The sequence below is a fragment of the Gouania willdenowi genome, chromosome 9 (assembly GCF_900634775.1).
Source record: "Gouania willdenowi chromosome 9, fGouWil2.1, whole genome shotgun sequence".
NCBI lineage: Eukaryota > Metazoa > Chordata > Actinopteri > Blenniiformes > Gobiesocidae > Gouania > Gouania willdenowi.
In genome coordinates this window covers 31,820,383-31,951,677 of record NC_041052.1, presented here as the reverse complement: position 1 = coordinate 31,951,677, position 131,295 = coordinate 31,820,383, and the positions used below count along the sequence as shown (strand labels likewise).

The following is a 131,295-nucleotide window of genomic DNA, read 5'->3' as shown; positions in this document are numbered from 1 at the left end:
GGCTATATCACCCAGCCCTAGAAGCGAATAAAGCTCTATATTATCGCATCTATAGATGATTATTTTGCGGTACAGGTTTTGTTGCTGTAAACACTGTTTAATGTAGTTGACTGAACATTAGAAAGTACGAGGTGCGTACTAATAAAAATACTTTGATACCACAGACTTTATTCGTAGCCTCTCGACCAATTAGATTTTATTGAATGAGCAGATTTGTCAATAAATACACTTGTTTGTGTTGTTCCAAAATTAAGTTTTGGTTTATTTCATGTTCACAGAAAATGATCATTCTATATTTAAAAAAGGGAGTAGAGAGAGAGAAGGAATATCTTGGTTCACTGCCTCCATATTTCCTCAGAACACATCAAAGCGCTGAGCGTGGAAAGAAGGAATAGTTCAGGATGAGCCATCGCCCAATGTCCAATCCCAGCGCCACACATGCATCATGTGATCGTAGAACGAGCAGCTCGCCAGCAGACAGGACACAGAGGTAGAGGCCTCATCTGTGCAGGGGGCGGGGCCTGAAGCAGCAGTGGGTGGAGGTGATGGTGAGGCCACGCCCTCTGGAACATACCGCCCAGCGTCGTCCTCCAGTGAGGTGTCAAAGCTACCGGTGGGCGACTCGTACTGGATCCTCAGGTGTCCACTGCTCTCTGACAGAGCCGCCGTCTGTTGGACGGGCGGCGAGGGCAGCGCCACCTCCTCCAGGGACAGCCGCGACCAATCAGCGCCGTACGCTAGAGAATTGTGGAGGATGTAGGAGGCGACAACGGGACATGTGGCTCCGATGACATCTGAACAACGAGAGAATACAAAGATTTTTATATCCTCAGGAGAAGAGAGAGGTTTATGTTTGTCCTGTTACTGCCCCGCCCACAGGCCCAATCAGCAGTCTGTGTGTGTGCACTGAGTAAAAGGCGTGATCTGATGCACACGGTCTCCAAAACCACTTAAACTTTGTACAACTGTTTGTCCTTCTCCTGCTTTAGGAGGAAGATGCTGAATTTTGAGCACTCAGAGCAGCTGCTGTTAGTCACACTGGTCATCATGTTATCCAGTGACAAGGGGTGAGTATTGGCAAGAATGTTGCAATACGATATTTATCGCGATACATGGGTCACAATGCGCAAGTTACTGTATGTGTTCATCAGAAGATATTGATCATTCAGAGGACAAATTGAGTCAAAACTATTTGCTTCAAAACATCCTATTTATTATTAGTGTTTTTGCACTGAAAAACTTACTGATAATGCACAAAAATAAGAAAAAAAATATCCTTTTGTGTCAGTTTAAACACTGAACGGATTATGTGAAGATAAAATGTCTGTGCATACATAAATATTGCAGGAATTACACACTGCCATCATAAAATCAAGTGCATCAAATAACCATTGCAACCACCACTGAAAAATTGCACAAATACACTAAAATATTGATTAAATAAAATAAAAATAAATCACTTTTTTAAATTAAAAAATCGATTTAAAATCGGCACCCAAAAAAATCGTGATATATGGTGAAATCGAATTTTTTCCCACACCCCTACCTGTGACACACTGAGCACTCAGAGCAGCTGCTGTTAGAGTCAGACTGGCCTTTGTGTTATATTGTGACTGGTCTCAGACACATTGAACACTCTTACCAATTAGTGTTGAGGTTCAACTACTGACCATGTTATTTTGTGTCTTCTTTCGGACAACACTCGGACCTGTGGTGTTCTGGTTGGACAGGTGATCATGTTATCTTGTGACTGATTCTAAGGACAGATGTTGTAGAAACTGTAAATTAATAATTTGTTGTGATGTAAACACCATGTGACAACATTGAAGCCTTGTTTCTTGCCTGAGGTGCCACCAGTTATAACGATAAGTTAAAAAGAGGCGGAGTGCAGTAAACTGGGGTTAAATGGTGGTCGTGGGCTCACCCTGTGAGTGCGTGCAGTGCAGGATGTGGAAGTCGTTGTGCATGCACGCTGCCAGCAGGAGGCCAGGATGGCTCGGATGCCACTTCAGCCTCCACACGCCTCCGCCTACGTGGCTGTCGCTCAGCGGCCGCTTCATGTTCCTGCCGTCCCACAGCAGCACGTGCTCGTCGTAACTGCAGAGTCGCAAAACAGGCACGTTTCAAACTAAACACGCCTCCCATGACTGAACTAGGACAGAAAGCAAGTTTAAGACTCGTCACAAGAAGAAAACTGAGACTAAATTAAAATGTAAAAATGAAAAGACAGGAATGAACGGGGGCGGGGCCACAAACATGACTGTATCTGATCTGAGAGTCACATGATCAACATTCATGTCAACATTAGAATAAGGACCAGAGACTTAAGACAAGAAACAACAAAGAGTCTGCATGTTTGTTGGTGTCGTTGAGTTTTTCTCTAATTTTGAGGTTTTTTTCAATACATTTTGTATCATTCTTTATGTTTTTGTTGTCTCTGTGCATTTCTCTGTAATTTTTTGTGTATTTGAGTCGTGGTTTTATTTACTTTTCAGTTAATTTTGTCGTCATCTTGTGTGTTTTTATTGTTATCTTGTAAAATCCGTCATTTTTTGTGTATTTTTAAATCATCTTGTGCAACTTTGGGTTAGTTTTGTGCATTTCTATTGTCATTTCTACTTATTTCATGTTATTTTGTTGTCTTTTTGTCTATTTCTAAGTTAATTATGCATATTTTAAGTCCTCTCATCTATTTTTTGGTTAATTTTGTGTTTTTCTGTTGTCATTTTGTGTTTGTCTTTTTTATACATGTTTGTTACTTTTGTTGTCCTTTGATGTATATTTCTGTCATTTCATATGTTTAAAAAAAAAATTATTTTCATGTCTGCTCCTCAGGATTAAAAATGTGCGCGTGCGTGTGTGTGTACCTGCCCGTAGCCAGAAGGTGTTCTCTGTGAGGACTGCTGTGGATGCTGCACACGCCCATCGAGTGTCTGAAGGAGGACACACAGTGTTTATACACACACACACGCGCGCGCATGCACGCACACACACACACACACCTTTTACTGGTGAATGTTGGAGAGGACGGAGCGACTCTGAGATCCCAACCCTTCAGTTTACAGTCGTCTCCACCTGAGGACACACAGCAGTCACTGAACAAAAACCAGTTCCTTTCTGACAGTCTGTGAAGCGGCTGCTTCGTATAAAGTGCTTCTCAAAGTGTGTGGCGCAACAAACTATGAAAAAAATACCTACACACAAAGAAAGCAATAATGAGAAGCCTAAAAATGTAGCAGAAATTAAAAGAGCATTAAATTATTTGACTGCATTAGATATGGACCGGGAACAAACTGTAACGTGGAACTAAAGTACAAAAATAATGATTGAAAATGAGTTGGTTTTCTTATGCTTTTTGCCAAAGACTGGAAACAATGTTCCTTTATTTCCTGTGTTTTAGACTAATTCACTTAGTCATTAAAGATGCAGTCTGCAACTCTTATAAAAGTGACTTTTTGTCATGTTTGCTAAAGCCGTCACTATGTAAGCACAGCTTTACATCAAACTAGTAGTTTATGTGAAAAAACAGACTCATTGAGCCCTCCCTGCTGCTCCTACAGCCTTTGGCAGATTGCCAGAATGCACCGCGACCGAGCAAAAAGAACCAATCAGTTCCAGGATTGTGTTTGATGGGCTGTCTGAGAGCTGTTGCTCACAGGCCCCACCCCTTTCCCGGAGCTAGAGCGCCGTCTTTTTTTACAGTGTATGGTGTGGAGGAGTAGAAGATGGAATTGGTGACTTTTCTGCTGGAAAGGTAATTACTGCTGCTTGATTTACATTATGTTTGATTTGTAATTGTTACACGAGAACTCTGTAGTGCATGTGTTCATGTGCGCGCAGCAGCCTCTGTGTGGCTGCTGTAAGTGACACGGAGTTGTTGCTGCTGCTGCTGCTGCTGCTCCTGAGGTGTGTGCACATTGAGAGAGCGAAGCGCTGCAGTAATATGCTTTTAACAGAGCATGTTATACTACTGTGATGTCGCTGTCGGACTAACGTTAGCATGTTAGCTCCACTGAGGAAAGGACTTTGGAAAGTTTGGAGGTAGGGCAAGAGAGCAGCGGGGAGGGAGGGGGAGAGAGGGATCTGAAAGTCACGGACTGCACCTTTAAAGCTGGGGTACTCAATTTATTTTCTTTACTTAAAAAAAAATCTTATTAGCATCATATAGTATATCATAAAAGTAATAATTTCTGAAAAAAACGGTGCAAACTTGTTTTCAGTCTTGGACTGACTTTGGACATGCAGGTGGCTGTTTTCCTTCTAGACAGGGAATCTAATGTTCCATCTTCCTATATTTTGTGTGCATCTTTTTGAGTGGCAACGTGTTTTACCGGTAATGCACGTTTAGCTCTTGTGCGTGATTTTGTGCACTTCCGTGAGAGGAGGAGACTCGGAGGGATTATCAGAGTGGGGGACGGGATTTATGTTTCTTTATTTCCTGTATTTTTGACTACTGCACTTTAACATTGGTTTTGGTTCATGCAGGTAGTTAGTTTAATTTAGTTGATTAATATGATTCTTGATTCAAAATGGAATATGATATTACGTGTTCCATTATACATTATATATTTAGAAATGTGTTATTTGTCAGGATAATTTGGGGTACGATGGGCGCAGGTGGGGCTTGAAAGTTCACCTTCGTTAAAGTGGGGAACACCCAAAAAAGTTTGAGAACTACTAAATTAAGGAAAGCCATCCAACCTGGCAACGGCACAGTCAGGAGGTGAACGAGGAGATGCTGGAGCTGGGCGCTTACCAGAGTAAACCAGCTGAGTGTCCCAGTAGGAGAAGGCACTGATCCAGGCCTCGAAGTCGTGAGCGTTCCATTGGGACAGCGTGGTCAGAGCTCCCTCTGCTGGAGAGACGACGCTAACGCAGCCTAGAGAGTCGCTGCACACCAGCCGCACGTCGCTGCTGCTCAGCGGTAGAGTCACACACACAGACTGGTTCATGTGACGCATTAACCACAGACAGAACACCTGTGATGATGACACACCTGTCCATTCTGCCTGTCGACCAATCCAATGACAGCAGCAGACGATCAGGCCCCACCTCCAAACTGCTCAGGGGCTGCAGACTGCGCTGATCGTTCTACACACGTTAGAGAGCTCAGCGACGTATACACAATAGATCTGTTCCTGTCCTCTGTCACAGACATATAAACAGTTGACCTGTTCTTGTCCTTTGTCACAGACTTAAATAGAATAGATCCTTTCCTGTCCTGCCACAGATGTATACACAATAGATTTGTTCCTGCCTTTTGACACAGACTTAAATAGAATAGATCTGTTCCTGTCCTATGTCACAGACATATACACAATAAATCTGTTCCTGTCCTTTGTCACAGACATATAGACAATAGATCTGTTATTATCCTTTGTCATGATGTATATACAATAGTTAAGTTTCAGTCCTTTGTTATAACAAATACACAACAAATCCATTCCTGTCCTTTGTCACAGACGTATATACAATAGATTTGTTCTTGTTCCATGTCAAAAATGTATACGCAATAGATTTGTTCCTTTGCGTTCCACGTGTGGCAGATGGTAAATGACAACTGAGCTAACTAACTTGTCACCTGAGCGTCTGTGAGCGTGTAAAGCTGCAGCTCTCCTGTAGCCGCCGCCATTCCCAGCACAGGCCCCTCCCACAGCGGGACGTGACACCTGAGGACAGAGCAGAGTCTGCTGAGCAACACGCAGCAGGACAAACACTCACATGGTCTTATATTTGTCTTTGTTTAGGTAGAATCTGTCCTTTCTCACAGAAAGTCTGTCTTTGCAGATTGAATAGTGGCATAAATGACGCCATACAGGGACGGCAGCCGACACTCACCATTTCAGATCCAACACGGCGGCCGTGTCCAGTCGCTGCAGCTCAGTGAGTGGAGGAACTCCAGCGACGCCACGATTAAACTCAAAGAGGTACAAACGTCCGGTACGACCGGGAGCAGTGTCCTCGCCGTCTGCCTGCACGACAACAACAAATGTTCAAATATGCCACTTTAGTCTTTTTCCTCTATAAGGGACAGCACATGCGAGTTCTGTACTGTGGCTTTCTATGACAAAATACAGAAGTGCCTCTGCAGCCTTGACCAGGTTTTAGACCACGGGGTGAAACTAAAGCTCTGACTTGGAGGGAACATGGCGGCTCGGGAAGTATCCATGTCAGAGTCGGAGGACAAGGAGGGAAATTAAGATACCGACTAGTCTTAAGTAGGGAAGTTATGAGGATAGAGATAAGGTGGTAAAGAAAAAAAAACTGAACAAGAGCAATACTAAGTAATATTAAAGTTGGAGGCGAGGCAAGGGCAGGTGGTTGGACTGAACCATACTGCGCTGTGGAAAAGAGTTTAGGAAAAAAATCTGAGAGATTGAGATGCAAAGTCTGTGAGGGATGGTAACTTCCTATTGTTTGCAAAACAAAGGAACAAAAATATAACAAAATGAAAAGTGTGTGTGGAAGGTTGGTTTGCTATAGAAAACAAAGTAACAGGACAGTAATAACTGGGATTGCAGTTGAGAAGAAATTGGAGAGGCTGGAAAAGGGATGAAATGAGTGTTAAAAGGCAGCCAGTAATGATAGAGGTTGCAGGAGTGGTGGTATGGTACATCAGTGAGGGCAGGTGTTACAGATGCCAGACACGTGGCAGCAGTGTGCAGAGGGAAACAGAACAGTTTTAACTGTAGTGGTGAGCACAGTTACCGTATAAGGATTGTAGGGAAAACGTGAAGCTCAAATGCTGCAACTGTAATGAATTATTTTATTTTAATTTCAAGTTAGATTAGTAAACAAGGGGATGATGGTAATGCAACTTTCAAGGATGTCAACCACCATAAAACCCAAAAGGATAAAAAGGTTTTAGACCGTCACACTCACAATAATAACCAACACTGCTTTAAATAATAACTTTTACACTTTTTTTTTTTTTTTTTTTTTTTTAAGGTTTTGATCAGTTTGTTCTCGATTATTCCATGAAAAGCGGTTTGACATTATAGAAAGACATACATACATATGTATGTACATATTTTGAAAGTTGTTTTATTTATTTCACGTTTAATCGCATCTGATTCTAGGGAAACTATCGACTGATTAATCGGATGGGCCCTCACCGCCTTCAGCAGCTGGTACGTCCCGCAGACCAGCACGTGGTGGTCGGGTTGGACCGGACACCATTCCACGGTGTCCGCGCTCAGCTCCGTGTCGAACAGCTGGAGGCTGCGGGTCCGAGACTTCCACGCCATCACCTCCCGCTCCGCATTCCCGCACAAAACCGACAGCACCGGGACACCGAGTCCCGGTTCACGAGCCGAACCCGCGGTCTGGGATCTAAACACTGCGGGTTTAAAGAGCACCGAAGCACACAAGTCAAACAAAGTCACACAACAACACAAACAAAGTAAAACAACACTTACATGTGTGTCAGACAGGAGCCACGCACCGTGCGTGATTAGGTCACAAGCGTGCGTAACACGGTGCGTTCAGGTACCACTCGTCAGTCGTACAGTTAACACTATAGATTTCATATTTGGTTAATTCCTCTATGATAACGTATAATATTCTAGTCTTTTGGACTAAAAATAAACAAAAAGTGGATTAATAAAACCTGGACTAACTCAGGAAAAAGGAAAATGAATACTGGTTAATTAATTCAAAGTTGGTCAGATCTTCAGTCGACCACAAAAATTAAGACTTTAAATAAAAAAATAAAAAATTTAAAGGGCGATTTAGTGTATTTTAGTCATAAGAAGTGCATGAAAAATAATCAGAAGACTCACTGAAGACTGAAAATAAATACGGTTGATATACAGTATATATATAAATACGGTTGATATACAGTATATCTGTATATATATATATATATATATATATATATATATAAGATTAAAAGTCATAATTATGAGGTACTTTAACACTTCATTGAGGGTACTCTGCCCAAAAGGAAAATCACATCCATGGGATTAGAAAGAGAACATTTTCAAAAATATTCAATATTCAATCATGATTGGTTGCACATTGATTGACTGAGAAGCAAAGGGAGAAAACTCCTTTAAAGTGTGTTTTAAATCACATACTGGTATTGGGTGGTATCCTCAAATTATTAATTTCGATCTCAGAAAAGCTGCAGGTTGTGTTCATTTTCAAATATAGTGGGAAATGATGGTGTGATTTTGGTTGGTTGGTTGGTTGATTGGTTGGCTTGACTTTCATCAGTTTAAAATTATCCTTGTTTCAAAAGTTAACTGATTATCTTGATAGTCAAATATTATTATTTAAAATAAAATAATGATGTTTATAACATAGTTAAAAGAACACTTGATTATCTAATAATAGCCTAAGTTAGCAATGTAATTTTAACCTGCTTATCCTGCTTGATTTTGTCTGATACTTTGACTGCATGTAAAAAAAAAACCAAACAAACAAACAAAAAAGGAAATAAATTACTCCTTCACAGGGGAAGACAAGCAACCTGAAACAGTTTTGTGAAGTTGAGAGAAGAACTTCCTAACAGACACACTCTCTCTCTTAAAAGTTCAGCACGCCCTGTCCAAAGTTGAGAGAAGAACTTCTGAACTCGTTTCAGGAATCTGCCCGAGAACCTCATAGAGTTGGAGGCGGAGAAGGAGGCGTCTTCTACATTATGTCCATTAGAAGGGGGAAACAAATTCACAGGAGGAAGTGGGACATCCTCAATCCAAGCTTCTTCTATAAGTGTCTCACAATGTCCTCATTGGTCGTTTGCAGGAGACAGCGGGTACTCATCATCCCCATTTTCTCTTTCATGTGTCTTAATGTGTCCATATTGGCCAGATGCAGGAGTAATGTCATCCATTTCTTTAGTAAGAGGAAAAATTTAAAAAGGATTAGTACAAAATTAAATAGAACAACTAGTTGATCACCATGTGTGTGATTGTCTCCACAGTGCAGGCACTCACTATTCTCTGCTGTCTGGCTCCTGGGCTGGCTCAGGTATGACCCTGTGATAAAGGGATGCTGAAGAGCCTCAACGGGAGAGATTCTCAGATCCCCATCTAGATGTAGCATCTCTTTTAGGAAGTTGATGAACACCTTCCTGTCTTCCATTTCTTCAGCATCCCCTACTTCAGAGATCTGGATTAAAAAAAAAAAAAAAAGAGTTAATACACAAGATCATACCTATCATGCTCATGACATAAAAAAAAAAACAAACCGTGAGTAAATTCAGCTTATAAACGCATCTCTAAGGTAGGTTGCATTTTAAAGAAGATATCTCTGCTAAGTATTTGAACTCAAATACCGTAGAGAACACTTACATAAAGCAGGTCATCCAATGATGAGAAATGAGCACGATATTTGGGCCACTCTTCAGCTTTTCTTTTGTTTCTAGATGAGTATTCTTCTGGTGTCTGTGGAAACCCAATGACAATGAAAAGGGTTGAAGAGAAGTTTAGGGCAACAATCAAGGTTCAACAACAATGAAAACTATGCTTTACCAGCAGCCTCCATCGTGTGCCAAATTCATCCTCTTTACAAAAGAATCTCTGGCTGTACATGCCAAAGCGGAGGTGGTATTTCGACGGCATGCCCAGCATCTCCACCATGCACTTCATCTGCAGAAAGAAAACACAATTACACACATTAGGGGCAGTTACTCAAGACTTATTGTACATGTGGAAAAGAGCATATGCATTTTTAAATGGATGGAGGGATAATGTACAAAACAAAAAGACCTACCATGAGGTATTGACAGTGGACAGGAAAGAGATGATCATTGAGGTAGAGAAAGGCCAGCATACAGCACAGCACCCACATGACGCAAAATTAATGAAATACACTTTAGAAAACTGTTGTTTAGCATTAACTACCAACACTATAATGACAAAGGTTTGTTACAAAAACACAGAAGTAATTCAGGGTGACACCCTCATACTTGTAGCAGATGGGCTGAAGAATCATCCCGGGACAGATGGCAGAGAATGAAGAAGCCATTCCAAAGTCAACCAGCTTCACTCTGATTAGATCCTTATCTATGTTGGTCAGCATAACATTGTCGGGCTTGATGACGCTATGCATGACCCTTACAGACTTAAGTCCCTGCAATGCAACCAACAGCTACAGGGACACAATGAGAAAAGACAGGATTAGAATAGAGTTTCTCTTATTAAGCTGTTTAAGATCAGGTTTGAACATGAAGTTTTCTTAATCAATCAGCAAGCATTACCATAGGATTAAAAAGATTCATACCTGCTCTGCAATGGGGCAGATATGGTTTACAGTAATTGAACAGACTAGATGGGATAAATCCACGTCAATCAACTCAAAGATAAGGCAGTTATAGCCCAAGTATTGAAATTGCTCGTAGATTGTAACCACATTGATTTCGTCTGCATTCAATGAGCCGATGGTCTTCAGCATGGACACCTGAAAGGAAAGAAGCACTATTAGATCCCCTTTATATCGCTATACCCCAACAGTTCATAGTTAAAGTCCTGTTGGAGGCCCAAAAACTAGGAGAGATCCAAACACTTACCTCATCCTCTACGTCCTGGGTGTCAAACTCTGGCCCGCGTGCGAAATTTGGCCCGCAGTGTAATTATAGTTGGCCCATGAAGCAATACCAAATGATTACTAGGGCTGGCCCGCCAGTGTGTGGACGATTGCATACATCCGTGTGCGTTCCATAACGTAACATAACGATTCCGAAAATATTCCCACATCTAGTGATGGCGTTCTCCTCCTTTCCTGCAGTTGTTTATATTTCACTCCAAGAGTTCTGAGCCATCTGGCTCATCATTTTCTTTTAAATTGTGAGTTTATAGATGAGGAGACGGAGGATCTCCTCACACAAAAACATGGACATGACTCAAAGATGCCAGAAAGTACAAAAAATGAAAATAAGTTTGGTTTCACAACAGACTATGTTAAAAAAAAAAAAAGCCACATCACAAAGTGAAGCTGCTGTAAAGGCTAGTTTTATTGTGGCAGCAGAGATCACAAAATCAGCCCGACCCCTCAATGAGGGAGAGTTTGTGAAAAAGTGCATGATGAAAGTTTGTGAACTCATTTGCCCAGAGAAAAAGCAAGCAATTTCAAATGTGAGAAGGCTGCAAAATAAAAAGAAAAAGAAAAAAAAAGGCATACTGTATGATCTTTATTTTAATTTTATTTAAGAAATCAATGCTATTGATGTGTTTTTTTTTTTTATTTGAAATTGTATTTTTTAAGTCTGCAATATTTTATTATATCCTGTATAGTATTGAACTTTGCTTGTTCTAAATTCAATGTGAAGCAAAGCAAAACTTGTGTGGACCCTTATGAAAATGTTTTGTGTGAAGAAGATTATTACATAAATATCAATGTTGGCCCACGACTTTGTCCAAGTTTTACATGTTGGCCCACTGTGTATTTGAGTTTGACACCCCTGCTCTATGTCTTGCAAATACTCCTTCTTCAGGATTGTTACCGCCACTAATTTGCTGCTGTTATCATCCCGGCACTTTGCCACTTCTCCGAAGCCACCTTCTCCATTAAATTGAAGAATTGTGTATCGAGTGGAGTTGCTCTGGAGGACCTGCCCTACCATTAGAGGATGTGCTGTCAAAGTGGACAGACAGAGCACAAGGTTAGGATTCAGAATTCAAGCATTAAGACTCACACAAACAAGCAAATCTCGCCCTGTCCTGTTATTTTGAAGTTTGGGTTAAAAAAAAAAACAGGCCTGGAAATCCACTTCAGATATGAAGTCCTTTTTCTGCATTGACTAATTTTCTGTTGATACACTCAGAGTATGAGGCATGTCACTTTTTACAGTTAAACGGTATAGTAGTAGTAAGTAGTAATACATGGTCTCAGTTTTCAAGAGCTCCTCCTGTTAGATCACATCCATTCTGTGAACATTGAAGTCAAACACCCTTATTTTATGTATTACATGTACACACACATTTGGGTCTGAAAGCTCTCTCAAACATTATTAGCTACAAAAAATATTGAACTGTTTTTTGTTTTTTTTTCAAGGAAAAATATTTTTAATAGATTGAAACCAGAGTAAAAGTATTTTCTAATAATAATCTGCATTTTCTTTTCTCTTTTAATAAATCTAGTGATTTCTTTCATGACTACTGTACAGTTTTCTTTCATTTTGGCAGATTAAATTTAATCCTCATATTTTGTCTGTAAAGTCTGTTTTACTTAGAGCAGCCGTTCCTCACTCAGGTATTCACAATTTAAGCTTTCAAACTTTACAAAAATGCCAGTTTTACTACTTGATAGTCAGATACTAAGAGAGACAGTTTCAAACTGAACCACTAGCACTGAGAGTAGCTACTGAAGTTCTGGTTCTCTTTTGTCTTACAACCATGGCAATCGTTGACTTTCAAGTAATATCATCATCAAAGTGTTACCTATACTACGCCAAGCAAACCAGGCGGCCACCTAGGGTGCCATCTGTTAAAGGGGTGCCACATTGCAATAACCCCTCCCAGAAAAAAAATGTCTAATAATAATTTAAAAAGGTATAATAAATATGAAACACACCTTAAAATCGCAGGTTTTCTCCTAATTACATAATCAATATTAAAAATCTGGTGGTACATATAATGTATGTATAACGCTTATATATCTAAATCGATGGCAGACTAACTTTTGGCAACAGTTAGTATTAAATACTCTCCAGAAATCCTGGCCTTTTCATTTGAAATTGTTTTCTCACTTTGTTTGCATAAGAATGTACTCTTGAAAGTATTTAATCACTAATAATAATTATTGCAAAACTTAATGTTGCAAGAGAAAATGAGGGAGCTTAGTATATATATACTCAAACTAAAATAGCATTAAATGCCGTTATATTGGCCTTTTTATCAGTAGGTTTAGTTACTGACAACTGGAAAAAGTAGTAACAGGTGATGTTATTATTGCATCCTACTGAGTTTACATTTACAGGTCATAGTGAATATTCACAGCACAGTTCAAAATAGGAAACGTTGGGGTTTATTCGAGGACCTTGTGAGGTCAAATCAGACTTCACATTCCCTGAAGGGGAAGATGGAATAATTTGTTATCTTCACAACTTCCACAGACATTTAGTGATTGGGGAAAAAAAACAAGAGAACGTTGTCTTGATATTTTCAATAAATAATAAATGTGTACTCGCCGTAAAACTTGCAATTCTGTCATTTTTAATGTAATTTGCACCGTCGTTATCACACCTTTTGGATTTTTGAATTATTTATTATTGTTTTTTGCCGATGACCGTCAGTGACGCATTTGACGTGGGCGGGGTCTTGCTGACGCGGTCACGTGACTCCAACCGTGCCTCACGGACGTAGCTCGAGCCCCGCAGAGAGTCACCGCGGCCTCACGCACGGATAATACGCACGGACAATACGCACATCCTCACGCACTACTAAAAAAGAGCATGGAGCAGCGCGTGAGACAGCTGGCCTCCGGTGCGGGGCTGCTGTTTACGCGGGCCGTTCAGGTAACCTGGGAAATCCTACCACCCCTTCCGACTGGGACTCAAACCCTGACTTTCGCTGCGGTGTTAGCTCCTCTGTCCGAGTTAGCTTAGCTGTGGTTGAGATAAGTTTAACCGGTTCATCCTAACTCAGCAGATTAACCGAGTCCGACTTATTTACAGTGAGTTTAAAGGAAATGATGGGACCCGGAGGAGAGGATGTCACGTGACTCGTTTCTTCTTCCTCGTTTTTTTAATTTTTTTTAAATTTTTTATTTTTTAATCAAAGCGTTGACTTGCAAACACAACGAATGTATTTATTAATTCAATAAATGAAACAAATTTTCAAAGTGTATCTAAATATAACGTGTTTATCAGTGACTGCCAAAGATAAATAAACATATAGTTGTATAAACAAACCAAATGCAAACAAATAAATTAACAAAATCGAAATAATTTGTAGAATTTTAACACAATGTTCTGAATTCTATTATTTTTAAATTTGTTTAAATATATTTAGATAATGTAGAGAAGATGGTTTGGTTGTTTGAATTTTTTTTTTTATTATTGTTTTTATTAACCAAATGTTTTACCATAATTTGGGTTGAATTGTACAAAAACGTTTTCTTTATTCTTAGCTTTTAAGTCAAAGTTTATCTGAGGAAATCGAATCCTGGTAACTGTCGAATCCCTCTATCACTCTCATCTTGTGCTTTTTTTCCCCCTTCTTCTGTTGTTTGTTTAATTTGTTTCATGATGTTGTGCATGGTTGGCGTCTTGTCGTATGCACGTTTGTATTACAGCTAAAACTCTGTTGTGGTGCGTGATGGTGTCCGTCACGCACACGTGATGAGATGCTGAACTTCTCTGAGTCTCTGCGTCTCAGTTCACAGAGGAGAAGCTCGGTCAGGCCGAGAAGACAGAGTTGGACGTGACCTTCGAGAACCTGCTTCTGCGAGCTGACGCCACCAAACTGTGGACGGAGAAGATCTTCAGACAGACCGAAGTCCTGCTGCAGCCCAACCCGAGTACGAGCCGCGAGCGGTGACAATATGATTAGAAATTGATTTCTGTTGGAGCCAATGTATCACGATTATAATCTGAAAATCAAAAAATACAATTTCATTTCTCAAAACACTCAGATTTCAGTTTTTTAAAAATGCATTATTTCAGAGGTTAGCTAAATTCACATATCTCATATATTCTGTTTCCTATACACAGACGATGCTATCATTGCAATGAGTGCAAATTTAAAGAAATGTAATCACTTAATATGCAGATGATGCAGCGATCTCATCCACATTACTGTGCCTTCTACTGGTTACTTTGCAGCATTATAAAAAGCCGACGTCGGTAAACAAAATTTAATCAAACACAGTGACTCAAAAAAAACCATGTAAAGTTACAGAAATATACACAAAGGGACAACAAAAAACATCCAAAACCTTCCAAACAACAACAGAAATATACAATATTGACCAAAAAATAGACGAGATCAGTAAATATAATAGACAAAATTAACCAACAAATGTATTAAATCATGATAAAAACACATACAATTACAAAAAAAAAACACACACACACACACAACCCCTTTGTTACCTGTGGTTATGCTTAGATTATTCACAGGTTTTTATTTAAAAAAAATGCATGATCTCGTTATTCTCTGTTTGCTGGAAACTTGTGATTGTTTGTTTGTGTGTGCGTGTCTGTGTGTTTCTCTCTGTGTGTGTGTGTGTGTGTGTGTGTGAGTGATGGGGAATCTAACTTGTGACTCTTTGACTCTCCATGCCACAGTCGATCACAGTGGTGAGTATTGTGAGCTCCTGCTTTCACTGGACTCGTAGTTTTAGTCTTCTGATAAAAATATAAAATGGTTTGTTTTGTTTTACCCATTTTTGAACTGAAATACATTGAATGAAATGTCAGTTTTGCATTTTCATCTGGAAAAAAAGGCTTAAAACTGAGCAAATTCTTCTGTTATTCAATTAGTATTGATTTGTCTGAATTTAACCCATGGCGGGATTAGCTCATTAAACATCATGACCCTTAATGTCAAGGTTTATCTCAGTAATATATAGATAGATAGATACATTTTTTATTTTTTTTTTGTCTCAGAATTTTTGATTTTAGTTTAGTTTAGTTTGTATATACAGTGGTATGCAAAAGTTTGGGCACCCTTGTAAATGTTCATGATTTTCCTTAATAAATAATTGGTTGTTTGGATAACAAATTCCAGTTAAATTTATCATATAGGAGACAAACACAGTGATATTTGAGAAGTGAAATAAAGTTTATATGATTTACAGAAAGTGTGCTAGAATTATTTAAACAGAATTAGGCATGTGCATAAGTTTAGGCACCACAAAAGAAAAACAATACTTAATATTTTGTAGATCCTCCTTTTTCTGAAATAACAGCCTCCAACGCTTCCTATAGCTTCCAATTAGGGTCTGGATTCTGGTGGGAGGTATTTTGGACCATTCTTCTCTGCAGATCATCTCTAGTTCAGTCAGGTTTGATGGTTTCCGAGCATGGACCGCCCGTTTTAAAGCACACCATACATTTTCAATAATATTCAGGTCTGGGGACTGAGACGGCCATTCCAGGATGTTGTACTTGTTCCTCTGCATGAATGCCTTAGTAGATTTTGAGCAGTGTTAGGATCATTGTCTTGTTGAAAGATCCAGCCCCGGCGCAACTTCAACTTTGTCACTGATTCCTGGACATTGTTCTCCAGAATCTGCTGATATTGAGAGGAATCCATGCGCCCCTCAACTTTAACAAGATTCCCAGTGCCTGCACTGGACACACAGCCCCACAGCATGATGGAACCACCACCAAACTTTACTGTAGGTAGCAAGTGCTTTTCTTGGAATGCTGTGTTCTTTTTCCGCCATGCATAACGCCCCTGGTTATGCCCAAATAACTGTATTTTAGTTTCATCAGTCCACAGCACCTTGTTCCAAAATGAAGCTGGCTTGTCCAAATGTGCTTTAGCATACCTCAAGCGACCCCTTTTGTGGCGTGTGCAGAGAAAAGGCTTTTTCCGCATTACTCTTCCATACAGCATCTCCTTGTGTAAAGTGCGCTGAATAGTGGAACGATGCACAGTGACACCATCTGCAGCAAGCTGATGTTGTAGGTCTTTGGAGCTGGTCTGCGGGTTGACTGTGACTGTTCTCACCATCCTGCGCCGCTGCCTTTCGGAGATCTTTCTTGGTCTTCCACTTCGGGCCTTAACTAGAACTGTGCCTGTGGTCTTCCAATTCCTCACAATGTTCCTCACAGTTGAAACTGAAAGCTTAAATCGCTGGGATAGCTTTTTGTATCCCTCCCCTAAACCATGATGTTGAATTATCTTTGTTTTCAGGTCATTTGAGAGGTGTTTTGAGGCTCCCATGTTGCCACTAATCAGAGAAGATGCAAAGATGAAACACCTAGAATTTTCCTACTTAAATACCCTGACTCATGATTGGATTCACCTGTGTATGGAGATCAAGGATCACTGAGGTTACCAAAACAATTTTGAGTTCCAATAATTAGTGCTAAGAGTATTAAAATCAATAAGATGCAAGGGTGCCTAAACTTATGCACATACCTAATTTTGTTTAAATAATTCTAGCACACTTTCTGTAAATCATAAACTTTATTTCACTTCTCAAATATCACTGTGTTTGTTTCCTATATGATAAATTTAACTGGAATTTGTTATCCAAACAACCAATTATTTATTAAGGAAAATCATGAACATTTACAAGGGTGCCCAAACTTTTGCATACCACTGTAGTTTTAATCTCTGATTTTATTTAATTTGATTATTTCCAAAATTCTGGTTTTAATCCCAGTTTCAGGTCTCAATCTCTTATTTTTATGACTTTTATTTCAGATTATTGATTTCTTTTTCAGATTATTTTTTCTCACATTTGAATTTAGTTTTAGAGATCCTTGACCTTCCTTTCTGATTTTTGACAATATTATTCCTCTGAATTCTGACTGATAACATTGTGTTGGATTACAGTATAAAACCAAGTACCAGTGTTTAAAAACATGATGTGTACTGTAGTAGTACAGACTATTAGTGCCAGTGGTACCATCGAGCAGAGCCGTGGAGCTGTGGTTTGTGATGAACATCAGTAGACGTCTGAGAATACTTTCTGCGCTGTAGATGTTCACGTATCTCAGAGACCTTGTTCGGTGTTGAAATTATGTTTAAAGTGAGCTGAGACCTTTGCTATTCTTGGTTTTCTGCTCCAGGTGCCAGAATTGAGGAGTTTCTCTATGAGAAGCTGGACATGAAGGCACCGTCTAGGCTGACCAACGCTGAGCTGCTGGGTCAGTACATGCAGGACGCCGGCAAGGAGTTTGGCCTCGACTCTCCTTATGGTGAGCAATAGTAGCAACACTTTACGGTTTACTTTATTCACTTTAAAGATACGGAGCATGTTAAAAATGCTAGTGTTAGCTAACAAAGCTTGTCTCACAAAGACCTCAGAACTTATATACAAAAAGGCACTTAGGGGCGGATTCACTAAGATCTGAAATAAAGGGTGGTAAACCAGTTGCATCCCTTATTCTGCATTCACACCGAATGTGTCTTCTGTGGCACCGGCCGTGTCTGCTGCACGAAATGTTTCGCAGGATCAAAAAATGTCCCCATTCGCTTCATATGCGCGTTTGAAACGAAGCACCGCCCACCAGCGACAAATCCAAATTGGTGAGTTTCACTGCCTGCTGAAGTTAGGAGTTGCGCTCCTTTTCCTCTCATAAACATAAACCACCAGTGAAAAAAGCCGGTGTGATTAGCCGCTAATGCTATCCTAGCTCAGTGCCGACTTTCAAAGATGAAAACTACAGAGATAACTTTTACCTGCTACTACCACCTCCTCGCTGACTCTCCTCCACTCCAAATCCTTCCTAGTCTGGTCCCGGTTATAAAGGCCATGTAATACAGCTCCAGGTGTTCACACACAGCTTCTACTCCATGGTTGAATGGTTGAACAGACCGGTGTCCGTGTTGACGTGACATCATCGTCAACAAAGACTCTGATTGGCTTTTGTTATGCGAAACAGTCACAGGAGTTCAATATTTTCAACTCTTGCGGATGTCCGAATATGATGAAAATTTGGGAGCGCGCTCACACGGCCAACGCTCTTGATGCGGAGATCGGACAGCACCACCACACAGGAAAGATTTCGCCTCTGGGCTGTGTCTATCCATTGACTTTGTATGTAATCTGGTCGCACGAACATTTTCGTGACCCATCCAGTGTGAACGTCTGTTGAGAGGAATTCAGTAAGATTGCAGCAATGATTAGCGCGCATGCAGAAGTGGTGGAGACCACCCTATTTAATGAGCGATTTGTTTGTTTAATGTGGAGACGTCAGTGCGCACACAATGACATTTGAGGCAGATGGACTTCTGTCTGCTGCACAAACATTTAATAATGTCGAAAACTAAATAAGCAAATTGTTTATTTTATTTTTTTAAAACAACAACTTCAAAACCTAATGATATTTTTCCCCCTAATTTAATGCGGGTGCTCCGTCATGTCCTGTAACTTTGCTATGATCAGTCCATGAAAAATAGCCAGATTTGGACAGAAACCGTCCTATTGATCTGTTAACACCATTGATCTGAGTTAATACAGCAACACAGTCTGTCAATCAATCAATCAGCACCATTTTAAGATGATCTACTGAGTCATCATCCGACAGGTCTGACCTTCTGAGTGGCGCTGTATCACCACACTCTCATATGGGTACATTGTGCCATCACTGCGTAAATTACGCATCTCATCAGCTGATTTTGTTCATTCGGTGGCTGTTAAATATTGACTATTGTTTTATATGAATTATTTTCTTATACTAGAAAGGTTAACTGGAGCCTTTTTTACCATCTTCGCTGTTTTGTGTCAACATTTACTGCAGCGGATCTCTGCTTGTGTTTGCACCTGCTTGTCAGTCACATTATTTTCCGGTGCTAAAACAATCATCGCAAACAGTTCCAGATTTGATGAATTGCATTGCGCCCACTGCAATAATTTATTTGTATGTCCTTCTCCCATATTTTTGCTCTCCTTCCTACTATACATATTCATTAGAGGGAAATGCACTAAATGGATTGAGGGTGCATTGCAACGTGCAACAGCAGCACACTCCTGATTCCCTAGGGTCTGTACGGCTTATTAGCGCGTGGAGTGATGTTTGCACGTCTTAATACCCCTAAGCCTTTCGTGAATCCGCCTCTCAGAGCCTGTACTATAAAGCTGGATATGTATATCATAATATCTCTCCGTTAGCTTCACTTAACCATACATTGTTCGTCACAGAGCAGCTGTACCACGAAGCAGGTTATCAAACGTTCACTTAAGACAGGTGATCTCAGCCTGATTATGTGCGCGCTCCCATGAAAGGGGCATACTGTAGATTGCAGCGTCAGACCAATCACAGACACGGAGAAACTGAGGAGAGCAACTTATGTCACAATTGAGGAATAATTCTTTAAAAATATGTCAAATTAAAATCCATAATTCAGACCAAAAAAAACACTATTGCTGCAGAAAAAGCAAGAAGAAAGGAAAACAGGCAGAGAATTGATCAGTGTTAAAGCTTAAATTAGTGAGATTTAAACAATATCACGCTCGAGTATGTGCTGTTGTAATGAAATACCAGCACTGGTGTGATTCAGTCATAGATAATCACAACAGTTCTACAACCGCATTTTATTAGTTAACAGTAATAAGTGACAATATATTTTGATTGGTTTGTTTATTTCATAATTTGGCTCCACCAACAAAAATAGTTCCACATGTGGAGAGCACACACACGCTACGTCCAATATTTTTGCCCATATGTGACCTGTATCCGATGTGTTAAAGACAGTCTGAACAACACAATTCCGATTTTAATGAACTCCGCATCATTGAAGCCACTAACATTTCTATCCCATCACTGTTGACTCTGACTCCGCATCCAAACAGTCCATCGTAAAGATGTAGCAACCATCACCGCAAACGGCTAGAGCAATAAACCTGGCTCTCTTCTTTTTCACTTTCCTTAAAGTTATGAAGTCCTGACTTGTGTTGGAAAGAAACTTTCTCAGCGCGAGTCCGACACTGGACGGCGAGATGCCTCCATATTTACTTCCGCTAACACCATAGCCTGTGGGGTCATGGGTCACCTTAGGACCTCTTCTGCACATGCGCATCACTTCAGCGTCGCATTTCGTTCATACTACAAACTGATTGAAGATGCATTTAATATGAATGATCACACAAAAAATCTGAATTGTTGATTAAGACCTGCAGTGAATAGTAACAGTGTACTGCAGTGTGTAGCCCAAGATGTAACAGTAATTAACGGTATTGTTGCTCTATATCAGCACTCTTGGAATGTCTGTTGTCCAATAAAATTACTTGGTCAGAACTAACTGTTGTATAATATACAATATTAATTGATGGGAGAATAAACTGACACTTTGATCAGTTTCACTTTATTAAGCCACAAACATGTTTATATTCACCTATCTGCCTCATTTTGGGTGCAGTCTGTGGCTCTGATGCTGTGTTCATACAGCTCTGCCTACATCATAAGGTGGACAATATTTGTCTTTCATATTATCTTACAGGACTGAGGCTCTCTGCATCGCCAACGGCGACAAAATAAATGAATGAATGAGGTTTTATCAGCTGACTAATGTAGGTCAGTCCATCAGATAAAAATCTATATGTTTCCTATTGGATGTCATCGGGTGAATGAAAGGATTGCATCAATGCCTAAATATTTGATCTTCTGTCAGCATCACATCAGATCCACACAGCGAAGTTTTCATAGAATAATCCTCCTTTTATTTGGCAGGTCATTTTTTAAAAGAACTGATGGGTCAGGAGGCGGAAAATTCAATTACGATTTTGATTATTACACCCAAAGATTACAAAAATAACATAACCGAGAAAAAAACAGTAAATGCTTGGTAAGCAAGTTTGATGGGGTTTGATGATGAAGACCTAGAGCAAAGACACATCACGTGCAAGAAGTGTTTTGTGCAAAAGTAAACATACTTGATTTTAGATTTTAGTGTTTGAAGGATTTTATTTACGTTTAAAGAATATATTTTGTTTTTTTGTACAAAAATAAATAACTTTTTGTTTGACAAATAATCGTTTGAATAATTATGACTAAAATAATCGTGATTATAATTTTTTCGATAATCGAGCAGCCCTCGATTTAGCCTCAATAAGAAGTTAGCCAGCGTCGTAGTCAGTGACGTGCCGTCAGGGTAGGCAAGGTAGGCAGTGCCTACCCAAGGGTGAAGTGATATATTAATTATTTGTTTTAATTATAATATAATTATAAATTATTTATTTTTTCATTTCCAATAGCCTACAGTACCTATAAGTTTGAAAGTATCCGCATTTTGTGCGTTTCATAGCCCAAATTACTAAACAGCGCTATTTCCTGGAACAGCTGCAGTTTTTTTTTTTTTTTCACTTCGCTGTAAGGCAGAGGGAGGCCACGCCCCCTCCCAAAGGGACGTTGCTCCTCTGCCTCCGTTCCCATTGCGTGTTTTTACGTGTTTGCGCATGCGCAGTCAGGTCCCCAAGATGACAACCATTTACGTGCAAAGGCAGCGTAGAGAGCTGCCTTTGCACGTAACCGCTCCAAGCTAAATGCTATACCTAAGTTCACAGTACATTAGTGAATAGATGCCACATGACCGCTGCTGCTACGTTCTCTAGCTAGTGGGCGGGATAACACTACAGACAGGATGACAGCGCCAGAGATGATAGAGAAACTTTTTTATGAGGAAAAACGACAGCTTTTAAAAGATGGGAGACCAACACCTGAGTTACCAGACCTTCAGCAAGGTAAGGTCAGAAAATTGTTGGTACTTTCTACAGTGAATGATACAAAAGGAAGGATTGACTTTGTGGATGCTCCTCATTGAGGCTGTTCTGAGTTGTTGTCATTTTCTCTGTGTTTCCAACACAAACAACGAATGTGTTGCCGTGTCATGATATATATCTTGTTGGGAGAGTATGGAGGATATATTAAATAATTGTTTGTTTCTTTAATGGTGTTCATGATGTCATTTTTGTTAGATGCTAAATGCTTGTTCATGTGGATCTTGTTGGGTTTTTTCTTTCTTATTATGAATTTTATATTTTGATAAGCGCATTGAGATTACTTTGTTGGAAATTGCTTTATACAAATAAAATTGATTTGAATTAAATTAACACTTGCCAGCATAAACATATGAAATTGTCATTGGTGGTCTCAATTTTCAACGTGCCTACCCAACCCTAGTGGTTACGGCACGTCACTGGTCGTAGTACAAGACACATGGAATAAATCCTGGAAGTTAGCGCGATAAGAAGAAACCAAGATTCGTTATTCTGCCAGCAGGGGGCAGTGTTGGCTTAGCTAAAACAGCTTCACCACAGCAGTAGTAGTAGGGGTGCCAGACACAAGCTGGCCTGGCAAACAAACAAACAAGTTGACAAACACACAAACTAACAAATGATCATGTTTTTTGATTCTTTACCATAACGTTTCCTCCCGGGCCGAGCCGAGCCCTCTGACGTCCCGGCTGTGGCCCACAGTCCGTGTGATTGTGTCATTTCTCCTCCCTACAGGAAACACTCTGATGATAGTGGGCGACTGTGAGAGCCGACTGGGAGCAGCAGAGAGAGATTTCATCCAGACGTCGGCCATCAGCTTCCTCAGCCCGCTCAGGAACTTCCTGGAAGGCGACTGGAGAACCATTTCAGTGGGTTCACAATGTCGGCCACTCGTCTTACTTGTGGTGAGTTGTCGCTGAGTGATGCGTTACTCACCTCTGAGCGCTCTGCAGAAAGAGCGGCGTCTCCTGGAGAACCTGCGTCTGGATTTGGACTCCTGCAAGGCTCGTGTGAAGAAGGCCAAGCAAGCCGAGGCCAAGGCGGCGGTGAGTGCATGCTCCATCATCCCCGTGTTTGTCCCCGGGGGGGGGGCTCGATCTAACCCTGACTGTGTGTGCACACGCTGCCTCTGCAGAACGACGGACAGGTGAGTCTCACCTCAAGGGTTCACTCGGTGAAGAGACAGCAGTGGGACGGGAAACGCACCACGAGTCCCACGGACAACCATGGGATCTGTTTGATGTTACTGATTTGAGTTCAATCATGACCCAGACTGAGAGATTTCTGAGTTCAGTGATGAAGCTCTGCCTGATCATCTGACCTCCAACCAAAGAGAGAAAAGCATGAAAACCACTTGAACTAACGCTCGACCCAAACACCCAATCCACTTTATTCACACAGAACATTTGACACTTTTAACCAGTGCCACACAAACTTTACTAAACAATCAATTAATAAGCAATAAAACACAAAAACAATACACCATTTCATTCCCCTGGTGAAATAAAACCTTAAAATCAAAGATTCAAATTTTAAAATAATTTTAAAATGGACATTTAGACCATAGAGCGAGCCAAATTTAGTCTAAGGAGTAATTGGGCGACCGTGGCTCAGGTGGTAGTGGGTCGTCTTCTGATGGAGAGGTTGGGGGTTCGATCCCAGTACCTGACTATGTGTCGAAGTGTCCTTGGGCAAGACACTGAACCCTAAGTTGCTCCCAGTGGTCAACTAGCGCCTTGCATGGCAGTCCTGTCCCACTGGTGTGTGAATGTGAGAGTGAAAGCGCTTTGAGACTGCTTCAGTGTGGTGATAAAGCGCTATATAAAATCAAGTCCATTTACCATTACCATTTTAATTCCTACATCTACCAGCAGAGGGCAGTAACTAGCCTTGTTTCTTTAAAGCAAAGTGTGGATCAATCAATTCCAGCATTCTTTTTGTCTTCTTTTTGAATAATAAGTTAACGTTTCATTTATTCAGACAATCTTTTTTCAGGAAATTCTGAAATTGAATCAATAAACCTGGGGAAGGGAAGATTATTTTTTTTTTTGTTGAAAACAAATTTAAAAAAAAAACATGTCGAAGTTGGAAAAAATAGTTCCAGTAAGTTCATTTTCTCTTCTTTTTTTAAATACATGCTAATCTTTTGTTTATTAAGACAAGGTTTTTCTGGAAGTTTTATATACATTTTGAATGAAATTTTAAATTTAAAATACATTTTAGATTAAATTTCCTGAAAAACCTTAAAAAATAGATTGAGGTTTGGTTGATCCTGACTTTGTGGATATCTCTTTAAACGTCATGTAACGATTGCCTTTTCATTAATTAACTGTAGGAAATCTTAATAGTTCTTTTGAACTTGAACTTGGGTTTGTTTCTAAAAGCAGAATGTCAGATTCAAATCTTTAAAATCTATGATCTCAGTTTCTCAGATTTAATATATTCTGAAATTAATTACTATATTATCACGTTAGTACTATAATCTCAGACTCTCAGATTAGTTACTATATCAGAATAAAGTCTCAAATGAATGACTATAATCTCAGAGCCCCAGAGAAATTACTATGTTCTCAGGTTATTTCAAACTATCAGATTAAAGCTGCAGTTTGTAACTTTTTTTTGCATCATTTGGTCAAAAATCCATAATCTTCTTTGATCATATTATAATCTAAAGTGTTTTGAGTGGACAGTGAATCTGTTCTCCTTCTCCTGGCCGTGTAAACGAAGTTCATAGATCCAGGAGCGTGACGCTCCTGGAATCTGAATGTGAGCCAGTCAGAGATCTTTCTCCAGACACGTGTGCTCCGTGGGCTGTTTTGGGCTTTTCTATTGGCTGCTCAACTGAAGTCAGGCGCGTTCAGGGACCATCGGTAGTAAATGTGCCTTTGCGGACGTGCCAGCAGAAGTCTCCATAACTGCGTTAGGCTTCTCAACAGTTACACAGCAAATCAAGCATAAAAAAGCAGACTGAGGTGGAAAAGCAACAGAATAAAGTCACAAACACTGAGGAGGAATGGACCGCTTTCGCTTTGCATCTTTGCGGATCTGCGTGACTGCATAGGGTCCGCCCCGCACACACTGGCTTCAGGAGGAGAGTGATAACAGACAGGATAAATCGTGTGTAAACCTAAGAGAAGCTTATTCAAGGTGAATTCATTTTACAGTCTGAATGCGGCTGCCGCTCAGGCAGCTGAAATCAGTGCAGCCCCCTCTGTGTGTGCTTGTGGCGGAGACGAGCCGACTGCAGCCGCTGCTCGGGACAGTAACTACAGAGTGATTTTTGCATTCATGTCTGTAAAACACCAGAAAAATCTCCACTAACACAAGATAATGTCCCTACATTTGTCACTAGTCTATATTGAGAAAAAAGTCACTAAGAGCATTCACAAAATAAACTGGTAAGGGAGGTTGTGTTTCGGTTTCAAAACGGAGCGGAGAGAGGATTCTACAAACTGCAGCTTTAATTACCATAATCCCAAATCTGTGATCTCAATTTCTCAGATTTTTTATATTCTTAGATTAATTACTTTAATCTAAGACTCTCAGATTAGTTACTATTTCAGAATAATTACTATAGTTTCAGATGAATTACTATAATTTCAGATTCCCAGATTAATAACTATGATCTCAGATATTAGTATTATCTCAAAATTCCAGATTAATTACCATAAACATTGAGAAACATATTACTTACTTTAAATCATATATTTAATGTCACAATTTTTTTTTACATAAATCTGAGAAAAAACTCATCTTTATGCCTCATAAAGTCAGATTATTTGCCAACACTTTACTTTAAGTTTTATACATATGGCTGACATTATCCATCATTAGCATGAATAAGGTGTTATGAATTATGTCATTAAGTGTTGTTCGCTAAATTACGACACCTTTTGCTAAATTAAAACCTTTGGAGCTTTGTTGACATTTTTTGGGTTAGGTGGAGGGATCGAGTGGGGTTAGGTAGGGTTAAGGTTAGGGTAATGAACGACACTTAATCACAGCCTTCATGACACCTCGTTCATGCTAATGACAGGTGTCATGTCATATAATGACAGCATAATGTCAGCCTTATGTATAAAACATTGAGTAAAGTGTTGCAGATTATTTACTATAATCCAACAATTGTGTGGCTAATTCTGTGTGTTGTTAAAGTTGAAAAAAACAAACTTTCTTTGGTTGGAGTAGAGCCGACACCTGCATGTGTACACACACCCAGACACGCAACTTTTATTGCACGCTATCATGAGCTTTTTTGGCCCTGCTCCTGGAGGCATGATCTCACTTTCTGTGTACCTGCTGCTGATGTTTCTGGCTAATGAGATATTGAGCTGTAAGGTATTTACTGCGGCCCTGAACCTGAACCACGCCCCAGGATTTGCTTTTCTGTTAATAATCACTTTTACTCACATTAGAAACTTCCTTACAGCAACGTGTTTCTTTTTTTTTTTTCAGACGCCTCCAGACTTTCAGGAAACACGACCACGCAACTACGTCCTGTCTGCCTCGGCCTCAGCGGTAAGGAGACGCTGTAGTCTGACCAATAATGGGTAACACTCACCTTATTCAGAACCACAAACTTGTTGGGAACCAGCTGACGAACTGTTTCGTTCATAATTCCTTCTTTCTATTGTTCCATTATTTCTTTCTTACCTTTTTTGTTTTGTTTGTTTTTTTCATTTCTTTGCGTCTTTGATCATTTGTTAGTTTATTCGTAAATTTTTTGTCTGATCATTTGTTCATTCATTTATTTGTTCGCTTGATAGTTTTTAATTGTTGATTCCATCGGTTGTTCATTTCTTTGTTCTTTCAATCGTTCATTCGTTATTTAGATCGTCCTTTCATTCATTCAATAGTTTCTTCATTTTTTTGTGTATCTGATTATTCGGTTGATTGTTAGAATTTCATTCCGCTTGATTATCAGTTTGATCATACGTTCATTTTTTTGTTCTTTTGTTCACGTGTTCACTCGTTCATTTCTTTTCTCCTTTTTATTGTTCCTTTCATTGTTTGTTCATCAGGGCATGTGTTAATTTCTTTAGTTTGCTTCTTCTTTTGACTGTTTCTTTCGATCGTTCATTATTTTCTGTTTGATCGTTTGTTCGATTCGTTCGTTTGTTCATTTTTTTGCTCGTTTGATGTTTCGTTTTTTCATTTGATCATTTGTTGATTTCTCGGGATGCCGAATATATTCAGCCGAATATTGCAAAAAAAGCAACATTCGGCCTTCGGTTTAGTGAGTTAAAAGCAAGGCCGAATAGTAGTGTGTGACACAATCAGACAACGTGCAGTGATTTTGAGTCGGAAAAGTGTGTGCGCGTTGCTGCAGCAGCAGCAGAAGCTCCTTTCCACACACAAACACAGCCAGACCTTTCTGCTCTCTGTCACCGCGTAAAAGTTAGAAGTCGTCCAATTCTACAACCGAGTCTGTTGTTAGCGCTGTGAGCCAGGAATCCGTAAACATCCCCATTGTTTCCTCCTACACTACACCAGTTCTTGCTGCATAGACTGGTGTAGCATTAGCATGGAGTGCTAACAGCTGATGTGTGTAAACAATGGGTTCGTGGCTCCAAGCAGCGACTCCCAACACAATCGTCAGCAGAAAAAGTAGTGCAGTTTGGGCGTCCAGTAGTGCAGTTTGTATTTACATATATGGCAATAAAGTATAATTTATATTCTATATTAAACAGCAGTGTTTTTTTAGCTGTTAAATAGTTGGAGAGGGAGGAGCTTACATTCTAGGAGGCGTGTTAGGTGACGTCACCTGCCAACGTGGGCAAAATCCAACTTGCCCGTTTAAAGCTGACTTTTTACAAAATGTGGAATAACAAGGGAGAATACAGAACTTTTTCACTTTGGTCCTCTGAATGAGGCTAAAATGATGTATATCGCTGTAGCAAAACTATTATAAAGTGATTTTTTTTTTCATCATACCTCCCCTTTAATGCATTTTAGTTTTTTTTGGAATGCATGTTTTGTTTTATTTGAAGGGCTAATATAAATGAAAAACTTTGTTGTGCTTTTTTTTGAAAAGCAAAGACGACTGGGATATTTAAAAAAATGTCATAATATTCAAAAAACATCACTTTCTTTGAAAAACATGTCTAAAAATATATTCTAGGTTATTTTATGCACTATTGAAAAAAATAGTGAAAAACTTAACAACCGCATTTGATATTTGATATTCAGTATTTGGCCACAAATTTTCATTTCGGTGCATCCGTATTCATTTCCTCATTCGATCGTTGGTTCGATCATTTGTTTGCGTCTCTCTAATAGTAAAATGGAAAAGGTTCTAACTTTTTCTTAGTTTTTGGCAACTGTTGCACTTAATATAGATTAGATACAAGCTGATTAAACTAAGACTAAAATGCAGGACATTGTTGAAAAAATGCTCTTATATATCTTAACTAGTCTTATTATGCATCTTACACCCTTATATACAGTGGTCATTAGTCGTTAAAACTCTGCCAGATGTTGTCCTCTAACATCCGACTGAAATCCAGCTGAACTCATGATGATGATTCACCACATGAGGAATTGTCTCTGCTCTAATCTAAGGATTTTTCTCTTTTCACAGCTGTGGACTGAGGAAGTGGAAAAAGTGAGTCTTTATTTTCAATTATGTTTTCCCATAATTTGCCGTCTCTTTTTTATTTTATGGCTTATTTCCTCCTTACACTGAATCCAAAATATGAAATATATTTAGATTAAATATCAAATTGTGTATTTCTGTCATTTGTTGGAGCGCTTAATTGTTATCTTCATTGGTTGTATTTTTCTCAGGCTGAACACGAGCTCCGATTGGCTCAGACAGAGTTTGATCGCCAAGCGGAGGTCACACGACTGCTGCTGGAGGGCATCAGCAGTACACATGTATGTTCAGATTAACTTAATCTGACCTATGATAACCGCTCCCTCATTTAGTTTAACTTGAATTAAGTTTATTTAAATGAATGTTGATATAAGTTCAAGTAATTTGAACTAATCCAACTTGTCTTTCTTGGATTTGGTTACATTTAATCTCACCTGATTTCAGTGTTTCCTCAGTATTGTGTAAACCTAACTAAATTTAAACTAACTTAAATTTACTTAAACAGGCTTGGCTTACATTACAGTGACATGAATTAACTCAACTTGATTTAATTCAAATTAGTTAACTTGGCTTGTAATAAACTAATCCTGCTTGTCTTATTTTGCTCTGATAGAACTAGTTCTCAATTTAAAATTACTAAACTCAACTTCCTCTTCCTTTAACCTGTCTTGGTTTAACTTGACTTATTTTGACTACTTGAGTATTGACTAAACCAAACTAAACTCACAGTGATTTGACTTTAATTGAATTTAACTGAACCTTTACCTTATTTTTCTTGCACTACTAAATTTGAACTAAACATAACTTGAATTAATCTAATTTGTTTTTTCTTGACTCAATTTACCTCAGCCTAATCTGATTTATTGGCTGAACATAACCAAACTCAAAATACCCTCACTTTATTTTCACTGACACGACTACTCTTACATTAATAAATGAATGCATCTTGTTTTATCTTGATTTGAATTAATTAGTTTGAATTAAACTAAATGTATCTAACTTGTTATAACTTTGCCACATCTGACATACGTTAATTGTTTCTCATATCTGTTTTAACTGAAGTTAATGTAACTTGATTTTAACTTGACTTCAACTGACTTTATCGCTGATCCAGCTAACAATTCATTCCGCCTTTCATCCCTATGTTTCTGCTCTGTCTGGTTTATCTAATCTAATCTTCACCTGCAAAGCTTTCCAGATGCAGCACGTTGGAAATATCTCAAAAACGTGGCTGAACAGGACAAAAAAGTTTGTCCGAGTCATCCAAACAAGGCCAGGCAACATTATGTGGCACATTGTAATTTTGTGCAGCTCCCAAAGTAGATGCAAAAAGTAAATCCAACTCATCCCTGATGTAAATATGACAGAGCACACAAAGAAGCATATATAATAAAAACAGGGAAATCAGGACAACAGATCATTTAAAATGAAAAGAAAAACATAAACACTGCCTGCATTACTGTGTTCCACAATGGTAACATGTAAACCGAGTAACATTATATATTTTCTAATATATTTTGGCATTAAAAACACATCTTGATCAATGTTGTACCTCTGACAGTGTGGCACTGGACGGGGACATTTTTTTTTACTTTGCCGAGTGGGGTCCTTTGTTACAGATGTATAAATAATAGATGTTATTCCCCATTCCGAGTCATCTGGAGCGGAGAATTATACCGTGTTGTGTGCTGCGCCTCCTACAGGTGAACCACCTTCGTTGTCTGCATGAGTTCGTGGAGGCTCAGGCTGCTTTTTACAAGCAGTGTCATCACCAAATGCAGGAGCTGCAGAAGGAGCTGGGAAGGTAATTAAACTGACCCACACAGTGGTGATCTTAATGAACCAGTAATTAGACTGACCCACACAATGCTGATCTAAAGAACCAGTGATTAGACTGACCCACACAGTGCTGATATAATGAACCAGTTATGAGACTGACCAGAACAGTGCTGATCTAAAGAACCAGTAATTAGACTGACCCACACAGTGCTGATCTAAAGAACCAGTAATTAGACTGACCCACACAGTGCTGATCTAAAGAACCAGTAAATAGACTGACCAGCACAGTGGTGATCTTAATGAACCAGTAATTAGACCGACCCACACAGTGCTGATCTAATGAACCAGTAAATAGACTGACCAGCACGGTGGTGATCTTAATGAACCAGTAATTAGACCGACCCACACAGTGCTGATCTAATGGACCAGTTATGAGACTGACCAGCACAGTGCTGATCGAAAGTACCAGTAATTAGACTGACCAACACAGTGCTGATCTAATGAGCCAGTAATTAGACTGACCAGCACAGTTTTGATCTTAATGAACCAGTAATTAGACTGACCCACAGAGTGCTGATCTAATGAACCAGTTATGAGACTGACGAGCACAGTGCTGATCTAAAGAACCAGTATTTAGACTGACCCACACAGTGCTGATCTTAATGAACCAGTAATTAGACTGATCCACATAGTGCTGATCTTAATGAACCAGTAATTAGACTGACCAGCACAGTGCTGATCTTAATGAACTAGTAATTAGACTGACCCACACAATGCTGATCTTAATGAACCAGTAATTAGATTGACCCACACAATGCTGATCTAAAGAACCAGTGATTAGACTGACCAGCACATTGCTGATCTAAAGAACCAGTAATTAGACTGACCCACACAATGCTGATTTAAAGAACCAGTAATTAGAATGACGCACACAGTGCTGATCTAAAGAACCAGTAATTAGACTGACCCACACAGTGCTGATCTAATGAACCAGTTATGAGACTGACCAGCACAGTGCTGATCTAAAGTACCAGTAATTAGACTGACCAGCATAGTGCTGAGCTTAATGAACCAGTAATTAGACTGACCCACACAGTGCTGATCTAATGAACCAGTCATTAGACTGGTTCCTTCTGTTTGTGGTTAACAGTCATTCACAGATGATTGATCTTGGTCTTCTTCCTCAGACTCCCCAATGCTTTCTCTCTGAACTCCGCTTATGCTGAGACAAACCCCGCCCCCTCCTCTGATGACCTCCACAGTCCTGCGGAGTCTGACACGCTGAAGATAGAAGAGGTTCAGGCTCCGGCAACGGGAACGCGTAAAGCCAAAGTGCTCTACGATTACGATGCAGCGGACTCCAGCGAGCTTTCCCTGCTCGCCGACGAGGTGAGACTTTCAAAAAATTCCTTACCTTTCACTTTAACGCACTCAGGTTATGTTTCAGTAAAGGCGGGCATACACTATGCAATTTTTTAAAACGTTCAATGATTCTGAAATTGTGCGACTCAATTGCAGAGTCCGAATGTTCGCAGCTCACGATTCATGTTCTCACACTATATGAACTGACACTCTGACACGACCTGACTGCTCACACTGTACATCCATACATGACACATCGGGGTCTTTTTTCCGGAAATGCATTATAAAAGTGTCACCATTAAAACAGAAGAAGAAGAAGAACCCGGAAGTGGATAGACACTCGCGGATCTCAGCAAAAAGAGCACAGAGACAAACGCGGGCAGTACGGTCTGTCAATTCTACAGAGGTCCTACGTTGTTTGGACATGCACAGTGTGAGAGTTTGAGGCAAGCTGGTCCGTGGCACTGCTTCAACAGTGCATTACCATCATGAGGAGCGACCAGGATTTTCTTGCGACCATACGATTGCTGATTGGGAGCTGGACGAGAGGTGTTAATCACTTCTCCTCGTGATCTCATGTTTCTTCTTCCCCTTTTTTTCTCTTCTTCTTTTTCTTTCTTCTTCCTCCTTCTCAAAAGCTATAAAATTTATTTAACTTATCTCCTCCCTGCACTCTGTCATAAAAATTCAGGTTAATTTAACATTTACTCTGAATTGCTTGAAGTTGCCTGTCCCCGACCATTGTGATATTACCCTTTTTTATGGCCTAATAATAATAATAATAATAAACCACAACCCGGGTCCTGTAAGCGGTTCCTTTGAGTCCTGAGTTTTCCTGGTGGTTAATGGTGTTTCTGGGATTCTGTTTTTGATTTGATTCATCTAAATTCTATAAAACTGTCCTGTTCAGGATTCAGAGATCTCTGAGGATCCATGAGTCCTGACTTATGGATCATGTGTCACTGTTTTGTAGCGTGTGAGAGCATCACTGTTGTGTAGCGAGAGCATCACTGTTTTGTAGCGAGAGCATCACTGTTGTGTAGTGAGAGCATCAATGTTGTGTAGCTAGAACATCACTGTTGTGTAGTGAGAGCATCCTTGTTGTGTAGCTAGAACATCACTGTTGTGTAGTGAGAGCATCAATGTTGTGTAGCTAGAACATCACTGTTGTGTAGTGAGAGCATCCTTGTTGTGTATTGATTGTCATTCCTGAGGCCGTCTCCACGCCCACGCTGAAGGAAGTTTGGAGATGAACAGTGGGTTTTAGCGTGGGCAGCAGGAATGCTCTCAGTGCAGGAACCCCGTTCGTATCGCTTCCTTCACCTGGCTGAGTTATGTGAGTTATGTGCAGTGAAACGACTCCAGGAACACTGAGATTAGGCTGCAGAACCTGCCGTTGGGTAGGGACTAGTTAGCAGCAGCTGACAGAGTAACACTGGGCTCACCCTGTAGTTTTAAATCAACTGGTGATCGTGTTCACTGCTGACTTTGCTGGTTGTGCTCTGCAGTGAGTCATCAGTTAACGCGGATACCAGATGGACCAAAACACCAGTGAACCACCATCCCTCAGTGACAGAAAGAACAGAGACAGACTGCAGCGCAACTCGTCCTGTTGAGCATCGACTAGTTTGGTTTTATTAAACAGCTGCATGTTAATGTCCCTTCAAGGAGGATTTGGTTAATGTTTGTACATTTAGAAACTGATCTATTGTTTACACGTTTGTGACAGCGTACATGAACAGATCTATTATTTATACATCTGTAACAAATGATATGAATAGATTTATCATGTATATGTCTGTAACAAAGGACTTGAATAGATATATAAACACTTCATTATGTCATGCTATTTTCTTTTCAGTTACTTTGAAATGTGTGTGTTCTGATTATTGTTGTTGTTGTTGTTGTTGTTGTTGTTGCAGCTCATCACAGTGTACACGGTGCCGGGAATGGACTCTGATTGGCTGATCGGAGAGCGTGGGAACCAGAAAGGAAAAGTTCCCGTAACATACCTGGAGCTGCTCAGTTAGAGTGCGCACTGACACATACACACACACACACACACACACACACACACACACACACACACACACACACACACACTCACACACACGGGTGCTCATGCATGTGTGAGCATGCACAGCTGAAAGCCATAAGGATTGTTATTTTCGCACTAACACTGCTGCGCGTTACGTTAATGCAAAATGTGTTACGTCACACACACACACACACACACACACACACACACACACACACACACACACACACACACACACACACACAAAAGGGATGAACATCACTTTAACTCCGCTCACTCTCTATATTTCTATTTTATTTGACATTTTGTTGTCAGTGGATGTGAAGGTTGTGAATTTGATTCCCGTCTGCCTCCCTCTTGTTGTGCAGAGTGTCTGCATGTTCTCTCTGAGTGTGTGTTCTCCTTATCTGGTGAAATCTTGTATTTATAGCAGGTAGGATTGTGGTACTGCTACAGGTCAACTTTAAAGAAGTTGTGTCATGTTTTGATGTTTTATTTTGTCCTGTATACTATTTGCTGATGTCAGCGTTTCCCAACCACATAAACACAAGCATGTTGGAGGGATTCAAATCACTGCTGAGATTACAGAATATTGGAACAATTTCTCGAAAGGCAGGCGCTACATTTCGCTTCCACTCTCAGAGGATTTGCTAAAATTGAAAGCCTAAATGCTATATTAGTCAAAACAACCAGAACTAAAAGTCAGTACCTGTTTTCAAAAGGTAACAAACAAAATGGAGTTGATTTCTGTTAAATGTGACCAGCTAAACGGGCTAAAGCCATGACGTCTTAAGTTGAGCCACTGGAGCGTGATGAGATGAGTGAGGACAAGAATCCTCAAGAAGTCCATTTTATTTTTATTTATTTTTATTTTATTTTTATTTTTTTTATCAATAAATACAACAGATATTAAACACTAACAGCATATTGTGTTGTATCCTAGATTAATATTAAGTACATTAGGAACAAAAAACTACGTTTCAATCCAATTTAGTTCCCTCTCCTGGCTAACGAGGTCCTGGGAATTGGATCGTGTGCATATAGGCAGAAACGGCTTAGTTTGTCTGTATTTAAACAACAAACTGATAGTTAATGCTGTGATGTGCATTCACTTTTGTCATGGTTAGATACAGTATGTCCGCTACATACAAGAGCATCAAAAGGAAGTTTGTGAACAAACATCTGGAATTGTTTCACCCAGATTGTAAACGACCGCGGTAAAGTTTGCATTGATGTCGTTTTTTTCTTCTTTGACTGAATACATTTTATGTTCATTAGCAGTAGAAACACTTTGGGAAACAAATCAATTGATTCATTCTTGGTCACATTTTCATTTCACAAAGTAGCAAACAAGCAAAAGCCACCAAAATTAACCTTTAAATACACACACTGTTGGAACCATGTCGTGCACAAACAAAAAAAACACTTACCTGAAACTTTATTGTAATGATAACTGTTTCATTTATAAACTAGAGTCGAGGTAACTGGAAATTTAAAAAAATGTGATTCGGCTTGTGTTCACACTCTTTAATCCACTCAAAAGTGAAAAAAGGCTGTTTCTAGCTGTGTTTACATTACCTTTGGAAATGCGCAAAATCTAAATAGCACAATAAAAACTGGTATTTGAAATGCCTGAATTTCGAAAAAAAACACTCAAATATTGCTCAAAAGTTTTGACGCTTTCATGGGGAGGTATTATAGATTAATTAGACACATTTGTTGCAGACTTTACATCCTTGAACACTATTTTGAAAGCAGTGTTTATTTGTGGGAGCTTGTGATTGGCTGATTTTTCATGTTGATTTACATCGTTCCATCCCCTGTGTGTACATCCATCCATCTCTCTTCTTAATTGTTTCTGGGTTTGTTCCTGTGAGAACTGCCACTCAGGCCATTTCAGGTGGTAGTTTTCGCTAGGCTTGTGACGGTGTTCAGTTTAGTAAGGAATTATATTTTTATTTATCTTTTTATTATTATTACAATTAAATATGGGATATTTACGGGAAAATACTAATGCGGGATGATGGCCAAAACGGGATACTTGACAGGTACTGTATGTTTATCCCCCCTTTCTTTTTGTCTTTCTCATGGACCCACTGGGGAAATCCCAGGTGTCCCCATACGCCAATCTGCCCTTGTACCAACTTGCTTCCCGGCTTTTCAGTCCGTGTTGAAAACAAAACGCGAAGCATTGATGGTGCATTCAATGTGCCTCGAAAACACAGGATAGAATGATATAAAACATGACAAAACTGCCCCGCGACCCTGAAAACAGGAACAAGCAGGTCAGATAATGGATGGAGAAATGGATGGATGAAAAAGTCAATGCAACCATGGATTTTTTCCGATGCAGGCACACAGTGACCAATGCATCTCGATTTCACCTGTCAGTTGTACCGATGCACACTGAATGAATTGATACACTCGCATCGGGCACGTTTGTATCTAGGTACTGATTTGTATCGATTATTATCCACATGCTTACTGGGGTCGTATCAAAGTGTGGAGGAACTTATACTTGGGCCAGCATTTCATTAGTTCTAAGCGGTATACCGTGTGATATGGTCCCACTCCCCCGGGTACACCTGATTGGACAAAAGGCAAAGGGAGTAAAATGTGTTTGGGAAACACTGCCTGGTGGTTTTTTTTCTGTCAGTGACGTCAAACTGCTGCATCATTTGTGTCCAAAGATGAAGAAAATTCAGCTTATCGTAGAAGGTGAGCTAGCTAAGGGTCTGCCCACCCTCTATCTCACCCTCTATCTGGTTTGGACTGGTTGCAACTAGTTTGCCTTATGCCTGCTGACTGAATGTAAGAAGATCGTGACCCGTGACACTGCTCAGGGTGGGCGCGCTTAGTTCTGCTCTAGATTCAGCCTTTGCTCTGATTGGCTGCCTCGCCTGCTCACATGTGACCAACGGGTCATTTGTGCACGGTCTGAACAGGAAGTCACGTTTTGTTCCCTTCCCATGTGTCCCCCCCAATTGTTTTATCATTTCTATTCAGTCATTCAGAATCAGACGTACTTTATTGAACCCAGGAGGAAATTACTTTCTCACGGAGGCTCGAAAAATAGTTCAGATGAAAAGAAGAAAAACTAAACAAAGAAAACTTACATAATTAACCTATTCTGTTGACGTCTCGGTTAACAGAAGGAAGATTATCGTGCATCCCTACTTCCTGTATTTGTGCTGCTTACGTTCAGACATGGGAGACGTGTGTCTGCGAGGACGTTCAGATCTGAAAAAAGGAAGCGGACGATCATCTGATTAACGCGAGCTGGACTGAACGCTCCGTAAACTCCATCACTGCAGCGTTCCGTGTTGTGTCCACGCTGCATGAAAACATGTCCGTCTGTCTCTCTGTGAGATATGTCTCTGTCTCTGTCTCTGTTGGACGTGCATGTGTATCAGAGTCACAAGTTTGTGCAAATAAAACCTTGCTCACTTCAGAGTTAACGTTTGCTCACCAAAAATGTTTTGATTCTCTTCTTGTGCTTCTGTGACATTATTATTATTATTATTATTATTATTAATATTATTATTATTGTCTGTGTTTAGCCTGTTCCCACCAAATTAAAAGCCTTTGAGTTCTAATAAAAACTGACTCTTTATTTCACTGTAATAATAAAAACTGATTTTTATGAAATAATTACAAAAATGTAATTTTAGATTTTTAACAATTAAGTTATATTCATTTTCTCATGATTTCATTTGATGTAGGGGAGAGTGGGGTAAGATGAGCCATCTTTTATATTTAGGATCACTACATCAAGGCAGTTTTGTCGCTGACTAATAGATCTGCATATATTTCAGGATGTTGTGCATCCCTCCAAATAAACCGAATGAGTGTAAACATAACTGTTTGGAGAATATAGCATGTTTAAAAAAGTGGTCTAAATAACAGTCACTTTTTCACATTCATGTGTATATTTATGTATTATACACAATTGAACAGGGAAGGTATAGTGGCCCTTGGGAAGGATGTGGTTGTACGGCATGACAGATGTTGTCAATTTTAAATAATGTTTTCTTTCTAACATATCAATTTTGTTTAGATTTGATCTGGCTGGTTGGCAGTATTCTGGGAGAGAACCTTGCATATTTACTTGATCAACACTGAGGGATGAGTCCACAATGTTTATTACAGTGAACGCAAAAACAATAGAGACTGTTCAGCAGCTGAATCCATCAACGTGTTGCCTTGACACAATACCCTCAAACTTCTTTAAAACTGTTGTAAAGTCAATTGTTACTGATTTGTGTCAGATAATTAACTGCTCATTCCAATCAGGCACCGTACCAAAATCCCTGAAAGTAGCTGCTGTGAAAAGAGAACACTAGATGCCTCTATGCTGGCTAACTATAGACCAATCAGCAACCTTCCATTCATGTCCAAGATCATTGAGAAGGTGGTCTTCAACTGAGTCAACTCTTAACATTCAACAAAATATTTGATGAATTTTAGTCAGGCTTTCGTTCTCATCACAGCACTGAAACTGCTCTTATCAAAGTGATCAATGACATAAGGTTGAACACTGATTCAGAAAAAGTATCTGTTCTCATTCTGTTGGATCTAAGTGCTGCATTTGACACTGTAGATCATACAGTTTTGTTGCACAGATTGCAAACATGGGTTGGACTAAATGGAAAAGTAATGCAATGGTTTAAGTCCTACTTGGAGGAGCGTAGTTATTTTGTAAGCATTGGAAACTTTGAATCTGACAGATTACCAATGTCCTGTGGGGTTCCTCAGGGCTCTGTTCTTGGACCTCTTCTGTTTAGCCTTTATATGCTTCCTTTAAGACAAATTTTACAGAACTGTAAGGTTGATTATCAGAGCTACGCAGATGACACACAACTATATCTATCACTGAACCCAGATGACTATGGTCCCATTGAGGTGTTGTGACTGTTTAGAAAAAGTAAACTGCTGGATGAGTGAAAACTTCCTTCAATTAAATCATGACAAGATGAAGGTGATTGTCTTTAGTAACAAGGAAAAGAGGACTAATATCAGCGAGTATTGTGAGTGTCAATCTTTAAAAGCTAAAGACCAAGTCAAAAACCTTGGTGTTCGGATTGACTCAGATCTTACATTCAGCAGTCAGATCAAATCTATCACAAAAACAGCTTCTACCACCTAAAGAACATCTCCAGAGTGAAAGGTTTAATGACTCAGAAAGGTCAGGAGAAACTGGTCCATGCTTTTATCTCCAGCAGACTGGACTATTGTAATGGTCTTCTGAATCCCCCAAAAGAGCATCAAACAGCTACAGCTGGTTCAGAACGCTGCAGCTCAGGTCTTAACCAGAACAAAGAGGTCAGAACACATTCCTCCAGTTTTAAAGTCTTTACACTGGCTCTCAGTCAGCCTCAGAATAGACTTAAAAGTTCTGCTGCTGGTGTATAAATCTTTGAATGGGTTTTGTCCAGAATACATCAGTGAGATGTTAGTCAGGTAAGAACCCAGTAGGTCTCTCAGATCTATAGACACAGATGATTTAGTAGAGCCCAGAGTTAACAGTAAACATGGTGATGCTGCGTTTAGTTGCTATTCTGCAAAAAAGTGGAACAAACTGTCAGCAGAGCTGAAGTCAGCATTCAATGAGAACATTTTTAAATCAAAGTTAAAGGCACTCTTTTTTTTCTACTGTGGATAATTGAGCGCGAGATTTGTTGTTGATGTAATGTGATGATTTTAAATGTTTCTTGCTGCCGATTTTAATGTTCTTATTGATTTTAAGCTGTTGAATGTTTTTTGTGGCACTTTTTGATCATGTAAAGCACATTGAGTTGCCTTCTGTGTGAAATGCACAATACAAATACATTTGCCTTGCCTTGCCTTCTCTGACCAGCTGTCCAGCACAGGGATGCTGTTTCCTTTTGCAAACTTGTAGGCAAGTTGAGGGTATAAAGCCCATGAAAATAGTCTGCAAGATTCTTAATATGTTTTGCAAGTTCAGACTCCATGCCATCTGTGAGAATCCTTTTAGCCTCTGCACACCTGCACCTGGAGCGTCTGCAGTGTTGGACGTGACATCCAACAGCACCGCTGAGCTGCTCCCTCTATTAATTTGTATTTAATGTTTAGTGCTGAGTTCAACAAACTATTCATCACACACTCACGCATTACATAATATTTTATTATGTAATTGTGAGTTACAGCAGTCTTTTATTAAACACTGACAAGTGTTTTAAAAAAAAACTTATCAAAAGCACATGATCAGTGTGTGATCACATGCTTCAGTTTTTGTGTATGTTAAAATGATTAAATAAGCCCGTCTTTAACATTTTACTACTTTTAAAATGTTCAAACTACAGAAACCTCTTAAACGTCACATCCTGTTGGTCTCAGCATTGGTTTCTATTGGCTACTTATTCATTGTAAAAGCTGCAGCGCATGCGCCCTCATGTCTCCAATCATTACATCTGTGATCGATCTTGTGGGTCTTATGAAGATGTGCACTTAACCTAAACACTGTCAGCTGGCTTGGCTCAGCTGGGGAGCTCCAAGCTGAGAAGAGTTTGATGGAATGGGAAAAGCCAGCATGGTCACGGATGGCTTGGCTAAACCAGGTTTAAACCATAAGCCTGGCTCTATTAAGAACACTTTGAAATACCCCTCAGGTATCAAACCAAATAAACCCACATCCCTTTGCTGATAGTGGTTTGTGAGTATGCACAAACAACAAATGGGTGTGGCAACCAATGAGGCATTCAATATCATTCAGCTAGGGTCTTGAAAACTGATACTTTTCCAGTAACTGCTGGGAATCTGAACAATAGAGTGGATTTGTGTGACCGGAAGAAAGAATCCTGCATTTCATGATTGTGTTGGAAAGATGGGGGAAGATCCAGAGAACCCAGCACTACCAGTTTGATGCAGCAACCAGACAAAAGTCATGAGGTCGTCGTGAGGTAATTGTCTGCGCTTTTTATTTCTACACACCCAATGAACTTCTCCTCTATGAGTCACATGAAAAAGAGACAAACACAGTTGGAGATTAAATCCTTTAGGAATATTCTTTCAGTCTGGCTGCATCCCAGACAAATACCACTGGCATTCCTCAGTAAAACATTAAAGACAAAGTCTCCCTGTAGTGAAATATCAGTGCAGATAATGTTTAATAGGGAGATTTAGTTGAGTTATTTTGGTTGAAAGTCCTCGTGTAACAACAGGAAGAGGAGGAACTTACTGCTCACCTGTCACACACGTGTAACGTGTAATGTGCGTGGAGAATGTGTGTCAGTGGCACATTTTTGTCATTCTGTTGGATTGGAGCCAGAGGAAGTTGAACGGGACAAACACTTTCACGTTACATCACCATAAACACATAGAAATGCTCAATAAAAAATAGAATACAAACTAGTAGTGGGACTCGATTAAAAAAAAAAAAAAAAATTAATTAACTAGAGACTTTGTAACTCATTAATCTTGATTAATCTCAATTAATGGTCAAACAATACTGTATTTGACACGAGAAGCAAAGTTTTCCATTTTGAATAGATTTTGGTTTATGACCGAATCAATGAAAACAATAAATGAGCTTAAACAACAAATTAGTGTTTATTATTTACATCACTGAGTGCTAACAAAGTGCAATATGAATGAAAAATATTATAATTGCATTGTTTACATAGCACAAATTTAAATTTACTGTAGTGAGCTTAATTCATTTTGTAAACTTTCTGAAACAAATGTGTTTTTGTGTATCAAAATAAAAAAACAGCACTTAGTACAGAACATTCCAAAGATGTGGAAACCGAACAGTGCAAAAATAGTTACAATATCTGCAGTATGCAATAAACAGAGCAACTGATGAAGCTGATGAATTTAGTATGAAATAGTCTTTCTGCATAGCAGTTCATAAGTTGAGTCAGACGATGCTCTCTGTAGCAACGCTTCGAGCCCCGCCCATATCCTCTATCACTGAGAGTGGTTGACTGTCCACTACAATCATTTATCCACTTACTTTGTTAATTTGTAACTCAGATTTATTCATTTTGGCCAGCGTGGATTGGAACCACTGCCTGCTTGGAGCATGTAGGAGCTGGCACTGTTCGAGTGTCCGTGCTAGCTGCTACATGTTTAGCATTCAGGTGGTAGCTGAGGCTAGAAGAGCTCCGGTGATCAACAAACTCCTTCTTGCACAATTTGCACACAATTGGGCTTTTGTTTTCCATCTGGTGTTTTTAAAAACTTAAACGAAGCACAGCAACATTTTCTCCTCTGGTTTTGCCGTTTCTTGACTTTTTTTAGAGCATTCATTTTTTTGCAATTAATTAATTGCAACTAACGCGTTAAAGTCCGAGCCCTAATAAAAACAGAAAAATATCATAATATATGAGTCGGCAAGAAAAGAAAGATGGCAGTCATAATGTAGATGAAAAATCCAAAGAATGATGTCCCGATATTTTAGTTTTACTGTTGGTTTTCATACAGCTCAGTCACATTCTGTGTATCAGCTACAATATCTATAAGTAATAATATAATACATTTATCCCTTAAATGATTAATTAATTAATTTCTTCATTTCAGTATTAAATACTCTTTACATTCAAAACTATTGTTTTCTGAACTAATTTACTCCCAAACCAGCAGTTTTTCAAAGGCAGAGAAGCCTCAGAGGATCATCTACATTCATTAAATTTACTGACATTAGCTCAGGTCTGTAGCCTGTGCTGCTAAAGCTAACAAACCGAGGATCGTTTAGCATTTCAAAGCCTTTAAATTGACCAACAGAGGCGAACTCAATTTAAAGTGAGCAGGGTCTTCTTCCTTTTCCATCAAACAATGTGTCACTGTTTGTCTGAAGCTCCTCAACAATGACTCTCAAGTCTCACTACATTCACACACTCACACATGACATTTGTCACGCTGCAAAGTGATCAAACTCGCAGCACATTAATAATGTAGATATGTGTGAAATTTTCATTAGGGGCACATTTGGGATGTTGTAAATTGTGTAATGTAAAAGTAACAGTAGCTTACTTGATGTTCCATGTTAGCTGTGCTGTATGAGCAGCATAGCAGCATTGGTTTAACATGGGGTTGAATGATGAAGGTCTTTACACTCATTTATTATATGTGGTAACGGAGTGGAATGGACAACTTGAAAGTTGGTCATAGCCTTCACACACTGAGGTACAACTCAATGGTTCCTGTTCTAATACCTAATGTCCTTCAGTGGCTTTTAAAAGATTGACATCAAAAAGTTGTGCTGGGGTTTCCATGGATACGGTTGATGATTTTAAAAAAATGGAAAGGAAAAGAAAAAGTGCTGAAAATCATCAATCGAACCTGCAATAAAGGGGCCGGACATGTTTTTTTCTAGTGGTGGGACTAAACCACTACTAACACTAACCCCATCTTCTATGGGGGCCACATTTTGTGAGAGGAGGACCATTTGCACAATGAATGCGTTGTACGTGTAAAAAAAAGAACTGTAGTGTGAGCGCACAGGAATCTCTGCAATGTTTGTGACGTGGATAAAATGTGTCCGTTCCAGATTGGAAGCCTTGGCTTCATTTACAGTTTTTCTCTCTCAAAGTTCAGACTTCCCCTAGACAATGAAACCCAAACTCTTAGAAACAACATACTGTATACTGTTTAAAGATCACAATCCGGTCAAGACCAACACACATATCAAGGATGTCCAAGCAAAGTTTCCAGCCTCCAACAATGTTTTATTGCAGAGTAAACAACAACAAACACAGGGTCTCCGCTCTCCTACACGAGAGAGACTTTGTTTCACAAAATCTTGACATGTTTCTAGTCCTTCTCCTAGCAACCCTTGGCCATTTCAGAATCAGAATCAACTTCATTTGCCATGTTATGTATGTTATACACACGAGGAATTTGACTTGGTGAACTGTGCTCTCTCTAATAATGTAAACATTAAATAATAACAATCAACTAGAAAAAAATATAAACAGTAGTTAGACTAATATGTGTAAAACTAAATAAAATAATATAACAATATAACAATAACAAGATAAGATCATAATAATATCCATCCATCCATCCATTTTCTTCCGCTTTTATCCGGGGCCGGGTCGCGGAGGCAGCAGTCTCAGCAGAGATGCCCAGACCTCCCGATTCACGCACACCTCCTCCAGCTGTTCTGGGGGGACCCCGAGGCGACACCAGGCCAGCTCAGAGACATAGTCCCTCCAGCGTGTCCTGGGCCTTCCACGAGGCCTCTTTCCAATAGGACATGCCTGAAACAACTCCCGAGGGAGGTGACCAGGAGGCATCCAAAACAGATGCCCGAGCCACCTCAGGTGGCTCCTTTCGACGTGAAGGAGCAGCGACTCTACTCCAAGCTCCTAGGTCGATCGGTAAATCGAGAGCTTTGCCCCCACGACTCAGCTCCCTCTTCACCACAACAGTCCGATACAGCGACCGGATCACTGCTGATGCCGCACCGATCCATCTATCGATCTCACGCTCCATCCGACCCTCACTCATGAACAACACCCCGAGTGACTTGAACTCCTCCACTTGAGGCAGGGACTCTCCACCAACCCAGAGAGGGGAAGCCACCTTTTTCTGGTGGAGAACCATGGCCTCAGATTTGGAGGTGCTGATCCTCATCCCGGCCGCTTCACACTCGGCTTCAAACCGCCCCAGTGCACGCTGAAGGTCCTTATTTGAGGAAGCCAACAGAACAACATCATCTGCAAACAGCAGAGATGAAATCCTGAGGTTCCCAAATCGGACCCCCTCCGGTCCCTGGCTGCACCTAGAAATTCTGTCCATAAAAGTAATGAACAGAACCGGTGACAAAGGGCAGCCCTGGCGGAGACCAACATGCACTGGGAACAGGTCTGACTTACTGCCGGCAATGCGAACCAGGCTCCTGCTGCGGTCATACAGGGAACGGACAGCCCTTAGCAAAGGGCCCCGGACCCCATACTCCCTGAGCACCCCCAACAGGGCACCACGAGGGACACGGTCGAATGCCTTCTCCAGATCCACAAAGCACATGTGAACTGGTTGGGCGAACTCCCACGAACCCTCGAGCACCCGATGAAGGGTATAGAGCTGGTCCAGTGTGCCGCGACCGGGACGAAAACCGCATTGTTCCTCCTGAATCCGAGGTTCGACTATCGGCCAGATCCTCCTCTCCAGCACCCTGGAGTAGACCTTGCCGGGGAGGCTGAGGAGTGTGATCGTCTGTAGTTGGAGCACACCCTCCGATCCCCCTTCTTAAAGAGAGGGACCACCACCCCGGTCTGCCAATCCAGAGGCACTGTCCCCAACTGCCACGCATTGTTGCAGAGACGTGTCAACCAAGACAGTCCTACAACATCCAGAGACTTGAGGTACTCAGGACGAATCTCATCCACCCCCGGAGCCCTGCCCCCGAGGAGCTTTCCAACCACCTTGGTGACTTCAGTCCGGGTGATGGCCGAGTCCGGCTCTGAGTCCCCAGCCTCTGCTTCCTCATCGGAAAACGTGGCAATGGGATTGAGGAGACCCTCGAAGTACTCCTTCCACTGCCCGACAACATCCCCTGTTGAGGTCAGCAGCTCCCCCCTGCACTGTAAACAGTGTAGGTGAAGCACTGCTTCCCCCTCCTGAGGCGCCGAATGGTTTGCCAGAATCTCTTCGAGGCTGACCGATAGTCCTCCTACACGGCTTCTCCTAACTCCTCCTGAAATCCAGATCCAGATGGTTCTGACTGCACCAGAGAGCCAGCTGTTCCACCTTCCGTCTGAAGGCAGACTCGTCCCCATTCCGGATGAGACCGATGACGGTGGTGTCGTCTGCTAACTTCAGGAGTTTCACAGAGGGGTCCCCTGAGGTGCAGTCATTGGTATAGAGGGAGAATAGAAGCCGGGAGAGAACACACCCCTGGGGGACGCCAGTGCTGAGTGACCGGGTGCTGGAAGTGATGCTTCCCAGCCTTACTTGCTGCTACTTGATCCACTGACAGGTGGAGGCCGGCACTGTGAGCTGGGTGAGTTTCTGTTGAAGGATGTCCGGGATGATAGTGTTGAACGCAGAGCTGAAATCCACAAACAGAATTCTAGCGTAGGTCCCTGGGGAGTCGAGGTGATGCAGGATGTAGTTCAGTCTCATGTTGACTGCATCCTCGACCAACCTGTTTGCCCGATAGGCAAACTGCAGGGGGTCCAGCAGGGGTCTTGTGATGTCCTTCAGGTGGCTCAATACCAGCCTCTCAAAGGACTTCATGACTACGGACGTCAGAGCAATAGGTTGATTTGTCTTCTTCTCATTGGTTGGGTAGACCCCCAACCTTTTGCTGGCTCAGCTCTTTCCTTCGCCATAGTCAGCATCCTTAAAGCTTGTGCACGTCTCCTCCACAGGTGTCCTCGTGAACTCCTCTCCAGGCCATGCATAGTTCAACTTGTGCTGTATTTGGCATCCACTCTGCGTGCATCTCCTCTCTCATCATTGAAGATTTCATGTATACTGATACAAGCTTGATATTAAACTATCATTATTAACTCATATTTAGGGTTTATTAGATGTGTTTTTTTTACATCTAAATACATAATAATCATATCAAAAAACTCCAAGTATTTCAAGCACATTTAAATAAACACTCCAAGTTATTCACTAAAACATTCAAAGTAATTCCTAACCAGTACACATACTAAAACAAATAAAGAAATACATTCATTGTTTTCGGTAGCACTTTATAATACAGCCTTGCCATTGTCAGCTCTACTTTAGATCAATATCAGATCTATATTAGACCTATGTCATATCTATATTAGATCTACTGTATGTCAGATCTATATTAGATCAATTTCAGATATATATTAGATCTATGTCAGATATGTCAGTGCCTCACTAATTTCAGCTATTTTTGACATGATGTCAGATGATATGGTGATGTTATGGCTGAGCTCTATGTGTGTGTGTGTGTGTGTGTGTGTGTGTCAGTGTGTTTCACTCTCACTGAGCTTTGCTTCACTTTCACACCACTGAAAACCAGCCGATCAGGACCTGGGATCACCTTCCTGTGTGACATCATCATTGGTTTCGATGCAAAAAGAAATGCTGCCAACGTTCTTCTTGAGCAAAGCTTCCAGTTAAAATTCACACGAGCAGGAAGAAAGCCGCCAAACCTGCTGAGTTAGACACAGGCGTGTCAAACTCGAGGCCTGCAGGCTGAATCCGGCCCAACACAGGATCTAGTTTGGACTGCAGGAGGAATTTGTTTACAGCAAAATCATGACTTCTATGTAAATCACAGTATTGGTAGCAGATATCTCATTATATACTTGCAGTACTACATTATTTGGAGTAATATCGAATCACATTTTTAAGAACTCAAGAAAACAGCAATTTCCACAGAATTCTCGCAAAAACATTGCAAATATTGAGAAAAATGGTTGCAAATCCAAGAAATTCAGAATTAGATTTTCACTTTAAGGAATCCTACACTTGGAGGTGTGAACTACACATCATCATTTTAGTGTTTGTTTGTAATGTAAATATTTAAACTGCTCGGATGCAGAATTAGAAACTGATCAGTATTAACTTGATCAGCGCACGAGGAGGGACGTGCACTGAACACGCACTGTTACTATCCACTGATAAACACGCTAACCTTAGCTTAGCTACAACATCACACAGCAGCAACTCACCACAACTTTTTTTTCTTTGTCTGCACATGCTGTCAAATGTCAATCTTTTTAAGACAGCAATACATGTTTTGTTGCAATTAAATAAATGAATGTATTTTATTGCATAATTGTGACCACCACCAGCCCTCCCTAAAGCCTAATTTAAGGTTCTGCGTAAAATCCCCCGCCGTAGACGCACGTAGGCTCAGACCCCCTCCCCCGTAACCTTACATGCACCTCCCAAAAATCCTGACTACCCGTCAAGTCGACGCTTTGACGCGTAGTCAGCTAGCGCTGTGATTGGTCAGCTCCAAACCTCAGCCCCGGTCACTGCCTTTTCCAGTCACACCGCCATGTTTAAACTTTTAGCGTAGCAATACAAGAGTTGTTTCTACAGTAGATTGAATCACAGGGAGAACCGAGATGGACTCAAAGTGTCAGAGTTTCATTATTTCCTTTCATGGCTGCAGCACGTGAAGCACCGCCAAAAGGAGTTAATCACAGACAAAAGCTGTGTGTTATGTTATCGCTACTCTGCCTCGTCTCTGTACCTACAATGTGTGTGTGTGTGTTTTATTAATAGTAAACAATGATCAACATGCTGTGGAGGCTGATAGAGGAGCAGACAGAACGTTATGTTTAAAGCGATCTTTACAGTGCTGTCCCACTCCAACTCCCCGCTTCCCGGGGCCGTGGACCTGGTAACCTCGCTGCTCTCTCTCCACTCTACTGCGGGGTCGGAATCTCCTCATCCCCGGTGTGACTGTTGACCGGAGCAGTCGACAGTCTGCACTTTTATACTTTGTTTACGAGTTTCTTATGTTTATATTGAATAATAAAGTGCACATTTTGAAACCGTTGTTTTAATGTTTGTGTCCAACAAAACACACATAGTTAGATACAGTAGGTAAGTAATAATCTCGAAATAAATGACATTTTAAGCTGCTTAAAAGACATAAAACATATTTTTCTGTGACCGGAAAATAAACAAGGGCTTTTTAATGCTCATTTATAACAACAACACACAGCCACAACCCCCTAGCGGCAGGGCGGCCAATCGCATAGCGAAGCGTTCCATCCACGCAGAAGTAAAAGGGCAAACCTTGGCGTAGGTCCTGACGCAGAACCTTAAAGGGGACATATCATGGTTTTAAATCCTTCCTTTTTAGATATAAATCATACAGTTGTGGTCTATATAAAGTGGAATTGCACTACTTGGGTCTGAATTCCTCATTATTATAGCTCCACAGACCCCTTTTCTACCCCTTTTCTGATGTGCTTCTGGTGCGGTTTTGGTGCAGTCTCTTTAAATGCAAATGAGACACTCCATACCCCGCCCCCTCTTCAGGTGACACTTGGTTCAACTCCACCCTGCTCGGCCATTTTTGTAGTTTGATAGAGGAGATACAGCTATGTAGCGGCGCATAAACTTTTTATTCAGAGGTTATTTACAAAATGTCAACAACAGAAGACTTGTCCATCCAGCCTTACATGTTACAGCCAGAGTCTGACCCGGCGGAGCGAGATGAAAATGAAGATGATGAACCTGCAGAACCCTAACAAGTGAGCTAACACAAGCGCCGAGCTAACGCTAGCGCCAAGCTAACGTCACAAAATGCATTTTAATACAGTCTTTTCGGAGACAAAAACAGCAAAATGAAATGACTAATGAAAACTTTAGACTTAAATTAAATCACGGAGGCCATATCATCAAGGATCTAAAACGAGCACACAGCGCTAACATATGAAGTCTGAAGACGGTGCAACTGCTAATGCTAACAAAACAATGACAGGGACGTCTTATCATCACACTTTTTAGCGTTATTTACAGCTTGCCGAAGTGCTCTGTTCGTCGTCATCAGACAAAGTCTTTTGGCAAATCCTTCTTTACACTGGCGGAGGTTGCAGAAGCAGTCATCCTTGAAGTGCTTCGCGCACACAAAAATGACCTTACCCACAGATGTGGGTACATTTCCGTGAAAAATAAAACTCAACCAGGCACTTCGAAAAGGTTCTGATGCTGGGAGACGGTGTAATGAAGCGTGTGGGTTACTACATCCAACAACCAAACATTTTGACTTATCCTCTCGTAACTTCGGCATCCTGGAGCTTGGACTACAAAATAAAAGCGAGAAATAAAAATGGCGGATTGCTCGAAGTGTTGGGCCTGGAGTCGATGTACTAATTTGGCAGTTCCGCTGCAAATACTGTGATGTAATAGTTCAAAAAACGTAATAGAGAATCGAAAAATCGAAACAGATTGAAAAATATGAGCAAAACAGAATATAAAGATATCTACGGAGCACCTGAAGAGACTTATTTGATTTTTTCTGTACTTCTAAGCACTCTAAATATACAAAAAAAATGCATTTAAGGGCTAAAAAAAGTGGATTTAGCATGATATGTCCCCTTTAAACCAGGCTTAAGGAAGGGTAAGAAACACTTACAGGGAGGATATAAAAAGAGAGGGCAGCGTTACATCTAGGTGATGGGGAAGGGAACAGGGAGGAGAGACTCAAGGTAGGAAATGGAAAGGGTTGGGAAGAGTTGATTATTTTAAAGTGAGAGTGAGATGTGAAGTTGTAGTTGTGCACAGTGTGAAGCCTAGGTATAATGGTGGTGGCTGTGAACAGAGGAAAGGAGTGAGTGGTAATACCTAAAACAAGTATTTGGGATCAACGTGTTTAAAGTTAAGCGAAGTACGAGTTTTATCCCACAGCCCAAAGCATGCCTGTGCATCCAAGACCAATGTATGTGCAAGACCTGCTACTGCAAACCCAAGCGCCGCCCAGGGCTCAAAGATGTAGCCAGGCCAGCAGAAAGAGCGTAGGCCAAGAAGCCCCAGGCCACCTCCCCACGAACGAGCAGCCCCCCAGAAGCCCCCTAGGTCCCAAGTCGAGAGGCAGCCACCGCCCCCCCACATACACACCCGAGAAAGCCCCAAGGAGCCGAGGACCCAACGCATAACAACTTCAGTTTTTAACAAACTGTGCAATATTGGCTCCAATAGTTGCTGAAACTCAGGCACAAAAAGAGCATGTGAGTGAGGCTCCCGGACTATCAACATCGATGAAACAGGGAAGTGAAATCAAGTAATATCGACTGTGATAATGGACTGTTTACAGAAACATGGAATATTAAAGAAGCAGTAATTTGAAACTTGTCTGAAATTTAAAGTTTGAATTTAATTTACATTCTATGTTGTTATATGCAATTAATTGGCAATCGAAAGTGAATTGTAATATACGGTGGCTGGGAAGTGTCAGGTGAATGCTTTTACAGAAACGAACACAAATGCAAACAGGTCACAACACGAATGCAAACCGGCCACAACGGAAGTGTTTCCGACGGACCGGTATTACAGACGGACGGGTATTATGATATGATAGCCTGATATGAAAAATATAAGAGTATTCTAATCAACTTTCACTTACTTTCATACGCGTTTCGATGTCTTCTTCTTGTTCTTCTCTGTTCTGGTGGGTTAAAAACATCGGCCAGAAACGTGTTCGTCTGTAATACCGGTCCGTCGGAAACACTTCCGTTGTGGCCATTTTGCATTCGTGTTGTGACCTTTTTGCATTTGCGTTCATTTCTTTAAATGCATTCACCTGACACTTCCCAGCCACCGCAGTAATAGTTTAATCCCACTGTAATTCCAAACATATGGGGGTGGGAAAATAAGGAGAAATCTGAAAACTAAAACATAAACATAGCAGATACCAAATAATTTATTTTGGGACTATATGGGGTTAACAGGCATGATTAAGATTGGGAACCCGGGAGATACGGTTCTGTATCATTAGTAAAGATGCTTTGAACATTTAGGGTGGTACAACCGAGGTTGATTAACTCTCGGTCCATGCTTAACAAAGGGTCCGACCAACGGGGTCGTGTTTCTTGATGAGCAGAAGTCTCATTGTTTTCTGGAGGTATTTTGTGTTTTTGAAGTTAGGATTTTTTTGTTGAATGTTGTTCTTTTTAGTTTTTATGGGGGGAAAGTTCCCGTGTATAGTAAGTACATTTTCATGGATTCAGGTGATGTGAGAATTCCCTCATTGAATGTGAATGGTCTAAGTAATCCAATTAAAAGAAGCAGAATGTTATCAAAAATGAAGAGATAAAATACAAATTATTTTTATACAGGAGACGCATATGTCCGAACTCCAACATGATAAATTTTAAAAATTTGATTATCTCTTTTCTACCTCCTGCCATAAAAACCGTAAACGAGGCATGGCAATACTGATCGCTAATTCGATTAATTTTGAGCTGATTTCAGAAAACAGAGATAAAGAGGGCAGCTATACACTAAATAAAGGGAAGATCAATAACTCCTTGGTTACATTGGTAAATGTATATGCTCCACCAGAATGTAACAAATATTTTATAAGACACTTGTTTGATCTGATATTAAGAAAAAGTGAAGGCATATTAATCTGTGGGGGGACTGGAACACCATATTATGTCCTCTGTTGGATACTGCGAGTTCAAAAAAACAAAAAGTGGCAAGATCAAACTTGCTTAATATATTCGTAAAGGGGATGGGATTGTATGATATTTGGAGAAACATGCATGGACAAGAAAGAGACTTCACACACTACTCAGCCACTCATCGGGTACATTCCAAGGTTGACTTATTCCTGATTAACCTCACAGACAGACACCGGGTGAAAGAATGCTCAATAGGAACAGCAGATATCTCTGACCACAACATAATATATTTAAATTTACATCTAACAAATCAGCCTAAGAACACTTTATGGAGATTAAATCTCGGTATTCTGAACAGTGAAGACGTAATAAAGGAAATCCAAAAAGAAATTTTTGACTGGATGGAAAACAACATGAAAAGCAGCCCAAAACCTACTATAATGTGGGACACAGTTAAAGCAGTAATGAAAGGGAAACTTATAGCAAAAACTGTATTTTAAAACAAAGAAAGAAGGATATACAGATAAGGGAAATTAAAAAACAAATTGAGGACATTCAGAAAGAAGACAGAAAAAAAACTGAGATATATAAAGCAAACCTTTTATGAATCAGGACCAAAGGCAACTAAGATCCTGGCAAAACAACTTAGAGCAAAACACATACTGAACTCAATACATAAAATTAGAGAACCCAAAACTAAAAATGAATTATTTGATTCAGAAGAAATTAATGAAATATTAAGAAATGACTACAAATCTCCATATTTGGAGGGAAAACAAATTGATGAAATGAAAATAAAGAAATAAGTATCCGCTCTTGACCTCCCTTCACTGGGACCTTGGCAAAACAACAAATTATTAGCTCCCATAACAATAAAGGAAATACATAGAGCCATCACTCATTTGAAAAACAATAAAACCCCCGGGAGTGACGGTTTTCCAAACGAGTGGTATAAAATCATTAAGGAGACCCTTGCACCGGTTATGCTGAAATCCTTCAACTGGACACTAGATAAAAAAAATTCAACCATCTTGGAAAGAGGCTACCATCTCTGTTATTCCCAAGAAGGGCAAAGACAAGAAATACTGTGAATCTTATCGCCCAATATCAATGTTGAATGTTGACTATAAAATATTCACATCAATTTTATCAAAAAGAATAGAACACTTTCTACCTTATTTAATAGACGAAGACCAGGCAGGCTTTATTAAAGGGCGCCAAACCCAAGATAATATAAGACAAACTCTAAATATAATACAACATATTAACAAAGAACATATCAATGCAGCAGTGATGAGTCTAGACGCTGAAAAAGCCTTTGATAAAGTGAGCTGGAAATTTTTAAGCAACGTACTAGAAAAATGGGCTTCAACACCAAATTCAACAAGTGCATTCAGGCGCTGTATAGTGAACCAACTGCTAGAATTAATATAAACGGACACCTCATAAACAGTTTTAGACTGTACAGAGGTACTCGCTAGGGTTGTTGCTTAAGTCCTACTCTTTTCGCAATATTCATAGAGCCCCTGGCCCAGGCCATTAGACAACATAAAGATATAAATGGAATCAATTTAGCTAAAGAGGAACACAAAATTGGACTTTTTGCTGATGACGTAACTTTATACCTCCAAAACCCTAAGGAGACACTCCCTAAAGTGATAGAAACTCTCTCTCAGGTTAATCTCTAAATCAGTGGTTCTCAACTGGTCCCACCCTGGGACCCACATTTTACCACAAACATTAAATCGCGACCCACTTTTTTATTTCATTTTTAGAATTCAACCAACAAAATGTTGTTTTTCAAAAATAGCTGTTGAAAATTATATTTTATATTTTTTCCAACATAAATCTACATCAATCAATCAATCAATCAATCTTTATTTGTATAGCGCCAAATCATAACCAATGGTATCTCAAGGCACTTTACAGTAGAGCAGTTTAAGGACGGACTCTTCATTTTATGGATACACACATATGCATATATACGTATATACACATACATATGTATCCCACACCCAACATGAACTCATCATGGCGGCAAGGAAAACCTTCTGTTAAGCAGCAGGAACCTTGTGTGGATCCCATTCCTATGATGAACAGCCATCCACGTTATGCTGTGTTGGGTGTGTGCAGAGGTACATATTTTCCTGTGTAACATGCATTTCACAGCATGCCTATCAAAAGAAAAGTTTCTTTCAAAATAAAATACAACATGAGAGACATTAAGCATTTATTTAATTTTGACCAGCTGTTTTGGCTTTTGGCTCCCGACCCACCAGTTGAGAATCACTGCTCTAAATATCTCTAAAACACAAATACTCTCAATCAACACGTCTATAAAGAAGGCGATAAGGAAAGAATACAGACTGAAAAAAGAAACAAACTCAATTAAATATCTGGGAACTTGGATTACACAAGACACAAACAAACTCTATGAAACAAACTACACTAAAATAAATGACAAAATACAAAATGATTTATCACAATGGACGGCATTATCCTTAGATTTCAGTGCTAGAATTGAAACTATAAAAATGAATGTGTTGCCAAGGTTACTGTTTCTTTTTTCAGCATTACCAATCAAGATACCAGAATCTCAATTTTTAGCCTGGAATAAACAAATTTCAAAATTTATTTGGGCAAGAAAGAAACCAAGGGTTAAATTTACGACTTTACATCTCCACAAAGATGGGGCGGACTGGCACTTCCAAATCTGCAGGAGTATTATTTAGCTGCTCAAATGAGATACATTGTCTGCTGGTGCTCTCCAGATTATCAGGCTAAATGGAAACACACTGAATGAAACATGGGCCAATCCCAACCACAAACCCTGATAGGTGAGACAGAAATAAAATGAATGGATTTGTAGAACACACACTAAAACTATGGAAAATGATAAGGAAAAAAAGGTAACTTGGTAAATGACTCTAAACTACTAATCTGGCCTTCCCAGACATCTCGATTCACACCAGCAAAAAAAAGACGACACTTGACAAAAAATGGAGAAATAAAGGGATGACAGCGTTATGCACAATGATGGAAGATAGAACACCTAAAACATTAAAATCATTTGACAAACTTAAAGAAGAATTTGATTTGGAAAATGGCGATTTCTATAGATATCTACAGATAAGGAACTTTTTTGACAGTGTAATCAGAAAAGAGCTCTCAGCAGAAATGATTTAGTAGAAATCATGATAGAAGCATGCAAAGCCACTCCCTCTAAGGTGGTCTCAAAACTGTAGAAAAGCCTAAAGCAACATGGAACCAACACTTTTTATATAAAACAAAAGTGGGAAAGGGAGTGAAATATGACTATCTGAGGATGAGTGGTACGGCATGTGCGATACGCAGCACGCCTCCACCAGCTCAAGGAGATGGCGGGAATTTGGCTGGAAGAACCTGGTACGTTTCTTTATAAAACCACAAATTTTAAAGAGAACACTGAAATGTGAACAGCTCACCATTGCACATCATCTGGTTATGTCCAAAAATACAATCCTTTTGGAGGAAGGTCATACAAGTAATGGGAGATGTTCTGTGTTGTACTATACCTGTGGACCCTGTTGTTTTATCGCAGCGAGAAAAGAGCATCACAAAGAACTGGATGAAAGTTGAGACTTAATATTCACAAGGAGCAGGTAGCCCCCTTTTTTCTTTTTCTTTATATTTTTTTCTTTCTTTCTTTCTCTTTTTCTTTGTTTTTGTTTTTCTTTCTCTTTGCTGTGCATGTAACATAAAATTGTAAATAAAAGTATAAAAAAACCAAAAAAAACCCCAAAAAACAACACTGAGACCAAGCTTTGATGGTAAATTTATTATTATTTTGCTAACTGGGTTAGAGTTGTATGGTCCCCTTACAGTATGTTGGCAGGGACGGAGCGTCGAAGCAGGCCGTGGTTGGGTCGCTTCCTTCTGAAGCTTGGGGGGCATCATGTGAAACAAAAATGAACTTCCCTTAAATAATACACTAAGGTGAAGAACCAGGAATTGGCTAATATGACCAAAAATACTGGATAATAACTTAAAGAACAAAAATTAGCAGGAGCTCCTTGTGTCAGAAGACCATATTTTATATGTTTACTGTCTGCAAGGGAACCGTAGCAAGATTTATTACCAAAAATAAACTTGGGTGGTGAAAGTAACTATAGTAACTTTTACTTTGAGTATTATTTATTTGAGCTATGTCTTACTTGTAATTGATATGTATGACTTACTTGTACTTGTACTTCAACTTGAGTATGATATATCAGTACTCTTTACACCTCTGAAAGTGATGAAGCACATGGTGATAAAAGTGATGGTATTTATTAGTGCCGCAGCTATTGAATATTTTTGTAATCGAGTATTGTGTTGATTTTTTCATCAATTAATTGAGTAATCGGATAAATTACACTCTTGTGTTTGTAACAACTATCAATAGTGTGTTACGAAATATGAAAGACCTCTTCAAATGAGCAAACAATTGTTAGTTATTCCTCAAAATTTTATTCAAAAATATTTTTCAAAACTTCAACTTAACAGTTCACAATGCCTGGGCAAAGCAAAAATAAAAATATATATACAATCTATTTTCTTAGGTTATCATAATAAAAAAAAAGGGTGTAGTCACTGCTGTAAACCTTCGGTAAGACCTGCAGCTTCCTCCACGGTGAATGAGGGACCTGTCTGGACAAAGCTGTCCATGAGCCGCTGTGATGTACTGTAAGGAGGACAAAAAAACATTGATTTGTACAACCATTCAATAAACTCTCATCATAAGTAATCTATATGCTAATGAATGTACCTTTGTCCATATTTAGCATTCATTGAGCATTTTTTTTGTTTGTTGTTGTTTTCTCTACTTTCTACTCGTTTTTTTTTATTTTGTCGTTTGGTGTATTTTTCTGTAATGTAATGTTTTTGTAGTCATGTGTATTTTTGTATCTTTCAGTTGTCTTTTTGTGCATTTTTTGTATAATTATTGTTTTTTGTGACGATTTTAGTGTGATCTGGAGTCATTTGTGGCATTTCTGTTGTTGTTTTGTGAATTTTTGTATAATATTTAGTTTTGTTTGTTTTTTTTTTAACTCTTTTTCATATTTTGTTGTCATATTGTATTTTTCTGTACACATATGTTTTTTGGAGTCATTTTATTGTGTTTTTTGGAATCTTTTGTGTATATTTACGAATTATTTTGTCAGTTTTCGTTGTCATAATTTGTACTATTTTTATGCATTTCTGTTGTCGTTTTGTGCACTATTAACTCATAATACAGGCTAAAATGCATTACCTTGTAGAGGCTCAGAGTGCGCTTGCTGAAGTGACATTCAAATGAGGGTGTTTTCTTTTCATGTGCTGCAGCATCGTGGAAGTACTCTTATGGTTGGCGAGATCCATCTTACAGTATCTACACTGTACTACGTTGTCCCACACCGGTGTCCACGTCTTCCACCATTGCCAGAGAGAAAATGATGCTCGTCAATTATTCAGTCCGGGTGAAACATGACAACCGCCAGAGACCGCATACAAAGCGGCCGTGATATAGCCTTTGGTGACATCAACTAAAATGCATCCTTGTAGGCAAAGAATTTGCCTCAAAGATTTTTTGTGTAATGAAATTATTCGAGTTATTCGAGGAATCATTACAGCCCTAGTATTTATTAAACTTTAACCTGTCTCTCATAGCTTTCATGACTGGATGTTTCCTGCGGGCAGCACTTCCTGAGGAGAGTCTCCTGGATGTGACTCACACACTCTTTTTTCATCTGCAATTGAAAACATTCTCAAACTGAAGAGTTTCCCATAGTTACTGGATTGGACTTCTTATTGTCGCCTAGGGGCAATTTGTTTGTAGCAGAGGTCCTGCAGGCAATACATTCATAAAAACAGGCACAATAGACAGAGATACATACATCAAAAGAAAACTACTATGGTTTTCAGATTCAGTTTATTAGCCATTTGCAGTATGAAAACCACATTGGAAAAAATTTGCAAGAGCTCAAAGTGCAGTCAACATTTAAAAAGACATTCACAATAAAAAACAAACAAACAACAATCAATCAATGCAACTAAAAATACTATATTGTAAAATACTGTACAATAAAGAGTCACATAAAACCACATACAAATACGATAAGGTCAGTTCTGTACAATAAAAAGTCCATACAAAATTAAAGTGCCGTAATTGTTTACAGTCATCACAGCTTGCGGGAAGAAACTGTTCAAATGGCGAGCAGTAGAACATTTGATAGAGTGATACCTTTTTCCCTGAATCAAGCATTTCAAAGATGGCCCTGCATGGTAGCCTGAGCCATCATTCACAATTTGTAAAGCTCGATTTAAGAGTCTGGCTTTATGTGTGGCCTCCAGGAGCGGCAAAGTACAGCCAATGGTCCTGCTGTCAGAGCCAACTACTTTGTTTAAAGCTTTTTTTTCTTTCAGAGGGAGATTATCAAACCACACAGTAATACAATTGTTAAGACACTCTCAATTATGCAATAGTAGAAGTTTAAAGGAATCTTAGCATTTTGAGTGAAGTCATGAAGCTTGCGTGAAATGAAAAGGCGCTGTCTTGCTTTCTTAGCAATGTTACTGGTATTAGCGCTCCAGTTCAAGTCATGAAAAAGAGTCATGCCCAAGAATTCACATTCCTCAACAATCTGCACAACAACTGATTTCTATTGTGACAAAAGTCAATAACAAGTTCACCAGTTTTTGATGCGTACAAAGGCAAGTTGTTTTCTTTACTCTATTGAACTACTTTTTCTACCTCCTCCCGATAATGTGATTCATCTTTTGAGCTGATAAGCCCAATGATGGTTGTATCATCTGCATATTTAATTATCACATGCTTTCATGAGATGCTACAAGGTCGTGGGTATACAGGGCGAACAACAGGGGGCTTAAAATACATCCCTGCGGGGAACTAGGGCTAGTATACAGCTCATCAGAAATACAATCTTTTTTTTTTCTTCTTTTTTTTGTCTGCACATGCTGTCAAAGGTCAACACTACAAGAAGTGCAATCTTTTTTTAGACAGCAATGCATTTTATTTATTTATTTTTTTATTGCAATTAAATAAATTGCATTATTTTATTGCATAATTGTGATCATCACCAGCCCTCCCTAAGGAAGGGTAAGAAACACTTTATTAAAGGGAGAATATAAAAAGGGAGGGCAGTGTTACACCTAGGTGAGGGGGTGGGGGGAAGAGAGCAGGGAGGAGCGATTCAAGGTAGAGAAATGGAAGGGTGGGGAAGAGTTGATTACTGTAAAGTGAGAGTGAGATGTGAAGTTGTAGGCGTGAGGTTTAACTATAATGGTGGTGGCTGTGGGCAGAGGGAAGGAGTGAGTGGTAATACCTGAAACAGGTATTTGGGATCAACGTGTCTAAAGTTAAGCCCAGAAATACAACCATTGGTTTTGACCCTTTGTGGTCGGCAAGTTAAAAAAATTTAAATCCATTTACAAATGGCATCATCAAGTCCAAGGTATTTGAGTTTATGAATAAGCTTTGTTGGGACCATTGAGTTAAAAGCTGAACTGTAATCTATGAATAGCATTCTAGCGTATGATTTCTTATTATCAAGATGCTTGTAGACAGAGTTCAAAGCAAAGGAAATGGCGTCCTCATCATAATCAATATAATCCAGAACCAATCACTCAAAGTTTCTCATCAAGACAGATGTGAGGTACACTGGCCGATGGATATCATCATGATGGACGTGAGTGGGATGAGGAACACAAAGACCAGCAGTACATCCTATAAATGTACAGGCAATGGTCCCTACAGCTTATCTAAAAACCCAACACCTGATGGGACAAATGACATCAAGTATCTGTGAAGGTGTGCCAGTGTAACAGGGAAAACACGTTCCCAGTTCTCTTCAAACCTTCTGTGGACTCAGAATCTCAGCACAGTGGATGGTGGAGCAGGGTTGGGGTCAGTCGGGAAAGGGTGGATCATGGAGTCCAGAATAAGGGTGGGGTCAAGAGTTGAAGTGTCTCTGGATGTGGTTGATTAGTCAGAGGAGGATGGGTAGATAGAGTGAGGAACTCAGAGGAGAGCTGCTGCATGTGAGACCACACCTCTGTGATGGCCTGGGAATGCCTAGGGATGGACCAGAGGACACACAACACAATACACAACATGACACAATACACACCAAGACACACAACACGATACAAATCATAACTCATGACTCATGACACAATACACACCAAGATACACAACTCAACACACAACACAATTCACAACGTGACACACAACACAATCCACACCATGTCAAACAATACACAACATAACACACAACACAATACACAACATGACACACAACACAATACAAATCATGACTCATGACTCATGACACAATACACACCAAGATACACAACTCAACACACAACTCAACACACAACACAATTCACAACATAACACACAACACAATACACACCATGTCAAGCAATACACAACATAACACACAGCACAATACACAACACAATACACAACACAATACACAACACAATACACAACACAATACACAACACAATACACAGCATAACACACAACACAATACACAGCATAACACACAACACAATACACAGCATAACACACAACACAATACACAGCATGATCTGACAACAATCAAATGCATCACATCATAGCCGACCAACCAGATTAAACGTAAACTGAGCCAAAACAGCAAAGACGAGAGGTTATTTTCTCAGCTTTAGAGTTCATAAATATATCTATACTTGGAGCGTGAGAAGTTTTTATTTTTGAATTGAATTAATTGGTGTTATTTTATTTTTAATAATTATTGTACATTTTGCCAAACCATTCATTGTATATGTATACTGTCTGCAAGGAAACCGTGGCAAGATTTATTTCCAAAAATAAACTTGGGGGGTGAAAGTAACTATAGTAACTTTTTTACTTTGAGTGCCATTTATTGAGCTACTTTTACTTGTAATTGAGTATTTTATGTATGGCTTACTTGTACTTGTACTTGAATACAACTCTAGTAGGATGTATCAGTACTCTTTATACCTCTGAAAGTGATGAAGCACATGGTGATAAAAGTGATGGGTATTTATTAAACTTTAGCCATCTCACAGCTTTATGACTATATGTTTTCCTTAGGGCAGCACTTCCTGATGGAGTCCACCGTGGATATGACTCACATACCATCTGCTTTTCTCTGCATTGTAACAATCTCACATCAGAAAGTTTCCCAAAGTTTCCCTGTGAAGGTGTGCCAGTATAACAGGGAAAACACGTTGTCACCAGTTCCCTTCAAACCTTCTGTGGAATCAGCACAGTGGATGGTGGAGGGGGCCTGGGATGGGTGGATCATTGAGTCCAGAATAAGGGTGGGGTCCAGAGTTAAAGTGTCTCTGGATGTGGTTGATTAGACAGAGGAGGATGGGTAGATAGAGTGAGGAGCTCAGAGTAGAGCTGCTGCATGTGAGACCACACCTCTGTGATGGCCTAGGAATGCCTTGGGATGGAGCAGAGGACACACACCATGACACACAACACAATAGACAACACGAGACACGACAATACACACCATGACACACAATACAATACAAAACATCACACAACACACAATGCACACCAGAACACACAATACAATACACAACACAACACAATACACAACATAATACACAACATGACACGCAACACAAAAACATATAAAGGACACAAAGTGACAAAACTTCCCTCACGATGAATAAAGTATTTATTTCTCCATTCATCAAAAGGTTTTGAAAAATACAAATCAACAAAAATACTCAAAATGATAACAAAAATATAAAAGACAACAGCAAAAAAAGACAAACATGGTTTCCCCTATTGTTATTATGAGACTCAATCCGAATGACGAATTAGAAAAGAACATGAAACGGATGCTACACAGACTGTCAGAAAAAAGCCTGAAAGTCAAACCTAATTTTCCACACATAAAGAAATGACAATTACATTCTCAAATTCATCCCTCCATCCATTTTCAGACCTGCTTATTCCTGTTTTTCAGGGTCACGGGGGTCAGCCGGTGCTTATCTCGCTAGGCGAAGGTACACCCTGGACAGGGTGCAAATCCAATGCATGGCAACACATTCAGACTCCAATCAACCCCACAGTCATGTTTTTGGATTGTGGGAGGAAGCTGGAGTACCCTGAGGAAACCCACAGGGAGAACATGCAAACTCCACAAAGAAAGGACCCAAGTGTCCACCCCAGGGCTTGAACCCAGGACCTTCTTTTTGTGAGACAGACGTGCTAACCACTAAGTCACTGTGCGCCCTCCACAAATTAAAATTGGTGTAAAAAAAAAAAAAAAAAAGTGGAAGGAAACTGTAAACAAGGATAGAACAAAACACATTTACAGGGTGGAAAAAGCTTAAAAAGTAGTACACTCAGTGCAAATGCAAATCCAAAGTGATGGCACATAAGAAGGTTTCTCATTATCAAAATGTCACAGAAGGAAAAATCAGGGTGCTTTCCCAACTGTGTGGTTGCACAACAATCAGATGCATCAGGACACTCCGACACACTTTTAAACGCTGAAGCAAGGTGTGTACAGACTGTAATGCAGAAGTCACCATTTTATGGGATTTAACTCACATTTGAGCAAAGCCTGCACCCAATTTCTTTTTAACAAAATAACCTGAAACTGCTTATAAACTCCTTTGTGACTCCTATCTAATTTAATTGATACATTTACAGTATCTAACAATTGTTCAACACTTGTTTCAATTTCTGGGTGAAAATCTGACATGTTTTGTCTCAATAACCAAACAACAATAAGAAGTGTTCTTGCATTCAATATTTAATACTACATAATGCTGTAAACCGACAGAAAACAGGAGAGGTGAATTCTTCTAAGATAGCAGTGAAAGTGCAGTAATGCCTCAGTTAATGACACACTCAGCATGGGTGTGCGTGGGAGTCAATAACACCCTAACGATGACGACACCTCTTAAAGCACATGTAAACAAAGACTGGGCTTTTTCTTTAACCTTTGTTCATCACATGGTTCAGCTAAAACATAAGCTAAATATACACACAGATTGGTGCAAAGTGGTTGTAGTTTTTCAACGTCAGACATTTTTTTTTTTACAAATACGATCATTGTTGTTATCAGCTTGTCTTATGAATTCAGCTTCCGCTTCACACAATCAATATGGACCCAATAAAAGCCTTTAAATGCACACTTCACTCAGTTCAAGGGTGAACTGCTCAGTGGAGCAGAGAGGCTGCTCGGCTGGCTCTACCAAAAAAAGAAATATTGTAGGTCATTTTTGAAAGATAGCATGATTCCCCTTCCTCCCATGCTCCTTCTAAAAATAAATAAATAAAATGCAACAGTAACAGGTTTAAAAAAAAAAAAGTGAACTTGTGAGCAGAGAGGTCAACGTGGAGATACAGGACACCATTTAGAGAAACACACACAAACCCCCGAAAGAGCAAAGCGACTGCTGTAATAGTAAAGTAAGAGAATAAAAGTACATAGTTATGGATGATAACGAACTTTATTTAAAAATGATTAAAGAAGTGAACAGGAGAGCAGAGGGATCAATGTGGAAAACAATAGGAATCACATGAAAAGACATGAAAAAGGCAAAATGAACTTTAAATCGTATAATGCTTTATCAACACTGCTGTTAGTAACATACACATTTGGAATGGTAATAAACTTGGTTACGTTTGCTTTGTTGAGCAGTAAAGTCAAGCCAGCGCCAAAGTGTGATAAAGCAAAACAATAACAACTAATTTATTCAGAAAATGAAAGATAAAAAGTTAAATAAAATATAAGTATTTAAAGGGCGAGGATTAGTCAAATATTAATGGAAACCTTCCCTTTGACAGGTATTACAAAGCTAGCTTAAATCTTAGTGTTAGCTTTAGCAACAGTAGCGTTGTTAAAGCATACAAAAATGTATTAGAATTTCAGTTGCTTCATGTCCCAAAGAAACATTTGATAGGTTTAATATGTATCTGTTAAATAAGAAATATTTAAGCCAAATAGCAGCCAACTGTATCATTCTAATTCAAGCATTTTGAGGCAAGTTAACACGACACTGACTCTTTAGCTTGTAGTGCTAGCTGTGCTAACTGGCAAATACTACGTATAAAGTACAGCCCTAAAAAACAGAGTCAGATCTATTTTTCCTCACAACACAAGGCAGTGGGTTGATAATAAGACAAGCAAGAAGACAGAGTCATCAACATCCCTCGCAAGATAGATTGGTGGCATTTAAATCTAAGAAGTTAGATGTATACATAATATTATTACATCACAATATAAAATTACTAACTATCTTAAATGGTTACTAAGAAAAGTTGTCCCCTTTGGAGATACCTCGAACAGATAAAAAAAAAAAAAAAAAACGCACAAGGGCAATGACTCCGGAAAAAATATCTGCACACTTCTCATTTTCGAACTCCATCAAGGTATTAACACCCTGAAACCACACACCAAATTTGGTTATCCTATCTTAAATGATTTCTAAGAAAAGCTGTCCCTTGGAGATACCTCAAACATAGTGCAAAAAACAGAACAAGGGCAATAACTGCGGAAAAAATAATTGCATGCTTCTCATTTTCAAACTCCATCAAGGTATTGATACCCTGAAGCCACACACCAAATTTGGTTATCCTATCTTAAACAATTTCTGAAAAAAGCTGTCCCCTTTAACTCGGACGGACGGACAGACGTACGGACGGAGCTCAAACCTATATCCACACTTTGTGGCGGAGGATAAAAAGTACAAAAAAACTTTATAAAACTCCTAAAAAAGACGGGGAATAAATCAGCTATGCTAGTACCCATACACAGATGAATATTTAATGTATAGGCACTATAAACAACAAAAATATAACTGCTGCAGTTCTTTCAACATTTGTTTTTAGCTTTAGCTTCAGTTAGCATTAGCTGAAGAATAAAAAGTTTTTACATGTTTCATGAGAAGACAAGACTTCATTTTTGCTCTTCAAATGGAAAACAATAAAGATATTTTTGGCCATAACAGTACGTTTGACTTTGAGGGAAGTTTATTGGTGGGTGTATAAGTTTAACTGGTGATCTATATAAATGGTATTGATCTGGATTGCTTTTTCACAACACAGAAAAAACACACATTAGATGATTTTGCGTTTTTACAACCATCTGTCCTCGGGACTCAATGAGACCAGTCACAAGGACAACATAATCACTAGTCAAACATAACACCAACTGGTTATGAGCGTTTGATGTGTTCAAATTTCTTCGGGGGGAGGAGAACTTTTGGAGAGACACTCAGGAATTCGCACAGGAGCAGCAGTCTCGCGACCCAAACTGGTTCAGTCTTGGCGAAAACAAACTTCACATAAGTGAAAAAAGACACTTCAGGTTTTCTTCAGAGCAATGTGGGAGCTGCTACGGTGAAGGTGGAAGTTGCTGCACCAGCTGGGCGCCGAAGAACACCTCATCTTCGTTCTTTGGCAAAAGCTGCGGTGGGTGGCGTTGACATGCAGTCGGCTCTTCGCCTCCAGTTTGTGTAGCCCGGCGGAATAGAGTGATTTCCTCCATGTCCAGGGGCCGCACTTGGACAATGTCGGAGGCTGACAGCAGCGCCGTGTGCAGAGGGTAACGCTCAGAGTGCACGAACACGCGGCTGTACAGGTTAATCTCCGGCTCAGAGCAGTCGTCGCCTTCGTAGGTGATCTGAAGGAAGACCCGATAGATTCCTTTTTTTGGGAACCACCAGAGGCCCGATCGGAGTAGTTGAATCCTCCGTGACAGAAGGCGTGGCCTTCGTTACTCTTCCCATTGCAGATACTTCCCAATCGTTGTTGTTCCTACGAGGAGCTAAGAACATAAAGAGCAGAGTGTGAAGGATCAGCTGCAGTCCAATGGACGGACTCATTTCCTCAGCATTGCTGGATGCTATTTAGCAGCCTGGTGTGTATGACATTTTTATATTCATTCCAAATCCACAAATAACAAAAATCAGAGATGTGGACTTGAGTTACATGACTTGGACTCGACTTGGATTCTAGTCACAAATTTGATGACTTCAGACTTTTAATTACAAAGGACTTGCAACTTAGACTTGAAAACAAATGACTCGTGACTGAACACTGACTTGAGTCCACCTTTAGATAAACATACAGCCAGTTGGAAAGCAGCTGGAAAATGATTCCAAGAGTGAAATCCTTCGCATTTAAGGATTATACCGTGATTAATAATTGATTTTGAAAAATGATACCTGGTTCTAATTCCCAGTTTGATTATTGTTTATTTCGTTAACAGAGAAACTGTGAACATTTTAATCGAAAAAGATGCTGGAATGATTTGTTTAAAAAAAACATTATATCAGATTATTTCACTAGTATGTGACAATTAGGTTATTCGTATAGTAATTTATTGTTTATATCAGTTGAATAAACTCGCTGTGGTACATTAAGTACTCATGACTTGTTAAGACTTGTAAATTTAAGTTGAGGACTTTGACTTGACTTGGGACTTACTTGAGCCTCGAGATACATTAGCGGGTTCCATTACAGACTTTCGCAAAATAAAAGCGATATTGTTAAATGTCGACCAAAGTATAATTGTGCTTTGAACGTGTTTCCATTGAACGTTGATTTGGGCTGTAGGCCTCTTAACTCCCATGAAATCTCATACCACGACACCTTCGCTGCAAGAAAAACGGACGCTCAGAACGCCTTATAACACTCCGTATTCCTTTGTTGTTTCACCGTCTAATGTTGGCAGTAATAAATTTTTAACTATAATGCTAAGAAATGTCCTGTCTCCTCTTTCTGCTAACACGTACCGCATTCATGTTTCCTCGGAGAGCAGTGGTCATGTGACCAGGTACCTCTCATCATGTGACCAGGCATGTCACGTTCTGTGACGTGTATTTGGGGGAAAAAGTTTTTCCATGGTGCTTTTGCGACACATTTCAATATCAAAACGTCTGAAAATCCTCATGAGAGGGTCAAAACTTTATAGCGATATTTGAGTGTTTTTTTCGAAGTTTCCATTACCAGTTTTAATTGCGCTATTTAGATTTTGCACATTGGCCCTGTGTTGGAGTGGTTCAGATCGTACCTGACCGGTAGAACATTCTCTGTGTACTACAACAATGAAACGTCAGAAACTGCGGATTTAAAGTGGGGTGTACCTCAGGGCTCGGTCCTTGGGCCGCTTTTGTTTCTGATTTATTTACTCCCTCTCGGTGAGCTGATCCAGCAGTGCCCTGATGTCTTCTATCACCTATACGCAGATGATCTCCAGCTGTACTGCAGTTTTAAGCCCTCCGAACCCCAAAACGTGCTTTCCCTCACAAACTGTCTGGTAAAGGTAAAACAATGGCTGAATGAAAATAGCCTCCAATTGAACTCCAGTAAAACGGAAACCCTAGTCGTTGCCCCGGACATTATTGCTCCTCTTATCAAACAGCACCTTGGCGCCCTAAGTAGCACTGTTAAAAGTTCTATAAGGAACCTTGGAGTAACTTTTGATGAAGGGATGTCCCTGGAACGTCACTCTAAGCAGCTCATCAGGAACTGTTTCTTCCACCTGAGAAACATCTCAAAGCTGAGACACATAGTCTCTGGTCCTGAGCTTGAGATGGTCATCCATGCGTTTGTTTCCTCACGATTGGACTATTGTAACAGTCTGGTTTACATGCCTTAGCAAAAAGGATCTGGCTCGTCTACAAGTGGTCCAGAACTCTGCTGCACGCCTCCTGACCCGTACCTGTAGGAGAGCCCATATCACTCCTATTTTTAAAAACTCTACATTGGCTCCCTGTCACCTACAGGATGAATTTTAAAATCCTTGTGCTGACTTTCAGGGCCCTTCATGGCCAGGCGCCTGAATACATTGAGGGTCTGATCCAGCCCTATGTTTCAAACAGGAGCTTGAGGTCTTCTTCGCAAAACCTGCTGATGGTCCCCCGCACCGCTTTTAAAAACACGAGGTGATCGCTCTTTTAAGGCGGTAGCTCCTCGTCTCTGGAATGCTCTTCCACACACTCTGCGGATGCTGGACTCTGTGGATGTTTTTTAAAAGTCATCTAAAGACCCACTTTTTTATGGAGGCTTTCTTGACTCACTCCTGTTTGTGAATGGACTCTTTTATACATCGTAGCATCATTGTAGTGGACTTTTATATGCATTGTGCCTTTTAACTGTAAATTGTGAAGCGCTTTGTGACCCTGGTCTGAAAAAAGCGCTATATAAATAAACTTTACTTACTTACTTACTTTACTTACATTTACAAAGGTAATGGAAACCCAGCTAGTGACTTGTTCCCACCTCTGACAAATGCAAAGATACACATATGCTTCAGGCTATAAGTTGCATGTCCAAAACGTGCCGTGTTTAATGGACATTTACCGTTAATGTTAGTTCCCCTAACTATCAGCTCTGCCACTGTCACACGGACTGTTAGCATTTACATTAGCTCACAATAGGCATTAGCGCCATCACTGTTAGACAGACTGTTAGCATTAGCATTAGGAGTTTTTCCCCAATAAAAGCACCAGTTATTTGCAATCGTAATGTCACAAAAGCTTAATCTTTAATGCGAATTTACATAGCCAACCGTTAGCATTAACTTTATTTACGCTATTACATGTAATAATTTAAAAATAAAAGCTCTTTAGTTCTAAACTTCTTCCAAATGCATTTATACTGTGGTTTCCATAGCAACTCTACCTGTCAGCATCGCACTTGGCCAATTCATCAAATCACCGCCCTGGAGTGCTGACGTCAGTGCTTCATAGTCTGATGTTAAAAGAGATCAAAAAAAGGTATCAGATATTATAGGACAACATGTTATAAAATGAAACACTACAAGATGTTAGAGGATAACTTGTTAAAGAGTAATTTATGATGTTAAAGGTCAACGAGTTATGGGAAAGCACATTATGAGATAAGATGTTATAGGTTAAAATGTTATGAACAGGAAAGTTTATATAGATGTTAAATGATATTTTAAGACGTTATGCATGTTATTATATTTACCTTGCACAAATTACAACAATAAGTCATCTCATTGTCACAAGTCTTGAAATTCTTCCAAAAAAAAACTCAACAATTCCACGGGAACAAGGTTCTGGTTCTGTTTGATTGGGTGACACTCGTGACATGAACAGTCATGTGACAAACTAAAACAAATTGGCTGTGCAAGCAGCAATAGATTAATGAAATAAAAGAAACGAGCGGAATGTAACTTACGTAGCAGAGTAAAGTAGAGTTTACTCTTCATAAAAATACTTGGGTAAAGTAAAAAGTATGTTGCAATAAAACTACTCTGCCAAGTACAAATTATCCAAAAAGTTACTTAAAACTCATATCCGGATTTTCTGAGAAATCTATGTTTATGTATCATTAATTTGAAATGCGGAAAAAAATCCTAACTAGTCATTTACTATGGTGTACTGACGGTGGTCATTCATATACGTCAATGTATATAAGTCCAGCCTTTGTCCTATAGACCCCTATACAAATACAAAATTTCATCATGATCGCCCAGCCAATAGGCTCTGACTTCCTGTCTAATTGCAATTTTTTTCCTCAATATTGCGATTGCGATTTAATATGCAATAATTTTTTCAAGGACCTCTTGTCATGTATTTTTCAATAAACACAGCAATAAATCAATCTGTTTCATTATAAACAATTTCAGATTTATTTAAACTTTAAATTAATTAATTAGTATAGAGTAGCTTATTAGCATAGCATAGATTGTTGGAGATTTTATAGTATAAACTGGGCGTGTCTTAACTGCTGCAGGAGCCCCGCCCATATTCAAGGCATTTTTAAATTTCCCCCTATTGACAGGTCAGCAGAAACCAGGGGGTTTAGTTAGCCTTTAAGTAAATGTAGCTAGTTACTTTCTAATTACGTTACAAGATGTTATAAGATATTTTAAGACATTATGTTATGATTTCTGTGTGTTACAATGTTATAAGACAAGATCAGTTGTAAAAAGAATATATGTTATATGATAAAATGTTAAAACATGTTATAAACTAGGATATTATATGCAAAGAATGTTTAAGATGTTACAACTTATAAGAAATGATATCAAAAGATAAGAGGTTTTAAGTTGAGAGGTTAAAGGAAACGTTCAAAAAGTTACAACCTCTTATCAAACACCTTAAAAATCTCACATCTAATCTCATAAGGTCTGATCATCTTTGATCACATCTTATGAACTAAGGTGTTATAAAAATACAATCAGGTCAGATGGATGTGTTTTAATCCCATGGGTGATAAAAAGGAAAGTGGTAAAGGTGTGAAGGATTCAGCTGTGAAAGCTCACGTCCAGTTGTGTTAACTAAGAGAAAAAGGAAGTACGATGATAGGAAAACATGCATCACCTGGTAAAGTGCTGTCAGGAGACGTCCCGAGCTGTAAGAAAACAAACATGTTTTAATCACGAGTTAATATGAAATACCTGCTTTAACATTCCAAATCATTTCTCACACGTATTCAAACTCATGGCAGTCACCATTGATTCACTCGTTCCATTTTAAGGCTTTAAACATTATTACATAAACTATTTTAACTGCTGATTAAATGCTTCTTTCTTTTCCTTTGATCTGTATCAGCACTTCATTAGTTTTAAATACAAAAAGAGTGGGGAGAGGATGATGGTTTTGGTGGCGGCGGCGCTTTGATGATGCTTGTTCCTCAAATGCTTTCCCTTCCTCGGGGCCCATGGCCTCAGGGCTCGTTATTCCTGTTTGGCCTCAGACTGCTTCATACTACCAGGACGGCAGTGCAAAACCTGAAAAGTATGGCACGCATGCTCTGTCAGACAAAGGTGGGCCAAAAAGAAACTTAAACTTAAACTTAAACTTAGAACTTAAAAGGCTCATAGAGTTCAAAGTCAAATACTTTTTAATGTAACAAAATTATATTATTCAAAACAAACAAATACATATTTTAAAAACAAAACCTTGTATTTTGTCGATCCTGCAAAACCAACGTTGTTTATTGTATTGTTAACTTATTGTATTCTCCCTACTCTAATCACATACTCTCCCTCTCTCTATATACAGTATTGTAATGACTTAAGTGTTTAATGTTCATGCTGTAAACTGTTTCTTTTTCATGGTTCTTATCTTTTGTGTTATTGTCATATTGTCGTGGCAACGGGACGGCAGCAGGCCTGAGGGGAGGGGTTTTGAGCGAGTGGGATGCTGGGATGAGGAAGTGAAAAGTGTGCAGAAGAGACACAGAGTGAGATTTTACGAGTCTCGCTAGTTTTACTTCTTTTTGTTGGCGTTGTCACGGCACACAGTGATAATTTTTGTTGGGTTAAATAAACCAACGTTGGGTTAAATAAACCAACGTTTTGAGTGCCAACCTGCCTGGTTACTGTCACTGTGCAGTATATACACACTGTCACAAGAGAAGTATACATTTCATGGAGATGGAGCTTTAGCTGAGGGTCCTGGTGCACTCACATGGGGGCCCAACCTCGTACATGCTACAAATCCAGCTTTTCAGACTTCGGCTGTGTTCTAAATGTCAAATGTCTACTCATACTAAATGTGACATTTAAATGAGTATGTAGTGCGTTCACATTAGCTAGTGTGAAACGAATGACTAAGTGAGAAATACCTGGATTTATACTACTTATACTTTCTTCTTGTCTTCCATTAGTTAAGTATTTTGTAAATAGGGCTCTTGTCTCGAAGTTAACCAAAAGTTTTGACGTAGAACAATGGAGGGTCTCTGAAAATGTGTGAAATGTGTATTCGTGAGTTTTATGGATCAAATGAGCACATGTTGATATTCTACTTGGTCACTTTCTCATTTAAAATGTTTTCAGAGCTTTCAAAGGTGGAGAATCAATAGAGATATTTAGCCTGAGTGTGCTTCAGGTTTTTGTCCTTGTAGGTTCCAAATGCATCTTGGGAAACTTAGAAGTATACTTCAGTGGGGACGCTCATCATCCTAATCATACTTATAGTATATAATGGAAAGTATATACCAAGCACGGACTGGCATACAGGGACACCGGGGGTTTCCCCAGTGGGCCGCTGGGTCGGGCCATGAGAAAGAGAAAAAGAAAAGGGGAATAAACATACAGTACCTGTCAAGTATCTCGTTTTGGGCGGGAAACTCCCGTATTTTACCCCTGTTTTCCGCCATTGTCCCGTATTAGTATTTTCACGTAAATATCCCGTATTTTAATGTAATAATAATTAAAATATAAATAAATAAAAAGATTCTTCTGCCTTACTAAACTGAACGCCGTCACTAGCCTCGCGAGAACTGCCACCTGAAATGACCTGAGTGTCAGTTCTCACGAGATTAGTGCTGACAGCGGCAACAAACCCGGAAACAACTCAGAAGAGAGACGAAAAAAAAACAAAGAACTGGTGTAAATACGTTGTGAAATGTGACAGTGAGTTTATCTTCCTAAAGAGCAGCAGGATGTGACACAGTTACACGTTCTGTTAGATTAATAACTGAGATTTTAACATCTACCACAGTGGAAGGAATGACGGAAGTCACCATGAAAAATCAGCCAATCACAAGCTCCACAAATTTACACTGCTTTAAAAAAGTGTTAAAGAATGGAAAGTCTGTAATAAATGTGTTTAATAAGTCATTAGTGAATACCAGAGAACCACATGAGAGAGCATGAGAAATTAAAAAAAATATATAATGAAAATAAAATGTTAATGTCTAACTTAAAGACAAGCAATGTGAAATTAACAGTAAATATGCAACGTGTTGACTTGTATATGAACTGTAAGTCTATTAAATAAACAAATGTGCTTCATATACACATTTATGTTTTTATTTAGGCTGTTTTATAATTTAGGAATTAGAGCTGGGCGATATATCGAGATTCAAGATGTATCGAGTTTTCTATTTTGGCGACATAGAAAACTATAATATCGCATATATCGATATATATCATATTTTATATAAAAATATTTGTTTTAGGAGTTGCTGCTTTTACTTCTCAGAACAACATGTAAAGTTCAGTTAGATAGATTAATGTGTGTCCTAACCCAGACCTTCCCCATAACAAGCCACACCACAGAACTCACTCACACGTGCTGTCTCTTACAGGTTAAAAAGCCAAAAGCGGCACATATTGTGCAGTTGTTTGTCAATAAATGAGCGTGTGTGGCATTTTGCATCAGCAAATTTAACCCAGAATTGTCTTCCTGGTCAGACTTTATTTAATAAAATTATCTAGATTTATATCGTATATCACCATTTTGAGAAAAAATATTGAGATATGAGTTTTGGTCCATATCACCCAACCCTCGTAGGAATGTTCAAAGCATTTCAGTGTCAACAAAAGTAGGCCTACCAGATTCTAATCACATAATTGTATTTAGTAAATGGTTGACAAGTGGCTATTTTACATTTCCTGTACACTATATATAATATATATATAAGGGATACTGGAGCTTGGTTGGGGTGGTGGGTCAGCTACATTTTATTGTATCAATGACCTTTTCGCATTAAAATCACTACATGCTGAAAAATCACTTTACTGCTGTAATTATTTCACTGTATGCTACTTAACGGTTCAAGTTAATAATTACTATGTTATTATGGTTCAAAGCAACATCAAACGCAAGGGACATGAAACTTGTGTTGCTGGCTGGCTGGCTCCCCAAACCGGGCATGAAATGTGCCGGTAAGTTTTTTCGTGTGTAGCACGGAGTGGGACATTTCATATGAAATCACAGGAGTGCCAAAATCAAAAGGAAATAAATGTGGAAATATAAAGAGAGCCAAAAAATATACAAATGTAGTCATATTATTTTTCCATTTTGCTTTTGTTTATTCCTTTTGTCATTGTTTTTTCTGTATTGTCTTTGTCTTTGCCATTTGCGTTTTGACATTGCTTTTACTTGATGGATCAAGCTGTTAAGAAACCCGCCCACGGGTTTCTGTCCAGAGTGACTCGCCGATACCTGATCACACAATTCCTGCTTGCAGTGGCTATGTATTAACAGGCTTGGGGAGTAATGGATTACAAGTGACAGTGTTATGTAATCAGGATACAAAAAACATGTAACTGTAATCCGTGACAGAATATTTAAAAACATGTAATCAGATTACAGGTTTGTTCGGTTTTTTTTTTTTTATTATAAAAACAGGGATTACTTCAGGGGATTACATTTTAAAAGCAAGCAGAATATGCATCAGTGCATCAAACACACGTCTCGGCTAGGGTGGGAACCTATGGGTAACCTCACGATACGATACGCGATACACAGCTCACAATAACAATTATCTCACGATATGACAACACTGCGATTATCGATATATTGGTCATAAATCAATCTATGATAATCTATCACATAACAAGAAAAAAAAAAGATTAAGTGAAAATATACTATTTTTATTTTATATCTCTGAAAGACAATAAATTGAAAAAGTGTCTTATGACATTGTTTTAGTGACATTATTTTAGTGCAACATTTCTGTAAATAAGTGTCAACATACCAATGTAAACAAATTGGTATCTCCGATATTGCTTTCCGTAAACAAAAAATAGGGTCTATCTTACCAGTGACACCATTATAGTGTAATGTTCCAGTAAACAATATATTAGTTCCTTCAACAAACAGTGGTAACATTTCTGTGAAGACCTACCTGCACATTTAGTGAAAAAACAGAAAAGGTTTCAGAAATAATAAAATAAATCTTAAATCCAAAAAAATTAATTAATTAGTTAATTAATTAATTAATTAATTAATTAAAAAATCGATCCTTAGCGCAAGCACATTGAAAAATATCGAGATATTGTCACATTCCTAATTACAGCTGTTCACCACAACAAATGAACACGTAAAACAAGCTGTAACAATGTTGTGATGACATAATCAACCACGGCAGTTGCTCACGCTTGTCTGGAAACGGGCCAACACATGCCCATGACTCAGAGCTACTGGATTTATTCATCTGAGCACTGAAAAGTTTATGCATCAGAGCATGTATGTTTTATGTTTCTGTGTCACCTCAACACTGTAGTACCCAACACAACAATCTGAAGCGCGGCACGTATGGCGTTATATTTGTGCCACAACTCTGCTGTCAGAGTACGTCTGAACTTTATCACACACACACACACACACACACACACACACACACACACACACACACACACACACACACACACACACACACACACGCACACACACACACACACACACACACACACACACACTTCACAATCACGCTATAGCACCGCCCGGCCGTGAATCCCTGAAATCAAACTCAAGCACACTTCAGTCGCACGAATCCACCACTCACACAGCATCCACACACGCACGCGCGCACACTACACAAAGCCACGCGCGCAGGGAACAGACACGAGCAGGAATGCGCACATGGAGACACGCAGCGACCAACAGTGACACACACAGACAGATAGGGGGAATGAAAAAACTCTGTCACTGTTTCATAGCCAACATATTTAGCTCATTTTTCTTTCATTTGAGACAAAAAAAAAAAAAAAACATGTAAAAAACCATGTTCTGTATCATTGTGAAAAAGGCATAGACGTGAAAAAAGATGTAAAAGTAAATATTTAATCTAAATGTTAAATCTAAATGGTACATCTAAATCAAAATGTTGGTGCTAAGATGAAGCTGACCCACCTTTTGGTCTCCGGTCAGATCAAACCATCCCAGTGCTCCCATCAGCAGAAGCAGCACCAGCACCAGCACCAGCAGCACCAGCACCAGCACCAGCAGCAGCACTAGGACCAGGCTGTAGAAGCTCGCCTTCTCCCGATGCGCTCCGTCACAGCAGCACCGGCACCCTCGCTGGTTCCGGTACCGTTCCTCCTCCTCCTCCTGCGTGGCCCCGGGTACGATCAGCCGCCAGTTCAAGTCCGCCTGCATCATCACTGGGAGTCTGTTACAGAGTGGTTACACTGGGAGAAAGCTGCGGGACGCTCTGTCATCATCAACACAGTCGCGCCGCTTGTAAATAAATGCCAAAACGTAAGGGGGCGGGGCTAGTTGTGACGCTGTAACACATTCCACAGGAAAGTCTCTGATCATGATAATGTTAATAGTGTTGAACTGAAGGACAGTTCTTCCTTGTTTTTTTTTTTTGTTTTGTTTTTTTAATACGACCGTAAGTTCCCCTCTTGTATGTTGCTCTATTACTATCATAAACTAAATACTAATAAAATAATAAAACAACATACCTCTTTTTACCCTATTAGGCAAGTGACTGTTTTTGGTAATTTCCGCACACAATACATTTGGCACCAGTCCAGAGATAAAGAACCATGTGGTCGTTACCCAGCCAATGAAAAGAAATGACTGTACACGACAGACACATGACTCTATATTTGACCAATCAGCAGAGACCTGACAAGGGAAGGGTCGAAGGACGGTGAGTTGAGCAGCGGTGCTGGGTGAGGTAGAGGGGATGACACAAGTGACGTGGAAAAGGAATCTGTCCAAGTCCTATCATTTGAGTTTCGAGTCCTTTTAACAACAGAGTTATAAAATTTACACAGACCATGTATGCTTTGATCACCTACATTTATTTATCATTTTTGATATTGTTTATATATTAAAATTATTCACATTAGAAAAACAAAATTCAAATATACTCTGCCTAAACAGCACTGAAGTGGATTTCAACTGTACATTGCACTAGAACTGGCACAACCCATCTCTTATTTTGTGAGTATAGTGAACATATTGCACTAGAACACAAAAGATAAAACTATATTTTATCTTAATATTAATAATATTAAAAAACTGCCCCGATTGACCCAATGTAAATCCTGGCAAATTACACATTACATTTAACGGACTATCACAAATAATGGTGGTATATTTGTTTGTAATTTATTGTTAATGTTATTATTTCATAATGAATAAGTTCATAAACCCAACGTTAAAATACAGTGGTCAAAATTCAGCTATAGGCTAGTGTGTGTGGTTGTGTTTCAAGAATGATTTTTATTGCAAAGAAAGAAAAGTGCATTAAATTGGACGTGTGTAGCATTTTCACGTGTCATGTCTCCATATCCCACCAGTGGGGCGCGCCCCACACTTTAAGAAGAACTGAATTAATGAAAGGAGGTCTAAAAAGAGACAAACCAAATAAAATCAAAGTTAGTTTTAGTGTACACTATATCAAGAATATTTTCACGACTTCATCTTGCTCTCAAACAGCACTTTTGGTCAGAAAACCTACGCTAAGTCGCTTGTTAAATTCACGCTCTACAGCACACCAGAGTCCCTTGACAAAACAGCAATTTTACCTCGCACCACACAGAAATGAATGCTCAATGCAAAGTATAATTGCAGTTTTTGTAAATGGAATCTGGCGTGCTGAAGAGAACACAATATACAATAATGTTGGCAGTGGCTATTCGTACAGATGCCGTATCAATATACCGACATTCTATCCATATGCAGCGCCCCTCATTGGTCAATTTAGGTCACATGACTAAGACTAAACCTAAACCTAACCATATACCTAACCCTAACCCCTAAAATTGTTGTGATATAAGGGTTTAACTTAATCCTAACCCTAACCTTAAAACGCTACGTACGTGTACTTTGGTAAACGTACCAATAGCATCAGGGGTTGTTTGAACGACAACCGTACAAATAGACACTTTCTATAATGTTTCCCTGTCCGGAAAAACACATCAGACAGCAAAAACTAAAATGGTATCTATATTCTTAATATTGGTTACCTATAAAACTGACTTTGATTTGAAAAGTGTTGGTTATATTTTTAGCATTCATTCAGAACTTACCGTTCTTTGTTCAGCTTTAAATGATGAACAAAGTTAGAAGTTGTCATTTCTCCGTCCGTGATCCTAGAAGCGCATGTTTTGTATACTGCAACTCGTTTTTTATTGATTACCTCATAAATTTTGCACCTTATTTGATTGGATATTGTGCTGGCAGCGTCTCTCTTCCCCCCAGCACATATACATCACTCCTCATATGGAGACACACACACATACACAGCTAGAGGGGTTTACAGCAACATGTTTGGGATTTGGGGGAAAGTAGCAAGTCTTTCCGAGTCACAAGGCTCAAGTCCAAGTGAAGTCACAAGTCATTGACATTAAAGTCCAAGTCGAGTTGCAAGTCTTTTTATATTTTGTCAAGTCGAGTCTGAAGTCATCAAATACATTACTCTAGTCTGACTCCAGTCCAAGTCATGTGACTGAGTACTTTAAAGTTTTCTTTGAGATATTAGAGGATGGAACGATGAGTGCAAAGGTTGGAGTCAGATTAAGAACATGTATATATTCAAACCTTATTTATATTCTATTTTATTGTTTTGCATAACCCAAATGTTGCCATTTTTAAAATTTATTATTTTTGTGTGTACCTATTCTATGTGTATATTGCAATGCAAACTTGTTTGTCCTGCCAATAAAGCTGTTTTGAATTGAAATGAATTAGGAAGGAGACTTACAGTAAATCGTAGATGAGAACAATTTCATACTGTTCAAGGTGGATGTGATAAAGTCCCCTCAAACTGAAAAAAACCCCTGAAAAGATCAAAATAATCCTTTGGTCAGCAGAAAAATTCCTAAGAATTAAGGGTCAAGAGTGGAAAGAAGTTTGAGTATTATGTCATGGAGGAGTGATGACAGTGTTTAGTCTCAGTCTGTCTCATCACGTACACAGCAGTTCAAACTAGGGTTGCAAGGTTGCCATGTCACTCGTCCCTTAAAATAAAGAATCCTAACTTCCTTATTTGGCCAGTGAATGGTGTTCATCACGCGCACAGACACACACACACACACACACGCACACACACGCACACACACACACACGCACACACACACATTTTATAAAAGTATATATATCTCATGTTGCCATTCTGTACGTTAGTTTTAGTAGCTCATATATTGATTTGACCTAATTACTCTGGAATACACTCAAAATACAAAACTTAATCTGGATAACAGGTTATTTTAAAAAAGCTAAATTTATTTTGCATTTCATTTAATCAGCAATTATGATAGAAGAACTTTGAGGACAATAATAAGTCAGGCAAATACTTAGCAAAACAGCTTAACCCGATGTTCCCCTAAAGCTACTGTCCTATCTCACTTATCAACACAGACATAAAAATCATCTCAAAAGCACTCACTTCCAGGTTAAAGTAAGTAGTTCAATCAATTATATACCAATACTGAAAAAGAATTTATTAAAAGTAGACACTCTACAGATAATGTGAGAATAATCTTTATATTGATTAACATGGAACAGAACTCTAAAAAGAAAACAATCATTTTGTCACTCGATGCAGAAAAAGCATTTGATAGAGTCAACTGGTCAAGTCAAATTGCTGTCCATGAAAATCCAAAGGATCTCCAGCTTGTACACTAAACCTGAGGCCTCAGTAACCACAAACAAAATAAGATCCCAAAGCTTCACACGGCAGAGGGGAACCAGACAAGGCTGCCCACTCTCACCTTTGCTTTTTGCAATTTTCGTTGAACCTCTCGCAGCAGCTGTATGTCAGAACTCTGTTACTAAACGATCTCAAAACTATCAAACTATTCCATTACAGTTTTTTGTTTTTTTCTGGTTGCTTAAGCACTAAAATTAAAAGTATTACACAATTATCAAAACTTTACACTCAAGAAGCAAAACATGGCCCAGATGTGCACCACTATAAGCACAATATCAGCTTCACACGTCACACTAAACACATTTGTATATATTAAACACAGAAGTATATATGAAGTCACTTCTTTGCCATTCCTATCCTGCTGCCTGATCTCGATGGCTTCTTTGATCCAGGTTTCATCTATTACATTGCATTTTGTCTTATTCTATTTTGTCTTTAAGGTGAACTAGCAGCTGTCTGAGTTTAGTGTGTGGTTTTACGGCTGTGTTCTTTACATCAGGAAGCGGAGCTTCAATATCAAGGGATGATGGAACATGTTTTCTCTACCACACCTGGGACTCTCTTCTCCAGAGACCATGGGGTGACAGGGGGTGTGGCCAGCCTGACAGAATTCTCAAGTTGCCCAAGGACAAATTAAACTGATCAGCAGACGCCTCTGAGGAAGACTGACAGTTGGCAGTCGAAACATGTCAGGAGATCAAAGTAAATTTCAAAGTAAATTTCCTGAAAAAAGTTGTCTGAATAAATAAAACCTTAACACATTTTAAAAAAGAAGACAAAATGAACTTGCTGGAATTATAAGTGTTTAATGTTTAGTTACCTTTTCTTGGTGGAGTAGAACCTGCAGCCTTTCTGTCTCTTTTGAAAACTCCTGCAGCTGCTTGTTTAATTTAACTTCCTTCTCCACTTGATTTTCTAAACGTCTCCACAGGTCTTCACACTCCTGATCGAGAGCATCATCTCTCTCCAACAAAGATTTTTGCTTTACCTGCATTGATTAGAGTTGCAGCCCAAGAGAAAATACAACTTTTACATGCAAATCTATTTTGTTTTAATGCAAATTCCTTGAAATCATTCATAAACACCAAAAAGCAGACGCTGACCTATTGTTGATGACTTGTGCTTTTGTATTTGGCACTTTCCTTATCAAGAAGGTGTTGACTGTCAAATACTTGAATCTCTAAGTGTTGAACCCTCTCTTGTAGTTTACACATGGCTTCTTCCTTCCTTCTTCTTCCTTGTTCTTACTTTCTCCTGCAGCATATTCCTTTCACTTTCTACCAAAATAAAATTGTTCAATGTGAAATTGTGCTCACTGCGTAATTATTTGCATTATTATGTTAATGTTGAGCAAAAGTCTGATACTTCTTTCTCTTGCCGTGCCAACTGCAACCTGAATTTCTCCAGTTCTGTCTTTGTGACAGTCACTCCCTCTTGCAGAAGCTGTACTGTGCCTCGCACATGAAGGGGTTATTGCAGTCGGCGCATATGCCTGCGCTTTTCAATGGCCCACTGTGCAACATCTTATAGCTGTCATTTGGCCCAGCCATTGGGTATCCGTCACAACTTGAAGGAGCAGCTGCACTGATGAGATCAGATCTTCACTTTATATGAGATCCACCAAAGCATATCCTATCATTAAACAGACTGCACTTGATGACATGCATTGCAGGGAGTCGGGGATGATTCAGTTTTCTCGCTGCCAATCTTTAGTTGTTCACTTATCTCGTTAAAGCTCTCCTAACAGATGATTAAAAAAAATGTTCAAATTGTCTCATTATCAATCAAGTAATGTGATTCAAACTATTCCATATACTGACTCAGCAAAGGTAAGGTCAGAAAATTGTATGGAAGGAAGGATTGGCTTTGTGGATGCGCATCACTGAGGCTGTTCTGAGTTGTTGTTGTTGTGATTTTCTCCATGTTTGTGTGTTTCCAACACAAACAATGGATGCGCTGTCATGTCATGAGATATATCTTGTTGGGAGAGTATGGAGGCTATATTAAATATTTGTTTATGTTGCTTTAATGGTGTTTTATGATGTTGATTTTGTTAGATGGCTATATGCTTGTTCATGTGAATCTAGTTGGGTTTTTCTTTCTTATTATGAATTTTATATTTTGATAAGCACATTGAGATGACTTTGTTGTAAATTGCTTTATACAAATAAAGTTGAATTGAATTGAATCAACACTTGCCAGCAGAAACATATGAAATTGCCATTGGTGGTCTCGATTTGCAACATGCCTACCCAACCCTAGTGGTTACGGCACGTCACTGGGAAACACATACAAACGCAACCCACAAAAGTTATGTATTTTGCCAAAAAGAATAATAAGGATCATTAATCATGCAGAATATCTGGACCATACTAACTCGCTTTTTCTAAAGTCCAAAAAAATTAAGTTTATGGTTTTGATAAGGTTTAAAACATCTCAAATTATGTATAAGGCTAAATACAGAGCAATGCCAAAAATGTATTACGATTTTTTTCAAGTAGACAAGTGGAGTATGATTTGCGGGGGGAATTGAACTTGAAGATTCCGGACAATTTTGAAAACCATGTGCATCTCAGTTTGTGGGGTAGCCTTTTGGAACAGTCTTAATGTTAAACTTAAAAGTTGTAACAACATAAAGAATTTTTTTAAATTTTTATAAGCAAAACTTATTAAATCAGTACAAGGACTAGAATTTGATGGGTAGGTAGCTGTTTACTGATGATGATGGTTTACTGATGAAGTAGAGCTGGTTGTCATCCGTGTAACAGTGAAACTGAATACCATGTTTACGGAAGATATTGCCTAGGGGGAGGAGATAAATGATAAAGAGAAGGGGCCCCAGTGACTATCAAACACTTTTGAGTTCATTTTAGTCATGTTCTACTTGATCAGAGGCAAGAAAAGTCAGGAAGTAGATTCTTTGTTCCTGTAGATACTTAGAAGGGTGTGTCGTGGTATCTGTGATAGACAACAGGTATGACCTCTTAAAACTGAGTGAACCAAATAATTGTTTCACTGGTACACCTTGTGTGGGAAATGTACATGCAGTTAAATTCATCCAAATAGAATAAATTACCATCTAACAAATGAACAATTGACCAAATATTTTTGAAAATCAAGTTCTCCATGAACACACACTTTCTCTGAATACAACTCTATTCTTCCAAAAAGGTCCATGATTCTGCTGTATGCATATCTATATCTATTTATCTAAACAATCACTGTATGAACACAGGGTCACTTTAAAGTCAATGAAACACGATTTACGTAAATAGAACTATTTTCAGTAAAAATGAACTTCAGAAAATAGTATTGTAATGTGAAGCTGTATATAAATCCAATGCTTTTTTCTTTTTTTTAATAAGTTGTTTCTATCTGCCACACTGTCACAAAGCTTTCCCTACAGATGTAATAAATATCACTACCTATGGGTTAACAGAAAACATTGCTAGCCTTTTGGCACTAATAAAATGTATTTATTTAGATCTAAAAAAATGTGGAATTAAGTAGGAAATACAACTCACAAGACCAGTAAATTAATGTAACCATACTCAAATCTCTAAAATATGTACAGTAAAACACAAAAATTGAAATTTTATGGAAAAAAGTTTAGATCAATGAATCAGCCAACAACAAGTTGTATTAAGCAACATAAACATAAACAGATTCTTCCCAGTGTCCAAAAGCAGGCTCAGCTCATTCGTTCATTTGAAAACATGAACGGATGAGCCTGAGCCTACATCCATCCATCCATTGCATGACTGTTTTTAGGGTGGTGGGGGTCTGCTGGTGCCTTTCTCCAGGTCTCAATGGTTATTAAGCAGGGGTATACCCTGGAAAGGGCACCAGTCATTCTCAGTGACGATACTAGTCTCTTCAGCCACTCCTCAGAGTCCAGAGCTCTTCTGAGTAGTGTGAGGTATTTTTACCTCCGCCAAGCATGAAGAGCAGGGAAGTTATGTTTTACCCTGTCTGTCTGTTTGTTTCTTTCAAAAATGGTGTTTGTTTATGTGCTGACAAAGCAGATCTAAAAATGGATGGATGGATATTTGTGTGTGTGCTGCCTGCTGGAACACTGGGTTGTGAGTGTGGGTGCGTGCCTTGTTGCGCTGCGATGGCAGTTTGTGTTTGTCAACTAAGGCAAGGAGCATTACCGCCCACTTCGCTTGAACCGAATCGAGACCCACATTTTATAGAGGACCAGAGTTCCAGTGAGCTTTCACATATCTATAAAGACCAGACTTTCCTAGGAAGCGAAGCATGATGCTGATCAAAGAGGTACAGTATGTGTAAAAGCACCTCAAGTCTGACGTCATAACTAGTATGTAGTGCGTCCCAATTCGATAGTGTGCAAAGATTAAGAAACAGCTGGATGTACATTATGGCCGTGTTGTAAATGTCATCCTAAGGCACTACTCACACCATAGATATATAATAAAGTCCTTTATTATACTGTGTATGTCTATGGTGTGTCCTGTGTACCTGGCTGTGTGGTGAGAGAGACAACACACCTGTGCTGTGAATTAGAGAATTTTCAGTGTCACACAATGGACTGTCTGACATCAAACAGCATCAGGAGAACACTGTTGATATGAACAATCTGAGAAGATCCAAGCGTCAGTTCTTCATACATCCATCATCTCCCGAGGCTGATAAAGCACACCATGTTTGGAATGTAAGCTTATAAAATGGAGTGATTCAATAAACTACTGGGATTTGATTTAATGTTTAGGATGTATAGGGTTTAAGTTGAATGAAAGATCATTTATTTATTATTACAACAGTGTTAGGCAATATTAACAGCCATTCCAACTTTAGTCTGAGAATTATGAATTCTATTCAAGCCTAATAAACCAGACTTTTTGAATCAGCCTTTTTTTTCCATCAAAATTCTGGGATTTAGGTTAGAATTTTGACTTCAGTCTTAAAATGAAGTCAAACTTTATAGAGTCTAGCTTTTCTAAATCTTTATTCATCCCAAATCCCCACTTTTGTCCTTGTTTCAACTGTTGGAGCCTGATAAATCTCACCCAGTGAATGGGGGATTAAATCTGACTTTATTGAGTCCAACTTCACTAAATCAGATTTTTACTACAATTGTGGAATTAATGTCAGAATTCTGATTTTTTAATGTCTGTCTCATTAAAGTCGGCCTTACCTCAGAATTTAGACTTATATCTATTCTGATTTAAGTTAGACTTTATTTATACAGTTTATTAAATAGGATTTTATTTGGAGAATATTTACTTAAACATCCAAGTTTAAAGTTCAGACAGAATTCTGACTAAAATAAACCAGACTTTATAAAGTCAGATTTAATAAATCAAACTCTGAGTTTAATGCCAGAATTTTAAGATGCTTCTCAGACTAAAGTCATTCAGAATTCTATTCAAGCCTAAAAAGTCAGACTTTCTAAATCTGACTTTTTTTCATTCTTCTAATTATTAAATCAGAATTCTGGGATTTAGGTTCGAATTTTGACTTCAATATTAAAATGAAGTCAAACTTTATAGAGTCTGGATTTTCTAAACCGTGATTCAACCCAAATCCTCACATTTTGTCCTTTTTTCATTCCCGTTGCAGCTTGATAAATCTCACCCAGTGAACAAACCAGTGTAGCTCTTTAAAACCACAGTTAAACCCAGCTTTATTGGAAGGATTATTTACAGGCTTTTGTTCTTGATGGTGAACTCTGCGTGCGTTTCAGTTCTGTGAGAGGAAATAAAGGTAGAAAAAAAAGCGAGGGCACCTGAACGCAGTGAGCTGTGGGGCGTGGTCGGGTGCGCACACACTTATCCTACCTGTACAGTGATAAGAGTGCTGCTATTCACATTCATCTGTACAGTAAGAAGAAGAGTGAGGGCTGCATTATGTACAGTGGTCACCTGAGGAGTTGCTCCCACTCTCTCATACAATATTATCATCATCACATTAATTCAGCCATGTTTACAGTAAATATTCCAAAATTTCCGACTCGCAACCGACTCGTCGTCTTTGCTGAGGTAGGCAGCAAACAGCAGATTAGATGATCATCAGATTAGGTTTCACACAAATCCAGGATGAGAAATTAGGAATATAGTCTGAATTTGTCAGAATTCTGACTTTAATCTTAAAATTCAGGTCAAGTCCAAAATGTATCCGAATTACAAATATAGTCAGAATTGTTTGACTAAACATTTTATTCTTAAAATTCAGATGAAATCCTTTGAATTGTAGGTTTAAATTTGGTCAAATTCTGTCTTTAACCTTAGAATTGATATATAATTCTGTAACTTCTGACAAAAACCTCAGAATTCTTAGATTTAAGTAAAAATTCTTGTCTATTAAATTATGACTGAATAAAGTCTTGTTAAATTAAATTGGAATTTTCAGAATAAAGTTGGAATGCAGAATAATTAAGGATTAAACATTTCTGGTTCTGCAGCACTGTAAACTCAGAATTCAGAGAATTTTGTCCACATTTTAAGATTCAAGTGCAGCAAAATTCAGATTTTTATACTTATATTGTAAAATAACAGACAAATTTAACATAATCCTCACAATTAAGCATATAGTCTAAATTGTTGGTGGAATCTTTTTAATAAAATATTTGTCAATTAGATGAGAAGTCTGTCTTTGTTTACAGATTGATTTCTGAATTCCCACTTTATTCTAAGTAATGAATCAAACTCTAATCTCAAAATTTGGACTAAAGTAGGGCAAAATACTGACTTTAGTCACTAATCCTTTGATTAAAAAAAAACAAAATTCTGAATAAATTAGAAAGAATATTACCTTAATGTCTGAATTTGGTGAGATTTCTAACTTTGATCTAAACATTTTAAGGTTTGTCAGAACACTGACTTATACCTCAGAATAAATCTGAATGGAGAAAATAGTCAGATTTAAGTCAAAACTTTGATATAAAAAAATCTGACTTTATTTAAAAGTCAGACTTAATTTTCAGAACGACTTTACCCTCAGAAATAAAGTCTGACTTTAAAGCCAAAATTGCAACTGATTTGAAGTGAACGCTCATCGTAAAACACACACAAACTGTACACGAAGACAAATCGAAGCATTCAACAGCACGTGAAGATCAAACACAAACACGTCGGACATGTGCAGCATTTCTCCCTCAGCCAATAAATAACAACCAATAAAAACTCATTAAATAACAATCATCGTCTCAGGTTCGGGCCACGGCCCACAGTTTAAAAAACCTTGGAAATGCTCGTGATCGGACCGGGGCGCCCCCTACTGGACAACAGTCTTTGGGTCCTGAAGAAGGAGGACAATCGAAAAGGAAGACCACGTGGTGGACGTTTTCCGACGATCCAGGAGCTTTGGATTGGAAAATTTCCAGCAGCTTTTCTATGGTGTTACATTTGTGCCACAATTCTGTGCGAGCAAAACTGAAGTGTGGTCGGCAAAGGAAAGAATGGCCTCTGATCGGATGCTGATTTAGCAGCGGCAAGATTCATATTCCTATCCTCCCAATTTGTTTCTCATCCCATTGCCAGGGCGTAATATTCAACCTTTGGCCCGCGCAAGATGCTGCACGTGCAGGAATTTGTCTTTCGCCCGCGAAAGAATTTAAATTACACTCACGCATCAAGAAAAAAAAAAAAGGAAGCAGCTTTTTGTCAGCATACACACACACAAAAAAAAATCACCAATTTAACTCGAGTGCATAAAAAATGTGCTCGTACTAAAGAATTAACCTTTTATGAAGGGCTAGCGTAGGATCTGCCTTTAGCTCGCTTGTGGAACAAAATTAACCCTTTGCACAAAAGACTTGATCTTTATCCTGCACACAAACACTCGCCCTTCATCTACACAAACACATTAGGATTCGCCATTGGCTCGCGCAGAATTTTGGCCCAAATAAAACATCATACGTTTTGAGCATCGTCGTCGTACGCTAAGCCTTGTAGCAGTTCGCGGGCGTGCTCAGTGCCAGCGTGCCGTTGGGCGCCACCTCGTTGGCCTCGTCCTCCAGCAGACCCGACACGTCGGCGTTGGGGATGCTGTCGTGGTAGCTGCTGAAGCTGATGTTGTCCTCCTTTAGCTCGATGGTCCAGAACGGCGCGTTGAGTTTGCGGTTCTGGTACTCGCGGTATGTGTAGACGCCGCCCACAAAGCCCAGCAGCAGCAGCACCACCAGGATGATGACGGCCAGCACGATGACGTTGAACTGCGTCCAGGACACCTCGGTCAGCGCCGCCGTGGTGTTGTCGGTGGGGTTTCCCGGGCTGGTCATCAGGGCCTGTGTGGCGGTGGCCGCGGTGCTGCTGCTGGTGTTGCTGATGGCGGTGGAAGTTGGGATGTTCCTCACTGAGGAGGAGGAGAGGGTTGTCGTAGAAACCGTTGCGGAGGTGGGGCTTTGGGTGGAGATGGTACCTGCTGGCGTTGGAAGAAGCCTCGGTGCTGCAAAGAGAGAAACACTTTATCAACGCTGCCCTTACTTTTCTCAGCATTTACCAAAACCCACTAGAGTGACAGAGTGATGCCATAAACTACTTTGACTAACACACTTCTAACACTAGAGGGCAGTGTCTGATTAGTTTTCAGTATGGATCCATCCATTAGGCAGATGTAAACTTATCTGAAGTTGTGTCTCATTTTCTGATGTTGGTTTTTATTCAGTCACGGATTTAAAAATGTGCTGCTTGAACGCACTGAAGAGTCTCCGTGGTCACTTAAAACTCTAAGCATTTTTCCACGCTGTGACATTCAGACATGACATGTTCACAATAAGTACATCAAATACAAATCAAACTTTCATTTTGGTCAGAACTACAAATTAGTCAATGTTAAACAGCTGTCTCTGCGCTCTCAGTTTGTGTATTTGTTGTTTTGTGTATTTTTGGAGTTGTTTTGTGTGTTTTTCAAATTTTGTTTATCGTGTCCTTGTTTTTTTTGTTGCTAAAATTGTGTATATTTGCTGTTATTTTTATTTATGTTGTTGTTTGGTGTATTGTTGGTGTCATTTCATGCATTTTTGTTATTGATTTGTTCATTTTTGGAGTCTTTTTTCTTGTTTTGTGTATTTTTTGTGTGTTTTTCTTGTCATTTTGTGTATTGTTGTTATTTTGGTGTATTCTTGCTTATATTTGCTTTCATCTTTTTGTTTGGTGTATTGCTGGTGTTTTTGTGTATTTATGTTGTTCATTTATGTAGTTTTGTTGTTGTTATGCATCGTTTTGTTCTTGTTTTTAGCATTTTTGAAGTACTTTTGTAAACTTTTTCTTGTTTAGTGTATTTTTGCAGTTATTTAGTGTATTTTGTTGTTGTTTTCTGTGTTTTTCTGATTTTGGTGTTTTTATGTTCATCGTGTCCATGGTTTGTCTCTTTTTTGTTTCTAATTTTGTGTATTTTTGCCGTTTTTTAAATGTATGTTGTGTGGTGTATTGTTGGTGTCATTATTTGTATTTTTGTTATTGTTTTTGGACACATTTACTTTTTTCTTCTTGTTTTGAGCATTTTTGTCTATTTTTGCTGTTCATTTGTGCAGTTTGGTTGTCGTTATGTGTCAGTTAGTGCATTTCTGAAGTGTTTTTGTGACTTTTTTCTTGTTTTGTGTATTTTTGTTGTTGGTTTGTGTGTTTCTGATATTGTGTATTTTCCTTCTTTTTAGATTTTGTCTGCTGTCATTTAGTTTGTTTCAGTGAAGTTTCTCACTACATGTTCTTCACTGTGTAAACCTGATGATGGGACAGTGATTGGTCTGTGAGCGGAGGGGGAGGAGCTAATGATGGGTCGTCACCTGCTCTGGTGCAGTTGTGCGCTCGTGCGTCCCCGGTGAACCCTGCGGAGCAGAGCTGGCAGCGTGGCCCCGCCGTGTTGTTGACGCAGCGCAGACAGTGTCCGGTCTCAGGGTGGCAGAGATGGGCGGGGCCTCGAGGGTCTGCATTCCCGTTGCAGTCACACGGCACGCAGGCGCCCGCCTCTCTGAAGAAGCCCGAGCTGCAGCGGTCGCACAGGACACCGGCGTACGGAGGGAGGCAGCGGTCGCACAGTGGGGAGCCATCGGAGTCTGAGGGGGAGGTCATAGGTCAACAAGGACAATGAGTCAGCAAAAAAAACACTCATTGTGTGTGTGTGTGTGTGAGAGAAAGAGAGAGTCCAGTATCACCACTAGGGGGTCTCAGAGGACAAAACATTCACTTTCTAAACTCTGGAAACTGTCCATCCTTTTCCAGACCCGCTCATGGTGAACTATGGAATGTTCATCTTAAAATATTTTAGAAACTAAGTAACAAACATCTCCATCTTTAATCATGAGGGGAACGTAAATCATGTATGTTTTAGTGATCATGAATAATGTGGGACACAGTCATGTGACCCCTGCCATCACCTCTCAGGTGCTGCCTGTAATCCAAGCCCAGCGCAAAACGCAGCGTCATGAAAAGATCGGAAAAGTGCACGTGGAGCAGGAAATGAGATGCAGGTGCTTTAATATTTATGAGCAAATAGAATTACAGTGACTTGAAGTTGACTGGGCCAATCAGCATCCTGTGTGTGTGTGTGTGTGTGTGTGCGCGCGCTGAGTGAGCGGTGTGATCTGACTCTGATACATAACACAGGATACAGAGAACACACACATGGGTTATTGTTAAAAACACCAACTCAAAACTGTCCAAATGATTTATAAAGCAAGTAAAAGTTCACTTCCAAAGGATTGCAGAAAAGATTTTAGAGAGAGGAGGGGAAAATAAATTAACAACAGTCAAAAGGATGAATATAACAATATCAGGGGTTAAATTATGGAACTGCCTAAAGGATGAAATAAAACAAAGCACCAACATAAACCAGTTTAAAAAGCTTTTTAAATCATATATTGTTATTAAATATATGAAAAAAGAGCAACAGTTTTACATAGGACAGCAATAATATATTATGTGTATATAATGGTATAAATTATATTAATACATAATAAAAGGTTTTGGTAATTTATATATTGCCACTCTAAATGTAATTGATGAAATTTGTGTCGTAAATATGAAATAGTATAAAATTAATATTATATATACATCATATACATTCATGTGTATGCATGTATATATGTTTGATGTGAATGTATGAACTATATAGATATAAAACTTGTGCCGTATATACATTGAATGTATATTGTGAAAATAGTAATATAAGTTTTGTTGTGACGGGGTGGGTGTGCATCAGCTTTGCTTCAACCTACACACCTTCGGCTGAAGAATTACACAATCGATTGTTGTTTGTTTTGTACTTCTTTTGTTTGTTTGTGAAAATTGGCGAAATAAAATTCAAATTCAAATCTATTCAAAACCATCAGAGCGCAAAAATAAGCGGGCCTTTCCAGTGTACTAGTTTACATCCAGCATGACCAAGGCCCTCTTCTCTCCTCAGCCATTGTTGGCGTTTCACATTTTCCACTGCAGCCACGTTACATTAAATGCACATTTTCCGTTCATTTACCCCTCCTACCACTGATGCTGCCAGGCTCGTCTCAGTGCTAATGCTTATGATCGTGAGTTTGTGTAAATTTGTGATTCCCTTCCAATGATGCCGCATGAATGCAGCGCTTTCACTTTGAGATAATGCTAAACATCTTTGGGGTTTAATATATTTTAAACATTAAAAAATAGGTTATATTTCCAAAACGGTTCCATTCCATGACTTTTCAAGACTGGAAAATTGTTTTTTTCAAAATTCCATGACTTTTCCAGAAATTTCATGACCGTGGGGACCTAGAGTCATGTCATCTTGTGATGTAGTAAACCTATGAATGAATGCTTAGATTCAAATAAAGTGTGTTTGTATTGTGTTGTGATGAACGAGCACTTTAGATTCATGTCAACACTGAGTGACAACATTAATGAGTCACCAGTTATAATGATTACCAGTTAAACTGATACACCGACACCTTTTTTCGTGTGATGACACCTGGCGATGACAAAAGCTTCTCCTCCATCCTGATAAATGTTGTCATCACGGAACTAAACTATGAGCGCAACAGCTCATCAGTCAACGACGGCACATCTTAAACATTTCTCTAACGGCGTTTCCAACATGGAGGCATAAACGGTAAAGGTGGTGAACACAGGCTGGCTTTATTTTCTCCTGAAGTGAAACACACACACACACACACCATCTGTGCGTTCCCACTGTGCTGAATGTTTCTGATACGTGTGTTTCCGTGGCCTACATCTATCACATGGTTATGTGACTGTGCAGCCTGCTCCTGATAAGCTCCATTCAACCTGAGTTCAGGGTTCAAAGGTCACACAGTCAGTCATGAACCAGTACATAACTGGAAGGAGTCGCTCAGACGTTAGTCACTGATTTATGCTCATTAACGTTCTGGGTTCATGAGTAGATTCTACATAAATAACAACATTTAACAAGTAATTATTATTATTTTCAATAATAATAAATCAGATTTACCTGCATAAAATTAAGTCAAAGGAACTCATTTATTCACTGCAAAAATTATTCAGTGGAGTCGTAATCTGGCTCATTTGAGATCAAACGTGGCTGCTATGCCAACATCTGACCAATCACTTTACTTTCCTTTGGTCAGAGATACAATCACTTCCTGTTTGTGTGTGTGTGTGTGTTTGTGTGTGGTTTTCCTGGTCAGACGCTCGGTGTGGAGAGCAGGAGGAAGCACAGCTGATCCCAGTGCTCACAGGTCCACAGAGTCAACATCAGACATGGATGATCTCATATGTGTGACCCACATTCATCTTCCCATCCCTCACTGTTGCCACGGCAACCTCGACCTGGAGTCAACCCCCCCCCCAAATCTCTTCCTTCCATCAGCTTGTCACTACTTTGCCACTCACTGCCGTCTGTAGGAGAAACATCGAGTCCACGACCTCACAGACTCCGTCTGTCAATAACACTCAGCTGACTCAGCTATCGCAGACGTATAAATAACAGATCTGTTCCTGTCCTCTGTCACAGATATAAAGAATAGATCTGTTCCTGTCCTTAGTCACAGATGTAAAGAATAGATCTGTTCCTGTCCTTAGTCACAGACGTATCATGAATAGATCTGTTCCTGTCCTTAGTAACAGACGTATAAAAAATAGATATGTTCCTGTTCTTTATCACAGATGTATAAAAATATATCTGTTCCTGTCCACTGTCACAGACATATGAAGGACAGATCTGTTCCTGTCCTTTGTCACAGACATATGAAGGACAGATCTGTTCCTGTCCTTTGTCACAGACATATGAAGGACAGATCTGTTCCTGTCCTTTGTCACAGACATATGAAGGACAGATCTGTTCCTGTCCTTTGTCACAGACATATGAAGGACAGATCTGTTCCTGTCCTTTGTCACAAACGTAGAAAATAGATCTGTTGCTGTCCTTTGTCACAGACGTATAAAGAATAGATCTGTTCTTAAATCAACAAACCTGCAGACAGTACATTTGTTTCTTCTTCTGACACTGGGAAGGAACTCTATACCAGAGACCAGTCCAACATGCTTGGTTAGCTTAGCATGTAGCAATCCGGGCTGCACAGGGTCAAAGGGTGAACGGGTGGGGATTCCACACCATAAAGTGTATTATTGTGTGATTAATACCTTCTCAGTGTCTGGATGAATATGAAACGGTCTCCTAAACTTGTTAGAGTTCTGGTTGAAAAGTCTGTGAAGTAAAACTATAGATCACCTCCTGACCTTTATTTGATAATCAGAGCCTGTTTCACACAAAGTTAACCCACTTCCGTTTGCTCTCACTCTGTCTTAAATAAGTCAGGATTCAACAAACTCCTCCCTCACTCAGACGGCTGTTACCATGCAGGCGGCCTCAACGACAAGCTCTGATTGGTGCTCAGCAGACCAAACTGATGGCCACTCTGTGGGAAACTCCATGGAGGAATTAATCCAAGCTCCGTGTGCAGCGGGAGGTGAACCAAGGTTCACGAGCAGAAGAAATGATTTAGGATCAAACTTCATACCAGCTTATCATTCCTCACATCAATATCTGTTATCACGCTCTAGATTTCTACTGTTGTATTTTATATTCACACATTGTGGGATGTTTTGCTGACATTCAATTATTTATAATTATCTCAAATTGACATCTTTGAATGATAAATTAGTGCACAGCATTGTTACACAGATGATAACAGCAGAAAAATCTATTTCCTGTTGTCATGTGCAACTTTGTTGTAGTTGTGTGTACTTATGGATTCATTGTGTGTGTTTTCGTAGCTGTTTGTCATTTACTGTGTGTACTGTGCACATGCGCTAACACACTTAAAACAATACATCTGAGTCGTAACCGATGTAATTGTGATGTCCATATAAAAAAAAAGCAAACACGTAAATAAATTATTTTTTGGAGTCATTTTTGCGAGTTTTTCCTGTACTTTTGTCTATTTCTGGGGTCAATTTGTTTATTTTTGTTGTCCTGTCTGTCCAGGCTCCACAACTCACTCACACGTGCTGTCCCTCAGAGACAGACAGATTAAAGTGCATCACATGCTGATCATGTGACGCTGCTGTTAACAAATGTTTCTGTGATATTTAGATGGAATCATTGGTTCATTTGCTCAGGCCTAATAGGAATATTAAACGATCAATACAACCAGAGAATCTGAGCGGCTCTGTGTGTAATCATATCAGTGAGAAACACACTCGAACATTCTTACTTCAAACCCTCTGAGAGACTGACATCAGAACATGGAAAACATCGGTAGAACGTTGTAGAAATGAGCCTTTAAATTAGATTCAGATCAGTGAAGGTTGTAGGTAGATAGATGGTATTATGTAAGAATACATGTAGGTAGGTAGGTAAATAGATAAACAATTAGGTCAGTAGGTATGTGAAGTCGGGTACAGATAAGTACATAAGTAGGTAGGCAGGTAAGTAGATAGGTTTGTAATTAGGCGAGTAGTTAGGTTGGTAGATAAGTAGGTGAAGAGGTATGTAGGTAGTTATGTAGTGTAGGTTGAGAGAGAGGTGAGTAGGTAGATTAGTAGGTAGGTAGGTAATTAGGCGAGTTGGTAGGTAAGTAGATAATCTAAGTAGTTAGGTAAGGAGTAAGTAGGTAGATAGAAAGGTGAGTAGGAAGGTAGGCTAGGCAGGTGGATAAGTAGGCAGGTATGCAAGTACATTGGATAGTATTTAGGTGTTGGGTAGGTAGGTAGATAAATAGGTAAAGTCGGATACAGGTAAATAAGTAGACAGGTAAATAGGCGAAGAGGTATGTAGAGAGAGAAGTGAGTAGGCAGATAAGGTAGTAGTTAGGTAGGTATTAAGGTAAGTACAGTAGTTATAAAGGTTCGTATTTAGGTAGATAGATAAGTAGGTAAGTAAGTAGACAATTAATATATGCAAAGTACATAGGTTCGTATTTAGATGAGTCATTAGGTCAGTAGATAGATAAGTCGGTAAATTTAGATGCAGGTAAATAACTAGATAGGTAAGTAGTTGAAGAGGCGTGTAAATAGTTAGGTATGCAAGTAGAGAGAGAGGTTAGTAGGTAGATAAGTAGGTATGTAGTTATTAAGGTAAGTAGATAAGTAGGTAGGTAAGTTCACTCAAGTTAATTTTTTCTTAAATATTGTTGTTCACATTAACTCATTCAGTGCCAGCCATTTTCAGATTTTCTACCCCCCTCAGTGCCAGCCGTTTTTGAGCATTTTGACTGATTTTAAAGACCCACAGAATATTTTCTACTATGACTATCTGAAATTTTACTTTCACGAAAAAAAAAACAAAAAAACATTTGTTTCTGGCTTGTTCTGTTCTTTTGTAATCAGCCATTGAATAGAGCAAGTTTTACACAAATCTTCAGTTTCAGAGCAAAAAGCTGAGAAAACAGCCTTTTTGTAAAAAAAAACCCTGTCAGTGACTTTAAAGCTATTTTTTTTGCTTTAGTGACAACTCTAACATCTGAACATTGTTTCATTATATAAAACATAAAAAAAGATGGCAAAATTATTATTATTTTGCTGTCTATGTCAGAGTTGAATAGATTTCTTACAGCATTTTGGCGTTCCTCCAACTTTCCCTCCCGTCAGTCTGCACACAGTAACTTCCTCTTCCTCCCGACACGCAGCAATGACCCGTTTAGCCCAGTTATTTGATGGTTTTATCTCACGATCACAACATCATCAATAATCCACTCAGGTCCACACATGTTCTGTGTTAGTATGTGGTCCTGTGAGCTGCTGGATACGTTACAAAATCACTCCGTAGCGCCATATTCTCACTCGTTCCTCCTTCTCCCACCCAGCTAATAGTAGCATCAGTGGCTAATCTCTCATCTAAAGGTGCACCGCTGCCATCGTCAGGGCACAGTTGGTCACTACGACACCCCACAGCTTAGATGTTGATGAGGGACCTCCGCCAGGGTGTTTTCTAGTAATCCCCGTGAAAAAACCGCAAATGACGAGTTTCTCATCAATGGCGCTGAGTGTTTGGATTTGAAATGACGAGATATCTCGTCGGGGGCACTGAGTGAGTTAAAAAGTGTAAAATTTGTCGTGGATAATACGGTATGTTTTAAAATAAGAGCAGAATCTTCAGATGAACACGGTCCCTGAACAGTTTGTGGTTTTAAAACACAGAAATGGAGCCTCAGAGTGGGTTTGGTTTGTGATTTAATCACATACAGTACAGACACATGGACAGGTGTGTGTTGGGTGTGCAGGGACTGACCGGTGCGACATGTGCCTGTGGAGCTGGCGTTGGAGCAGGGACACGGCACACAGGCGTCAGTCAGAGGAGAGGAGGAGCCGCGGTAGAAGCCGACTCTGCACTCCTCACAGTTTGATCCCTGTGTGTTTCCTTCACAGTTTACGCACACACCTGCAGGAGTGAGGTCACATGATCAGCGCACGTACACACACACACACAGCCAACAGAGAGCTTTATGTTTACAGTGACGTTTTTATCTACATGTAATTTGCACAGCACACACTGTTCCTGTGGAATCAGCCTGGGAACACACGTACACACACACACTACACTTTCTGTCAGATCTGATATTTATCTCACGTTGTTTTGCTTTTCTACAACTTTTCTGTATTTTTGAGGTGTCCAGCTGTGAATACACATCCTATAACAAATATAATCCTGTTTTTCTACTTGTGTTGAATATTTATTTTTTTAGAATAAAACATTTTGATAAACATTAATTTCCCGTTTGTTCGTCTTTTTGCAGTGAGTCATTTTTTTGTCGAGTGTGTGTCTAAGGACATTATCATTTCTTTCATAATTTCTTTGAATTAAATAATTTCTTCTGAATTAATTTTCTGTCATTGGGTTAAACCGTTATGATTTAACATTGTTTTTGTTTTTTAAACATTTGAGTGAGTTGCGGATGTTGACTCTGAAACAGGAGGAACTCACCGGACTGGGGGTGGCAGTAGCTGGTGTGGTTGTTGCATTGACACGGCCGACACCCTGAGCTGCTGAAGTGGTAGAAACCCGGGTGGCACTCGTCACATTTTGGTCCGTACACTCCCGTTTTACACTCGCAGATCCCTGAGCTGGAAGTAACACACATCAGACCAAACAATCAGCTCACCTGAAAACAACAACTCTAACATCTACTCATATCCAATCCCCCAAACAGAAAACACAAAGTCACACAGAGGTGGGAAACATCCGCACATTACCGTCTCCAAGTTTGGACGGAATATGAAACAGAAGAGAAATATTAATTTGTTGATTATAATCGCCTCACTTTTACTTTAATGTTTTATATAGAACTTTTTATCTAAATATTTCCTGGATTTGGTTTAAAAGTTGATTAAATGTAGAGAAAATCTACAGATTATCATCTGTTAATAATGATCGGATGTTGATAATTGGATGTTATGAGTGGTCGGATGTTATTAATGATCAGATGTCACCAATGATCGGATGTTATTAATGATCAGATGTTAATGATCGGATGGACAAAATCCAAATCAGTGATCCAGAAAACCATCAAAACAGGAAGGAATACAACGGCAACACTTTCCGTGTGTCCGGGTGTGTGTGTGAGAGAGAGGAAGGTGTTTTCTAGATGTTTCTGGCAGTTGGACATGATCTAACTGACAGCACTGTATTCAGGTCAGTGTGTGTGTGTGTGTGTGTGTTCTCCCAGCTGTAAGAATCGGTGTGTTGAATTCGCCTCACTGAACATAGTTGTAAGTCCTCCTCATTTGCATGAAGTGTAAGTTGTGTGAACAATAAGTCGTTTGTGTACGCATGCGCGCACACATTATTATTATTATAGTTGTCATATTATAAATCATATATTGTGTTTACAGCGTGTATATAAATAATGTAATGTATTGTCTACTTTTTATATGTTGTGTTGTGTGTGTCATGATGTGACTGTGTTACAAACGGTTGATTTTGTGTCTTCACGAATGAAGGATCAATAATAGGGATGTGACGATTAATCGTAAGGCAGTAAAAACTCGATTCATAGGTATCACGATTCACATCGATACTGTGAAAATTGAATCGCAGTACTTTTTTTAACACCAGAAGTGTTGGCGGCGGGCAGAATCAGCTAATACTTTCTTTCTGGCCGCCTTCTACTTTTAAACATGTTCATAAATGATTCCTTACCCCTTTAGCACCAAAAAATATCTGTAACATTACGTGAATATCTGTAAGTCACGTTTTTCTATTAGCTCTGTCTGCTAGCATAGCATCTCTTCTTCACTGCAAGATATCTGCATGCCAACCGACCACTGGGATACCAGTGCCCCCTACTGGTCCAAACAAATATCTGACCTTAATACAGTGAAATGACTGTTTTTTTAAGTCCAATTGTTAAGGCACAAAATACATTTTCAGTTGCACTTTTAAAAAGAACTATTAAGCAGTTTTGCATTGTTTACTATAGAACCAGAATTTAAATTAATAGGCTTCTTCTTCATTTGTATTATTCCTTTATTTATTTCATTCTCGATTCATTTTTAGTTAAATTGCATTGTTTTGAATAGTTTATCAAGGGATTCTTTTGACAATGACAAATAAAAGGGAAACAGTATAGTTTTTTTTATAGTTTTTTTCCCCCAAAAAATAAAGGAATATTTTTCAGTCATCATTTTTCTACAGTCCCATTTTGTAAAATAAATCGTGAGAGATTCGTATGGTGAACCCAATATCGTGAATCGAATCGTATCGGGAGTTGAGTGAATCGTTACATCCCTAATCAATAATAATAAGTAATCAGAGTACACAGTAATCAGATTAATGCAAACTCTCAGAAACACAGAGATGGCTGACACACACACACGCACGGCGGTTCATGTGACACCAAAAGAACGTGTGCTAAACAATGAAAGGCTTCATGGCAGAAGTCCAGACACACACCACGTTACGCTGTCAGTGAGCGTCAGCTAGCTGTCAGCTAACAGGAAGCACCGTCACCAACTAAGCTACAACATTGTGGTTCATTACACCTCCAGAAGAATGAACACATGATGGGCGTGTTGCAAATGATGAGATGAGACATCCTTTACTCGTTCCATGAGGGGAAATTTGCATTTCAGTTACATCCTCGTCCAAAAAACATGAAAAGACAATCACATATGACATGGGAGAAGAGGAGCGGCGAGAACAGCGAGTCACCACAAAAGCAGCGCCTTGTATTTTAGATGAGAAGTGGAAAACATGAGGTAAGAAGAGAGGGAAAAGGCAGGTCCCACACTGTGCTGCTTAATGGATTATTAGGAAAAAAACCTCTGCACACACAGAAGCAATTAAACACAATTACAACAAAATTCGAGGACACAGCACGTATTATCGGGGGGAGGAGACTTGTGGAGGGGAGGATTGCAGCTGGCCGCTGGGGGGCGCGCGTGTGCAGCGCTCCTCCTGCTACCACTACGTGGGAGGGAGGGGGGATTGGGCGTTAAAGAAGGCGTTGAAACATATCTCGATCGCTTCATTCTGTACATTCCAGCCCGGCGCAGATGATATGAAATGACCTTGGGTAGATCTGATTTCAGAAACAAAGTTCACAGGTGGTATTGGGGAAGAGGAGGAGGAGGGGATGGAGCATCAGTCAACACAAACATCCTGAAGAAGAATACGCCGGCCTTGAACGGCTGGATGTGGGGGAGCCGAATGAAGATAAGGATTTGTTTTCGGCCGGCTGAGCACAATTTTTGTCAGCCTTTGGGGTCTTATCCCGGAAGCTGTGCAATCAACTTCTCCAAGTTCAATTCCAAATCTCCACCGGCGGGAGAGAACCAGCCATACATATCACCCAGGCAGGCATCGGTGAAGAGGCGTGTGGGAGCGGCTGTGTGTGTCTCTGCTTGTGTATTGGTTGAGGTTACAAGGGGTCAATTAGCATATGTGCAAAACATTTAGATTTAGATTTAATATTTAGATTTAGATTTAAACATTTAGATTTAGATTAAACATTTAGATTTAAACATTTAGATATAAGATTAAGCATTTAGATATGATATATAACATTTAGACTTAGATTTAAACATTTAGATTTAAACATTTAGATTTAAACATTTAGATTTAACATATAATATTTAAATTTAGATTTAAACATTTAAATTTAGATTTAATATTTAGATTAAATATTTAGATAAAGACTTAACATTTAGACATAAAATATACCATTTAGATTTAAATATTTAGATATAGATTTAACATTTAGATATAAAATATACCATTTAGATTTAGATTTAAATATTTTGATTTATTGCTTTTTTTTAATGCTCTACATATGTGGTTAAATGGTGTGTCAAATGTAGGAAAATGTGCTAAATATGAGAAAAGTGAGATAAATAATGAAAATGTGTTAGCTACAACTTTTATACTAAATTTTTACACTTGGCACCCCATAGTTTATTTCAGTGGGAATGCTCATCATCCTAATCATACTTATCGTATATATTGTAGACAGTATCTACTTATTGAGTTTTTAGCGTGTAGAACGTTAGTGTGACATTTACAACACATACGATGAGTCGCTGTGTGTAATCCTGCTGCTGGTTTGGAGGAGGGGTCCTGTTATTGTTTTGCTGCCTTTTCACTTGCCCGCCACAGATCTGCACGCTAACTAGGTCAGTATTACACGGGCGACAAAGCTTAACCCCGTTCTGAGCAGACAGAGGCAGACATTGGCCTCTGCATTAATCTCACAGAGGTGCAATAATCTGCGTCTGAGACATGAGAGCATCGTTTCATCATCGCCCTGCGTGCATGTCGACCTCCACACGAGCAAAGACACGTCCAGGAATTTATGGGCAGGGATTTACCAACAGGCAGTTGGTGGGAGTTACATAACAGGTTAACGCAGGAGGGTGTGGCCCTTAAAGCCCAGAAATACACAATAGTACTCAAGAAGTGTGTGAGGAAACCCATGTCAATCATACACAATTAATCAATCAAATATAAAACAATTTAAAGGAGCATAGGGCAGGATTTGTGAAAAAATAAACAATAATTATAAGTCTTGATGAATCTCTCAAAACTGAAGAGAATGAGCCCACACACATTTCTCCCTATTGCCTTGAACAGATTGTGTGATACATTTTGTACTTCTGTTCTGGGTACAAATTTCTCACACAGTTCTGCAGACATGAAGTCAAATGACGCTGATGGTGACGTCAAATGACGCTGGTGCGCGTTGTTGGCGGTTTGGAAATAAGGAAGCATGAGAAGACGACAAATTGGAGACTGAAAGAAGACAAGCAAAGTGGACTAAACTACCGTTTGGTTGCACAGATGCATGCAGAGGCATGTGCACAGGTGTTGCAGTAAACAGTCACATGAACAGCGAGTGTTTCAAAGTTGGAGCGTGGATTAGGGCTGAATGATTTTGAAAAATAACCTAATTGCAATTTTTTTCCTCAATATTGCGATTTGATATGCGATTATTTTTTCAAGGGCCTCTTGTCATGTATTTTTTAATGAACACAAGCAATAAATCAATCTGTTTCATCATAAACAATTTAAGTTTAATTATTTAAACCTAAACAAAAATAAAATGTACATTTTAAAGCACAGATTACAACAATAAATCAAACAAATCTGTGGTTTCACCTCTTCAACATGCTTCATGAAACATGTAAACATGTGGACCGCATTTCTTAAACACTCTCTGAACTTAACAAAACAGTATAAGACAGGACAAGAAAAACTAAAAAAACAAAAAAAAAATTGCAGCCTTTTTTGCGATTAGAAAATTGTGTTTAACGATATCGCACTAATAGCGCAAATGCAATTAATCGTTCAGCCCTTGTGCGGAATGGTCTGCGTTTTCTCGTCTGAGTCCGACCCAACAGTGAAAAGAAATGACATTTACATATGTTTTAGTGGTAAGCACCAATTTTATTAAACAACTTTTAATGTCAACATCAGATTAGTGCATGGTTAACAAGCACAAACAGGGGCGCAGTGCACACAAGAGGCCCATCAGATCTATTTACATAATCCATGTTATTGTGCAGAAAAAGGAATGTTTCAATGGTGTAATACTTCATAATTGTTCTCCTCAGCTCCATCCTCCCTTCAGTTGAAGCTGCATTCTTCAGGGCTACAGCAGCTGCAGCAGGACAGGAAGAACACTGCGCACAAACAACACTAACCGTCCGGTGCTGTTGGGTCCCGTCAGGCTTCAGTCAGGTATCCATCCGCTAATTAGAGTATCAGCTGTGCTCCGGTGATAAACAGTTGATGCGCGCCCCCGCGGCGGCTTGGCTGATGACTGCAGTTACACTAGCCACTGTGGTGTCACTATGGAGTCTGATTTCTAGATTTTGCCCTATGTTCCTTTAAAGAAACATCCGGGACGGGGACGAGTCTGCCTTCAGACGGGAGGTGGAACAGCTGGCTCTTTGGTGCAGTCAGAACCATCTGGAACTGAACCCGTTCAAGACCGTGGAGATGACAGTGGACTTCAGAAGAAATCCCCCCCCACTCCCCCCCCTTACCATTTTAAATAGGGAATTGGCTACCGTGGACTCCTTCAGGTTCTTGGGATCCACAATCTCACAGGACCTGAAGTGGACCTCCCACATAGACTCAACCAGGAAAAAGGCACAGCAGAGGATGTACTTCCTGCGTCAGCTGAGGAAGTTCAACCTGCCCCAGGAGCTGCTGATCATGTTCTACACCTCCATCATTCAATCTGTTCTGTGCACCTCCATCACTGTCTGGTTTGGATCTTCAACCAAACTAGACAGACACAGACTACAAAGGATAGTCAGGACTGCAGAAAAGATCATTGGTGTTGATCTGCCCTCCATCCAAGTCTTATACCTGTCCAGGGTCAGGAAACGGGCAGGTAGCATCACTGCAGACCCCTCCCACCCTGCACACAATCTGTTTAAACTCCTCCCCTCTGGCAGACGCTACAGATCACTGTACGCCAAAACAACCCGCCATAAAAACAGTTTCTTCCCCCAGGCTGTCACTCTGATCAACACTAAACAGTCAAAGAGTGTCAGTCCTGTTTCTGTGGAAAAACCCTGGAACCAAACATAACAACCCTGGATCAATCTGACACTGAGAATGTTCATGTACATACCTTTAATTTAAATGTTCTCCTGCACTACTTATCAATGCTCTACTGCACTATTTTCCTTTATTATTATTATTATTATTATATTTTATTATTATCTTTCTTTTCTATTATTTTTTTTCCTTCTTTTTATCTTATTTTTTTTTTAATTTTTATTTTGTATTTGTTTATTTTTTTATACTATTATTATTATTATTATTATTATTATTATTATTATTATTATCATCTTGTTATTTGCACATTCTAGTCTAACTACTGTTTATATTTATACTTATGTTTATACTTATTATCATCTCTTCTAGTTGATTGTTTATTATTGAATGTTTCACTATTGGAGAGAACACAGTTGACCGAGTCAAATTCCTCGTGTGTACAACATACACTTGGCCAATAAAGATGATTCTGATTCTGATTCTGATTCTGAAATCATGGAAAAAGAAATGTGTATTTTTCTTGTCCTTTTGTGTGTTTTCACGTTTACTTTGGGGGCTGCACCAACTGGTATGGGCACTCAATGAATCAGAAACAAGACACTAGATAACATGACCACCAGTTGAACTGTAACAGGGATGAGTGCTGAGCAGCCACTAGATAACACGACCACTAGTGTGACTCTAACAGCAGTAATGTTGGGGAAACTCTGCACTGTACAGCCACACTCGCTGTGATTAAAGGCTTCCATCCTCACACTGGAAACCAAACTTCCTAAGTCAGGAAACACCTGACACCCACAGCAGGCCAGGACTCGTTGCCTCAGCGAGGTCTCCTTATGCCCTTCAGGAACCAACGCCTGGCGGCTCAGCCAATGGGCTGAGAAACACTGCGGTGCATCACAGCCTCAGCTTCACCTCAGACACATTTGGAAGTAAAACACGACTAAAGCTCCTCAGGGAAGACGAGGAAGAACAACGAGGACACGCAACACATTTTACAAAAAAAAACTCACGTCATTTCAAGTATTTTGGTTGTTGTCTTTTTTAGGGATGTCCCGATACAACTTTTTCACTTCCGATACCGATATTGCAGCCTTGCGTATTGACCGACACCGATTCGATACAATATCAGCATAACTCATACATACTTTTATTACTTATTTTGTCATGTGGAATGCTAGAAAAGGCTTGATCAAGTGATGTTACTCAAACAGAAAACAATAGTCAACAATTCAAGTTCACTTCAGTTATTTTTTACTGTCAGTATATGGTGGGAACAACTGAGGGCGGGGACAAAAACAACAAAAACTTATCGGAGCGCTTATATCGGGAATTTTAGATGCAGTCCGATAAAATCCCAATATTCGTTCTCCGGCTGATATCGGACCAATATTAATATCGGATCGGGACACCCCTCGTGTTTTTGTGTTTTTATGTATTTTTGCTGTTTTGTTTCTTCTCGGCATCATGTTTCTGTCATGTTTTTGGAGTTGTGTTATGTATTGTGTCGTGTGTGAGGATGCACTGATCGATCGGCGCAGATTTCCCTGATTTTGGGGGTTCGGCAATCGATATCGGCGATAGATACTTGCATATGAATCTTTTTCACCGATAATTTCTACCTCCGCAAAGGTGTTAAAGTCAGCCACTGTCTCCTTCTGCTGTAAGATGACTGAAAGTTCCCACCACATGTAGATGCTTCTGCTACACGGGGTACCAACAACAGTCCCCTGGAGCACGGTTAACCTAGCATGCCGACAGTTCAGCAGTTTCACACAATAAAAAGAGCGTACAAGATCACAGTTTGTAATTTGTGTAACATGGGAATAAGTTGTGGTGGAGGTGCAAACAAAACGTTACAACATTCATCATTTAAGAAACCACCACACCGCTGAGTATGCTGGCATTTGAAGCAAAGAGCCAGTGGTTTGCTGCAACTAATAAACAAGTGACTGCAATAAGTCTGAGAACAACTTACCTGTGCCATGTTCATTCTATAAGTTTAGTTTGTACTGTTCAATGTTTAACAATAAAATATAGATAAAATCCAATGTGTATGCTGTCAGTTAGAAAAAAAAAATCAGGATCGGCAAGTCAGGCTTTTTAAAGATTGGTGATCGGCCAGAAAATTGGAATAGGTGCACCCCTAATAGTTTGTCATGTTGTATATTTCTGTCACGTTTTTGTTGTTGTGTTATGTCTTGTGATGTGTGTCATGTTGTGTATCTTTAAAGGTGAGAGGGGAGGACAGTTCAAGTTAAATCTTAGTGTTCCACGTATTGCAGTAAATGTGCTTCGTCCTCTGAGACTGGGAAGGAACTCCACACCAGAGACCAGTACCACATACTTGGTTAGCTTAGTACGCAGCAGCTTTGGCAGAGCGGGGTCAAAGGCCAAAGGGGCGGGGCTCTGGGATCAGCTCCACTTACTGTTTCCTGTGTATTTTGGACACTTGTTACAGTCGAGCTGTATATCTTTGAGGGTGTGTCGGGGATATTTCTCCCTGACACGCTGAGCACGTCATTAGTTTGTATCCAAAACACGGCGTGCAGACCTTGAAGGCAGCAGCCACAGGGGCTGAGAGCACTTCCTGCTTTCTAAACGCTGCAGAGGTCGTGCACTGCGAGCTCTGAAGAGCAGCCTTACGTAAGCTGAATCCTAAAAGGTGCCGTCCTCGAATGGAGACATGACATGCATTTCTCATACAAGCTGCAGTCTGTGTGTGTGTGTGTGTGTGTGTGTGTGTCAGACTCCCTAATGGAGCTCAGGGCTGTAGCTCCAGATTAGCCAGTGCGCAGCTTTAGGAGCTTCATTAGCTAATGAGCGCAGCAGGGAGAGATCCCAAAGCTTTGATCTGACCTTTATCCTACCTGATGACAGGTAGTGATGGCAGCTCACAGCCTTTAATCAAACGCCATCGTCCAGCTAGTAACGACACTTGGGGTGATCATGTGACATTCGCCGAGAGCTGCGTGGCGCTAATATTGGCAAGGCGTTGCTATGTGGGGTGACCACATGTGGGTCAGCTCCTCGGGGCCTCTCGCTTCAACACGCCGTACCGAGCCTTGGCCGGGGATCAAATTTTGATCGCGGCTGCAGATGTTTCCGCCACTGCATACCGTCAGTGAACGCATCACCTAGCATGTGTGTGTGTGTGTGTGTGTGTATCCGACCCCTGTGCTGATCATTTACTGTGTTTATACAACAATGACAGCGCTCTGTGATGATTGGTCATTTTTAGATCTCTTTAAATCAGGGACGGGCTACTTTTATTACAGCATGACCACAAAACTGTGACTGTATCTGATCCGAGGGCCACATGATCAACATGTTTTGCATATCTTTCTCTAACATTGTGTGTTTTTGTTGTGGCTTTTTGTGTTTTTGAAGTTATTTTGTGTGTTTCCGGTGTCATTTTTGTGTGTTATGGGAATTCTTTTTTGTATTCTAGTTGTCATTTTGTCTGTTTTGGGAGTCATTTTGTGTAATTTAGTTGCGGTGTTTTGTGTTTTTGAAATCATTTTGTGTATTTAAAGCTGCAGTTTACAGAATCCTCTCTCCGCTCCGTTTTGAAACTGAAACCAAAATTAAACCTCCCTTAGCGGCTTTTCTTTCACTATAGACTAGTGACAAATGTAGGGACGTTATCTTGTGTGAGCGGAGATTTTTCTGGTGTTTTAGAGACTCTGACATGAATGCACGAATCACTCTGTAGTTACTGTCCCGAGCAGCGGCTACTGTCGTCGGCTCGTCTCCACCATAAGCACACACAGAGGGGGCTGCACTGATCTCAGCAGCAGCCGCATTCAGACTGTAAAATTAATCCACCTTGAATAAGCTTCTCTTAGGTTTACATGCGATTTATCCTGTCTGTTCTCACTCATTCTCTGAAGCCAGTGTGTGTGTGCGGCGGACCCTCCGCAGTCACAGAGGTCTGTGAGTTTCCAAAGCGAAAGCGGTCCGTTCCTCCTCAGTTTGTGACTTTATTCTGTTGCTTCTCCACCTCAGTCTGCTTTTTTATGCTTGATTTGCTGTGTAAATGTTGTGCCTAACACAGTTATGGGGACTTCTGCTGGAATGTCCGCAAATGCATGTTTACTACCGGTAGTCCGTGAGCGCACCTGACTACAGTTGAGCAGCCAACAGCTCATGAAGCACACGTGTTTGTAAAAAGATCTCTGATTGGCTGAGCATCACGCTCCTGCATTTATAAACTTTGTTTACAGGGCCAGGAGAAGGAGAATAGATCAGAACACTTTGGATTACAATATGCTCAAAGATGATTATGGATTTTTGGATTTTTTGTGTATTTTATTCATTGTCTGTATATTTTTGTTGTTATTTTGTGTTTTAGGAGTCATTCATGTGTAATTTGTCAGTTTGTATATTTTTCAGTTATCTTTTTTATAATTGCATTCATCTTATGAGGTTTTGGCAAAAATCTGTGCTTGTTTTGTGTTTTTAATGTACTTTTTGCATAATTTTGTAAGTCTTTGGAACCTTTATGTGCGTTCACTTTGGGGGCTGCACAAACTTAGACCGAGGGCCGCATGTTGTCCATGTCTTCCGTAATAGTACAACATAATAAACCCGTGTGTCAGCTCCAACAGTTAGCTCAATCAACTAATGCGCAGAAAAAAGAACAACAGTGTCCTGTGCAGTTTGCATGTTCTCCTGTTGCTCTGGTTGGAAACGATCCCTACTGTAAACGTTTAATGCTCATTGTTAAACTTGCTTAATGATCTGTAGGAGGGGCTTGGTTTGCCTGTTTGAGCAGCTGGAATAAAGTCCAAGTGATTACATGCAAGCTCACAGACAGACTCAGTGTTACCATGGTTACATCACAGTCAACCAGTGAAACTGTGCAGCAGTCGTCTCATATTCCTTACAAATGTTTTATTTTTTGGATTGATTTGTAATATTTGAAAAGAAAATTGAAATAATTCCCTAATATTGACGACTAAACATTTAAAAACGCTGACTTCGATCAACCAAATGTACAGTTCATGTGTTTGGAAGGTAGGAGGAGGTCAGAGTAGCAGGAGAACATGCAAACTCCTTCACACCTATCAGGGCTTTTTCTGACCTTTCATATTCCTTACAAACATGTATCTTTCAAGGTGAGGGAGAAGGAAAAGTTGAAGATGAATCTTCTTGTTTGGTTAGCTTAGCAGGGCTGGTTGGGCAGGGGCAAAGAGTAAAGGGGCGGTGCTATGTTTTTAGGTGGCCTCTGGGTTTAAAGCATCTTATTAAAGCGACAGAACATGAGGAATTCACTGATATCAGCCGACAACATGTCGCCTGTAGCGTAGAAAAAGCCAGAGGGTGCAGATTTATCTTTGATGTGAACATGGGAACATGTAGAGGAAATAAAAGCGCTCTGACCTGTCACAGAGGAGGTTCACGGCCCCGAAGGAGTCACAAGAGCAGGGAAGGCAGCCACCGGTGCCGTTGGTGAAGTATCCGTCCTCACAGTCCTCGCACTGCAGCCCTCTGTAACCAGACTCACACGAGCACTGACCGCTGCTCGGGTCGCACTCGTCAGGGTCCAGGATTCCCTCCGAGTCGCTGCTGCAGTTACACACGCTCTCTGAGAGAAAGAGAAAGAGACGTTAACACACACCATCCAAACTACACCACTACTGTACCACAGTGTGTCTTTAAAAGACTCCAGTCTCTAAATCAGGGGTGTCAAACTCATTTTAGTTCAGGGGCCAAATACAGAGCAGTTTAATCTCATGTGGGCTGCAGATCATTTTAACATTATTGTGCTCTAGTTTAGTGGTTCTACCCCTTTGAGCCTTCAATCTGATGCCATGTACCCCTAGTTCTGCACACTTAAAAAAACATAGTAATGTAATGTCATATACAATGTAGCCCTACAGTCAAATTTGTCCCTGAATTTTACCCATCCTGTCGAGGAATAATCTATAATTAAAAAAAAGAATAATCATCTATAAGCACGTGAGGCAGTTAAAAATTGATTCAAAGGTGTCATGGTTTACATCAATCCTCTAAAATTGAATTGCAGTACTTACATTTTGTATATATTTTTTTACAGCAAAGGGCACTATCTATTTAGAATTTGAAATTCAGGACGCACCACCGTGTTTTAAATCAGAAGTGTGGAAGCATTTTGGCTTCCCCAACACAAAATGAAAGCAGTGAGAAAGAAAGAACATGTGAAATCCAAGGTAAGAGGGGCACAGAGAGGAAAGGGAGACACAAGAGAGAGAATGAAAGCCATAGTTTATTATCTTTGATGTGGGATTTGTTTTAAAGTCCAATTGGTAAGGCACAAAATACATTTTCAGTTGCACTTTTAAAAAGAAAAGGAACTATTATACAGTTTTGCATAGTTTACAGTAGAGCCAGAATTTTAATGAATAGGCTTCTTCTTCATTTGTACCATTTCTTATTTCATTCAGGATTTATTTTTAATTAAACTGCATTGATTTTCAAGGGATTCTTTTGACAATGAAAGTTAAAGGAAATAGGACAGTATTTTTATTTTCTAAAAAAAAAATTTAAAAAAAAAATTCAGTCATTTGTCTACAGTCTCATTTTGTAAAATAAATCGTGAGAGAATCGTATCGTGAACCCAGTATCGTTAATCGAATCGTATCGGGAGATGAGTGAATCATTACTTCCCTAGTAAGCACACAATAAAACACATGATTCAGAATCATCACTCAATTTTTTTAATTACCGTAAATAGTTTTTCTGTCACAGCGAGAAGGCCAATGTGGAATTTGTTGCAAAGCATGGAGGCTCCTGACTGCTGCTCCATTTACAGTATATTATAGTTTCTAATCATGTCAAGCTGTTTTTAACAAAAATTTAATGCAACCCTTATGACAATTTGTGTACCCTGGCGGTACACGTACCCCACTTTGAACACCTAGGCCCTAGTTTACACTTCTACGACGTATACATAAAACACAAAATATGTAAGAAACAGACAACATCGTAGCAAGAACTGATAGATATCATTCCCAACAGGGTCTTCACTTTAAATTTCCCTGATTTAATAAAAAAATAAAAAAAATTATGTAATAATTTGAGGAAAATGTAAGATTTTATGTGAATTTTGTGTTCAACATTAAGCAATGATTACCATCAAGTTTCATTTACACAATGATTCATGTTTTCTCTGTCATTTTTACTTTCTCCTGTGGGCCAAATTGAACGCTCCAAATGGCCAGATGTGGCCCGCAGGCCTTGAGTTTGACACATTTGCTCTAAATCAGGGGTGCCGGACTCCAGTCCTTGAGGGCAGGATTCCTGAGACTTTTAGATGTTTCCCTGCTCCAACACACCTGGTTGAAACCAATGTGTTGTCATCAAGCTCTGTAGAAGCATGATATCGAGCCATTCAGTTGATTCAGGTGTGTTGGAGCAGGGACACATCTAAAAGTCTCAGGAATCCGGCCCTCGAGGACTGAAGTCCGGCACTCCTGCTCTAAATTATGCCATAGGCCGAGTAAAAACAATCACCTTTTCTTTGTCCAAACCTTGCCGTCACTAAACATCATTTAAATTTGTGAACGAAAAGCATGCTTTATTGTCTTCAATATGTTATTGTTTCATTTATTCAGACAAACTTTTTTCAGGAAATCTACTTTGACGCCTCTGAGGAAGACTGACAGCTTACAGTTAAAACATGTCAGGAAATCAAAGTAAATTTCCTGAAAAAATGTGTCTTTTTTAAAAAAAGAAAACAAAATAAACTTGCTGGAATCATTTATTGTCTTTAATTAAGGCCACTGTGATCACGGAAAACGGACAGAAAATAAACAGAATATACTTACTGAAACGGAAAAATCATTATTACTATTATTTCTTTTTTTAATTATTCTCAAACACAATTTTACACAAATTTACATGCAATTTGTCTTTGTAATCAGGCAATGAGAAGGAAATATCTATTCTTGCCAATATCAACGTTAATTTTGTCAATAAAAGTGACAATAACTACATTTTGACTAATTTAAAACAAAAACATACATGTTAACAAAAAGTACATCAATATTCACTACCAGTCAAAAGTTTTAGAACACCCTAATAAGTTATTTATTGCAATTCAAGTCGTGGAAGTCCAATAGCTTGAAATGGTACAAAGGTAAGCACTGAACAGCCAGAGGTTAAAAAAAAAGGTTTGGTTTCCCAAAACTGAAAAATAATGTACATTTCAGAATTTTACAAATAGGCCTTTTTCAGGGAACATGAAGTAGGTTAACAATTTAAAACTGTTCTGCAGCAATGAAGGTTGAATCAGCCTTGAAAGCTGGTGCTAATAATTCCTACACATGTTCCAACTTTTCTTGGTTACTTACAACCTCCCTCTGTTTACATCAAAGCAGTGTTGGAACACACTGTCCTTTGATGTGTCATACGTATAGAATACATTCTGGTCTATAAATTGATTCCATGGTTTATTTTTCAACTCAAATTGCTTATTTGTTCTATACTTTCCTTTCAGAATGACACAATAAACTGAATAATTTTCAGTAAAAAAACTGTAAAACATGCGGTGTGACCGGTAGTGTATATTTATATTTTCACTGACTAATAAAAACAGTCGACTGTATTTGTAACAGGTTTAGTCAACTGAAATTTGAATGTAATTTAGTCGACTAAAAGTAGACTATAACTGAAATAGTTCTGATGACTACATTTTGACTTATAAGACTAAGTGGCCTTTTAGTCAAAAGACCATGACTAAAACTAAATCAAAATTACCACTGGTGATATGATGGATTTCACCTTCTAAAATGGATAAAACGAAAGCATTAAAAAAATAAAATGAGGTTTTCATTAGCTAGCATTGGTTTGCCGTCTTTATGGTTCTTGTTGTTAATACATGTCGGCTTTACTATGTTATCTTTATGGTTTTATCGTTATGAGTGCTAATGTTAGCATTGTTACAGTTAATGACTTTATCGTCTTCCAACTTACAGTCATTGCCAACTTTATCGATATAATGTAGGGGTGTAACTTTTCCTTTTTTACAACAATTGGATTCTAATCACGATTCGTTGTTGCCGATTTGATTCATGGATGATATTGGTTCATTTAGAACGATTCGATACAAAATGATTCAGTGACTTGAAATCGATTCAGTAACTTTTTATTCCAAATAATAATATAAACAGTGTGAGTGAAATAAATCCTGGACAGTGCAGGTGAGCTTTCATAGATTCCTGTTTGTTGTAAGGGAATCGTCTATAAAATAATTATGGACATAAACAAACGAGTAAAAAACATTTCATGTCAAATGTTTTCACATTTTATTTGAATAAAGTCCAACTAACACTTCAGTTTAAATTAGCAAGACGTTAACTTTTCCTTGTATCGATACAATCGATTGATTACCTTTTAAAACGATTTTAGATTGATTAGCGTCATCATGAACTTGCCGAGCACAGATGGATCTAGTTGGATCTTAGGAATATAAGTCAATTCATCGATCTAATGGATGAATCGCTACAGACTTTGTATTATATTGTCATGATCGTGCTCTTCATTAACGTTGTTGTCGCGTTTGTGGGTGTTGCCATTATCATCGTTGGGAACTATTCTTTGATATTTCTACATTGGGCTCGAATTGAAAAAACACAAACATCAAATCGAAACTGCAGACTTAAGAGCCACCATCAAACATCAAACCAAAGATCACGATGACATCACAAACTTAAGATTGTTCCAAGGTTTTAATGGTAAAACTAGAACACAGGTAATCACATTAGTTTCTCAAAAATGAGCCTATTTTTCATCACATTTGCATAAATGTTGATGTGAGGAACACACTGGAGGTCACAGTTTTTATTTACAAGCTAAAAAAAATGTAAAAAGTAGAAATGAATTCCAGAAAATGAAGTAATGAATAAATCTAAAAATGGATCAAAACTCTCAATTCACAAGCTGAGAAGCACAACCACAAAATGGAAAACAACACGACAAAATATTCACTAAAAAGGACAATGATGATGCAAATAGATGAAGACGCAACACACAATCCAAGGAAAGAGAGAGAATCTACAAAACTATTGAGAGAATAATCAAGAAGAATCAAGACACAAATGGAAATAAAAAATAATGTCAGCTGATTTTTTTTTTAAAAAAACAACAACAAATGATGATTTTTGACAATTCCACAGTTGTCTCCTTTTAGGACACAGAACCTACCAAAATAAAATGACAGTGACACAAAACAACAACTAAAGGACACAAAATCCCAGTAAAAGAAGAAGCAGGTTCCGCATGATCTAAGTGTGTATAAATACTGTCTATGAACACACAGTAAGTGGACATCAAAACACACAAAGCTTCCAAAATAGAAGGAAGAAACACAAATCCTAAAGAGATACACACACACACACACACACACACACACACACACACACACACACACACACACACACACACACACACACACACACACACACACACACACACACACACACACACACAATTATATATATATCACCCAAGGTCACAAATAAATCAATATTAAAATTATTTCTAAATATCACCACCGTGGGATAAAGAAAGGACCATCTTATCTCACAATAACAGAACACGTACGTAAAGACAAAAATACACAATACGACTAAAACAATATCACATTTACCAAAATAAGATACAAAATTAGTAAGTGTGATGAAAATAAAACAAAATAAGTCCATGACACAGTATGACTAAGTATAACAAAGTAAAACATCAAAGTCCATAATCAGACCTAACTTATTAAAATAAACATGAAATAGACCATTTATAACAAAATTAACCAAATACTAGAATTAAAGCACTATCAAAACTAAGACTAAAATGAGCACAAATATATCAAATAGGATAAAAAATGACTGAAAATAAGAATTTAAAAAGGAAATTACCAAAAAAAAAAAAGACAGAAAATTACAAAAATGTGACACAAAATGTCTAAAATGAGACACTAATGACTAAATAACATGAAATGTCTCAAAATAAGACAAATAAAGACCACAAATAAGACAAAATTAATAAAAGTAAAATATGAATTACCAAACTAAGACACAAATAACAAAATAACACACAAAATAAGGCACAATTTACCAAAATAAGACGTTACCAACGTAAGAGACATACATTTCCTGGATACTACCAAATTAAGACTAGATTTACCAAGATAAGGGGCAGAATGAGACACAAAATAAATAAATATCACCATGATAGAACTAAATTTAACAAAATAAAAGACAACTTTAGATGAAGGCTCTAATGCTGTGGTGATCCAGTCTGGTTCTGGAGAGCTCCGGCCCTGCATGTCTTAGAGGTCTTTTTGGTAAATGGTAATGGACTTGATTTATACAGTATAGCGCTTTAGTCCCACACTGAAGTAGCCTCAAACTTCACAATATAAGCTCATTCACCTATGCACACACCATGCAAGGCACTGGTCAACCACTGGGAACACGTTAGGGTTTAATGTCTTGCCCAAGGACACTTCGACACAAACACATAGACTGGAATCAAACTCCCAACCTCTTGATTTGAAGAAGACCGCCTCTACCACCAAAACCATGGTCGCCTTCTTTGAATCCAATGATGGTTTGTCATCATGCAGCTCTACAGAAAGTCTGACACATTCAGCATCTAAAACAGGCAGGACAGGAGCTCTCCAGGACCTCTGATCTACAGGGTAGCCAGGTGAGGACACACACACACACACACACACACACACACACACACACACACACACACACACACACACACACACACACAGGGAGGAGGGGCTGCTGTCACTGCTCACTTTGGCTTGGCCTCGATATGAAGATGTACAACAATAGAGCACCCACGCGCACGCACACACGCACAATCACAGTGTTTGGTATGTAAACCCGCACGGGCACGCACAGCCACAGTGGTGTGTGCGGTGCTGCAGCACCTCTGGCTGTCACAGGGGGTTCGGAGGTTAGGGTTAGGGGTTAGGCTGGAGGCTCTCCATCACTCACCTCGGCTCGTGTCCACGCTGCGGTCCGCGGCCCACGCCTCGTTGTCCGCGCGCTCGGACACCGCGGACGCGCCGCCGGTCCGCAGCGTCTTCTCCACGGGCAGGCTCGCCTCCGCGGAGATGTGCGGGCCTCGGTGTGCGCTGCCGCGGAAGGGCCCGCCGCTCACGCACACGCACAGCAGCAGCAGCGCGGGGATGCGCACGGAGGACGGCGGGCTCATCGTGGCTCCTCACGGCCCGGTTAGAGCTCACCGAGCACCGACATCAACGCTCCGTCCGTCCGCCATCGACTGTCTGCGGCCGGAGCTCCACCTGCGCTGCAACCAAGCCCGGAGTCTGACGGACAGCCGGGACAGCCAATGGGAGGCCGGGATGCACGCAGCGTGCCGCCCTCCTTCGGCTCTGATTGGACAGAAGGAAACAATATGTAGTAAAAACGCTGCACTGCTCTTTATATCGATCATCACTGATTTCATTCATAAATAACAATATACAGACAAAACAAGCCGCAAATAATTTGAACTAATTATACGAAAAATTACATTTAACAACTGTGACTGTGAACATCCGTCCTTATATCACGGCTTCATCATCTATGAATGATGTACAAACACATCAGCCATTAGGACCTACACTGCACTATTTAAGGATGTTCACAGTGTGTATACTGTTACATTTTTTCGTATGACCCGCTCTGTCTGTCAGTAGTTTGTTATACCACATAATGTTAGCTTGTTAGTCAGTCCACTGTTGTTTATTCCACTTTGAATTTGATGATCGTTGTACTTGCGTTTAGTTATTCTTGATCAAATCATTGTGCTCCAACCACCACACTCCAACTAAACCCTGATTATCTATGTATTTATCTATTTATTTATTCACAGCATGTAGTATTTGTAAAGTATTTTTTAATTATATTAATAATGTTATTAATTATATAAATATTAAAATGTTGTTTAATCCAGTGTTAATATGTATCGCTACTATAATAGGCAGCTATACCTTATTTATTTAATACATTGATTTTGTATTTGATTGCAATAATATTAATAATAATAATAATTTAGAGTTAATTGGGTACACAATGCATATTAAAATAAGTTAAAAAAAAATTAAAAAAAAAAAAAAAAAAAAAACATCTAGCTCTGACGGACACACATATAAGCCAATAGAAACCCTGGATTCATAGAGAGTGCCGCCCTCTACCTGCTGTGATTGGACGGGAGGAGACAATATGTAGTAAATCTACGATGGGTCTTTATATCAGTCATCACTAATTTCATTTTTTTTAAAAATACAAAAAAAACAATATACACACAAAACATCATGTGTAGTTAAAAAATGTACTCAAATATATGTTTTTAAACATCAAAGAATACGTTTCAGAGAGAGAGAGAGAGAGAGAGAGAGAGTGTATTTATTTTTATTCCAAATCTTTATCTCCTAAGATGTACAAACAGAACAGTCATAACGCACTGTCTTACATTCTTTCTTTAGGATTACCGGAATTAAACATGCTCGCCTTAAGAAAGTATATTAACACTTTATGCTGCTGGTCCTCTTTTTTAATATAAAAATAAAATGGATAAATTTTTTAGTAAAATTACAACATAATAAAATTGTAAAATAAATAAATGAATAACCAGATTAAAAAGTGAAGTCTAAATATTGAAATGTAATTATTTACGGGCTAAAACTAACGCTAAAAAAATATTTTTGTTATTATTAATACTCCTAACCCTCCTGTCCGGGAGGTGGCGGTCAATGATTTAAGTGGCCGCTCTTCGCTCTTTGCAGATGACGTCATACTTTGAGCACCATGGCGCCTCTGGATTTGGATAAATACGCAGAAATCGCCAAACAGTGTAAATATTTGCCTGAAAACGACCTAAAGGTAATTATAATTTCTATTTCAAAGTAAGTGTTAGTTACATACAGTCAGGTTCTGCGTTCAGTGCTGATTTATGACGTGAAACGGCAGGATAAGCGACTGTTAGCATGGGCGAGCTAATGATGCTAACCAGTGTAACAGTTCCCTTTAACAGAGCAAACATGAAACTTTATAAAGTGTCAGCGGGTTTTATCAGCGGCTGTTGTCACACACTTTCAGACCCAAGGGCGTCCGTTTGCTTTGAAGAGTGGAGAGGGCAATAGCTATCAGTAAAAGTGAATTTAAGACGATGGCTGCGTCCGAATAGTTTTTCCTATCAACATTTCCATAACCCCGTGGATGACGTCACTGGGTTAAGGTAAGGAGTTAGGAAACGGCCATCACGTTTGTTTTGGGCCGTGGCTATTGATACGGAAACGTATCAATAGACCAGTCTATGCATACGCAGCGCCCCTCATTGGCCAGTTTAGGTGACGTGATAGGTGCACCACATGACTTAAAGTTTAGTCAGTTTTATTTTAGCTCATATTTATTTTTAGCAACCCCGCTGACCTTTTTATTTTAGCCCTAACCCAGGAATTACCCTAAAATGTTTATTTTTTTGTATATGTATTTATAAAGGTGGAATTTGGCATGTTAAATATGTCAAAATGAAAAAATATATATGTCAACAGTGGAATTTTAACCCACGGCAGTGAAAGGAAGAATCTTTGCGGCAATCCTGACACAGTGAAAACACAGGCACATTACGCTTATGGTCCGGAAAACGTACCCGTAGTCCTTGGGGCTATTGATATGTTTCCGTATCAATAGACACATCCTTTGTTTTTACAATCAGATGCACTTCAACTAGGTGACGTAATAATCTGACTGCCGCGTAGGATAGTGACATCTGCCGTGCTGAAAAAACTACACATTTCTGAAAATGAACTACTAAAAACACATTTGTAAAGCTTTCCCCTCATATAATCTCATAAATCACACAGTTTGAATGTAAATCAAAGGAAAAGAGGCTACCAGACTACGAGGAATAAAAGTGAAACTAAAATTTCCACTCAGAAATATGAATTATGTTGAATAAAACATCTCCGTCAGACATCGTGCGATTCCGTAAGCACTCGGGTGTAAATTTCCCTTTAAATGTTGTTGCCGCAAGGAATTGTGAGTCAGCATTATCTTATCTTCTTTGGTAAAGGATACATCAGTGTTTTCTAGGCTAAAGGAGGTAAAAAAGGAAGCATGGAGTCTCTTTTCCTGAGCTTAAAGAGAACTCTGACGTTCTTTATCATGGCCACTACTTAAACACTTTCGGGGGTGAAGAAACAGTGGATAGGAAAGGAGATAGGAGGTACTATTCGGATGCAGCCGATAACAATAATTGATTTTTGGCCGTGGCTATCCATACGCAGCTGTATCAATATACCAACATTCTATCCGTACGTATCGCCCCTCATTGGCCAGTTTAGCACAATATATTAATACATAGATTCCTAAACTACATATTGGACTAACTGTAACCCTAACCCACGTTACGGACTAACTAACCCTAACCTTCTGAATTGGATTTTAATTTCTTGCAAGGAATGGTCACATAACTTTCGGTAACGTAATAGGCCACGCACGACTAGCACTGGGCGGTTGTCCTTACGGCTATGTAATAATGGCCACTTTGTTGATTTCACGTTAGGTAAGGTCACTATAAAATGCATCAGCGATGCAACATGAAATCACCGATTTCATGTGATTGTCATGTGTTGAATAAAAATCTCTTGAGATTGGCTCAGCCAATGATCAGCTCCAGGAGGTTAAGATTGCCTGTGAGTACTGTAACAATCAGACGACGTCTATGTGAAGCCAAGCTACCAGGCAGAAGTCCCCGCAAAGTCTCATTGTTAAAAAACAGACATGTGCTGAAGCGGTTACAATTTGCCAAAAAACACATTGACTGGCCTGAAAAGAAATGGCGTAATATTTTGTGGACTGATGAACGTAAGATTGTTCTTTTTGGGTCTAAGGGCCACAGACAGTTTGTCAGTTTGTCCTGCAAACACTTAATTCAAGCCACAGTGAAGACGGTGAAGCATGGTGGTGCAAGCATCATGATATGGGGATGTTTCTCGTACTATGGTGTTGGTCCTATTTATTGCATACCAGTGATCATGGATCAGTTTGAGTACATCATAATACTGGAAGAAGTCATGTTGTGAAGAGGAAATGCCCTTGAAATGGGTGTTTCAACAAGACAATGACCCCAAACACACCAGCAGATGTCAACACAGCTATTTTTTTTAACATTAAATTTCTTGACTTTCTGTAAAATATTATCAAATTCAATTACTTTTTCCAATTTTCTTATTTTGAAATAGAATGTGCAGTGTCCCCAATGCATTTGTGTTCATTAAAATACAATTCATTTGAATAATTTTGACCTTTTTAAACACACTGCTATTATTATGAACATAACTGTATATCACTGTAGCAAAAATCATTATAAAGTGAATTTTCCATAATACTGCCCCTTTAAATTTGATGAAAATGTTGATTTATTTTTGGATTTCAGTACAAAGTAAAACAAATCAGTTACTATCTTTTGTGTTTTCAGACAGCTGCTGCTACTCTTGACTGATTGAATGAACAGAATTCGCTAAATGTTTACCTGCATTAATTAGTTAACCAAAACAACAGAGTTTTATTCAGTAATATATGCTACTATGGAGAGAAAGTATGTACAAAGTTAGGAATCGACAACAGGCTAATGTTCCAGAACTTTCCATCACTTGAACTACTAACAGACCCACCTGTGGAAGAACTGGGTGACACAGTCAACCCATTTCTTCTTTCTTTCCAAAACAAATAAAATTAGTGTTACCAAATACTAGGGCTGGGCAAAAAATCGATTTAATCAAATTTGTAGATAAAAACGATTTTTATTTTGCAAATTCAAGTTTTTTTAATTTAATTTAATTTTATGCATTTTAACATACCTTATGTCTGCAGTAGGGATGTAACGATTAATCGTAAGGCAGTTAAAAATCGATTCATAGGTATCACGGTTGATATCGATTTTCTGACAATTGAATCGCAGTACTTTTTTTAAACAGCAGAGGGCGGTATCCGGAAGTGTTGGCGGCGGGAGGAGTCTGCTAATACTTTCTTTCTGGCCGCCTTCTACTCTTAAATATGTTAATAAATGATTAATTACCCCTTTAGCACCGAAAGAATATTTGTAATATTACTTGAATATCTGTAAAAGTCAAGTTTTTTTATTAGCTCTGTCTGCTAGCGCATAGCATCTCTTCTTCACTGCAAGATATCTGCATGCCAACCGACCACTGGGTTACCAGCCCCTCTGCTGGTCCAAACAAATATGACGTAAATCAGTGCAATGACGGTTTTTTTTTTTTTTAAAGTCCAATTGTTAAGGCACAAAATACATTTTCAGTTGCACTTTTAAAAGAAGAAGAACTATTATGCAGTTTTGCATTGTTTATTATAGAACCAGAATTGAAATTAATAGGCTTAATTTTCATTTGTTGTATTCCTTTATTTATTTAATTCAAGATTTATTTTTAGTTAAATTGCATTGTTTTGAATAGTTTATCAAGGAATTCTTTTGACAATGAAAAATAAAAGGAAAATAATACAGTATTTTCTAGTTTTTTTCCCCAAAAAAAATTTGTCTACAGTCCCATTTTGTAAATGAAAAAATCGTGAGAGAATCGTATCGTGAACCCAGTATCGTGAATCGAATCGTAGTTGAGTGAATCGTTACATCCCTAGTCTGCAGTCATTTTTAAGAACTTTGAGAGAAAAAAAATTCTTTAAAAAATCAGGTTTTTTTTTTTCGGCAAAATTGCCCAGCCCTACCAAATACATTGTAAATACTAGAAAGGCACTCGGAGCACGCAGACCTCCACCAAGCTCAGATAACACACTCCAGTCACGGTAACATGGTAAACTCAGGATTACCATGACTACCTGTCAAACATTGAGCTGTGTTACCATGACTACCTGTCAAACATTGAGCTTTCTTGACTCTGAGAGAACCTATGACATCATCAAGTTCCACAGTGTGGATTTGAAAATGCATGGGATATATATATATATATATATATGTATATATATATACTTCCTTTTGGTAGAACATCACCAGAATGTAATCATCTGTTCCTTGTTCCATTTGTCAATTTTCCTGAAAATTTCATCCAAATCTGTTCATAAGTTTTCAAGTTATCTTGCTAACTGACAGACAGCATCACACTGCATTAGCATTAGCATAGCATAGAATTCTGACATCATCAGTTAAAACATTCTAATTGGAACACTGATGACATCACTGTTGATGACATCATCAGTGTTGTCATTGGAACACTGATGACATCACTGTTCTTTCTAAAACAATGTTTAACAGAAGTTCCGCAGTGTGGATGAGAAAAAGAATGGGATAGGAGATTTATATATATATATATATATATATATATATATATATATATATATTTTTTTTTTCCTTTGGTAGCCAGAGCACCACCAAAATGTAATCACCCGTTCCTTGTCCCATTTATCAATTTTCCTGAAAATTTCATCCAAATCCGTTCATAATTTTTCAAGTTACCGGTATCTTGCTAATAGAATGACAGACAGACAGAATGACGTACAGACAAATCGTTTCTGCACTTTGCTCTTGGAGTTGGCGGAGGTCATAAGTGTGATTGTGCGTTTATCACAGAGTAATAAATTGTAATCACGTGTGTGTGGTGAGGACAAAAAGGCCATGGACAATTGGGGGGAGGCTCATCCCCCCCTAAACTGAGGCCTATGATCAGACCAATGTATTTGGTGCACCTTACAGCGATACTGTGCTTTTTATTTTAGAGAGAGATGTTTTTATCTTATATTGTCATGGTCAGTACATTAGTAGTTTTATTAAAAAGTATTTTGACCTTTAATACACATCACAGAACAGAACTTTTTTGTAAAATACTTAAAGTATTTACACTCATTTATATATATAGATACACATACACACAGTATATACAGTATATTTAACATATTAAATAAATCTTTAATCAAAAAATGAAAAAAACAAGTGATGTAGAAATTGTATTCCTTGTTTTATTATTGTTTTAGAACATGAATGGTAATGGAAACATGACTTGCAAAGGAGCCATTTAAAGGAAAAAATGTTGATAGAAAGAAATAATTAGGTGAAATAATATGTGACAAGAAAAATTATAATATGTAAGATGAATAAAAAAAAAACAAAACTACATTTTATACACATATTTTCATCAGGTCATGTTCAAACGTCAGTGTCACGTGCAGGTGTAGGTGCAGACCCAAATGCAGGGGTGGAGGCAGAGCTCAGGTGCAATAAACCAATATTTATTGTTCTTTGAGGCATGGTCAGACAAGCAGGGATTTCCCACACAGGTGGTCAGTCCAGGGAGGCAGCGGTAATCAAAAAACACAAAAAGGCAAACCAAGAGCAAGGAGCGAGGGTAAACAAGAAGAATGTCCAAATGCAGGAATCACTGGCATGAAACCGAGCCCAGATCACAAGTGAGAAACGTAGTCAATGTCCCAGCACTGAACTGAGGCAACGCCTCCCCATCTATACACATAAGTTAATTGCAGCTGGCCAAGAGTTCCTGACTGTTCTACAAAATAAAACTCCATCCTGACAGTGTTTAATTTGTGAGTTTAGAAACATTTTTAGCTTGTGTGTGTGTTTTTTTCTTTTTACAGAGGTTGTGCGACTATGTGTGTGATCTCCTGCTGGAAGAGTCCAATGTTCAGCCTGTTTCCACTCCTGTGACTGTGTGTGGAGACATCCATGGACAGGTACACACACACACACACACACACACACACACACAAACCAACATGCCTGTAGTCCTCAAATGATGTTTCTAAATGTGTGTGTTACAGTTTTATGATCTGTGTGAGCTTTTCCGCACCGGTGGACAAGTCCCCGACACCAACTACATCTTTATGGTTTGTTTTCTTCTTTTGTTTCTCAGAAAGCGTCTCATCCACGATCATTGTTTAATCTGCACCTATGATGGGTTCATTTCAAAACAGTCTTTTGGACCTTGTTTGACTGATTACCGATTACTACCGAGACGGGAAACTTTTATCTCAGCGGGGGCCAACAAACTGTGATTGTATCTGATCTGAGGGTCACATGAGCAACACTCATGTCAGCATTAGAATAAAGACCAATCAGAGCATTAAAACAGTAAACATCAAAGGATTGGTGTGATTTTTGAGTGATTTTGTCTGTTTTTCTCTCTTCTTGTGTGCATGTTGTTTTGATTCAATTTGGTGTTATTTTTTTATTGTCCTTTTGTGTTTTTTGGAAACATATTTCTATTGTTTTTTGGTATTATTTTCTGTCACTTTGTGTATTTTTGTTGTCATTGGTATATTCTTCTCCGTTGTGTTTATCTCTCATTTTGTGTATTTATGTAGTCGTCTTGTGTGTTTTGTGAGTAATTCTCTGTATATTTGTTGTCATATTGTGTTTTGAGTCGTTTTGTGTTTTTTATGCTGTCAAGTGTTATTTTGGAGTCATTTTTGTAGTCATGATGGGCATATACTACGAAGCTAGATAATTATATCCTGGATTTATCTCCATTAGCGAGCTTCAGCTAACCAAACATTCTCCGTCAGACAGAAGCTGTACTACGAATCTAGATTACAACTCGCTGAGATAAGTGAGTTGATTTCACCCTGACGACGTGTGCTCTTGTGACAGAGGTGGAGATTATAGCGTCAGACCAATCACAATCACAGAGGAACTGTAGAGCAATTTACGTCACAACTGGGCAATAATTCGAATGATTTAAAATCAATAATTCAGACCAAAAGCAACACTGTTGCTGCAGTAAAAGCAGGAAGTAATTAATGCAGGAATTGATGAGTGTTAATGCTTAAATCATTGAGATTATAAACAGACACTTTCACTTTTACCTTGTCCGTGCCTCTGATGCTGCGTTCATCAGAGTTGGACAATATTTGTATTTTACATTATCTTACAGGACTGAGGTTCTCTGCATCAACACACAATATATGAATGAATTGATTATATAATTAAGTTAAGTCAGTCCATCAGTTATAAATTGATATGTTTCCTATCGGATGTCATTGAGTAAATGAAAGCATAAATATTCTCTCTCTCTCCTGTCAGCATCACATCAGATGTGACACAGTGACGTGTTCACAATGATCCTCCTTTTATTGGACAGGTCGTTTCTAAAGAACTGATCGGTCAGGAGGCGGGACTTTAGTGCTCGCTCATATCCTAGCCAGAATAAAACCTGGTCCCGACCAGGTTAGTCAATCAGCCTGTTACTATGGTGATTTAGCCCTGTAAGACGTTAGCCAGCTTCCTAGGACAGCACACACTGATTAAATCCCAGAAGTTAGTGCGATAAGAGGAAATCTAGCTCCTTAGTATAGGCCCAATGTGTGTTTTCTGAGGGATTTAGTTTTATTTTTGTTGATTTTTCTTTGGTGTATTTTTGTATGTGTTTTGTGAGTAATTATCTGTATATTTATTATCCTATTGTGATTTTGGAGTCATTTTGTGCATTTTCACTTGTCATGTGTTAATTTAGAGTCATTTTTGTGCTCATAATGCATGTTTTATGAGTCATTTTTGTTTGTTTTCCTTTTTTGTGTATTTATGTTGTCATAATGTGTGTTTTATATGTGTTCTTGTTATGTTTTTGTTTGTTTTTATTTTATTTTTGTTGTGTCTTTTTTGGAGTAATTATTTATTTTGTGCATTTACTTTGGGGGTTGTTAAAAATGAAACTGATTGAAATTGTCTGGAACTAAACAATGATAATTTTGCCTTGTTTTTAATTTTAAAAACAAATCTTGGACATATAAAAAAGTTCCAGTGTTTACAGCGTCTTCGCAGGTGAAAGTTTAACAAAGCTTTCCTCTCAGTGTCTGTGCTCATGCTTTTTCTCTGCTCTGCTCTGCAGGGAGACTTCGTGGACCGAGGTTATTACAGCCTGGAGACGTTCACCTACCTGCTGGTACTGAAGGCCAAGTGGCCAGACCGCATCACGCTGCTACGGGGAAACCACGAGAGCCGGCAGATCACCCAGGTTTACGGCTTCTATGGTGAGCCTCTGCTCCTGCAAACGCCCTCCCCTCCACTCTATCTGACAGTGTGTGTCTTACAGACGAGTGTCAGACCAAGTACGGCAATGCCAACGCCTGGAGATACTGCACCAAAGTGTTCGACATGCTGACCGTCGCTGCTGTGAGTAGCACACACACACACACACACAAATCATACATTAGTTTTCACCTGCATTCCAGGGATGAATAACTACCAGACATCGACAGACACAGGACAGCAGGGGCGGCAACTTTTATCATAGGGGGCGGGGCCACAAACTGATTGGATCTGATCTGAGGGTCACATGATCATCATTCATGTCAGCATTAGAATACCGTTTGTTTTTGTTTGTTTATTTATTTAATTCAAGACATTAAAACAAATTTCTTCATAAAAAACAAAACGTGAAAGAAAAGTAGCTGAAAGTAGTAAAACTATTAACATCTGCTCCCTTCATAAAAAAATAATTATATTAAACCAGTGCTTCTCAAAGTGTGTGGCACGCCCCCTGGTGGGGAATGGAGGTATGATAGGTGGGGTGCGACAAACGAAAATATTTTTTCAATTTAATGCCAATCTTCTTAAAAACCTTTCTTCATTGACAATAAAGATTATTAATAGCACTAAAAAAACCAACACACAAAGAAATTAATAATGAGAATCCTAAAAATGTAGCAGAAATGAAAAGAGGATTAAATTGTTAGACTGCATTAGATATGGACTGGGAACAAAATGTAACAGAATTAAAGTGCATGTAAAGTAAAGCGGAAAAATAAACAAACTTTCAATACCTGATTTATAAAATGTATTTATTTTTTGCAGCTTTTTGGCACAGATTGTACACAAAGTTTGGTGATTTCCTTTATTTTTGACTGCTGAACTTTTATATTAATTTTTTTATGCAGGTGATTAGTTCTATTTAGTTTTTGATTTTTTTTATGAAATAAGATCTCCCTCTTAGTTCATTAAATTTTAAAATGTGTTTTTTGTCAGGAATATTTGGGGGGCAATGGGCGCAGGTGGGGCTAAAGTTTACCTTCGTTCAAAGTTGGAAACGCCCAAAACAGTTTGAGAATCACTGCATTAAACAAAGGCAAAGTGCAACGCAGTCATTGTCAAATCTCATTTAAAACAACCACAACACCGCTACACTTCTGTCGCATATTTCTTCAACATTACGCATTTCACGTTCATTTTTAACATAGTAATTTATTTTGATAATTTTGTAGTCATTATTTAGATTGTTCCATAGTCTGACCCCCTGAACCTAAATGCACCTTTGTTTTATCACTGTTCACTATTTGGGTTTTTCCAATATCTCTATTACTCACAGGTTTTTAGTACTTTCTCTCTTAATGATTTTTTTGGCTTATTTGTGAGTAAGATTTTTAAATGAGCTTTGTACATGGTTTTTAAAATGTTGTTCTATCAAATTATGACATTTTATTATTTTTTGCTATATAAATATTGGGTCACTATGTTCCCTGTTTCCACTTCCAGTAATAATTCTCAGCGATTGTTTTTGTAAAAGAAAAATGTGATTTGTGTATGATTTCCAGGCACTGCTCTACACTTTAATACAATAAGTCAGTTATGGAACCATCAGTGAATTTTATAATATATACAGACTTTAGATTCAGTAACTGCTTTATCTTGTAGGAAACAGCCATCATTTTGGATATTTTAACTTTTGTGTAATCTACATGTGATTCCATCATCCATCATAACACCCAAAAATCTTAATCTAATTTGTTCTTTGTATTTGAACTCCTTCAATAAATAAAGAAGCCTCAATATCTGATGCTTTTGACCAAAAATCATAAATTCACTTACCAGTAATGAAGGGCAACCTGTTTGGATCAAAACATTTTTTAAACTTCTCTTATTCTCATTCTCTACAACTTCAAAGACATGTTTTATATTGCTTCCTGAGTAAAATACAATAATGACCAATCTGAGCATTAAAACAGGAAACTACAAAGGCTTTGTTTGTTTTTGTATATTTTCTTGTCATTTTTGTATATTTTTGTTCATATTTGTATTTGTTGTTTTGTGTGCTTTTTTAATCATATTGTTGATTTTTATTCTCATTTTATGTGTTATGTCATTTTTTGTATTTTTGTTGTTGGTTTCCAATATTTTTCTTTTATTTTTTCTGTTTTTCTAGTCATTTTCTGTTTTGTTCTGGTTACATTTTGTCTGTTTTTGTTGTCATTTGTTGTATTTATGTGTGTTTTTATAAATCCTTTTGACAATTTTCCTATAATATTGTTTGTTTTTGGAGCAAGTTTGTGTGGTAATTTTTGGAGTCGTACAAAGATTCCTATGTTTTGCTTCAATAATTTACAAAATAAGTAAGACCTTTTTAACACACAAAACAATTATTTAAAAATTTTCTGTACACCTTATTCCGAGCCCTTCTGTTGGTACAGTCAGTGTTGGAAGTCTACATAGACAGTACGAGGCCTTTCACAATAAAAGCCCAGTATTTGCTTTTTTCTGTAGTTATTTGTTGTTTTTCCTGGAAATGAGCTCCATGTGTTTCTCTCTCCCCTCACAGCTGATGGATGAGCAGATCCTGTGCGTTCACGGCGGCCTCTCTCCAGACATTAAGACTCTGGATCAGATCCGCACCATCGAGCGCAACCAGGAGATCCCTCACAAAGGAGCCTTCTGTGACCTGGTGTGGTCGGACCCCGAGGACGTGGACACCTGGGCTATCAGCCCCCGAGGAGCCGGCTGGCTGTTTGGGGCCAAGGTCACCAACGAGGTGCGTGAGTTAGCCTTCACGGGTAACTGATAACGGACTGACACACAGCAGGGAAGAGTGTGGAGAGACATTAAACAAGAATACAAAAAACAAGAAATTTACACAAACCCCCAAAAAGACAAAAAAATACAAAAATTTGTCCAAATATACACAAACACTAAACGAGAAAAAAAACATACAAAATACACTGAAAAAAACAAATAATTATACAAAACTATGGTTAAAAAAAACATCAGACATGAAATGATAAGAAAAATGACACAAATACACCAAAATAATGCAAAAAACAAAGCAAAACTATAAAAACACAGAATGAGAAAGCTGCAGTACAACTCTTGTCTTTGAGTACTGACTAGTTGGCAGTACCTGACAGTAACACTGGGCTCATTCTGAAACGAGCAAAACTGGTGAACAAAACAACAGAGAGCAAAGCAACACCTAAATTAAAACGAAAACAACACAGAAAAGATATAAAATGCAGCAAAAATAGACAAAAAACCCTCAAAGAGAACATGACAAAATCAGCTCAAAATACACGACAGAACATTACGAAAATTGTACAAAGTACACTTAAAAAGGCACAAAATAGCACAAAACATTTGTTAAAAATCCCACAAAGACACAAAACTACATGAAAACCCAACAAGAAAAATTACGTAAATCTTTTAAAATGACCAAAAAAACTTACAAAAACACACTAAAGAACAATATCTTAAGGTTTCTCTTGTCCAGACAACATAATTTCAGGAAATTCACTTTGATCTTCTGACATGTGTTGACTGTCAACTGTCAGTCTTCCTCAGAGAGGTTGATCACTTTGATGTGTCCTTGTGAGTTCTTTTTGGGAGTGGCCAACTCTACAGTTCGGTCAGGCTATGTCGTCAGAAAGAACTCATAAGGACACATCAAAGCGATCAGCAGATGCCTCTGAGGAAGACTTGACAGTTGTCAAAACATGTCAGGAGATCAAAGTAAATTTCCTGAAAAAAGTTTTCTGAAGGAATGAAACCTTAAGATATTCTTCAAAAATAAGACAAAATGAACTTGTGTACACTAAAGACCAGATGGAGCAGAGCTGGACTTCAATGCACCTCCTGCTGTTGAGTACTGACTAGTTAGCATGAGCTGGGCTTACTTAGCTGTTGCTGAGCGACTACGGCAGTGTTTTTAACCAGCTGGTCATCATGTCACCTGCTAACCAATTCTGAGAGTTATCTGGTTGTGCTGAGAAGTCAGTCATCAGTTAACACATACACCAGTTTAAACAGAACACAGGCTGGTGTCGTGGTTTCTTTCTAACGTTTCTCTGGGTTTTCTCTCTCAGTTCGTCCACATCAACAACCTGAAGCTGATCTGCCGCGCGCACCAGCTCGTCCACGAAGGCTACAAGTTCATGTTTGACGAAAAGCTGGTGACCGTGTGGTCGGCACCCAACTACTGCTACCGCTGCGGGAACATCGCCTCCATCATGGTGTTCAAAGACGCCAACACCAGAGAGCCCAAGCTGTTCAGGGCCGTTCCCGACTCGGAGAGGGTGATCCCGCCTCGCACCACCACGCCCTACTTCCTGTAGTGACATCAGAGCGCCCGTCAGGGGCGGAGACTGAAGGACCCACACGTTTCATATTCGTCTGTGTCGGCCAATTAATCTGCAGCTTCAACCGCCGGAGAGTTTAAAAATAAAAGCACCTTCCCAGCTGAGGGCCAGAAGGATGTCTCGCTTCTCTGCCTGATCTAAACAAAGCTGTATATTCCACAGTGTGTAAAGATATACTGTGTGTGTGTGTGTGTGTGTTAAGATGTTATCTGAGCTTGTGTAAGTATTTTTCTGTTAACTGTTTTTGTTTTTTTAATAAAGATGTTTAAAAAGAAAGACAAGAAGCAATCATTTCCAGATATTTAAAGCGTTATGATCACATTTGTTCTGATTTTACAGAATAAAAATGAATAATTAACTGCTGTGTGAAGGAGAAGCTTGTGCCTAATCTAAATGAAGCAGTATATTCTACAGTGTGTAGAGATGAACTCTGTATTTAGATGCTTTCACCTCCTGGAAGTATTAATTCTGTTGTAATTAAAATGTGTGAAAAAGGATTCATTTACTAAAATAAAAAAAAAATACACCAAACCAAACATCTTATGTCTATACTACAAGTTGCCTTCTCCTTCACCTGGAAAGGTAAACACGTTTGGAAGGAACATAAAGCTGACACTGCACAAACTGTCAGAGAAAGCCCTGAAAAATGTGGGGGAGACGTTTCTCATCTTTCAGTTAAACAGCTGCATGTTAGTGCATTTAGGAACAGATCTATTTTCAATAAGTCTGTGATGAAGAACAGGAACAGATCTATTCTTCAAACATCTGACAGAGGTTAGAAACAGATCAATTCTTTATACGTCTGTGACAGAGGACAGGAACAGATCTATTCTTTATACATCTGACGGGACAGGAACAGATCAGATCTATTCTAAAACGTCTGTGTCGAAGAACAGGAGCAGATCTATTCTTCAAACGACTGTACCAAAGCACAGGAACAAATCTGTTCTAAATACATCTGTGTCAGGACAAGAACAGAACTATTCTACAAACATCTGTTGAAGGCAGAAACAGATATATTATTTATATGTCTGTGATAGTGAACAGGAAGAGATCTATTCCTATATATCTGTAACAAATGACAGGAAGACATCAAAGATCTATTCTTGAGAACGTTTGTGTTCAAAGGCAGGAACAGATCTATTCTTTATTCGTCTGTGATAGAAGATCAGATTTACTCTTTATACTCTGTGACAGGAACTTTAAATGTATTTTCTCCATTTTTTGTGTTAAAAAGTTTAGTAATAAAGTAAAACTGAATCGGTTGTGGGTCAGAAAAATTTAAAAAAGATAGAAAAACAAAAGGTCCGGTATCTTTATCCGGGCTGTGACGTCATCAGTCACCTGCGTCGGTGATGACGTGTAAGACCTACCAGCTCTTAGCAACAGCGGCACGGACGGATAGTCGGTTTGTCAGTGTTTACCGACATGGATACTTTTCTCTTCCTTTTTTAACCGAAAACATTCACCGAGAGAAGAAAAGAGGCTCCAGAGACGAGAGGTCAGAGGTCGAAGTCCTAAGGAAAATGTCAATGTTGTTATCCGGAAGCTAACAGGCTAACAGCTAGCTCAGGTATTCCCACTCATCAGCATTAAAATGCGTTAAAGCAGGGTTAGTCTTCAAAGAAACATCACAAATCTAATATAGCAGAGGTCTGCTGAAGCCTCAGCTGTAGGAAATATTAGTCCTGATGTCTTATTATACATGACTCAAGGAGTATTGTCAAATTATACATCAAATTAATCATTAAAATAAGGTTACATTAATCTGGGTACCTTATTCGAGTATATTAAATTAACTAGATCTGCTAAAAAAAAAAAGAAGTACTTTTAAAGCTACAAATGATCAATTTTGCGCTCTTTACAAGGATCTATGGAAGCTGTAGTGTATTTTTATCCCCAATCTCTAAATAATTTTATCATAATTTAATATTATCTGCCAACTCAGT

General features: G+C 39.0%; 6 protein-coding genes across 12 annotated transcripts; 2 read left to right on the top strand and 4 right to left on the bottom strand.

Moving 5' to 3' along the window:
• Positions 1-244: 244 nt before the first annotated feature.
• On the bottom strand, positions 245-7,470 carry dph7 (diphthamide biosynthesis 7). Its single transcript, XM_028456565.1, has 10 exons — positions 7,419-7,470; positions 7,116-7,339; positions 5,839-5,972; positions 5,582-5,669; positions 4,997-5,091; positions 4,757-4,914; positions 3,003-3,075; positions 2,868-2,933; positions 1,925-2,097; positions 245-794 (listed from the first exon to the last, which is right to left on the bottom strand). Exons 2-10 carry the CDS (start codon positions 7,245-7,247, stop codon positions 397-399), a joined length of 1,317 nt encoding a protein of 438 aa, XP_028312366.1. The 5' UTR covers positions 7,248-7,339; positions 7,419-7,470; the 3' UTR covers positions 245-396.
• A 1,228-nt stretch (positions 7,471-8,698) lies between these two features.
• LOC114470096 (homeodomain-interacting protein kinase 3-like) lies at positions 8,699-9,795 on the bottom strand. The gene is made up of 5 exons (XM_028458110.1): positions 9,718-9,795; positions 9,477-9,593; positions 9,297-9,389; positions 8,940-9,114; positions 8,699-8,838 (listed from the first exon to the last, which is right to left on the bottom strand). Exons 1-5 carry the CDS (start codon positions 9,793-9,795, stop codon positions 8,732-8,734), a joined length of 570 nt encoding a protein of 189 aa, XP_028313911.1. The 3' UTR covers positions 8,699-8,731.
• Positions 9,796-13,257: 3,462 nt separating this feature from the next.
• Positions 13,258-37,587, top strand: LOC114469257 (endophilin-B2-like). 6 transcript variants are annotated; one of them, XR_003674743.1, is made up of 14 exons: positions 13,258-13,459; positions 14,322-14,463; positions 15,233-15,244; positions 17,693-17,821; positions 23,074-23,207; positions 23,292-23,384; positions 23,474-23,485; positions 26,794-26,856; positions 28,919-28,942; positions 29,125-29,214; positions 30,637-30,737; positions 31,900-32,101; positions 33,997-34,176; positions 34,290-37,587. XR_003674743.1 is itself a non-coding variant. In XM_028456571.1 (14 exons), exons 1-13 carry the CDS (start codon positions 13,397-13,399, stop codon positions 34,102-34,104), a joined length of 1,173 nt encoding a protein of 390 aa, XP_028312372.1. In that variant the 5' UTR covers positions 13,258-13,396; the 3' UTR covers position 34,105; positions 37,265-37,587. The 6 variants fall into 6 exon arrangements, 5 of the variants coding, with proteins under 5 accessions (XP_028312372.1, XP_028312371.1, XP_028312374.1 ...); XM_028456571.1 differs by having other exon boundaries at positions 33,997-34,105; positions 37,265-37,587; XM_028456570.1 differs by having other exon boundaries at positions 33,997-37,587.
• Positions 37,588-64,814: 27,227 nt separating this feature from the next.
• LOC114470095 (lymphotoxin-alpha) lies at positions 64,815-76,033 on the bottom strand. The gene is given in 5 exon segments (XM_028458108.1): positions 64,815-65,723; positions 65,725-65,892; positions 65,895-65,939; positions 65,941-65,985; positions 75,869-76,033. Coding segments are annotated over 5 exon segments (624 nt in total). The 3' UTR covers positions 64,815-65,522.
• A 9,138-nt stretch (positions 76,034-85,171) lies between these two features.
• On the bottom strand, positions 85,172-115,282 carry LOC114469253 (multiple epidermal growth factor-like domains protein 9). The gene is made up of 6 exons (XM_028456564.1): positions 114,953-115,282; positions 108,345-108,549; positions 96,879-97,018; positions 96,186-96,335; positions 89,290-89,559; positions 85,172-87,950 (listed from the first exon to the last, which is right to left on the bottom strand). Exons 1-6 carry the CDS (start codon positions 115,170-115,172, stop codon positions 87,445-87,447), a joined length of 1,491 nt encoding a protein of 496 aa, XP_028312365.1. The 5' UTR covers positions 115,173-115,282; the 3' UTR covers positions 85,172-87,444.
• Positions 115,283-116,711: 1,429 nt separating this feature from the next.
• On the top strand, positions 116,712-129,622 carry LOC114469259 (serine/threonine-protein phosphatase 6 catalytic subunit). 2 transcript variants are annotated; one of them, XM_028456575.1, is made up of 7 exons: positions 116,712-116,845; positions 122,588-122,683; positions 122,771-122,836; positions 124,837-124,978; positions 125,041-125,120; positions 127,540-127,749; positions 129,074-129,622. In XM_028456575.1, exons 1-7 carry the CDS (start codon positions 116,771-116,773, stop codon positions 129,320-129,322), a joined length of 918 nt encoding a protein of 305 aa, XP_028312376.1. In that variant the 5' UTR covers positions 116,712-116,770; the 3' UTR covers positions 129,323-129,622. The 2 variants fall into 2 exon arrangements, with proteins under 2 accessions (XP_028312376.1, XP_028312378.1); XM_028456577.1 differs by lacking the exon at positions 122,771-122,836.
• Positions 129,623-131,295: the final 1,673 nt, after the last annotated feature.

Excerpts from the sequence above, each read along its gene's own strand:
- dph7 (XM_028456565.1), bottom strand. The coding sequence starts at position 7,247 with ATGGCGTGGAAGTCTCGGACCCGCAGCCTCCAGCTGTTCGACACGGAG. Across the intron at positions 4,915-4,996 it reads TCGACAGGCAGAATGGACAG|CAGCGACGTGCGGCTGGTGT; the intron begins GTGTGTCATCAT and ends ACCGCTGAGCAG. Across the intron at positions 2,934-3,002 it reads CCAACATTCACCAGTAAAAG|ACACTCGATGGGCGTGTGCA; the intron begins GTGTGTGTGTGT and ends GTCCTCCTTCAG.
- LOC114469259 (XM_028456575.1), top strand. The coding sequence starts at position 116,771 with ATGGCGCCTCTGGATTTGGATAAATACGCAGAAATCGCCAAACAGTGT. Across the intron at positions 116,846-122,587 it reads TGCCTGAAAACGACCTAAAG|AGGTTGTGCGACTATGTGTG; the intron begins GTAATTATAATT and ends TTCTTTTTACAG. Across the intron at positions 125,121-127,539 it reads ACATGCTGACCGTCGCTGCT|CTGATGGATGAGCAGATCCT; the intron begins GTGAGTAGCACA and ends CTCCCCTCACAG.
- LOC114469253 (XM_028456564.1), bottom strand. The coding sequence starts at position 115,172 with ATGAGCCCGCCGTCCTCCGTGCGCATCCCCGCGCTGCTGCTGCTGTGC. Across the intron at positions 108,550-114,952 it reads CAGCGTGGACACGAGCCGAG|AGAGCGTGTGTAACTGCAGC; the intron begins GTGAGTGATGGA and ends TCTTTCTCTCAG. Across the intron at positions 97,019-108,344 it reads GTGAACCTCCTCTGTGACAG|CTCAGGGATCTGCGAGTGTA; the intron begins GTCAGAGCGCTT and ends TGTTACTTCCAG.
- LOC114469257 (XM_028456571.1), top strand. The coding sequence starts at position 13,397 with ATGGAGCAGCGCGTGAGACAGCTGGCCTCCGGTGCGGGGCTGCTGTTT. Across the intron at positions 13,460-14,321 it reads TGTTTACGCGGGCCGTTCAG|TTCACAGAGGAGAAGCTCGG; the intron begins GTAACCTGGGAA and ends TCTGCGTCTCAG. Across the intron at positions 28,943-29,124 it reads GGACTGAGGAAGTGGAAAAA|GCTGAACACGAGCTCCGATT; the intron begins GTGAGTCTTTAT and ends TATTTTTCTCAG.
- LOC114470096 (XM_028458110.1), bottom strand. The coding sequence starts at position 9,795 with ATGTGGGTGCTGTGCTGTATGCTGGCCTTTCTCTACCTCAATGATCAT. Across the intron at positions 9,594-9,717 it reads TCCACTGTCAATACCTCATG|ATGAAGTGCATGGTGGAGAT; the intron begins GTAGGTCTTTTT and ends TTCTTTCTGCAG. Across the intron at positions 8,839-8,939 it reads GAGCCAGACAGCAGAGAATA|AAATGGATGACATTACTCCT; the intron begins GTGAGTGCCTGC and ends CTCTTACTAAAG.